The 104,800-nt window shown below is 36.6% G+C and overlaps 2 protein-coding genes across 3 annotated transcripts; both read right to left on the reverse strand.

Annotated features, from left to right (window-relative positions):
• Window positions 1-37,799: 37,799 nt before the first annotated feature.
• On the reverse strand, window positions 37,800-85,338 carry LOC108678024 (irregular chiasm C-roughest protein). The gene is made up of 11 exons (XM_018166356.2): window positions 84,914-85,338; window positions 51,663-51,917; window positions 51,132-51,215; window positions 49,437-49,692; window positions 48,132-48,372; window positions 47,279-47,506; window positions 45,294-45,421; window positions 44,184-44,442; window positions 41,634-41,792; window positions 40,819-41,288; window positions 37,800-38,352 (listed from the first exon to the last, which is right to left on the reverse strand). The coding sequence occupies exons 2-11, from the start codon at window positions 51,836-51,838 to the stop codon at window positions 37,888-37,890; spliced, it is 2,466 nt and encodes an 821-aa protein (XP_018021845.1). The 5' UTR covers window positions 51,839-51,917; window positions 84,914-85,338; the 3' UTR covers window positions 37,800-37,887.
• A 12,058-nt stretch (window positions 85,339-97,396) lies between these two features.
• LOC108678028 (histone-lysine N-methyltransferase ASHR1) lies at window positions 97,397-104,116 on the reverse strand. 2 transcript variants are annotated; one of them, XM_018166359.1, is made up of 6 exons: window positions 103,900-104,116; window positions 102,533-102,673; window positions 101,777-101,950; window positions 100,097-100,254; window positions 99,457-99,597; window positions 97,397-99,322 (listed from the first exon to the last, which is right to left on the reverse strand). In XM_018166359.1, the coding sequence occupies exons 2-6, from the start codon at window positions 102,668-102,670 to the stop codon at window positions 98,185-98,187; spliced, it is 1,749 nt and encodes a 582-aa protein (XP_018021848.1). In that variant the 5' UTR covers window positions 102,671-102,673; window positions 103,900-104,116; the 3' UTR covers window positions 97,397-98,184. The 2 variants fall into 2 exon arrangements, with proteins under 2 accessions (XP_018021848.1, XP_018021849.1); XM_018166360.1 differs by lacking the exon at window positions 103,900-104,116 and adding an exon at window positions 103,807-103,849.
• Window positions 104,117-104,800: the final 684 nt, after the last annotated feature.

Genomic DNA, 104,800 nt, shown 5'->3' on the forward strand with positions numbered 1-104,800 from the left:
TCAAAACAATAAATAACATCTTCATGTTCATTTTTTTTCGTAAATTTCTGTCCCCAAAAATATTCTCTCATTTCCAGTGAAACTGACCGCATGATTTGACTTTTTCGTGATGAACAAATCGCACTCGCTCTATTCTCGGACAGTCTTCCTCTGTTGCGCAACTCTTCCTTTGCACTCAAGGGCGAGTCATTTGCTAATTTCAATGTATTTGATTTTCCGCGCCAGTAGCTCGGCCCATTGAGCAAAAAACAGGACTTGGGATCTCAAGGCGACGCGGCCGCTCAACAGCCGACGCTCGTCCACGCCTTGATGACAGCCCGCGGCCGCGGCCTGACTTGGCCACCAGATGACGTCCTGAGGTAGCGATGCCTGACGCTTCAATTATTTCATTAAACACATTAAAGTTAATTAAAAAATAATGGTGTAATATTTTTGCTTCTGATGTAATGGTAAGAAAATGTAGTTATTCTGGCAACGTCACAGTATAGGATAAAGTCGATGGATCACAACTTTGGACACACACAAATGTGATTATTCGACGGCAGAGTGTGGCATCCTTGAAGACTGAGTAAGGGATGGCAGGTGCAATGCCAGTCCAGGAAGCTGAAGATGATCTCTCATTAGGCAGCAGGGAACCGGCATCAGCCAACATCTCTCTCACATCTCTATATATGTAGACGTGTTGACCAGCCATGGGAAATACCTGATACATTCTTACGTGTGCTGGGGAAGGTCTCTGAGACACGATGCCCAAGGACGAATATCTGGCCGCACAGATTTAGGTGACGTCAACGGAAATACTTATGAGTATTTACCAGAACTATGCATGTAAAAATATTTTATACAACCTGCATAGTTGAAATTTCAATTATTACGGATTAATATTTATGATTACTAACCAGTACCCCTGTCCAAGTAGGAAAAATAATTTACGTTTCGTTACACAATTATTTTCCAGTTTTTAAATTTCCCAAATTCATGAAAATATGAGTTTAAAAGTTAACTAAACTCGCAAACTTATATGAAGAAACAGTTTATGCATCTACTAGGATTTAGGATCATATTTATTTACAATCACTTTGAGTATAATTGAGAGTTTTTCTGGATGGTGTACTTCGCTGATAATTTCTAGCTACGTGCGAGGTTTTTATATAAAAATTATCACAATCACTTTTCGTCCTCTACGTGACTATCAGGCGAGACTACACCTTTTTTTAAAATACTTGCATTTTCACTTTTTCACTTCGACTGTAAGTAAAATAAATTTCTCAAATAAATATTTAATTGGAAGTATTCATCAACTAAGAAATTATCAGAAAGTTATATTAATTTTGATCAGTCTATATTGTTTTGATGAACTTAATTTTTGTTTAGTTTGGGTCACCATGTTCTCACACTCCATTCAAGATTTCTGGCTGCCGTAATAATATAATAAATAATAAAAATTGGTAATGCCGTTACCTTAATTTGATTACTAATTATCGGTAAATAAATTGCCCGCCAATTCAAAATTTTTATATCTAACGTATTAAAAGCATCTTTTAAATTTATTTGTTAATTCAACATAACATATAAGTTAATCACTTGAAGTTAATAATACTGAACTGCAAGAAACAGTGCAAATATATCAAGTAAACGCTGAAAGCCTTTTCACTTCAACTTCCTCATTTATTTTAATGCCTCTCGAGTAAAACTGAAAGAGGAATTTCAATTTGCAGACACATAGCTCACTATATTCGTGCCTCAGTTTACAATTACATGAGAAATACCGCGTGATAACTGCTGCAATGTGAACTGTTTTGACAGATATCCTCCTTGATTTGATCCTCTTTAGCTTGTGATACAAGAGCGCTTGAATGATTGATGAGCATCTGCCTTGCTACGAGCTCTGGGATGATATAGAGTTAACTAATTTTACGTCTAGCTTTGCTTGTTGTGTTTTCAATAAATGTTATTTGTAATTGGGTTGATTGGGAATGAATGATTTTTGAATCGAGATCAGTATTGTAGTGTATATGAAATAATGCAAGGGGTGCCATTAATTGCTAGTCAGACATCATCTCGTTTGCATGTCTACAGAGGGTTTAATATAATGTTTGCAGTTATAATGGGGAGTTTAATAATGTATTATGATTTAATTATCGTTCTAATAACTTAAAAGGACTAATCTTGACATTTCTTGAGTGAAATATTTTGGCTCCACATGGTATTCAACATATTTTAAATACTGAATGCAGATATCAATGACTATTTTGTTCAGGAACAGGAAACTTTACACGAGAGCATCGTTTATAGAGCTTCATTCGGAGCAAGGTAATGTAATGTATTTCTTAGCAGATAAATTTTCATAAAGACTCATTAGTAAATTATTACAAACCAGAAAACGCAAATTATCAAAATATTACGATTGAAAGTGGTTTTATGAAGTAATTTGTATAAATAACTGAATAACCAAATTGTGTTCAAATGAAGCCATGTGATCCTTATCATGCGGGTATATTCTCAGTTGAATCTCCATCCGCTTCCAAGTTCACTTTCAGAGTTCGGTTTCAACGTTGATATAACGAATTATTCCGGGTTAACATAGTTTTGTCGCGGGTGTTTTAAAATACGTGGCCGTCCCAGTGCTCGCCATCTCGGGCTTACCACTCAAGGGAGCACTTGGGTCGCGTTGGGGTCAATAAAAGACTCCATTGAATTGCATGACTGCATCACCAATTCAAATCCAACGCATGCGTGTTCGCCATCGCAAACATTCGTCATACGCAGCGCCAGCGTGGATACTCGGACAGCCGACGAGCTTGGAATCAACAGCGCTCATTGCAGAGCGATTAGTGTAGCTTAATTAAGCCTGCTGAATGTGAATTGTAATGAGAAGCCCATTCAATAATTATAGGCTGAAAGAAAAAATCTATGATATTATAGGCAGTAACAAATGGAACTCAGCCATGTGTCAAGGATATTTGATAGATTTCCGTATAGAACAGAATTTCTTTAAATATTTATCGTATGAAAGAAGACGTATTATGAGCTCTTTGTAAAAATAAGTCAAAATAATTTCTAATTATGTCATACGCTCAACACGATATCGTAACCAAACTCTGAATGATTTCAATCATTCCCTTGTTTTAAAAATCACTGATTGGTATTGGCGAGATGATTTTTTAAGATACAATTTTAAAATCATTAGTAGTGCTGTCGTAAGTGGACGAAAACCTTTTTGTCTAAAGCTTGTTAACACCGTGACTATGAATCTATGGCCGTTGAAAGGAAAGCCTGTTCAGAGGCTTTCGTCAGTAATGAAGACAAACTGGCCGTGTAGGCCGCGTGTAGATGGAGCATTGAAAAGGAAGAATGAAGAGGGGATATACGCGTGTCGCCGGTGAGGTGCGTGTTGCATCCATTGTTACTTGCGCATGAAATTCAGCGCATTGATGAATGATTTATCGAACAGTTAACAATTGCATGAGAGCTACAACGAGTGGGCAGTTTTTCTGTGTGTCGTTTTGGAACTTTATAATTTCAACATGAACTACTGTGTTAGATTTTTTCGTATGCTTCTCTTGTGAACTCAGGGTCGCCACGATCTCCTTGGATAATCATAAAACACGACCGAGGCGAAAGTGAATTATTTTTAATTGAAAAATTGTTATATGAAAAATATTGGTGCTTCGCATGCGAGGTATTATTTTGTCAAGCAGATTTTTGAGTTCAGCTGACCTTAAAATTTTGACTGAGGAAACTTAATCACTAATATAAGAAACACAATGAAGTTCAAATGAAAAAATTATCAAAAAATTTTTCGCTGGTTCCATAATAGAATGAGTTCTCCAATTTGTTCAAGGGATATTATATCCGTGAAGAATAGAGTTAACAATTAATAATCTGCACTCAAACCACGGCTCCCCACAAAATTTTCTACCCATGGTTGTAATAAAGGATTTTTGTTTGCCGTTGGCTGTGCGTGGTGGCTGCAGGCTGTTGGATTTCCTGGGGCACATCTCGCCAATTGGACTCCTGAAATTGGCCGGGCGTAATAGAGGCCAGAGGCAAGAACTCTGAACGGCGGCCCTCCTTGCCCTCCATTGCTTTCTTTGTGTCGTGAAGCTTTTCATTTGGGCCGCCAGACACCCACGATTGTGGACCGTGACGCAGCGTGTACGATGACGCTTGCACCAAATGTGATGTAATGATGATTAATTTTTCATCATTGGTCGATTATAATCGGCTTTGGGATGGGTGTTCATAGTATACACATATTCATAGCAATAAGTTGATCGTGAAATCGAGATTTCAAGTCCTTAAACACTCGAATCTTCACTTCATAAATAATTTAACGAAACCGTGCTATTCAATTAGTGACTTTTACCGATAAATAATTTTATTGTCCGTCATTCGTTTTCCCGGCAGTGAATATATAAGATAAAGTTTGGAACGCACAGCTGTTCAGATATTTATTGATCTATAAAATGCTTTTCACATTTTGTTTCAATATAGATACTTAATTAGGAAATTAATGATCGATTGATTTCTCATTACAGCTTTGCTATACGAGAATAAATTTTTATGGAAGATGCTGAACGTGGGATGAATTAAACAAGCGTACACTTGCGATTTGGAACTTCTTCATTAAAATTAAGGGATAACTTTTTGTGAGCAATTAGTATGTTTTTAGCTATCTTCGTCGGAATTCGTCTCCAATCTTTAGAAAAATGTACAGCTTCATGGACAGGTTTCTACTTTACCATTCACCTGGCAATTGACGACTTGAATACTGCAGGATATTCAAAATATTTCACTAAATCTTCCACTGCCATCAGGAACTTTTCCAGGACTCATGTAATCTAAAGAAGCGACAATTCCAGCTTATCTTGCCAGCGCCTTATGCAGCAATGAAGGAATGTTCAACGCAACTAATATAAATATTCGACGTCTAGTTCCGACCGCTGCGATCTGATAATAGAAAGGGATTGAAAAACAACTGAAACTACTCAACTACTTAACGTGGGAAGCTAAAGCTGAATATGAGGTTTCATCTACTCTATAAAAAATTGCTAGACGTCTTATTTGAACTACTGCAAATTAAATAGCACGACGTATCATTGATAGATAATGAGTACATAATGTGTGATGGAGAGGAATTTACGCTGCAGCATTGAATTTCAATGAAATTCTAACCAAAGACACGAGGATATTATATTTAATGAGAAAGGAAATTATGTCACTTAGTTTTGTGCCGTTTCTTTTGTAATCATGTTAGGAAAAGTAGAATAATACGGTATCTAAAATACGATTGCTTGAAATGCTGGTTCATATCTTACGTTTATACATAATTCGAAAGCAAAGAGAACGATAAATTTATCAGGATATATTCGCTTAAAACGTCAACGCATCGCAGAATTGCACCGCTACTTCAAAATACAAAAAATTCTTTTTATACAGATGTTTATTGAAATTTTCCATTTTGCGTGTATAATTTGAGTTTTGAACTGATGATGGAGCTCGTCTCTGAAACGTTTTCAATAAAGTTATGATGAAGTCAACTTAGAGCTATCTTTGGTTTATTACATTCAAAATGCTTTTGGTCATTTAAATTTATGTGAAGTCAAATAACTCCAATGCATGAGTTAGCATCTTCAACCTAATTTTTATTCTACCAAAAAAGTTTGAATCGTGTCAATTCAAGTACCAGAATGGCGTTGCGAACAAACGTTCGTTCAATATTAAACTTTAATTTTTATTTGATTAATCTCTTGTAGGGAGCAGAATATCTTTCTCGCCTGTAATAATTTCCATTCAAGTACAGATTAAATAGCTCACCGAAAGCATACACTTAGAAATCTGCTATATCATTTGTCTTAGAATTAGAACGCATTCGTGATCATTTTTATGGACATTCTACTTCTGTTCCAGAACATCTTATGAGAAGTGCAACAGAGATATTTCTTGTTCTCAGCCTTGAGCCTGTAGGTGCTCCCTAATGAACACCTCTTGCATGGCGCCATGTAAGCGATACTGCAAGGCTATGTGACGCAGCATCGGTCATATAATCAACATAATATCAAGCAATCCTATATAATATAAAGCAAAAGTTAGGGGAAGCTATGTTTAGCAGAAGCGACTTCGGATGTTAAATACGGCGGCCCTTCTCCTCATTAATAATAATATTATTGTTAAGAGTTTTTTCGCTGTTTGTTTTCTGTACAAGTTGATGATGATATTGAACGACTTTCGTGTGTTCTCTTATGCATATAAACAACGGATTTTCAAAGAAAATTTTTCTCTCAAACTCTACTTCCATATAAGTTAAGGGTGTCATAAACCTCCTCGTTTGTTTCGACTTTGCGTCTATCTCTTAGTTTTTATTAATAAGTAACGTTGGAATATAAATCAACTGTGTATTTTTATTCTCGATGTTCTAAAAACAGCTTATATCTTACCCACCTAACGCATAATTGGCTTTCAAAAATTTTCGTTTTCAGATTTCAGAAGAAGTGGTTCATCCAAATGGTTGTTATTCTCCAGAACAAAGTTATGCGTTGCAAGTCCATGAAACGCGTAACTGTCCATGTGTATTCTAAAACTCCCTGCATGCACTCTTTGCAGCTGAATTTGTACATCTGATTAATAATTCTTAAATTTAATCAAGCTCATTATTCCAGAATTTGTATCATGTCCTAACAGAGGCTTTGCAACACTCCCCTTTTAATTGCCCCGTTTTTAATGAAATTTTTGATTAAAATTGTTTGCAAATTATTGTGTGGTTGCCCCGAGTCACTGCAATGAAATACAATCGACCGACATGACCTTGATGCGTTTTTCGCTTGACGGTCTGCGAAGACCAATAAAGTTTTAATAATGAACAATATTATTGATGAAATTTGATTTGTTTGCTTGAATATCTTCATTGCGAATAACTATTTAATCAGTGATATCCCATCATTAATCTAAAACCAACTCCAATAATTGGAGACGTGTCTGACACTAATGACTTATCATCAATCTTCGTTTAATGCAATAATTAATATCTATAATTAAAATTAATTATTTGGATTTTCATTATAGATTCATTCGTTTCATTTCATTGCCACTTCGAAACCGATGATCAAGATCAAGATCAAACTTATAAATGTAACTCTGATGTAATTTTCTAAGAATGAAATAATAAATTGCAATCTAATAATCGTCTGGTGTAAATTATTAAGGTTGCTGAACGTGTGCATAGTTTCTTTAACTGAACGCCATTAGTTTTACTATGAAAAGTATAGCGCACATTGCTATAAAATTATATTGTAAGCTTGGAGAATATTTGGATATTAAAAAACGCATCGAATTCCCGTTTATTTATGAATACCGTAATCGATTTTTCAGTGAATTGCGGAGGCGTTCCCGCCTTATTTCATGATACCAATCAGTGCGCAAAGCAATCCTGAATACATGTGCACAAATCTGTGCCTTAAACCTATTAAATAAATTCACCAGGAGTTAAACCGCTGCGACAACATCTTCACATGCATAAATTTAATCAAACTAATTACTTTTAATTTAATTCTCAAATCAAAATCAATGTAACTTTTCACCTTGAGTTTGTAGGTATGTGAGCGCGACGCCGACATGCTGGCGCGCGGCACAGATGGCGAGCGCATGAGAGCAGCATCGGCGCTACTCGTTCAGCTGAGATCGAGTAACAGCGAAGGCAGCTTTTTATCCTGGTTTTATATTCAATCGATACAATTTCGAAGCTTTGACCGTCCTATACCCTAATAAAGAAACTACTTACATGCATTTAAAAGTGGTCCGAGGCGCTCTGAATGAGCCGTACATCTCTTGATCTTAAAGAAGAACAAGCCTTCGGTTATTTGATATTGGGAATTATAAAATACTCCCATTGGAGTGTATTGTTGGAAAAATAAAGTGAATGTGTTCATATTGAATTGAAGAACTTAGAAGCATCGTGGATTCGGGACGATGTCCGTTTTTAACTTAACTTTTTTCTCAATTGAACTGAATCCCTGGTCGGATGGTGCTTAAAATTATTCAAACATCAGATAATCGCATAAATAAACATGATATTAGGAAGCAAAATACTTAAATGATATTATTTATAATATTGATCACTTCACTTAGCTTACACCATGAAATTGAACAGTGGTCCGATCAGCAAATCTAAAATTTAAAGCACTTACGGCGAATCAATTGAATTTTTGCACAAACATTCGGAGAAAAAAATAGCGATCTCGATTGGATAAGCCATTCCGTAATAAAAAAATGATAAATAAATTTAAGTAAGATATGGTATGAAAATGATGCAGCTTTAATGTCCATAAAAAATAAAGTCCAAAGTCTCAAATAAAAACTCGAATAAATGATCTGGCGTCAAATGAAGGCTTGAAGCAAGTGGGCATAATACAAGCCCTTAAGCAGTCGAGGAAGTGAGTGCAAAAACCAGTATGCTAAATTGCCAGCAAGTCTTACAAGACAAGACTTAGAACAACACAAACAACAGAACATTAATGCAAGCAAAAATGTTACAAAAAAACTATAATGGTCAGAATGGTTCTATCACTGTCACACTAAACTATTCACAAATTTGGCACAAATAATCTATTGAACTAGAGTTGTAAAATCGAAATAATTGTCATGTTCTCCTAAGAACTCTCTTTCTATTTATTGAAGGTGTATTGAAGAACTGAACTGCTCACACATACAGCTGCCTTCGAAAGTAAAAATATAATTGAAAAAATAATGATAAATGGACTGCAAATGATTATAATTAACGATCGTGAGTACCTAGATGAATGCTAAGTCAAGATAGTAACAAAGAAAAAGGAGAAATTTTTTAAACATACAGTACGTAAGAATAATCATACTGAACTATATAAAAATTTAAACCTTTTTCATATTTGAAAAATACATAGGCGTGCCAAATCATTATATCCGAACTTAATTTTAGAAGCAATTAAACGTTGAAGAACCAAACTGAAAAAAAGAAAATAACTGTTTTAACCAGTAAAATCTGGTTGCAAAAAGTTATTTATTGAACCACACACATATTTATTGAAGCTGAAACTTCAAAATGAAAATAATCAGGTTCCACAACCAATTAAATCTGAACGAACCCAACAATTAAAAAATTGGATCTAAGACATAGATGCAGAAAATATGGACTTAAATACCGACTAAATCTTAAGCAAATAGCGAACCAGAGACTGAAGCAAGCAAACCAGACTGACAGCATCAAAATCTCTCACAAGAATGAGAAGGAAACACAAACCAGTTGATGCTCCCTGAGGCTGCTCTACACACACGCATTGCAGGTGACGGCTTTTGCCAGCTCTAAAATGAGTTTCGCTACCAACTCGCCTTCCTCAATATTAATGTATATAGTGTCTTTTAAATAAGTCCTTCATTATACTGCTTGACCTCATCTCGGTTGAAGAATATCAATCGAATGCCAAAATCCCATTCCATTTTCTGGTATAGAATTCAAGCTCAAAAATGTTTCTGATATCTCCCTTCATTTTAGGAGATTCATCAATTTTTTAAACGTCACTCAATACGCGCTTGTCTTTCTCACACATACCGTACCTTGCATTTAAAATAAAAATATAAACATGCGTCCTCTACTGCACTAACTGTTTCTTTACAATTTTTACTTCTTCTACAATCCCTAAATTATTCCATAAAATACCGATAAAAAATCCAACCGCTGCGTTCAGTTATTTTTATTTAATTCCTAATTTAAAAAATTCAACAAAGTTTTATTGAACAGTTATTCACTTCAGAGTGATTAAAAACTATCGTCAACGATTTCCAGGGGGAGAATTTTATAAATTGAACTCTCATAATATCCAAGACCGTGCTCTGAAATATAAAAAAATTAATTTTTTTAGATAGAAATTAGTTTACTCTGTTCATATAGATTATTTTCATGTGTGACCAAGAAGTAATTATGGTCCTAAAGAATATCAAAAATATTTTTACCCAACCGTAAAGTTACTAAAACCTTTTAATTATAAAGACTTCAAATATTCATACATGATTCAAACCGAAAAGTTTGCCGATGGCGATTAAGTATAGTAATGTATTTTATCTCTTTCTTATCTTCTTCTGAGAGCGAGTATATTATCTCAATGCAATTTCTCCTTTCACATCCGCTATTCTTTTTTCGCATGATGAATTGTTCTAAAGCAATTTATAAGCGCTATTTATCAACGCTATCTCATGTTGCGCTGAATCGGTTTCTCAATATGCGACGCACAGCGCAATCGAGTGCTTCTTTAAGCATTTACATTTTGTTATAGTAAAGCTTTAAAAATAACAGTATAAAAATTTCAAAAAAAATATTTTTCTAAAAGTATCTTTTTCGTAGATAATTTGAAAACAGAACAGAACACGCAATGCGCCCCACAGACTTAGAGTGAATTTAAAGTTCATTTTTTCAATTTAGGCGAAAAATTGAGTTCAAGACTAGAATGTAGTATTATTGAAAAATTTAGTTTTCTTAAAAATATTCACAAAATATTGCATTCTTTTTCGAAAATCTGAAATTTTAAATCACATCATCACTGATCTCATTATTTTTCTCTAGAAAAGAGAATTTTACACCATCATCTGGAATGTGAAAGCTGAATGAGAATATAAAGGGAGATCCCTAATGTAAATTTTTCATGCATCAATTGGTGATTATCGTTAATAATTGCTTTGATTGCTTGAAAATGAGGAGGTCGCAAAATTTTTTCGAGCCAATATGCGCGATTAATGATTATTCACATGACAAATCGACTCTAATTGGAGATATTATAATCAGTAAGTTTAAATGTAGGCCTCCACAGACTTTGCTTTCATGCGCATCATCCACACATGAAATTACTGCTGGATAATTGTTGCTTGTTTTTGGAATCAATACTTATCATAGGCGGGTGTGAATTTCATGATGGAATCAGTATTTGCTTCAATTAATGAAACATTTTTTTACATATGTGACCTTATCTATTCTCTATTCTGTGGTGCGAGCTATTCTGTGGAAAGGGTAACGAGTACAAAGCAATTTTTTCTTCAGATTTAATTTTTTTTATCTCTTAATTGGCATTAATGGCGAACAGAATATTAAAGAGGTCAAGTATATTCAACGTAGAAATCACTCGACCTAAATTAAAAATTATGCAAAAAGTTCATGAGGCTGGCTGTGGCAATTCTCTGAATATCATTTTTTGTTTGTGTGTGAGCTCCTCGTGCTTATATTCTATTGAAAAATGTTATGTTTAATACAAGAAAAAAATGCTTGCAGTCAGGAGTGCGTGAGCAGTCAGTCCGCGCCGCGGTACACGAAAAAAATTATAGCTGGATCTTGAAATTTCCGGCTAATTCATTATAAAGTTGTAAGTTTGTCGCGGCTTGCATGTGAATGGTAACGACATTCATTCAGTGTTTTCATTATATGCAACTGCAGAATTTGAATTTATACCTCATCACGTCTGAGTGCATGTGGCAGCTCCCATGCAGAACGAATCATCAATTAACGGATGTTCCATTATAACTGTTGAAAATTTGTATAATTTTTCAAATGAATTTAATTCTCAAATTTCCGTTTAACAATGCATTTTAAATGAAAAACTAGTAAACTGCGGTATCGAATGAAAATGCAACCAATAGCCTTCGGCGGCGCATAGTGCACAGTTTGAATTCTGAATGAGTTTGTTGTCTTTGAAACCAAAGGAAAGCCTATCATTCTTACTTGATTACAAGGCGAGTCTCTCTTGCAAGCCATGTGGGCCGAGCAGATCGACAATCTAAGCGTATGGAAATCTGGGACTCTGAGAAAAGTGCACCTTTCGTGCCACTGAAAGCCGAAAAAATGCCTCCAAAATAACGACCAGAAAAGGCTAGCATGTGCGATGTCCTTCTTCATCTACGGAGGAATCTATTTTAGGAATCTACGGAGGAACAAAAAGATTCCTCATTACTAGGGAATGCGATTGAAGTAGTAAATTTATTTGGAATAATCTAAAATATAGGTTTCGTGGCTATAGAATCCATTGTATTTGAAGAGATTTTTCAATTTCGCTCAAGGTAATTCAAGAGAAGTTTTTAGGTTCGCCCCAGCGGAACAGGCACAACAATTTAGCTAAGGGCTAAACAGGGACGCCTGATGCGTGCAACCAATACAATCGCAGTGAGGTTCCTTCCGTGTTCATGGCACGGAATTCAGTCTAAACTGTTGCACGACATGTGATTCCGAGCGTCGCCTTCTGCACGGATCTCTAGGAATACAAAAGCGGTCTGGTCCTCCAATGGCTCCAGCTAAAAGGAGTGCGCACAAAGAATCGCTCCGGCTACCAAAGCAGCCACAACTTCTTTCTCCATCTGAATACCGTGTCGAGAATTCATTGAATTATAAGATACCATGTAAACCATGGATGAATTTAGCCAAGCTCTGGAGGTGTAATTAGATCGCCACTGAACTTGCAAGTCAGAAAGGAAGCTTTGCCTGCGAGCTCTTTATAGTCTGAACTTATTGAATAAGTACCAGCTCTTAATTCACATGTTTAGGCTTAAAATAGTGAGGAAGTATTTTCATAGTCATTTTTCATGCTATACTTGGCCAAGTCAACTGTTGCTTTATCCATCACAGATCAAGCTGATATAGTTGTGTAATTGACCATGCATCGGACTACCGTTTTATTGCTAGCATGGAACCATTCATGATATACAGCGTGTTTTCAGAGACAGGGTATCTTTGCTGCTGGACTCGCCGCCGACATGTCATCATGAGCCGTACAAGGAACCCAATGCCTTCACTTAGTACAGGACAAGCTTCTCAATCCTGCGCCTAAACAGTGTCATTGCGGTGCCACTACATCGCTGCTATCTCACTGATGTCCTGCGTAAGCTCAAGTGTACCGAGTGGAATGAGGTATGATTATGCATTGTTTGTTTTCAACTATGTGATTAAGGTGGAAATGGGTTTAAATAAACGGTACCTACATGCCATTTGAACATTCCTTTTTGAGATAAGCATATCCTTATTGACATTTTTAGGCATGGATAAGTACCAATAGCTTGAATAAATTCAGTTTTAAAATGGTGTTCGGCTTAATAAATTTTGCATCGCTGAAGTTTCATTGTAATATTCAGTTGAAGTCATTGTAGTAAGTCAAGCCGTGTAGATATATAATTACCCTAATCGCCAGGTATTCACAGGAGGTATTGACTGAACCGAGCTTACCTTAGCAATCAAAAGATTAATAAGGAGAACGAGGTATTTCATCATTCAGATGTAGCAGCTTGCTTCTACATACATATAAGAATAACATCGATGGATCTTGCCCGGCCTCTCACTGGCCTGAAGTCAACGCGTATCCGGCCACGTGATATTCCTGATAGTGTGAGAAGGCAATCATCGTAATGACGCGCGTAGATCAGGGAAAAGAAGCAGCAGTGGCAAGACCGACGCAGTTTTCTAACTGAATTTCCGCTCTCTAAAAGGCGGGTCCCTACGGCCCACCCGCTAACTCGATGACCACCCGCCGCCAATATTGCGGGTTCTGTATTAATCGTTATTTGAAGATGATTTATAATTGGGGCTAGGTTAGGTGGCTCCGTACATTCCCAGATGCTTGCTTGCGCCAGAAAAGAAATCTAGTTACGAGAGGAATCGTAAGAAATTTTTGGCTCGAAAAATAATTTTTCTTCGCTAAGTCGATGCCAACATCGGCAGGTGTTGGCTTTAGGCCAATTAAAATTTTATCGATAATTATTGACAAATTTGGAACAATTATTCCAAAAGTTTTAATTGTTTTTAAAGCTTCTATACAGAATCGAATAATGCTATTTTCATTTGAATTTTTCAATTGATTTGCCTGGTGTGAATAAATGTTATCAAATTCATTTCTGATTCTTCAATTAAGTGTAGAATTGCGTTGACAGTGAATCACGAACAATTAATAAGTTTGTTTCAAGCTCGCAATACGTTTAAACGCTTTTGAACGATAAATGCATTCATTTGCTCGAAACGTACATATCATTCATGAGTGTTTTCGCACACTAGATACTGTATTATTTTAAGTAATTAACTAAAAGTTGTGCGCAGCTTTAACGGCACAATCATTGACTGCCAAGTTAAATTAAGGATCATTTTAAATGCCAGGCCCTAACAGCGCACTACGTCACAATTAAAGGCTACGTCCTCATTATTATTATTATTATTATTACTATTATTATTGTTATTATTGATATTATTATTATTATTATTATTAGTAGTAGTAGTAGTAGTTGTATTATTATTATTTTCACTATTATTATTCTCATTTTTATAAATATTATTACCTGCTTCAACCGATCTTCGGTAGCAGATTACCATGCCGCTGCCGATCAATAATCATCTTTTACTGTTCAGTAAATGACAGTCCCATAAAATGATGTTTTTATGTTGTTGTTGCAAGAAAATTTAAGCTAATGATGTATAGTTTTTACTTAGTAACCAAAATTTTCTCTACTTCAATAATTTGCAATTCACGGAACGAAACAATATCTTCTGACTCCGAGTAACTGGATGATATCGAATCCAATTGAAGATGGAAAGTTTTCCTTTAGTGTTATATTTTTAATTTTACATAATATTTAATGCTCTGCGAGCGATAACCGGATAAGATACATTTTCTAATTGCGATTCGGACCTGCGATATCTAAAATTTTTAAATTTTTTGTAGCATTAATAAGAAAGTATGGCATGTTGGTCATACTTTCTTTTACTAGCCTCAGAAATTTGAATGTCTGCGTATTTCAATGTCCAACCGCCTGGGAGTTATATAAAAAAATTCTAAAATCAGCGTAAAACTTGTACAAAAGCACTAAGTTTTTAACCTATTAGTTATAATTGATCCGCAAATTAGACAAGATGCCTGCCTAGGAAGGTATGAAAAGAAAAAAATTAGTTTTGTGATCTTTAAAAACGAGATGCTGGAGTACGAATAAAACTTCAATGTGGTATGCCCTTAAAAAGCACCTGCATTACTGAACTCTTGTTTACTGAAAGGAAGTTGCAATTTAGAGAAGTCCCTAAGTATGGGATTCAAGTAATGATGGTTCAAGATATAATGTCACTTATAAGTGGAACAGAAGATAGCCATTTCCAATTCAAGCATGAACAAGCTGTTGTGCCTCAACATTGCCTGTAATTGCCACATGGTCCAACCATTCGATTTCGTAGGAAAAAAGAGCATTATCACTACATAAAATAACATGTGCATTATCAGCGTCCTTTCGTCGGCCATCTCTATACCACCGGTGATGCACCGAAAATATTTACGCAGAGCATCTCATAGTCGCCCAATAAGAGGCCGTAGATGATGCATCTGTCTTGTGTATGAAGGAAACGTTGACTCCTCTGCATGATTTTTCTGTAGCGACACGCAAGCGCTCAATCACAATTATATTTAAGGAAGATGCCAAGTATTCTCCCGCCACATAGAGACGTCCTCTAATCGCAGGAACAGCAGCAAGACTCTTAAGGATTCATCAAAGGATCATCACTGACTATTCAATGTTTTGACTTGTAAATCGTTAGGCTCATAAATAGTTCGCACTTCGTGTTGTGATGCATGTATTTCTATTGTTTCTATGAGAATTGCAATAAACAATAATCTTTGGACAAGCAGGTATGTAATCTTTTGTATTTTAAGAACAAGAGTTTTTCGCCTTTAGTCAAATTGAGCGGAGCCGTTGCTCTAAATTCATATTCAAGTTTAGCAGTTATAAGATTAATTTTCTCATTTCTCTAATCCTCAACAACGATGGAAAGTTCTTTCCGGAATTGATAGGCCAAATTTGAAAGAGACTAGAATCTATACAGTCGAAAGATTGGACGTTGTTGCCCGTGAGCGATACACCTGATCGAGATGAGAGATATTGAACGGATGTCGTGGAGCGTATGGTGGATTGCTTCACATATTCTCTCGATCAATTTAGAAGAAACTCGAAGACAAAGAACACAAAAAGCGTATGAGCGACTCTACCAGAAGCAGCTCGATGAGTTGAGCGTGTCACAAAAACCCGTTTGCACTTCCCTGTGTTGGGCTGCAGATCTAGCGACGGCAGACGCAAACCGCAATGCGACTGCCGGATCGGAATGCAAGGGTTACCCAGCATCTGACCTGAGCTTGAACTCTGGCCGCATCGCTGAGTCGTCCTTTCACACGATTATTCGCATGCCATGTCTAAATTGGCCTTCCTCGTCAATACCAATCGCACCAAATACCAAGGTTCTAGAAAATAATTGCTCGTCATTGACAGGTGCGACCATTTTCTCTACTCGCAAGTGTTCGGTTGACTGACCGAAATGAGAGCTTCTGGCAGTTCGTCACTGGTTCAGATCGTCTTCTCATGCGTGGCTGAGATTATGCTACTGTTCTCAAAGACCGTATGGAATAAGTAATGAGATACTCTGAGCTTCGCGAAACATCGACTCGCTCACACCTATAAGTGTTAACTGTGGCAGCTCATGAAGCGAACTGCTCTGCTACTAGAAAAAATATGAGCTTTCCCATGATCAGCTTACAGTACATAGGCAGCAGTTGATCGATTGCTACGCTTTTGTGCAAGTTAGACCGCATTAACTCGGTTAATAGTAGTTCTGGCGCACGGAAATGACTTTTATACTCGCTTTTTATTGACGCATTCAATGTTCTAGGTATATGCTCTGGTTTGAAGATAACAATAATAGCATCTTTAACATAGCTGAGCTAATATTTTTCCAATAATTTTCTATTTAAGGTGGCGCTTTTGTTGATTAGGCGTTTTTTTACGCTATATATCTAGATTAGGAATTGGTTTAACAGATTTTTATATGAAATTCCCACGTGAAACATCACCCATATATACGGAACACTAATTTAGTTAGGGAAAGTTCTTGTTAAAATAAGATTTTACATTTCTAGTCTAATAATAAACTAGACAGGTGTAGTTTGATTTTAAATCAAATATAATGTGAAATTAATTCTTTCAAATTTCCTGATGAGCATCTATCTAATAGTCTTCGATGGATAAAAATTTCATATTCGCGGATAAAAGTTCAACCTCGTGCCGTTAACTTGATACAGTGAATTTATTTAGAAGAGCTGGGAGGTTATAACTTCTACTGGAAAATCCATTAGAGGCATAGCAAGGAACCCATAAATTGATAAATAAATACTGGATCAGTATATATAGCTCAGACATGACATCCCCCTCCCACCCCAGAAAAATGAAAGTAATGAATATTGTTTACGTGGCTTCTGGCTGACGTTTAAATTGAGTTAAGAGAACTCGTGACAATTTAATAAAGCTTTGTGGTAATATTAATTCTTAGTTCTTTCAGCGTTATTCATGAATTCTTTGAGTTTGAAGCATGCATTTTCTTCCCAATAAAATATGTCAGGAGCAGATTTTTCAAATTAATACGCGATTTTACAAAAGATGTTGTTTCATAAGTGTAATGTAATGCATTGTGCAGAAATCATTTAACGTTATGCGGAGCTAGAAACAATTTGTTCGTTGTTCTTTGTCATGAGAAAATTGCCGAAGTTAATTAAACTCAAAATACAATTTACAAATCAAGAATCATTTAGTAGCTCGTCCTACAGAGCTGGAAATAAAAGAATATTATATAATAAGAATGATTTGTGATTTATTCATGAGATTTGATTACCAAATGTAGTTTGTTTAACGTTTAACAGAGTTTAGTCTTGTTCCTTCATATTAACTTTGCAATTTCATAGCATAACGCAGCAAAACCGTTATAAAAGAGCATGCAAATTAGTATCGAGAAAGTTCTTGTATTGTGATTTTCTTTGCAACATGGGAGAGAACTGACGCATGCTGTTGTAAACCGCTTATTCAATATGCCGATTTCCTTGATTAATTGATGAAATTTAAAAAGGTTTTTTTCCGAAATAAAGACAGCAAATTGTGTTCGAAGAAAGAAATTATTCTAGCCTCAGTCTGAATATATTTTTTCAACTTACAAGGAAAATATATACATAGAAAGTTCGTGAAATGAGGCGTTGAACAATAGTTTTTTTCACCCAGGCGTTGATTTACCTAACAATATCATCTCTCACCAGCACCTCAACAATGTTCTGAGCTCCCAACAATAGCTTATTTATATTCACTACTTTAGAGTGCAGAACTTCCAGTACTGATATTCAAATGAATCTAGCTAGCAGCAGTTGCAAGTTAACCCTAGATAACCTTGAGTGTTAACGCTGATCTCTGACTCTATATATTTGCTCAAATGAAATCAATTTCTGTTCACCGTTGGAAACTTGAAGGGGTTAGAGATGCCCGATGTAAGGCCAAAGATCGGTCTGCTTGGACGAGACTAAACATTATCCATTAGGGTTTATCTCACGGAGTTAGCTTTGGCTGGAGTTGCAATCATAGCGAGTGTTTACAAGCATTTTTTATTCGCCAACTCGAATTCGCTGCTGGGAAGGCAAACTCGCACTCGTGCATTGTTGGTTCTGTAGATTGATGTTCCGCTCCGGAGACGTGGCGGGCGCGAACCTTCCTCACGTTCAGGATGGATGACCGCTGCAAAATAACGATGCTTTCTTCTGAGCATATTGCGGTGTTCTTGTGGTGACTAGAAAATGTCGTGTAGTTTGCAAAACTTTCTAACGATGCACGTGACGTCATTTTTGTTAAATTGAGCTTTAATTTTGAATGTTTTCTCTATCAATTTATCATAGACGGAATCATATTTTAGATCATTCAAATTTTGTTTATAATATATTGATCGCCTCGAATTGCTAATTTAAAAAATAATGATTATAATTATTCTACGTGACGCTTGCCGTTAATTAGAATGGTAATACTTGTATCAATGGAGATATTAGAAAATATTCGCCTTAGCAGTGTAAACAATTCGCCCCAGCCCAGAGACATTTCTCACTGGCTCAAAATTTTTAGATTTATCTAAATTATTGTAGCCATATATATATAGATAAAGTCAAAAATGGTTCAATCGCTGGATGGGTGAAAAAAATGCATTCTCAATACACGATAATATGACCATTTCTCACTAAATCTAACATCGAAGTACAACTTCATATGTCATAACTCGTAAGGTTTTTAAATATATAACCAATATTATATAATTCCCTTCACCTAATCCAGAGCTGGGTAGATATCGTTTGCGCTGCACAAGCCTGCGCGCGCCGTGCAGACGCGTGATCTGCATATTAAGGTTCTTATATACGCAGCAATACGCTGACTTATTGCCACAGGATGAACAATAACCGGTAAGTAGCGGCAATATTCGCTTTTTTTCCCTTGGTCACTAGAAACATCTGTTACAACGACGACGCCTGATACTCAGAAATGATCGAGGTATCGTAATTCCACCAGCCAATCCGTGTTCCTTTGTGCCAACAATCATGCCAATCACGAACGGGAAATTAGAAGAGATGAAAATGCTCAAATTTGGCCAAGAATAATGATTATATATGTTTTAAAGGCTTCCGGTACGATTTCCCTTCATGACTTTCGTTTCGTTAGTTATATTTTTACATTCTAACAAACATTCGTGTGAGTATATCAATACCTATATAAATTGACGAACGCATTCAAGTACACACTGAAAAAAATGTGTAGCTCGCAAGCAGAACTTCGATCAAGGCTCTTGAAAATGGACAAAATCGCTTTAGAAAGTCATGGTTGGATTACAGTAGGTTGAGTTACATTTCTATAGATTCGCCGCTTATGGTACTCGGCCAATTTTGAATTGGCATAAATTGTATCTGACATATGACCTATTGTGTTAGCAAACCGTCTCTGTAGCGTGCAGACAGCAGTTTAGAGAAGAATAAGCAGGAAGAACATCAGTAATTGCAGTTGTAAAATCTGATTGTTTTAATAATCCTGCAAGTAGCCGTAAAAATCAGGATTAAATCAACAATAGAAAGAATGTGGGTAAACCCTAACAGAAGTACACATAAAACACTAACAACTGCTAACAAAATGCATTTATACAAATAAATATCAATGTGGTGGCAATAAAAAAAATTATTTTCGATCTGCTCATTCCAGTGCAAGTAGCGTTAAAAAAGATATTAAGGAAATTATTCAATGTTAAACCTTTGCAAAATCCTTGTGCGTGAATTATTGTTATGTAATAAAGGCTAAATAGATTTTTCCTATTGTAATTGAATGAAATAACATTTATACTGTATCCAACGATGCAGCACTGATATGAACCTGATTGCCTAATTATTTTAGAGTCGTTTACTCTCTGCGCATGCGATTTGCCGCTGTATATAACCTCATATTAACGACCAATTACAAACATCGTTAAACTTGTAGCTTCGGCATTCATCGTACACAGATTGAAATTTATCATTGGGCTATCGACGCCTAACCAGCGGCCATTTGCCGATCGCCCATAATCCGACCATGATTTTTCGATGCGAAACGCTACTTAAATTTGGAGTCCGGGTCTCATTGTGTTCTGTTGCATGCGAGGGATAATGTTTTGACTTCACTCATAATGTTGAGCTCTTGGCTTTACGGTCATTAAAAATAATGCTTGTCTACACAACAGAATTTTAGCTTGTTAATTAGGATTATGCATGATTCATGTTTTATTATAAAAAATTACACAACTAAATCATGGCAGTACGAGGCCAATTAACCTCTCATATAGACTGATATGAAACATGCAAGTTAAAAACTCGTTTTTACACAGATTATTAATAATTATTCAGTTGTTTATAGAGCAAGAAGCAACAATAAATTACAAGTCGAAAAGTAATAATTGTTATCATTTTAAAAAATAAAATTAACAAACTCTTAGTTCGCAAGACTCCTCTGTATTAATAATTAACACTACCAATAGATTACTTATTATTGAACTAAAAATCAATTAACATTCATATTTAAATCGCACGCAACCAATCAGCACTGATCTAACGAACATGATAATATGAAGTTCTTGTGAGCAAAAATACTTGTGTCCCGGGTACCCTGCATGCTTTAAAGGCTAGAAATTTTATACCATTTTTATTGTGACTTTAGGCCTTAATATATGTGTAAAAATGATTTATTATTCGAACTTATATACCCGCATTTCCGTTTAGAGTTTACCTGAGTAAATGTGCGGGATGCTGCGTTAAGATATGAATTTATAAATATACTTGTGAATAGATTTGCATTAATTAAGATTTCATATTTATGGGGACATTTATATTTAGTTTTGTTTTGTTTATTTATGCTTCATTTCTTTCTTCTATAAAAGCCTCAAATCAAAAGTTAGCCTCAAAACTCAGGACTTGAATTGAACCCGCGAAGCACAGCACGATGGAATACACTTGATGAAGGTTTACGGTTGAGTGTTCATTCGTCACTATAGCTTAGATCGAACACGTTCATTATTTAATTTTTTTATTGTAAAGACAGGTTTGTGTAATAAAACGTTTTGATCATCATTTAATAGTTCCTGTACGATCGTGTAGGCAAGTGGGGGAGTTTCGGTGAGCCCCAACAGTATGTATAAAACATTGCTTATTGGACAGCACCTAATACAAATATTTCATCGCTATAAGTTTGGACTCTCTGTATCGCGTAAAATCTACATTATAATGTGCCTTCCTGGCGGACCCTGGAAGCGAGATGATGGCACGGCTGTGCGGATAATGCAAATCGTTACAAGTACGTCCTACAGTATGCTCGTTGTTTTTATGCCCGTATCCCCACCCAACATTTTGTGGTTGCGACAATTAATTTTGTTGGTTTATAGCGTTAATCAATAAAATAACACCCAAGCTAATTAATCAAAAGCTAGAGTATCACAGTACCATTTGTAAAGTATTTCTTCTGCAAATGAATTTTAAACTCACAGACAAATTTAGGTGCAATGTGTTAACAGAAGTATGATGTTTGACGTTAACAAATTGATCTAAATTTCAGCGAAATTTTTATTTTGAAAACATTTTCTCAAGACTGTTGGGATAATTACTAAAAACAAACTTTTATCGTAACTATCTTCTTTTATTAAATGACTAATAAGACGTAATAGGAGCAATCTGCTCTGCATGAGCAGATTGCTCATGCGGAGACAAACCAACGTAAGTAACGTGAAACCTTACAATATATTTTCAATCTATTTGATAATCCCAAATCATGCTGGGGGAACGTAGTTTTATTGAAAAACTTTCCCTCTTAAAAAAGCACACACAGACAACTTGATCCAACTTGGGAGCAATTAATGATGCAAAAAGGCGGCAACGTCTGACGTTCCACGTCCAGCTGCACCACAACATCGAGGGTCGATCTATACCTGTTGCTGCTATAAGTGACTTCCGTAGTACAACAAAGTATAGGTCTTCACAGTAGTACTAGAAAAACCGATAGAGTAGTACTAGGAAAACATATAGAGTAGGAGTAATGCTGGGAAAACATATAGTAGAACTGGGAAAACATAACATATAGAGTAGTACAGGGAAAGCATAGAGTAGTAATGAGAAAACATAGGCTAGAACTGAAAAAAAAACATAGAAAATGAATTGCGTGTGGGAATATATTCTTGCTAGATCGCGAGAATATATTTTTTTTTTGTTAGCATTCTGTAATTAAATTGCCGAATGTGCAAATAGTATCGATTTTAGGTTGTTTAAAAGTACGCTATTCTCTTGTAAAGGTACGTCGGCTTAACGCCTCGAGCAAATGTATTTGCTCTTTTAATGGTTAATATGTAAGCTTCCTAACATACATTAATCTCTTGCAAATCTATTTTCCTTCAGAAAACTGATTTTAATCAACCATTTTAATTTCCCCAGAAACTGTGCGTGTTACGCGTAACAATGCTATGTTTTAAAGAAATCAAGTCTATTTAAAAAAAACTTTTCAGTTAAATTTCCGTTCACGACCAAAAAAATTAGACATCATGTGGTTGTGATCTTATATACTGCTGCATACTTCCTCCTTTAATAAATTATGAAGCAAATTGTGAATTGTGTTTCGTGCGTGGCATGGTTGGTTACAGTGCAACATAATACTATTGATAAACTAATATGGAGTTGATGAATAACTAGTGCATTCACTGGTGTCATTGTGCATTTTTCTGTCATGTACAGACACATCAACCTTCTCTATTCTACCCGTATATAATGACCGGATATAATGAGAGGTCCCATCAGTTATCGATAGGGTGTGACGAATTAAATTACCATGAAAGCTCTACAAATAATTCCTACTCTACCGCATAATTAAAAAGATCTATAATTTCATTCGTCACCAAAGCCCTCATCTAATTTCACATAGCAATTTGTCAAAGATCTTAACCTAGGCACATAAATAACACGGTTGTCTCTAGCTTTTCATGTCTTCTCACAGGTAAATAAATGCCATAAGTAAATCAAATGTATATGTAACCTTTTATTTATTTCTTTTTGGATTTCTGCTCTCTCTCTCGATCTCTCGTGGATATATCGCAAGCCATCAGAAAATCCTCTAGTGCACGCCAAAGGACTCGAGAGCCCCAGCATCAGGAGTGAGATGCCCCAGGCTCTCCACCTGTTAGTCGGCGATGTCAAAACCCCTTCATTAGTTGCACTGCTGCCTCTCCTGCATGGACGCAACTCGAAACAACGTCTCTTTGTTTCTGCAGAACCCTGCAACTTTCTGTTATGAACTGTAGGGCAATATATTTAATAGTCGATTGATCGTATTTTATTTAGAAAGCCATGAATTAGTTTTTTACTGTCCGATCGCTTGTTTAATTTATTTGGGTATTATTGGTACTATTTCGCTACATATCAACTGCTTGTAATAGCAAATTCCCATTCTTATCATCTCCCAATGAATCATAGATGAGAAAAAACATTTATATTCAGAAAATAATTTAAATAAAATCATTCAATAGAAATTGCATGTTGAAAATGGAAACTATTTTTTGTTTATGAATGAAGATAAAGCCTTAAAGTTTAATGTGGATTTTAAAAACTTATTATTTGGACAGACAACTTATACTGAATTAAAAACTTGAATCGCCCGAATCTCAAATCAATTAAGACAATTCACAAGACAAGCAATTAAAACAAAGCAAAAAATTCCCCAATACAATGGTACAAATAACGAACCAAACAAAATCCCCAAATACATAAAAAAAAATCGTTAAGAAATCCATCTTCATAGTCAGTTCAAAAATCCCAAAATATGAGAAGCAGTACTTTAATGGCATGACCAAAATACACGAAGCAGACTTTTAAACCCAAATTGTTCAATAAAACACATGACAACAGGAAATAATCATTAGCGGACAAATGGTTTATTTGAAATATAAAGGGGCTATGAAGCAAAGGAATTATACAAACTTGGCTTCTGTGAGAAACTTTGCTTTAATTTTAAAATTTGCAATTCAGAAGCACCGACAGTGAAGCTGAAATTGTAATATCACTATATATATTGGATGCAAGGACGTTGCACTGTTCGGCGTGAATGGGTTCAGTCTGTAGAGAATGATGTGCTAGTAGATTTCCAGCTCGATAACTCCTTCCTTTCTGCTCCGCCAGTCTAAAATTAAAAGTTGCAAAACGTCATACTGTGCACTGATGTGTAAAGTGCACACATGTATTTTTCGACCTAGGGACGATCTCATATGGGCAAGAAGTATATCTCAACACACGAATAAAGAACTGATTTTTCAATTTCTATAGACAATAAATGCAAAGAAACATTTGGGAGGTATTTTATTCAAACAATTATGAATTTTTTTGATTTTAATCTTTTGAATTCTGCTCGCATGGGCTAGTTCGTTGCACGTATATTTCAGAATTTTCGAACTGGTTTCGGGCTCAACAGCGAAATATTCTGAATGAAGATATATTTTTCTTATAGGCTCCTAATTTGTAAAGGCCGGGGGCAATGCCTGCAGTCAGCCCACAATTATGCACTTGAGCATTTTATCGAAAACATAACCTTTTAAATTGAGAAGAATCAGTTGCAGGCTGACAAAATTATTGACCCTCATTGAGGGAATATTCCCCTACACAGGATATCGGTGGCAGCAATGTGTGCTTAACTGACACAATTTCCGCCGTAATTTGCTTGATGCACGCAACTGCCTGCGGGCTTTTCTTTGTACCCCTGAAGTATATATAGTGCAAATTTTGATTGGGTTTTATGACGACTACAAATGGATGATTGCAAACATTTGATTAGATACTTTTTAAATGATACGGTTTTGAAAGATTTTGATTGTTTGTGTGTTTATATTGGAAATGAAAAGGGATGCCTTGTGAGCGTAGCAAGATCTTGCCATGGACCAGACATTTTTATTCAGTCGTGGAATCATGATATTGAGGTTGCATTTGAATAAAAACAGATTTAAAATTTAATTCTAGTCTAAGTTAAAATCAGGATTAACAGCTTCTTAATATATCAAAACGATATCCGTTTAGCTTAAAGAAACTTTAACTAAAATCATAGGTTGATCAAATTTGGTTTTTATCATTTCTGTAGTTTCCGAGACGATGCATGAGAGTTTCCGTGACGATCATGACCTCTCGGTCATGATCGCCTCGGCCTTTACTTAACCATTAAGTGATAATTATTTATAAGGCAACACCTATCCGATCGAGCAACAACAAAAAAAGCCTTCTGTTTATAAACAGGTGATAATTTATCCGTAAACCGATAATCACGATCAATTATTACAGCGATTACTAACCAAATAGCCCACAATTGTTGACTGTCCATGATTTTTTTTTTTTGAGATTACAGCTGCAACGTAGATGATGGAATACGTAAACAGGTTACTGGGTGGACTCTAGTGCAAGCTTGCAAAGAATTTCCAACCTAAGTTTCAAAGGCATCGTGGTGCAAGCTTTTAAGAGTCGAGAGCCAATACGACAAGACTCTTGAGAGCCTCTTGACTCTTGAGAGCTTATACGTACAGTTACTGCATACATATTTTATTCGAAAATTTATACATAACTCAGGCGTGATATCAATAGGATTGTGAATTTTGAACAGCGACCTACATCAAAAATGTTTGTTCCTTGTTCCATTTTGTACATCAAACATATTTAAAATTATTTCAGTGATTACGGCTTAACAATATCCCATTATTTTTCTTTGGGTTCAGCATCTCATACCTTCAATATTGTGCATTAAATATATTAGAGAAGCTGCCTGACGAATGATTGTAAAATTTCAGTTATTATTAACACGTTGTCACAGGTTTTACTTCTTCAAAAATATCTCTGAACGATATCATATGCGGCTATCATAAATAGATTCCTTGTTGTTCCTTCGTGTGTTTTGTATTATTAGTATTTTCCTAATTTAATTTTTTCATGCATGCCAGTTATACGGAAGCACAATTAACCTTACACAGGCGCGCGGTCACTAACCACCGATGTCATGTCTATAAATTATTCAACAATATTGCCAAATTTAGTTTGGCATTCCAAAAGTATATTCAGGACCTTGCCATTACGAAAAATGCAACACCTGAGCGAGAGTTGGCATTACCATATGTTTAATCTTAAAGAAATAGACTCGTATTCATCTCCAATTGCTAAATTATGTACAGATAAACAGCATAACTTATTCTGCCAATATTGGTCACATCAAAGGTGAGCGCGCAAGTGATCAGGAAGCTCTCGTTCTGCCATAACAGCAACCAACATCGCTTATTATTTGTTACTAACGTCCACTGCTCAGAAATTATTCAGAATGCAATATCCGCCAGAGTACTGCGCTGACATATCGGTGTTAGGGAACACATGCAATACGTATGATAATGTTACGCGCGAAACGCAAACTTACTGAAGTGATAAGGTTGCCTGATATCACATCGCTGACATCACATTTGGCATTACAACACGCAAGAGTTTCGTGATGAGTAATAAATTATTATCTGTAGCTGCGGATGGTCGGGGAGACTGCACTTACTGACCCCGCACTCACTGCAATCATATACACGTAGACAGCAGCAAATATATCAGAACAGTATCCCAGCAGTATCCCAGCAGTATGCCAGCACTGCCAACAGTGTACCAGCACTGCCAGCAGTGTACCAGCACTGCCAGCAGTGTACCAGCACTGCCAGCAGTGTACCAGCACTGCCAGCAGTGTACCAGCACTACCAGCAGTGTACCAGCACTGCCAGCAGTAGACCAGCACTGCCAGCAGTGTACCAGCACTGCCAGCAGTGTACCAGGGTGGTCTGGCGGTGCGCAGGAGGCAGCAGGGCTTGCCTAGAGGCAGGCGATCAAGTCAGGAGTGCGACAGCTGGCAGGCGGCAGCCGAACGTCCTAGGTTGCTGCTGCTGCTGCTTCTCCTTTGTTGTCGCTCTTGTTGCCGTCGTTGTTGCCATTGTTTGGCCGAAGATTTTCTTGTTGTTACTGCAGCACTTGTTGCTGTTGTGGCTGCCGCACTTACGTAGCCAATCGCCGTCACTTGACAGATGCGGCCGATGGCCGTACCTTTGTTCCCAGACGCAACGGAGCAATCGCGCGTCAATACACGCGGTCTTTATTGCGGCCTTCAGAGCGACGACTGTCGTCGTTAGGACGATCACTTATAATTACCTATCGACTCACACGATTTAGAGAATCTTTTAAATAATATTATATTCAATATATATATTTTAACTAACAAAATATTGTTTGTTTGCAATAATATCATTGGATAGAAAACATTGAAGGACATTTCGTGAAAAGACGTAATTTCCGGGACAGTGAATAATTGTCTTTTTCATTATTTTACGGTATAAATTAGGTATTTATATTTACTATTTTTGTGGTTATAATATATAGGTATAATATTTTATCTTCAAGTACTTAACAATAAACTTGAAGTGGTTTATGGATTCAATAACTATAACTGGGAATTAGATACTGTAAACAATTATGTCGCGTTGCTCAAACATTCGCCGGTGGTATTTAAATCCACTTCAAAAAATCTTTATCACGAAAAAATTCAGATAAATCTCGCCCGTCACGGCGGTTGCGTAGGACACCAAAAACTCAAGGAAGTGAGAGGTTCTTGGATGCTGATGACGGGGCGGTGTGTGTTTGACCGACGCTCGATCTTGAGCAGTAAAAACATTTAAACATTTCAGGACACCGATGTAAAATCCGAAAAAGTGAATAGAAAGAAATAAAGAAAATACGAGCTGTATATATATTTTTGAGAGGATAGCAATGAACAGAATCTTGGATATTATTGATAACATTGAAACCCTAAGGCGATTGCGTTTGAAATCTTGGTCATGAGATTATTATTATTAATAAAATTATTAAATTATGCATGTCTTTGAATTAACAAGGAAATTATAAGAAACCCCTTAATTTTAAAATTGATCAAGACCGTTTACACTTTCTTAGTCTCGTCAGGTTTATAAAGCGGCTGACTGATGCAGCTCCCTTTTCATAAATATGCATCACTTCCACGAAAAGTGATAACTGCTCCCAAAAAAAAGCGATAACAGCGTCCACTTTGGGATTGAAGCGACGCGAAACAGTGCTAACATCCACGATTGCCGAAGCCACCCACAGGAGCCTAAAATCTGTCAGCATCGATCACGCTAATGACTGCCTCTAAGTTTTCGTTATAGGAGTCCTGTCGACCACAGCTCGGACGATTCTTGGTGCCGTGATTTGCATGGTGATTGTTTCTCATCCACGGCAAACCTGCAGGATTACAATGAGGTCTTTGAGTTCCACGCGATCTTATTGCAGTTTGCGTGTCTAATTTTGTGGAACGATGAGAAAAGTTTTCGTCTTGTTTGATGGATGGAAAAGAAATTTTTCAGAAGTAATTGGTTGACTGGGACAATTTAGCTTGAAATTTATTTTAGTATTACTTCTTTTTAATACTTCATCAGATTGTGGGTTTGGCATAAAACCAACGCATTGATCGACCAATTTATCATATACACTACCATGATATTTTAAATTCATTATTCCCAGTACCATTTTGATTTACTTTCGATTGTTTACAAATTTTGTCGAATATTATCTTCACCTTAAGAAATAGTATATTTTTATTTAAGGCACAAAAAATAAAATCAATAAAAATTTATCTTCCATTTTGTGTAGATATTTTATCCTTTAGAACCAGACCATGAACTAAGTCTAAGTTGATTAAGGTGTGTCCTACCATTGCGTGTGTAATTGTATTTTTTATCCAGGGAGCGAAGAGATCAAATTTATTGAGCCGTCTGGGTGGTGCGCTGGATGAAGTTGAAAAAACTGTTCGTCCATCAAGTCTAATCTACCTACGAAGAACACATTTAATGACTATCATATAAGAGGCAATAACCATTGATTTCTGAAACCATGTAAATAATTCTTATAGGACCAGCAGAGCCTGTTTGATAAAACTTGATTCACTTGCTCCTGAACACGCTTACAGCGTTCATTTGTGCCAGAAAAATTCTCAGTAGAAGAATAATTCTAGATTCATGACTTATGGGAACCTCCTTGATCTTTCTTTGGTCCAGTTTTTGCTACGAGTAACTACAGAATGCATTAATGCCGGACGAATAGAAGGAGCGGGCAAAAAAGTTCAATCTTTGAAATGCGGAAGAAGGTGTTTCATCATTCCTCTGCGTCCGTGGATGACGCATGGGCATTGACATCACATTAATTTTAATCACATTTAACATTCTAAATTTACTATACCTCAAGTGGCACAAAAATTAAAATGGTGTCACTCATGCATTTGTTAACGGAGCTCCATGTAAAAAAATTCTGTATATCAAGTTGAAAGCTTGGTCAGTGAGGACAGGGCAAGAGTCGACATTTCTTTCTCGCATTTGATGAAGACTCCAACAAACCGTCGCCGTGACACGGAATATGACAAACTGCTCGTAGTTTGTCCAGCTCAGCATCGATCCTGATTCTCCCTTGAAATTGAATGTTACTGCCAATCTCTGCTGCAGCCAACACATAGCAGCTTCTGTTTCCTTGTGCATAATTGCAGTAGATAGTTTAAAACTTTGTGTTATTATGAAGAGCAGGTTTGCACTCGTCCAGCCCTACACTTCATCTCTGGAAGCACTAAGCGCCGTCGTAAAGGAGGAGAAGAGCATCGTTGGAGTCGCGGATAAACGTTCAGTGGAGCGGCATTTTTCAGAAGCAGCTGGACGATGTTCGTCATCTTGGTACATTTTAATGATGATTGGTAGCCGTAACCGCTGTCAAAATGACCCGCAGGCTATGACCTCGGCATGAAACATAGAGCCATCTCCTGCGTATGTGATTCCTCAAATTATTCTCTGAATCAGAGCTTCGAGATGACCGTAATTGAACGAGAAAATAACAATGGATGACGTGGTCATAATCGGGTAGTGCGTGGTAATTTTTTATGAGTTGTGAGGTGGTCGTCACTCGTCATGACCGAAAGCGGGATCAGCATCTGAGCAACAAACTGGCAAAGCTATTCACGAAGTTATGACTGCAATTAATAGTTACATTTAATTAGAATGCCTCCTTTGGGAATGTCTTTAATTTTTTCCAAGCCTTCTCTCTCATATTTAAATAAGCCAAGCCATGGTTAGAGATAATTTGCATAAGTTATTCATACAGAGAAGCACTTCAACATTTTCGCGCCTACGTAACATAAGATATGTGGTGTCTAGCGACAATAATATTAATTTCACGTATAATTTCCAAATTATATTTCTCCGAAATTATGCGGTTCATTCAATAACGAGTGATTTCTGAGCATACGTACGTTACGCAGTAAATTTTGCACTGAACGTTAAATTTTTTGTATTTTTGAAGCTTTCAATGCTAGTGAGGCAAATAAAGCCCCAAACCAGAATTAAATCAATCAATTTTGTGTGTTGAGCCAGAGCGCCATTAATACACATCAGTTGTCTGGGTGCATATCAACGATGCTTATTGTGTCGGGATATTCCCTGGATTTGAAATTTTATTCTTAAATGTTGAGTCTTGAGGCATTTCAAGACAGCTATGGAAGGTGAAAATTTAGTTATGAAGTTTAAGTTTAATTTATAAGTTTCCATAGCTACGTTTAAAAGAAAAATGGCAGGTATATTTTAAATTTTTAACTGAAAGCTAATTGGGAAATAGAGGCTGAAATGATAAAATGATAAATGATTGAAGATTAACTGGATTATTATATAGCAGAAATTGCCGGGTCAACCTCCTAGAAATGTAAAAAATTTTACTATTATTTTATATTAGTAATATATGTATATTAACTAATTGAAGTTTTAGTGCGTGTTTGATAGACGTTAATAGCATGCTATATATATGGGGGCTGTTCGGACGCGTATCCACGATACTCATCGAGATATTATGTGGGGAAAAATAATACTGATGGAATTTTATGACATGAAAATTTTACGGGAAATTAAAGAGTTATAAATTTAGGTGGGTGTGAATTTATCTCTGCGATGTCAAGAATGTTTGTTTGAACCAGTCTCTCATTAATTTCATTAGTTTAATTAGTACATTAGTTCAAGAAATATAATCTTTATTTCGGATGACGAGGTACGGGATTCCTGATTTCAGGATTAACAACAACGTGATTATAAAATTGCACTTTTTTGAACAACGCCGAGCAAACCTGTTTTAAACTGAGATATTTTTTTTAAGTAGTATATAATATATATTTGCCATGTTTGGAGCTAAGCTTCACCGTATGATTATAGTTGATGAGCGTCAGGGTATGACGTTTCAATCTGCTTATAAGCTGCATTTAGCATTAGTCCTGGTTTTATAAAATCACATTGTTTTTCATGTAGAATGAAAGATATAATGAAAGGTTGTCTTCGAATCACTGGAGGCCTTAAATGGTCAAAAAAAATCTACTTCGACAGTAAAATTTACGTATTCGGCTTAGCCTCGGGATATATACAATACAATCGAATCAAAAGGAGGGAACCAAATTGTGTATAAATGAGCATGACTAGCAAATAGGTGAAGAACATCAAACTGAAAATTTTAAAGCTTCTGGAAAAATCTCTATGGCAGCGGCGACGTAGTAAAAACAATAAGAAGGATGTAAGAAGCTGTTTTTAGTACAAATTTTAAGCGAAGGTAAAAAATTTTTATCGTCTGAATGAGCAATCGCCATCCGTAATTTTCACTGCAGCCAATTATTAATGGCATGGAATTTGTTCACCGGAAAACAAAACATCACAGGAAATACTGGAGGCAGAAATTTCTAACCGTTTCGGGAGGACATTGCTTCGTTACGGAATCGTATAAACTGTAATTTTTTAATTTTCACGATTGAGTGGTAAGATTTTAATGTTTTTCTTCGGCAATGTCTCTACATGGCATGCTTGAGTGGACGCTGTAATGGCATGTACGATTGAGGGCATCGAACTCATACTAAGAGCACGCATAATTACGTTTCGAATTAAGTATGATTATTAGGATAAATTGGTTCCCCATTCATGCGGCAAGCAGAGACGAAGATGCCCGGAATTCAGCCCTAGGAAATTTACGCAATGAGAAGAATGCCGATTTGAGATATTTTTCTTTTATTTGAGCCGCCCTCTAGGGAACTTTTCTCAGTCCCTTCACTTGAAAACCTCAAAGCCACGCAGATAAGAATTTTGAACTTGCAGATCAGTCTCGAATGAAGTCTGGCATCCAAGGCAATAATGGCAAGGCATTCGCCACATTGAGATCTTCTCCCTTAGATCCGACCACATTCCTGTCAAGAACTCGAACGCGCTATCGAAGATTTATTGATGCTTCCCATTCGCAGGATATAAGAAGTTAAGTGGTTGACGAGGTAGTATATTAGCGGCACAGATTAAATAGTAAGCCAAGTGATGGATGCAATTTCTAAATCCTAATTAAATAATTCACTGTTGATTTCCATTCCCAGCTAGCAAATGGAAACGTGAAATTAAAATTGTATTGTTGCAATTGACTTGAATAGTTATATCCGGAGCGGTTTCTCTTTAATATTTTCGAAAACAATCTTGAGTTTTGGTTTAATTACAAAGTGGCAATAAGTACTACAAAAACATATTAGGAGTTGTATTTATAAAGTATGAACATGATGTGACACGCATAATCCCGTCGTCTCATCACTCTGTTGACAATATTCTTGCATGCGTGACAGACTAAGCTCGTTTCAAAGACCACCAGATTGCTAGTCGCTTCATAAATCTAAGTTATAAAAAATTAATAAATTTAATTGCAATAAAATTCGAAAGCAAATATGCAGGCCCATAAGCCATTGCCAATAAAATTGCTGAATAATGCTAAAATATAGCGTATGGTTAATTTTTAGCTTCATGGTTTATTGGGCGGACAAAATTAAAAGATGAACGAATTTTCAAGTCATTTAGATTTTTTTTATGTAATATTGAGTACAACATTGCATTATAATTCACATATTCTCACATTCATGGCGCCGAAAGGTCAAATATTTGTTAATTTTATTGATAGGGCATAACTTGGATTTTTTATAAATGATTCGAGGGGATATTTTGCAACCGTTCTCTTCTCTTTGCGTCAATTGCAGATAATCAACAACTGCTTGAGCTACGAGCCTTCAAGGTCTCCGAATGATACGACGTTATCTTAGACGAAAAGTGGTACACGGAAGCTGCTAAGTTAGCTCAAAGTTATGCGATCAGAAACTTTCAAGACAGGATAAGTTAAGAGCATCGAGAAAACTTAGCGTGTCTCGGTTGCAGAGTCGCTACATGTGCTTCTGTTCCAGGGTGGAGAAACTTGAACGGAACCGGCCGGTGTCAGCGAGGATTTTAAGTTACAGCCGAAACACGTCGATGAACAACTTTTAAGGAAACTTTTTGCGGACTTCTAGTAAAATTCTAGTGTAAGCTTTACTAGAATATTTCACTGACATCTTATGCAATGATTCGTTTAAAGTGTATTCTTCGATCGTTTAAAATGTAATGTATATCTCATGCAATGATAGCGAATTATTCATTTAATATGTATATTTTTATGCAATTGGAAACCTAGTCGTCATTTATGTTGACTTATTAAAATGCGGACTGTAAAACGTCTAACCAATTGGATGTAAAAATGAACTTTAAAATGAAAAATGTGTTTCGGGATTATAACCATCGTTAGCTAATTTTGGAACATATGTCATGAAAAGAAGCAATAGAGTGTACGCAAATTTTAAGATATTAAAATGCTTTTAACTTGTTCCGAAATGGATTGTGAAAAATCAAATTATGAAAAAAATGGAATTGTTGTTTTCGTCAGCATAACGCCATGAGTAGAATGACGTTATACTTGAAATATTTTAAACGAGATTTCAATACCATTTTCCGCTGGTAAATTAGGAACATTTTTAAGACGCTCAAACCTGAAAAAATACATTTTCCTAAATTTGCATTTTAATGCAGTACTATAGTTATATCCCATCAAATATCTCTCCTACGTTGAAATAAAACTTTTAGCAATATTTTCATCTGCCTTTTTTACTCCTACTAATAATTGATTGTCAATAACAACATTCATAACTCACAGGAATGAATGCTTAAATAACGGAAACAAAAATGAAAAAAATTTTGGGAATAGAATATTTTTACTTACAACAGAATACAGAACGTTGAGTGAAGCTCATGTGGGAGCCATGCGAATATTTTGTTGTTTGATCCAGCCAAGCGCTTATATAAATTACAAATCTTATTGTTACTTCTCTAGATATCAATGTGTACGAATAAAATGACAATTAAATCAGTTAAAAAAGGACATGTTTTGTTATAGCGAAAAATTATATTCATTGCCGGGCATAAGCTGGACGAAGTATAATTTAGTGGACGAATCTAAGGCCCAATAATAACTTTAGTGTTCCTCAGTTGATTAAGAGCTGTAGTGTCTCAATATTTCAATGAAAAAATACATTTATTGGACTTTTGATTGTGCTGATGAAGAAACGGCAGGACCAGGCAAATCTGTCATTCCAATTCAATCAAAGATAAATAAGATCGGGGACCTGGACTGCAAAACTGTGATCTTATCTGCAAAACAAATTTTACTAAGCCATTTATTAATCGCTTGAAAAATCGCTCAATCTAAATAGTAAATACATCATATGTTATTCAAAAAAATTTTGTCAGATGTGCGTATACTCAATGAATATTAATCGACTGAGAGAGGAAATTTTCAGCAATAATCCCGTGCAGACAAAGATATAAATGTCTGTAATAGGATTATAAAAAAAACATATTTAATTCAATTCGGAGTTGAAGGAGTTCAGAATTTATGAACGGTAATTTATTGCTGGCAACTCTTTTCTTTTGAATTCTAATTCGTATGACAGCTGCTCACACCTAGAAATAATGGTTAAAAGAAACTTCCATTTTTTTATCTTTGATATTGCACTCTCACAGATTTGATTATTTAAAATAATTACCCTGCAAATTTCACTAATTCTACGACACTGTGATCATATCATATTCTAATTTAATATTTTTAGGATCAACACACAATAATCCTTTGCATTAATTAAAGCTGTTAGCCTGTATGTCTTTGGATATTAACATGAAAGGAAAATTTTACACAAGTTTCATGAGATTAAAAAAAATGTGGGTTATAAAATAACTGTTTTGAGGGAATGGTGGAGATGAAATGTGGTCTTTTTTAATTAGGAAATTTTATATCGACGATGATTTTTTGTTTCTTTTATGTGTGTGGTGGCGTTCCGTTGCGAACTCTCATGAGAAGAGTGTTTAAAATTACAAGAATTTGGCACGATAAAATCTATCTGGTAACTACATGAGAATCACTTGATTCCTTCGACAAAATTATAAAAAAATTAAGGTTCTTTGATTGATTTCCATCCAGGAAAAGTAAGAATGGAATGCATTGAGTGAACGTTGATAATATTGAGAAGTCTGCAAATCAAGACATTGCTTCATGAGTTCAGGTTAGAGCGAAAATCGGTACAAAGATTAGCTTCGATGCAACTTTGATAAAGCTCTAACGATTAAAGTTTTTCACAAGTTTCACAAATGTCCGTGTGTTGTTTTCAGTATTGAAATCAGTGGTTGACAATATATTATTTTGTTTTAATATTCTAAATGTTAGTTAAATTCTAAACAATAAAATTTCATCTTAGTACTGTTGACCAATAAATATTGACATGAATTGAGAGAATTACAAACTCAAAGTATTGCTTGCTCAATCACCACAAATCATTTCTAGAATATATCACAATCTAGCACTGAACACATCAAACCATATTTATGTTCTACCTACTAGGCAGTATTACATCGAAAATGCTACATGTGACAATAGAAAATGTGAAAAGCGACCAGCCTTCATTCTTAACCTTTAGTAGAATTTAACATGCAAGCCCAGGTGAGAACTGGTTGGATGCGGAATCCCACATCGAATAGAAATTTAAATCATTGTGTGATCCAAATTGGTGGCTCATACAAAGTATTTTTCCGTGACATTCCAATCCGTGCAGATAACAGAGCCATAACGGAACAATAGAGTGTGCTTGAGCATGACATTTCAAAAACATAACATCACTACTTTGAAGTCAGCACTGATGCTTGTGATCGATTCCTACTCGTACTACTTCTACAGTGTATACTCAAAAATCACGCACGTTAGAAAAACAAAGAGATCATCATTAGTTGAAATTCTACAACACAAAATACTATCACTGCATTTCAAAATAACTAAAGAATATATATGCAGAATACTATAAGTTTTTTGACACAACAGGAATCAAATTGTATTTTTGATACAGAATTAAATGACTTCACCTTTCAACTTAGCGGTCATGAATGACGAGTCAAAGTAAAAGCATGCCGCAACTCTGCATAAAATTTTATCTCGTAATTTAGTGCTACGAATTTTCAAAGGTAAAGCCCAGGCAATTTTGCGGACAGTGTCAGCCTTCATTATAGACGTAAAAAAACTCTATTTCCGAGAGGACGAGCCCGGCGGCAACGAGCAGTCGAGAGTTAATGAATTCTCGACAGCGCTTCGTGGCGCCGGCGAGTCAAAACAGAGATGGTTTTCACGATGAATAATGTAGAGGTGTCATGTGCAGGTATACTAATTATTCCAACATCAATATCTATTGATGGAAATAATTTCAAATGAAGAGAATAATGATACAATCATGTTTAAAAAACATCATTTTATAACGAATTTTGAGTCAAATGATTGAAATATCTAGGACACTCTTAGGTATCTACGTATAAACGTTTTCACTGGAAACCTAGTAAATTGTATTGGCATTTACTTTCGAACACTTGGTTATTTTTTCAATTTACGCCTTCAAATGATCTAGATTTTCAGAATTGTTGAAAGCACAGCCCACGAGGAATGTCAGTCCGATCGAATGTCAAGCGGGAATGAGACGGCGGTTAAATCAAGTGCCTAATACAAACCTTTCATAAATTAAATGTCAAATTGATGTTGATCTATCGAGCCGCTTTGTCGGTTATGGATAATTCATGGTCGATGCCTTAAAAATGCAATTACGTCACCATTGGTGGACTAAGTTACCTATAATGACAGTTGAGTTAATGTACATGGTTCTAACATGATTCTAAAGAGCTGAACAACGTTGTACTTAAGTACAGTATTACTAACGGTACGTGTAGTACGCACAGCTACAAGTTACTTTTAAAATGCATTGTATGCGGTGTTATCATTCCTGAAAAAGACTTCATAGTGTATGATTAAATTCTTTTTCTACTGGGTAAGAACTATAGTTGAGTTATTTAGTATAGATAGACAGAGGCAACTCTTAACGAAGAAAAATATATACTCTGCGAATCTTAGTCTATAAATGAGAAAAAAAATTTACACGATATATGATTTATTTACAAATGAGATTTGGTGTCAACGATGAAATATTTTACAATGTAGTAATCACAAAACTTTAACTATTATAAGAAGATGATCACACCAGGGTGCCAGGTGTTGAAGATTGTTGACTGGGCACAATAAATTTATTCGAATTAGACGAAGTTGAAGACGGTAATCTTGCTCTGTGGTAAACATCACCGTTATTTGCGGTCGTCTTACCGGCCCCGTTGCTGAGATTAAGTCCTGCAACTCCGCCGTTGGGCAAGCTAAGATTTCCGTTGGCTTTTGGAGCGTGGTTTCTCATTTGCTGAGACAACTCTGACCGTGAAGAATAAGTTTGGTGCTGCTGAGCATTCAAGGAAGCTGACGCTCCGGTATTTTGGAGTGCGTAAGTTGGAGGAGTGTAAGGAGGGGGAGCTAAAGAGTACGATAAAGAACTTGGAGGTTCGTTGCCAACTTGTGAGTGCAAATATTTCTGGTGAAGTCCCGCCGCGTTGTAGTTGTTTGCGGTTGGTATGCTGGGAGTCGCAATGGCTCCGTGAGAGCCGTAACCTTCGTCCTGTTAAACAAACGTGAAAAGAAAACATCAATTCTCAAAAAATATTTGGGTGGGTGACCCATATACATCACCTATATTTTTTCGATTATATTGCATAACAACATATAGATTTATACTGAAATAAACTTTGATATATGATGATAATATGTGCGTAGAAACCAAAAAATTGTAAAAGGTTTAAAATCGATTGGAAGATATTATTATTTTTTTTTTTAAATTCGCTCAGTTAAAAGCTGAAATAAGAAATCTTTACGAGCTTCACGAAAAAATTTTTTATTTGAAATACACACGCCGATGTATGGAGTTTTGTAATCTAGTTCACTTCATTAATTTAATCCAACTTAAGTTCATTAATTTCAAAAGAATACATTAAAAAGGCTCGTTAGTAATCGCAATTGAAAACTACGTGCGAAAAGTTCAATATAAATATTTTAAGATTTAATATATGGCACACGTTCCTGAAAGCAACTGTATTCCGCGATTCTTAATTTGATCACATAAAAGCTTTGCAGCGATACGGAATTTTTCAAATTATTCACTGTTTTATTTCTTTATGTGGGGCGTATAGAAATAAATTTAAGAGCTTGTTGCAAAGACAAATCTCCCTAGTAAATTAAATAAACTTTAGAATTTTACCGTTGACAACAGAATTTCAAACGTATGCTACCGTTTGAAATATCTAAAATTCAACAGAGGTTTAATAAACCTCGACGATTTGTAACAATTAAAGGTGTTTTTCAACATAAACATAACAGAGGATACTTTTTTCCTCCCGAATTTGTTTGGTTCAGTAATTAAAGCTATTCAATATTCAGCGCTCTATTTCTGGAAATTGCATTAATTGAACAAATTAATCGAAAATTATAACGAACTTGAAAGATAATAAAACGAGGCGAACAGACATATTGGGAGACAATTATCTCAAACCAGTATCCAGAAGTCGTCACTAAGCATTTTCAAAGCAAATTAGTCCCGCATTTTGAGAAAAATAGAAGTAACGAAGGCGAAAGCGGGACTGAATATATCAACATGTCATTACGTTAACTTTTTTTACGAGTCGAGCTTATAAACGCGGAGCGTCAACTTGCGTAACTTCAAATTGAGTAATTCAGCCTGGAGTAATTTAGTCCATTAAAGAAGCTCGTCAGCATTCAAGATCCTATCTATAAAAGAATCCCTATTTTATTGAGCGCTGCGTGAATGATGTCAATCTTGGCTTCAGATTGCATAACGAGGTGCATTATGTTTTGAATCACAAGTTTATTCGAAAAATAAGTAATAAGAAAAAGTTATTATGGGCTTCAGTTGCTTCCATATTAAATTAAATACAATTATAAATAGAGAATTTGGGTAAACCAGTCAATAAGCTTTTGATCTCACTTTAAAATTCGGTTTGAAAATTAAGAGTGTGAAAAATTATTTAATGGTTATAAATGATTTAGTTTGTTTAAGGATTTCAGTAAATGAATACTGGCGTGAGTTGCAGAGACATTTATCTGCGCAAATTTAAACTGCATGAAAAATTTATGGAGGGCTTTAATATAGGGAAATTATGCATTGACATATTGCGAAATTTGCATGTTTGAAATTCTTATAACGTAATTTATATTCTATATTAATAAGTAAAATCGAGTTAGTGTAGAAAAAGAGTGAGTTTAGTAATGAAAAAATAATAATAGTTACGACATCAAATAAAAAGTAAATATTCTTGAAAATATATACTAAGCAAAATTATGATCCCAAACTTTGTGTTAATGACTTTAATTTGGTAGGTAATTGGTCACTAAAAAAGCATTGAGCCTGACTACCTAAAATAATTTTTCAATATTTTCATTGCATCCATTTCATAAAAAGAGAGCAGGTTATTGAACTGCAGGTTGGTGCGAGTATAAAGCATATTGGAACGGAATATAAAAATTTATGGAAGAAATTCAATCAAGTAATGGCTGGCAGTCGAGATGCAGTCGCTTCATGACTAAATGAAACATGGCTTCAAAATCCTCAGATTTGTCTGAGCTAACCTTCAGTCTACGGATGCAAAACACCGACTTGGATTCGTCTGATCAACTTCTGTATTAGAAGCAGACAAAAAGACGCGAGCGAATGTCAATTAGTTCAAAAGCTCCGACAAAAGAATGATTAATGCAGTGAAGAACGGATACGGGACTGAGATTGAAGTTATGTTAGCTTACGAAAATTGCTGTATTAAACGACCATTACTGAATGAACTGTTGAAGAGAAATCGTATCCCAGGCAACCACCTAAATAATATATTTCAAAACCACTTGCAAAAAACTTTCGTGTCGACAATTAAATTACGACATTCCTATACGAATAAGAACGTGGCATATTTTGTGTTAGTAAACTTCTCCATAAATAAATACGTGCGATGGGCATAAATAAGAAGAATATTTAAGAAATAAATAAATGTGAAGTTGAAGTTTAATCAGGAAATGGAAAACTTACGGGGCCAATGAACGATGTGGTGCTAAGACGACTATGCGGCACTGTGATTGGTTGCTGAGGCTCAGCAGCTTTAAACGTTGTTTGATGACAGTCACGAAGCTGCAGATGGGGGAAGATCCTAGGCGATGGCTCCCTGTCACTCTCGAAAGCAGCATCAGAATCCCTGTCCCCAACAGACAGGGACGAAGCAGTCCTCATATCCCCGTCTTTGATGTCAGAATCTTTATCTGACGACCGGGTGTCTAAGGGCATCAGTTTATGGGGCGAGGGTGACAAGGGTAAGGTGTGCGTTTCAATCACTATTGGGTGTTCGTTTGGCTTCACAAGATCGTTTGCTCGGCTCATAGCGGCCTTCTTTCTCTTGGAACTGCCTCCTCTTCTTCGGCAACATATGATGAATGCGATCAATAAGACTACCAAAATGATCCCGCACGCACCGAAGCCAAACATGATTACCGTGGACAGAGAGGCTGGAAAAATGACGTAAATTCATAGAATAAAACTTGACACTAAAATTTTTTTCAATTATGTAGCGTTCAATTTTATAATATATAATTTCAATGAGATTTAGCTCCAGTCAATTCAAACGTACAATATTCATGTACAATATTGCATGAAATTTTTCTACACAAACCAGATAAATATCATGTAAAGTTAATTAACATGTACAATGTACATTCATTGGTTAACATATATATTGATAACAGTAAAAAATTCGTCCCATCCGTAAACAGAAATACATGATCCATAAAGCCGAGGTATCTTGGCAACATACTGGTCTCAGTAGAGGAAAATTCAGTCAAAAAATTACTTACGTTGCTCTATGAGAGGAATTTGCGCCACGTCCATGCCGTATTCGTTAACGACGGTGCAGTTGTAGGCCGTAAAATCTTCTTTTCGGGTCACGTTGATTATTAGGCGCGATATGACCCCGTCCGCCATTTGCTTCTCCTCTACAGTAAACCTGTCAGCATCTGAAGAATGAACAAAATAATATTCAATTATATATATAGAATTTTTACAAATGAAATCGGATGCAGCCGGGAAAATATTATTCCAAGATTTGAAACTTATGCCATGGATAAGAAATACAAAATGTTATGGTATAACTTAGTCGTTTGTTTCAACGTTGAAATTAATAGTAAAAAATTGATGGTATGTGCATAACTGGTTAATCAATTCTACAAAAAAATTGCGATTTACTTTCAATAAATGGCAGAAAATCTATTTAGATGTATCATGTTAATTTTATAGCAGAAGCTAGAGCTGTAAAATAATATTGACTGCATAAAATAAAGAGACAAGATAACCTCTAGCGCAGCCACTAGAAAGAAGTCGGAATGGAGTCAGATATATGAAAAGTTACGGAGAGTTCTTCATTCGTAACTTTTGACCCGATTTATTAATATAACAACTAAAAGTGAAGTAGTTTGGGCAGTTGGCTCAAGCCTGGAATTGTTTGGAGGTCTTTTCGCAGCAACATCCCAAGAACCATAACACGCCTAACTTCCCGGACTAATTTATATTAAAGTTACGTGTCTTTACCCTTGAGAAATGGGATGATTTTCCGTGAAAATTTTTGCGGGAAGAGAATATGATGTGCTACGTGCCAATATTTTTTTATTTCTCGAAATCGAGGCTACTTCATCTTAAGTCAAGTTACAGTTACCGAAAAAAACGGTGTCCTAAATGCAAATAAAACTCAATTTATAGCACCGAAGAATATGCATTGTTACTATGTGTGAACGTGTGGTTTTATTAAAAACCTAAAAAATCCTCCAAGTTATTAATAAGTAAACTTACGGCTATTAACAGTGGAAATTTTGATGTTTTTTGAGGTAATGAACGTTAAGCCTGGAAATCGCGAAAAAATATTTTTCCGGGGGGTGTGAAAAAGGTCAATAAATCATTTATGCACGAATGGCAAAATTATTAACGCAGTAAATTTTTCATTCATGTTTCTTTTATAAGAAAAGATACTTATTTTATAATAGGGGTTCATTCGGAGGGCGAAAGAAAAATATTTGTTCCACTATTTGCTTTGGGAAATTTATGTCTGCTATAACAGAAATATACTTTAATTGCAGTCATGGTCAAGAACATGTCTTAACTCTAACAATTTATTTAACATAAAAAAATTAAATCACATGTGGAAAGATTATTATTCATTTCCAACCTCGAAATTTAACGACGTTACCGAAAATAAACCTGGAAACCTCCACTGTAAATTGCTTCGATTGTAAAGGCAAATTGCAGATTGCATGGGAAAATGAATTAATTTCTGAGCAGTGCTCGGAGCCACAAAAAGTGCGGCGAGCCAAGCAGAAAAGTTTTCTCGGTTTAATCCCTCCGGCACCGGAGAATGCACGATCGGTCGGTCCTCAATCTTCGCGTATTTCATAGAATATTCCAGTGAGATCATTACTCGGGCCAAGAAAGAATAACTAAAAAGCTCGCAAAAATTTCACTGATTCAGGACGACTCGAGATCAGTAATGAGTATGGGGTGATGCGCGGTCATATAAGAGCTCTACAGTAAAATGCTGAATGTTTCTTTTGGTTAACTTATCGTTACGACTTTTTTCTGGTATTTATTGGATGATCAGACGTTTGTGGGCTACTTAGTAGTGTCATGTACTAACTTACTCACATGAGGATTAAGTCTGTAAATTATTTTGCAAATTTACAACTATGGGTGCCAAAGAATTAATAATGGATATCTGAAGCAGCATCCACTCCAAAAATATTAATTTCATAATTAATTCCCTTTTAAATTTAAACGTAAAAGCTTTAATAAATAAGCACACTTCTTGATATAAACCAGTCAAATTTCGTAACCAATATGCGTCAGTCAACTTCGATACATGATTAAGAAATTAATCACATATATATATTTCACTTATTACGCTCCAAAGCAATCCACCAATTTAACAGAAATCAGAATATGCCTTTCCAGCAAACTCTGAAAAAAATTTTGCCCCACAGTACATCGCGCACCTTTTAATTAACACTATCATGCATTTGTACATATTTCAATTATCTGATAAAATTACTCAAAATATATCCCCAAAACAATTGAAATGTAAACTGAAAACGCTTATGCTATTTTGCGTTAAAATATTTGTGTTTATCATTTATTTTCAGAACTGAATATAGAATTTCAATCGTGTTGTTCTAAGCTCCTAGAGCTCGTCCTCTAAGCAATGCATAACAAATTACGAGTGAATGGACAAGAATGGACGCACTCAAGCACGCAGTCTCACCAGCAGAGGGATCTGCGTTTATTAGTATCGGGTTACTCCTTTGCCACACAACCCTAGACAGAAGGACGAGCTCCCTGCATAGAAATGAAGCACAGGTACAAACCTGAGGAGACAGCGATGCCTTCCTTAAACCAGGTGAGGGCAACAGGATGTGGCACGGCCCTCACTTTGCACGTGAGTACGGCCCGTTCGCCCTCTTTGGCCCAAACAGGAGAGGTGGAGGTGATGCTCGGTGGCCCTCTTAACCTGAGGTGCACCGTTGCCGATAACGGTGCAAAACCCGGGCTGGTAACAGTGCACATGTAGGCTCCTGTTGTGCTCTCCTCGGCCTTTATGGCAAGTTCTTCGCCCAGCCCTGTCATCTGAGTGCGACAAAATGCAGGTAAAAGTGAGCTTATTGCCCACACCGAGAGATGAGACCAATGCACCAGCTTTATTGCAGTGGCTGAGACCATTTCCCAATAGTAATGACGAGGCTCTTCGATTTCTCTGCAATGCAAACTCAGCAGAGAACGTAACACAGGATCTCTATGAGAGCATAGAACTGAGAAATATTTACATCTCTTGCTATTGCCAGCGGCAGTTCTCTCGCAGTACTAATGGCTTGTCAGATTGCTTCAAAATTAGCTCATAGGTGAAAGAAAATAACGAAAAAATATTTCATTTCACAAAATGTAGGTCCATGCATGGCTATTGTTTATATCTTTAGGCAGAGGAGAATAATTTAGGTGGAATAAAAATGGCACTCTTCATTATATAATTGATAATTTTCATGCAGAAAGTGTACTTTTTTAGGTGCAACGAGAATTACCTTCACATTATTGCGGTGCTGAAGTATGCCACGTCGTATTTTTGGATCCATATGGTACATTGAAAAAAATGATTGAATCATATGTTCTGAATAGAGATGCACCTTACCTGCAACACGTGCTTAGAGCGGTCGTAGCACTGATACTCGTTTTTAAGACCCAAACTGGGTCAGGGTGACACACCTTGGGCCATACTTTCAAAACTGGCTAAGTGAACGTAAATACTTACGCTCTATTTTCTTGTCAATGATTGGTGGATTTTGCTTGAAATACCGTCAATGATTGGCTGATGAACTTGCGATCACTTAACTTTTTTTGAAATATAGGCCCAGGGTAGCAAACGAATCGTTATTTAGATAATAATCTTCTTAATTTTCTAAGTGTACTCAGTATTGAGCCCTCACCGTGGCAGTGCTGAGATGGGTCCACACGATGGTAGGCTGAGGGTTGCCCTCTACTCGGCATCTGAGGGACGCGTTCTGGTTGGGCTCAGCGCTCTCGCTGCTCGGCGCCGAGATAAAGCTTGGAGCGTCTGGGGTGATTAATGGGCAAGACTTCATTACACTTCAGTCTGCAACTGCTCATAACATATTACTCAGACTCGCTCAACCCCATGTTGCTAAAATATGAGCGTGAGGCTATATTATGATGTGAAGGGATCACAACAACACAATAATACGGGGTTAACGGATCACAATAATTCAATAATACGGTGTGAACTGATCACAATTACACAATAATACGATGTGAACGGATCACAACAACACAATAATACGGGGTTAACGGATCACAATAACACAATAATAATGATGTAAATGGAACACAACAATAATACGGTGTGAACGGATCACTATAACACTATCATACGGTGTGAACGAATCACTATAAAACTAAAATACGGTGTGAACGGATCACAATAACACTATAATGCGGTGTGACCTTCTACCACTCACACTATAACACGAGGCTACCGGCCCGCAATATCAGTCATTCACCATTATTCTAAACGGTCAACACAATCTTACAAAAAGAGCCACCGTCACCGAAGATGTTCATCATAACTTTTAACGAAAAATTGCAAAGTAATTTGCTCCGACGTGGACACAAAAGGAAAATTTAATAATGTTGTCGCTCTCGTGTCGCGGATTCATGGTTTTTCATTATACCGCTCGAAAGGGATATAAATTATCTAAGAATTTTCCATGTATCTCATAGTCTAAAATTTTCGTATAATTGATCTCGACAGAAACATAACCTTCTTCCTTCACTTGAGAAAACAAAACTACATCGATGGTGTGTGAGAAAAAATAATTTATCGGGGATTTATTTGAATTCTCGCAATTCAATTTTGATTCTTAAATCATATAAATAATTTCTTGCTTCTGTTAAGTTATTTAGTACAATTTTAATCATAGCCAGCAGAGGTTAAAACTATCATTTAGAAGTAATTTCATCTCAATAATTAGCCTGGAATAAAAACACAAGTTCTTAATAATGTCGAGGGAGACTCAAAGCAAATTTCTTTTCAAAAAAATCGCAATAAACAATTTAATCATTTATGGTTTTCATTAACTACATGGAAATCTTAAACCTCTACTGTAGACGCTTTCTCATATTACTCTTTACGCATCAGTTTTTTCAGATTAATTGCTGTACTATATACTGTAAATGCACGCTAAGCGCTGGCGTTGAGAAGGTATTTCCTCTACGTAGCTTTACGCAAATAATTACCTTAATTACCGAATTAATATCAATTGAATATCGATACGGTCGTGGAGGAAAGTTATTCGTTTAGTCGCAAGTTTGCAATGTCGTTATTTTAACGTCATTATTCATTATTTATTATTATTTTAACATCAACAATCATCACTCAAAACAGACATCGAGATTGCTTGTGTAAAAATATAGAATAGCCAAAATACTTTCGGACATTTATTGATATATTTTCATTAAAAAATGTCGTTTTTTGAGGAAGGAGTTGCCTCTGTTCGAATTGCTGGACGAAAGCATTATTGTTAGCATATTAAATTTATTAAGGTTTAAATAAATATAATCAAATAATATGTATTGTCATACTGGACGTCGAGGAATGAAGTTTGCCTGGTTGTATTGTGAGATCTAAATATATATTTTTTTGTATTTCAAACCTCATAAAATTGATTAAATAATATTTATTCCCACATTGGAATTCGAGAAATGAGGTTTGCCTTATAGTATTACGAGATCAAAAATTTTGTTTTCGTATTTCAAACCTAAAAAATTGATCAAAAAATGTTTATTCTCACATTGGACGTCGAGGCATGAGGTTTGCCTGGTAATATAACGATATCAAAATATATTTTTGGTATTTCAAACCTCAAAAATTTGGTCAAATAATGTTTACTCTCACATTGGACGTCGAGGAAGGACGTCTGTCTGGTGGTGCCGACAACGTTGCTCGCTTCACACGACACGTCGGTGCCGTGGTCAGCGCGGGACACGAGGCCGAGGCTGACAGAGCGCTGAGTCTCATCCACGTCGAGCATCTGACGACCTCTGAACCACTTGTAGGTGACGTCATGCGGGTTCGCTTCTGAGTCGCATGAGGCTCGGACTTCGGTCCCTTCTTGTATAACGGCTGCAAGATGAAAATGATAATGTTCAATAATAATAAATTCAAAAATAATGATTGGAGTTGCAGAGTATTAGAGAAATCTATGGTAATCTAGAGATTATGGCGAGACCATTTCGAAAGAGGTAGAGCATACATGGGCTAAATAATGATTGAAGATTTACCCTGACATCGAGATTGGGATTTTACCACTACAAACAACTAGAAGCAAAATTGAAATGTTTTGCATACAGTGTTTCCATGAAAGTTTTTAATTAATTGACATTGATTCATTATTCCTTTTTCCTTCTTTCAACTTTCAAATTAAATTCTTAGATACTATAGAGTAGAAAAAACTATCACTAAAGCGGGTAGAGCCTGAGATGCACTCGCGGCGGGTATTGGACCATGTCGCAGTAGTATTAAGCAGACTAATGATATAACAACTAACATTTGTATGTAATTATTTTTTCCTTCTTTAAATCCTCAAATTAAATTCTTAGGTTCTATAGACTATAAAAAATTACTCACGCGGGTAGAGCCTGAGATGCACCCGTGGAGGATATTGGACCATGTCGTAGTAGTATTAAGCAGACTAGTGACATAACAATTAAAATTCTTAGGTATTATAGTGTAGTAAAACATCACTCACGCGGGTAGAGCCTGAGATGCACCCGGGGAGGGTATTGGACCATGAGCGAGACGGAGGCGGTGAGGGCGGCGGGCAGGGCGGGGTGATGCGTGACGCAACTGATGGACTTCAAGTGATGGTCACGCGTCGGGATGAACGTCAAGTTGGACTCTACGGACAAGCGCTTACCATCCTCCATCAGCTCCTGGCTCGTGAGGATGCCTTCGTGGATCACGGAGCCGCTGTCATCGAGCCATTGTACCTGCACGGAAAAATATACAGAACCCGATTTATTGATAGACTGAGCATTTAACTAACGTTGTTCAATATACAAGTATGAAGAGGTCAAATCAACTATAGATTAATTTAATACTATGAATAATTAAAAAAAACAATTTATGAATAAAGTAGCAAATTAAATAATAAAGTAGCAATGGCATACAATTTTATTTAGATTTTTTAATATTCCCAGCAGGCAAATACCAACTCTGGTCAAGGCGTTTGATAAAAGAAATAATTCCGCAGTAATGGACAGAATCATGTCCGAGGTTCATTAAACAAGAGCAATGCAACGGTAAAAATGGCCCTGGTAAAAATAGGTCTTAATATCCTTAATGGCCGCGCATCAAGCGAGGGGAATGATTCTCGATCTTTTAATGATGGGAACGAGAAAAATGATTCCTGATCATAGCTCTTCTGCTTCGGTGACGAACGGAGAAAATTTGTGCACACCGTTCAGTCGACGAGGACTAATGCGCTCTAATTCTTCACAAATGCTGCTCAGTGACTGAGATTTAAAGAAATGAAGTATCGTAAAAATTAAATTCATTCCCTCTTTAGCGATGATTACAAGTCGTGCAGAAACGGTGATCAAGTTGAGCTCCTGGTACAATTTTTAATTTGTAGGGGCAGATTTTTATAGTCTAGAGCAATGACACGAATTCTGAAAAACTGTCCTTTAATGAGCGTAGATTTTGAACGAAAAAATTCTGATGCCTTTTCTGTATAAAAGAGGCAGTGGAAGTTGGACGTAGCGGAGAGTGTTTTAAAGAGATATTAAAAGGAAACAATTTTACACATAAAAAACTTCCCTCATCGTGTGAAAAACTAAAACATAGCTCCAAGTAAATGGCAGAACGAACATCTAATAAAATTAAATATACGTAAACTACATTAGAATTTATTAAAGCTAACGCTGCGATAAAAATTTCATTCACGAAAATATTTAAGCAAAAGAATGAGTTACCTCAGAAATTGCTGTATGAACGCAATTATATTGCGCTGCATAATAACACTAAATAAACTTAAACAATAATTTGTACAAACCTCAGGCGCTGGTCGTCCTCCAGTACTCGTACACTTGAGGGTGATGCGGGCCCCGGCGGTGGTGTGGACCACAGGTCCCGGGGCCAGGACGGGCGGTCCAGGCGGGACAAACACCGTCAGCTTAGCGACGCGGGAACGCAGCGGCTTGTCGTTCACCGAGGACACCTGACACTGGTAGTGCGCGTCATCCTCCAGCGTCACCGGGGAGATGCTCAGGCTGAAGTCTCCTTCTTCATCAGAGCCTACCATCAAGTACCTAAGAGAGAGAGAAATGGGAAATCTGAGTTATTCGTCTTCGTTCCAGACAAACAAACATGAGGGAAATGATGTAGTATTAAATAATGTTGAAGACAGGCGTAACATGAAGTCACCCTATTCGTCGGAACATTTCTTCATCATATACAATAATTGTACACCATCAAGAAACAAAAGGGGTGAAAAGGAAATCTGAATTATGCCTTTACGTCCCAGAAACATTGAGGAATACGATAAAACAGAAATGTAGTTTTAAAGAAACGTGGAACAAGTATTATTTTTACTTGCTTTTATCCACCAACGAGTGAATCATGAAATATGCGGCGAATTCTTACGATCACTTCATTTGTAATTACACAGCTCGAGACACGCGGTAATGAAGTATAATTCATCAAACAAATTGTTTTGGTTCTCCCTCTCTCTCCCTCCTAACAAAACATGGAGTAACGAAGCCAATGTTAACCACACAAGCACAAAAAGAACATAAAAGGCAAGTTCAATTTCATGCACCATCGATTGACGACTCAAAGAAATAAAATTTTCTTTGCAATGTTAACGTTAGTGGCAGTCTGGGTCTCCATCGTTCTTGTGCGTGACGGGCAAAGCATTCAGATGCAATTCTCACTTGGGTTTAATTATTCATCTATGGTTGAGTGGCCATAATTGAGCATGTATCTGCTGGCAAATAAAATAAATAATTAAATTGCCGTTCAACTTAGAACTCTGTTTTTATGTTGCTGTACGAAGGAAATATTTTAAATTTACAATCAAATTAAATGTGTATGATGCGATTCTTGTCAGAAATTCAACAACGTAAATTTGCACGAAAACAACAGAAATTACGTCTCATGAGAAACGGGTACTCAGTCTCTGATCAAATATTTACGTTCGGATCTTGTATCAAAATTTCGACTGGATAAAAATTTCATTGAACAAAACCCGGAAGACCGTCATAGAAGCATTAGTTTACTTACCAGTAATATTTGAAAAGGGTTATTCAGCGTAATGCATTCGAGCCACATCGATTATTCGGTGAAATATATTATTTCTGAACGCTTTACTATGGCTCTTGTTTGGGACTCAATTCAGGAAGTGTACTAGGATGCCCCTAGGAGCACAAACTTACAAAAACATGAGTGGCTTTTAAAGAGACACTATAAAGATGGTATAATCTAAAAATGAATGTGGATGTTATTGCAACAATTTTCCGGGAGTTGAAAAATTAAGTTTTATGTTCTTCCTTCATAAATCCACTATTTAAATATAAATAAATCCACATAAATCCACTTACTTCATAAATACACCTTGCTGGGATATATTCATGGGCGGGGCTACTAATTCAGTGAACAAGTCACTTCACAATAAAGCAAACTCTAGTTCGGTAACGTTAAATCGGAATGAAGGTAAAGGAACAAAGTAAATATCCAGTCTCATACTGACCGATCGAAGCCACTGAGCCGGCGGATGACACCCAAGCCGAAGCCATCTTTGGTCCACTGAACGAAGCCAACTTGGTTGATCACTCTGCAAACATTGCAGTGACTGCATTAAAGTGGGATCAAGTGTATCATGAACATTATGCAAAGCAGACACGGTAGGTACGAGTGCATTGAGAATTTCACGGTAGTTTAGGCGAGACGAGGTCTGGAATATCGAATAATAATTACATTTCTTCTATAAATTAAGTGCTTAACAGATAGCCGAGCGTGCTTTGAACTGGATTTTAGCGGGTGCAATTTTCTATGCAGGTTTCTCTGAACCAAAACACTGCATATAGTATCAGACAAAAAGTAAAATCATTTCCTAAACAGTGAAAAAGTTTTATAATTATAACTTTAAAATTATTCTCATTTACGGTATTGGACAAAACCAAAATCAAACTTTTGCCCGACACTTTCGAGGAAATTCCTGAACTCCATGTTAGCGACAGCAAAAAAAAATATATATTTTATTCGGGGATTTCCCTCGTACCTGCACGGAAAGACCGCCATGGATCCCAGAACGGCTGTTTGATCCGACGGTTCGGTGGCAAATCGCTGATTTTCGCCGCCGACTTCATCCTCAGCCGAACCCAAAACAAAGAGACACAGGAATACGAGGATCCAAAGATCAGGTATTTTTGCCCAACAAGTCTTCAGAGGCAGCATCCTTTCAGGTGGCAACAAACCAATCACAAGTCCTGTGTTGCCGACGTCAACGTCTGCGGACGAGTCTTGTCTCGGATTCCTGTTAATGAGAAATGAGTCTTGCTTTAATAGAAAAGCCGGACGGAAAAAACTTGTAGACATGGGTAAACCGAATTCAATTGACGAAAGTGGATTCTTGTTAACACTGAAACAATCAATTGAGATGAGAAGTATCTATAAAAAATGACGACTTAATTGAACTGACTACTAATCGATTTGAAGACTGAACCTTCACTTCCAAATGATATATGAGCTAATGTGCACCATCAGTATTTGACATGAAAATAAATTGTTGCGAAATAATCTTGATTTAGCTCCTACACAATTGTTAATAGATTGCAATTTAGCAGAATAACTGCTCAATAGTACATAAATATTCATCAAAACTACATTAATTTCTTAAATTTTCTTTATATATAGCTAAAAGTTTCATTTTTATTGAAATAGAGATTTTATCATAGTTTGATCATAGTTTGAAGTCAAATTTTGGTATGAACATTTTACCTCGAGTTTTAGTAGAATTCATTAGCACTACATCAAAGAAAATATCCCATTCCCTTATATTTGATTAAATTCATTAATCTTCAATTTTGGACAACATACTAACACAGTAATTCAATTTTGGACCCCCTAAATCACAGCATTTCATCTACATCCATGCATCATTTTACTTTTGGACTGCCGATTAATGTAGGCATTTAAATTATCACACGGCAGGGTACCTGGACACAAAATTCTCCCAAATTTCACCAGGCTGAAAATTATAAAACATTTTTTGAGATCAAAAAGACTGCACTGATACCAATAAATTTGCTATTTGAACCACAGAAAATGAAAACCTACACTGGAATCTGGCCATATGAATGACAGCTCGAGATGGTAAAATGATCATAACCAGAAGCTCGCTATGGCTGAACAACTTTTGCAGGAGCAGATGATAAAAAAAAATGCAAGGAGATTTCAGTCGGCGTCACGGCGTGAAGCCTCAGCGTTCACTGAGTAAATGAAGAAGTGGTATTGTTGAAATATTTACCCATTCCGGTATTCACGGCACGAGCAAAAAGCCAACGTTGCACCAATACTCTCTTTTGCCCAGCCAAATTGGGTGAAGACGACATACCCTAACGCAAAAAATGCATCGTCACTCGGACAATACTAATTCATTTCCCTGAGTGTTGGTAGATCAAGTCGTTCTATATTATCGGAGCTCGACCTGCCGTGCGTGAGCAGCGGCAGTGAAGGCCACGAGCGCGATTTAATCTGATACCAACGCGTCCAAATCCAGCTTCTTGTTTTCAGCCGTTCTGTCAGATAAAGCCGACAAAAACTAATGTCAAGTGATGCACACTAACAACTTAAATAGAATTATATAGTTTATATAACTTCTATAGCTATGGCATAATCAAATTGCTTAAGTATAAATTAATTTAATTGTGTCTCATATCTCAAATTTGCAGAATGAAACTCTTGCAGTACAAGAGTTCCGCATTGCATGTAAATATACAGCAGCCTTTTCATACAGGTTTTTTAGTCTTGCAGGTTTTCTTTGCGTGCATGCGATCTTTGGAGATGAATTTAATGTTTGAAAAGAAGAATTAACACCTGAGTTTTGATAAATAAGTAGATTGAAAGCAAGCGTTTAAGTCAATTAAGTTCAAAAAATCTATTTTCGAAAATTGGAAAAAGTTTAGAATATTATGCTTACGAATAGACAGGCAAGAAAATCAAAAAATATCAGCTGCTCTGGCTGGAGGTTTTAAAACATACAATCATCAGATGAAAATAAATTCAAGTCATATCACACCAATTCACAACTGAAGGAATTACAAAGACTGTTAGCCTGTGTCAAAATTTAAATAGTGTCGTCACTTGGGACCCTCCCGGAAAAGTTATAAAGCTTCAGGACAATTATCTTTCTGGTAGTCAAGGGGAACGTTTTGGAACATCATAAGGAACAAAGCTTTTGCCATGCTTGTTCATTAGAGTAGAAGCCATCGAGCAAGCGAGGCTTAAAGTGTAGGAGTGTGCCGTATAAAAGAGGAACACTTACTGAATGTTTGCGTTCTACGTCGGTGCTTCACTTGGGCTAGGATGGGGCTTGGGTAAGGCAATTTCAGAGGGAAGTGCCTCTGCTGCTCCAGGAATACAAAGGAGCTTGTACTCTAATGATTTATACTACAGTGCACTTCAGTCGACAGGAAATTATCAGAGGGACAACGAATTTGGTCACGGAATCGTGAAGCGGAAGTCAGAGGCAGTAAGTAAACAGAAGTCTCATGCTATGAGGAAATCATGTTCGTGCTTGATGTATTAGTCGATTGCGTGAACTACATGAATAACCTCTACGAACGTTTAAGATTCGAGCAACACGTACTTCGACATTAGCATACGCATGCATGCGACAAATTACTGTATTTTTGAAATGATGTGAATTAATTTAAAATAACTTAATCTGTTCCATTTATTTATTCTAGAACTGAAAAATTCTCAAACGTAGATGAAATTTCCATCTGAAATCGTATACAATATGTTAAACTCTATCATGCACAATATATAGTCAGTTTCAATTGTCTCTAAATATCTACCCATTTTATTAGCTTTTAGCTTCACAAGCACGTACCAACTGTAACTTTAGCCATGCTGATCAGCGAGGCGACGTATAAGAAACACGATTACAATTGTAATTTTCTTAATACATAGTGGTGCAGTTTAGAATTCATTAATCAAATGTTCCCCATTACTTCTTCGATACCTTGATAAGATCTGTTACCTTATGTCTTGAGAAATCCATAAAAAATTGTCTTATTCATGTTCGTATGACAGTAGAATAGTAAATTTATTCGAACCACGTTGTTGAGTCAAATGAGTACTTTCTAGTGATTTGAATGGTTCAACTTCATTTTTATTCCTGCTACTTTCATAAGCATATCCTTACTTAAAAAACCTGAATCCCCTACTAGTAATTAATTCAAATTTTTCAATCATATTAAACAAACTGACGAAAGAGCGATGCCCATCGCCTCAGTAATTAAAAACTGAGCTACGTTGCTATTGTTGAATTTGTCTCATTGTTGCCTAAAAACTTATTTTATCAAGAATTTTACTCATATAAATTATTGGCTGATTCTATTGACTATTAAAAATATCATATCATCACAAGTTCCTTCTGTCATGCTTCATAAGTTTCTTTTAAACCAGGACTGCGAAACTGTTGAATTAAATCAACGGGTGTAGCACTGCCTAGCATCAGCTAGTTCATTAATATTTCTAAACGAGAGCTCATTCACAACCCGACATGTTGATGAAGTGTGGAGAATCGGCAAGAATAACTTCCGAAGACTATATGAATAAATGATGTCAACGGGAATATCAATAGAGTGTTCCCAACACGAACACTTATCAACATTGCGTAGTAACCGAACAGGCTAATAACGCTTGCTTCATTTCATGTTACAACCTCCATTTTACTAGTAAAATTAATAACGAAATGTGAACTTGAACATCGACGTAAGAGTTAAATTCATTTTTATGTGATGTTAAGAAGATAATATTTAAAAGCTGTTCACTGAATTACTAGGTTTGCCTGCATAAGTTTCACTGAGAAATGACCAACAGATCACAGACTTGAGAGTTCATTATAAATAGTGAATGGAGCTGAATCGGACAAAATCTTTCAGTGGAAATATCTACAACTTTTTCGACGAGGTGGATGGATAGATATTATTAGATATTATAGATAGATATTATTTCTTCGCTGATTTTCATGAAGTCAAATGGAAGCAAGGATATTATATTAATAGCTTTTTGCTTAGCTGCTTCTATAAAATTTCACTATAAATTCTGGTTTTAAAAAAAATCCCACAGTTTGAAATGGTTTATAGGATAAACATGAAATGCGATTTCAGATATTTGAAAGACAACGATTCGAATGAAATGTTTGCAAACTATTCTCTTGATGATACAAAATTGAAGCACTCATATCGCATATTCTAGCGAATGACTTCAATAACATGTGTTAGCGCGATCAGAAGTAAGACACATATGTATATAGGCGGCATTCTAGCACTGCGAAAAAATAGTAGGCGGAAGAGCTCAACAATTTTTTGTCATCCATTTCTACATTTCTTTTGCACTTCTAGGTAATTTTCTGAGCTTCCACTGAGACATGAATAAGTTGAGGCGCCAGAATTGACGTTGCGAGCAAGTTAGTGTGGAGCCGTGGCTGACTATTGCCTTATTCATCACAGCGCTCGATACGCCAGCCAGTCGAGCGAGCCGGCGAGCTGACGATGAGAAGAGGAAGGCAAGAATTTCTTTGCTCATTTTGTTGGTGAGCAAAAGTGGCGAGCATAAAACCGAGGCCATCACGCGTATCTCATAAGAAGTGCACAAACGAAAACAACGATTCTTCTCTGCTGGAAATAGGCCAACCTATAATGGTTGTTTACTGCACTTCCAGCTTGAAAATATGTAAAAATAATATCCAGATCACAATATGTAGAAATATTATGATAATATAATATCCAGAAATATTATGATAATGAATCATTTACACTTAAAACCCCAAGCAAATACAAATCTTGCACACGCAGATATATAATTTAGCTGTGATGCCCATTGCCTAATTTAACACATCTTCTTCATTATTAGATACATTCAACAGCTATAGAAGTATTGAATGTAATTCATTTGAGATCCATAATTTGAAATATCTTCGAACTCGTTTGGCATTTTCAGTTTAGGACACTTTTAGTGAATAATTTTATTTAAACTTGAAAATTACAACTCACAGTGTGATCGAACCAGCATTAACGATAGAAACTAGATCTATAAAACCCTGGTATTTAGAATGCGCGTGCGAATGATATCCGAATTTTTTACGTAAGACAACTATCTTTATTTCACTTAATAAATAAATTTAAATTCTGTAATAAATTAGATAAAAAAACAATGGATTTGCGCGACCTTGGTTGTAGATTGACAATATCTTGAACAGCCTGCGCATTTAATTGAGAATCGACCTACAAACTGGTGCAACCAATCTATACCTGCAGCGACAAAAGTTGGGCACCCTTAAATTAGCTGCAATCACATGAATAAAAATCCAATCCAATTGAAGCTGCAGTTGGGCTCAAGAAAGAGTAGTGAACTATAAGGCAATTACAAGACTCTATTGGACAAATACGAAGAAGTATTTACCGGCGTCGTCAGGTTCACGCCTGAGTCAATATCAAAAAGTGTTGGATTGCTATGTACACTCTGATTAAAGTCGCGAGTGAGTCGTCGATAGACATTAAAGACTTTTACTGCACATTTGAATTAATGTAATATCTATCCCTAAACTATCCAAGAATTACTACTCGAGAAATGTAATGGTTATTTCCACATTAGTTTTGATGTACAAGATGAAAATGTAAATATTTGTATAAAAATATCTATAATATATAATGTTTTATATAATATAAAATATTTTACATAACTACTGTTATACAAAATCTAAGACTTATATTAAAACTGTAAATGACTTAGTTCTCATACATTTACGATTTTCTCTTCCAATCTCGTCATTATGGTGGGTAAATAATAATACTTCTGTGTTGTTGAGCGCTTTATATAAAACAATTTTTATGAATGTTTCTGCCGTTTCATTGTCGTTGTAATAATAAAAGCTGCTGTTGGCTTCAGGGAAAACAGATGCTGGAATTAGTCGATAAACAACTGTAGATTACTCAATTATTAGACATGAATAAATATTATTCCAAATGCTTCCCATTACTGGTCTCGATAATAACTAACAGATACGTATTACGTTCCTTTGTCAGTGCCTAAAGTTTCACTACCTATAAAATAATTACAACTTATTGTTTCATTACTCAAGCTGTTCATGTGTGAAATGAATTAAATACCTGTTAATTAAAACATAATTAATCGTTTTAAATTCGACTGACTAAGCACGCTTGTTAATGACCTAGAGCATATACACATATTTTCAAACACTAATCAAACCAACAATTAAATTCGTAATTGGAAATTTAATGCAATTTTAAATTTATTATTATTGAGAGGATATATACTCATTTCAAACTCAGTACTCATTTATATTACAAATTCAAATTACATCCGGCCTCGACATTCTAATCAATGATTTACCTAGCGTATATATTTACTCATTTTAATTCGCTATACTGTCATTTTCACCGTGAAGTTTAATAACTTTCAGTCCCGACTTGGTGGACTATGATTATGAAAAAGTTTGAGTTCTCTGTCGATCTGCATGTGAGAGCAAATGACCAACGATCCCTCGAGCTACATGACCAGCCGTTGTTAACTATGAAAAAGCTTTAAAAATTCAGGAGCTTTGAAAAGTTTATGGGATCGATAGGAACTGTCAGGCGCAGCAATATTTGGAGCATGGCTTGCTACGTTCCAATTTACCAAGTTGCAACGATTTATATACTTGCATGGTGCGCGAGGAGTTTAAACATATCATTCTATGTTGTAATTGAACACGCGTAGACCGGAACATGGTTTTGACACTAGAATGAATGAAGGTCTCTTTCTCGCACTGCATTCATTGACAAAATGAATGGCATGAGCACCATGAAGCATTAATTTATTGTGTCGAAATGGCTGTTGGTAATGCATAGTTACAAAGTTGCGAATGCATACTACTGAATTTTGAATTTATTGAGATATACGAATGCCGTATTTATTTTGTTTTAAGGCATATTAATAGTAATCAAGGGATTAATTGAAGTAGCTTCTATACATTGAAACCGATTATAATAGCGTTGAACACATTTGTAGCGCATTTCATAATTCCTTTAAATTTACATCAAAGGTAATTTATTTTGTGATAAAGGTATAGAATTTTTCATTAAAACTTTATTAACAGACTGGTATCAATTAAGTAGAGGATAACACAGAACAAACATCATTTGTTTGTTCTGTGCAAAACATCACCCAAGAAAAACACTGATCATAGATAGACGAAATTCATTAAATGAATTCCATTTACTAGGCACTTTTTTCACATATATATGTGAAACTATTTTCCCGCGCCTAGGAAATTTCCCTTGATCATTAGTGTTTCAAAAATATATTGCATATCGCTATATGTATTTGAAAATTATTTTCATTTTTATAGCACACACGAAAATGCACCAATCTTAAAAATTCGCAAATCATGTGCATAGATTTAAATCTGGAGTGAAAGTTGCCGATAATCTACCATTCATTATAACGTAGCATATATCTTGGTCGACTTATCGGTGGCTTTTCGACGAAATTTTGCATGCCGTCAATGCAGCAATGTCACTTAAATCGAATTATCATCCATTGGCCAACGTTAGGCCAGCCGTGATTCAGCAATGATTTCGAACAGGGAAGTTGTGGGCTGGTAACGCACGCAGCTGCTTAAAACCTTTTAAACTTTATCCATCGATTCAATGACAAAAACCGGGGGACTCTGCCTGAACTGAGGCAGAAAACTGCTCCGCGCTTCATTAGAGAAACAAGCAAGTTTACTTCAGTGCCAGATAAAACGTAGAGAAAACCGTATTGGTAGAATTATTGACAGTATATGTTTTCTGAAGTCAGCCTTGCTTTCCTGCCAACTTAAAGAGTTTTTCTCGATGTATTTATTTCCTTATCAGCTACATGTTTTTCCTCGCATTTGACTTGCAAAATTATTGCAGTAAATATTTTCCACACTGGTTTTTGCTTTTATTTGGCTCTTGAAGATACTTGGATATTAGAAAATTAATTTAAATGACAATTTTCTTAATAGTTGACAGAGGGAAAATTCAATTAACTTCTATATGCATATGTTATTTCTATTTTAAGTGCCAATAAAATGCACTGCATAGAGATTAAGTCTGGAGTTTCTTCAGAAGAGCCCTGGCAGCAATCAATCACGAGTTTTCTTGTTAGAATGAAGAGCAACATATGATTAATTACAAACGAGGGGAGCTGAATGCCTTCAATCACTAGTTCCTGCAAAGTTTTCAACTGTAAATCTGCATTTTCTATCAACACAAAGCATAACAAGCAAGCAAGATCAACATACCCATCACAGCCAGTCTTAAGCTATAGTAAAATTCGAGTTTGTTTTAACGCAATTGAGAGAAATAAAGTTGATATGATGAGCGCCCGATGAATAATCACCAATAGAGGCGAAAATCTCATTCAATTTGCAGTTGAACAGCCTACGAACCTCACGTAATATTTGGTCCTATGATAAACTGTTGCTCTAGATTGTTATGACCTTGAAATTTGTATTCTCTTCTTTATTCTGAAAATTGAATTCGTTGTAGTCTTACGTAAAGTAAATGCCAAAATATTCACCGCATTTTCATTTGAAACATGAATTTTTGTGGATTTATTGGCCTTTGAAGAAATAGTTTGCGATTCAGACAAACAAATTATTACAATTATTAGCATGACACCATCAATAAGGAATAAATGGCACTATATGGACTACATTCGCCAACATGAGCAGATCTTCGATCATAAGTTAAAATGGAAAGGGTGTAATTTTCAGCAGATAATTTGATTTATATTTTCAATTCAGTGAGCCTGACCATTAAGGAAAAATATTACAGTAATACTTTCAAATAACAAAGGCTCGGGAATTTATAGCTAGATTCAGTGTAGCTGCGAATGACTTATTGCAAACGATCTTGCTTAATGGGCTACGTATTACATGGGTGCTCGAGCATGGGTGTTTGGGTGGCGTCATGGGTGAATATGACCTAGCATGATCATGTGTTTGGGTGGCGTCATGGGTGAATATGACCTGATCATGTGTTTGGGTGGCGTCATGGGTGAATATGACCTTGCATGATCATGTGTTTGGGTGGCGTCATGGGTGAATATGACCTAGCATGATCATGTGTTTGGGTGGCGTCATGGGTGAATATGACCTTGCATGATCATGTGTTTGGGTGGCGTCATGGGTGAAAAAGACCTAGCATATAGGTGCTTGGGTGACGTCAAGGGAGGAAAGGCCGAGTATGGGTGTGTTCGGGTGGTGTAAAACTCGTTTTGGTAAGAATTTATTATATATGCGTAGACAAATCATAGAAAATTATTTTAAATAATAAAACTATATCAATCTAATATGTACGGATTTCTCCCGAATCGTAGTACATAATATACAGAATTAAAAATTTATGAACTTGGAACTTGGAAAATACAGCATATTCTCAAATAATCAAAAATCATTTCAAATTAAATGCACTTAACTTTTTGCAGTATTAACTTGGAAAAAACGCGAAAATTTATATATTCTGATGCGTAAGTCAATAACCTGAAGGTATTAAATTATTTAAAATCGTGTCGGATAATTTATTCGGTTATACATTTCCCACCTCTAATGCCGTCGTCATATCAATTATTACGTATATTTAGCGGGTAATAATAAAAGCAATGGCTTCAATGTCATGTCTGCATAAAATAGAAATCACTTCACTCAATTTGCGCTCGAGGAGCGGCGAAAAAAATTCGTTATATAAATTTACATCCACGTGTAAAATATCGACTCATAAGCCATCAAGTTACAGCTGAATAAGAGACGACTGATCGCTGGCCTCCGAAATCCCACCTATTAATTATTTAATGAGTTGACAGTAAGAATCAATGATCGATTATGGAATCATTCCGAAATTATCAGACATTTATTTCACAAGGAATATTCCATGAAATAACTAATTTAAAAGTATTTGCTGGCCTACAGATAAATTTGAAGGTCGCTCATGCTAGCATAAATGACATCCCATGGTGATTAAGATGGTTAGTTTGCAAGTTGAGTAAGAAAATTATATCATAAATAATATTGCTCTTCAATACAAAAATATACACAATATAATATTTGTGATAATCATGGTTTCAAGATACTGTGATATTATGAGAGAAATTCATCATCGTCCATGTTTTAATTAAAATATGAAGACATTAATAATAACTTTCAACTGAAAATAACAGCATACTCAAGATTACGCACGCCCGCCAAATGCATAGGTATTCCTAACACCTAAAAATATTGTACTATAAGCAATAATGTTGATACCGCACTATGAAACAATGAACGCTACATAGCAGCACTTCAATAGCCCCTGTAATATACGTACCCATCTACGGTTTTGTTCTAAGCGTTTATTTTGTTGGAACAATCACGAGCAATAACGAGGGATAAAATGTCTACATGCACACCAAATGCCTCGGTAATATTATCTTGCAAGTCCATTTGTAGCCAAGAGGCAAGTCATGCCGTCAAAATTATGGCAATGCACTCCAGCGCTTCTTCGAATATTAAAAAGCCACGGCGCTCTTACCAGATAATGGCGGAAGAACAGCGGAACTTGAGGCATCGTAGTTTCCCTCTAACTTCAATTTTCTTGGCTCAAAAAATAGAAGAGGAAATTTCAGTTGAAATCAGCGAGCTTAAAAGGGACGAAATCTCAAGCGCACTTATGTTTAGCGGATGAGAAGTGGCTTCACTCAAATGGGTTAGAATCATTTGTATACACACATTGGAGTTGCCAGGACCGGAGTGTGTCCAAGGCACAATTTCGATCATTAGAGTGGAAACAAAAGTATTCGAGCCAATACAACGTGAATTTCAGAAGTTACTTTAAACCTTTATTTCTATAATTTTGCAGGAGCTACTCCACAACGAGTATTGCAAGGACTCTTGCAAAGAACTTCGTGCTGCAACTCCAAATTCAATGAAAACCCTAAGAGGTTCGGATCGCGCGGGGTCGTCCACTGAATGGTTATTGGAAAAATTCTCGGCGAATCTGGCCATTTAGCAAAGCTGGCTGTAGTACAAACTACTCGGCCAAATACTGCCAAGCTAGCGGTGTTTCTTCCTCTAGTCATCGACTTGAAAGAGATTTGCATTAGGAGCATTAGCGGATTTGTGGTCGCAAACGAGTCACAAACAGGAGGCCTTATGTAGACCTCTCGTGATTATCAATTAGGTAGCCGGTCTCTTCTGAATTTTATACCTTGAATTTTAGTTTATAATACTTGTCAAAGTTTGTTTGCCATTTTACAGCAGAAGTTTTCGGAAACAATATGAGTAGCAAGCAATTCTCCAAGATCTTCGAGCATCTTTTTGATGCTGTTTGCTGAATTGAGAAAATTCGTACATTCTTGTGACGAATTCCGCAGACAAAAATGCCGCTTAACCACTCTGAGGCATCCGCATATCTCACAATGTTTCACACTTCCACCCTCGTCTCCGCGGTATCCATATTGGATGGGTTTCTTTTTTGGCACAATTTTGAAGTTATTCTGAGTGAGTTCTGTGTTTTGCTTGCCTTCAAGATATTGCCTAGGATGCGTATTTCCCTAGAGTGCCTAGACTTACGAAGGTAAAATGCGTGTGTGCTCACTCTTATGCGGCCGTTTAGCCGGATCCGACACAGGACTTTTACTCTTGTTTGTCACATTTTAACAACTTTGAATTATCATATAAAATTCTACATTAAAAATAAATGAGGATACCAAACAAACTGATAAATTATGCCTGTTAATTGACACCTGTATGCATGGCACTACAGTGCTGAAAACAATGGACTGTTATGGCTGTTGTTTAATTTAAATCGTTCGCACAGCAGGAATTCTGTGATATATAGTTTTGAGTTTCTCAAATCAAGAAGATCATCTCAGTTCAACGGATGACTTATGAAAATTATAGATTTATTATAGACCAGCTAATCAGATAAACTTGGTAGAGACATTCACACCTTCTCCGAAAAATGTTAATTTTTTAATTCATTGCATACTTTTCTGAAAATACGAGTATCTACCGTAAACTATGCTACATATTAATAAATTATTATTAAATAATATCAAATTGTTCTTAAATGTCATATATTATTGCTGAATAGGGTAATTGTAAACTTTTTATCTCACCTAAATATGTTTTAATGCCATGGCAAGCAGGTGAGCTACACCTCATTAATGGAATGGAGATTCTTATCGAATTCTACTACAGTTTTGGTATCTCGAGCGCTGCATGCATTCGGCCATCTCATTTCGTTCCAGATGAGCAATGTTCGATTTGCTTGGAAAGCGACAACAAAAAGCAAGCTGTACTGCGCGTCAAAAGAGAAATCGTTTTTTGAAGCAATCCAATCAGTTTCATATGCCTTGCTCTCACGTCGAAGCTGGAGTATCTCTTACAGTTAAGAGCTCATTCGAGGGAAAACCTTAAAAAATCTTAAACCCTAGACTTTGTAACAAATTGACAGAAGACATCTTGCTACTTCGCTTCTCCTTCACGAAGACAAGGCAGTTCAGAAACGAAAAAATCCAATTTTAAGTTGTTGGCTTCCGCTTAAATTAAACAGCGCAGGATTTGATAGAATTTATTCTTTCAGGGCAGACCCAACGAATTCTGACAGCATCCGGATCTTTAAGACCAAGTTAAATTAATTTTTCTAGCATGACTCAGTCCTTGTGAACAACATGCGTTTGGCATCAAACTTTACATCATCAGATTGTTATGATCACCAACAATGATATTTCCTTTTCGGCGCCAATAACAAACAATTTCTTTTGCTACCCAACTTCGGCAGCAGAAGTTCGGTGCACTCGATTAAAGTTCAGGTCTTGGTCACACAGAGAGAAGAACAATAATATCATTAATTGCACTATTATTATTGACTGTACAACAGCAATGACATCATTGTTGCAGCCCTTACATGCTCCGAGTACTGGAAACATTCACCAGTACACTGCAGCCCCTGCAGGCTCCGAGTAGTGGAAACATTCACCGGTACACTGCAGCCCCTGCAGGCTCCAAGTACTGGAAACATTCACCAGTACACTGCAGCCCCTGCAGGCTCCGAGTACTGGAAACATTCACCAGTACACTGCAGCCCCTGCAGGCTCCGAGTACTGGAAACATTCACCAGTACACTGCAGCCCCTGCAGGCTCCGAGTACTGGAAACATTCACCAATACACTGCAGCCCCTGCAGGCTCCAAGTCCTGGAAACATTCACCAGTACACTGCAGCCCCTGCAGGCTCCGAGTAATGGAAACATTCACCGGTACACTTCAGGTCTTGCAGGCTCCGAATGATGAAAGTATTTAATGTTTCACAAGTCGGCGATTGGCATCGCCGAATCTCAATTTGAAGAACTCCAACAGGAATTTAATTTTGGCATTGCCACTCGAATTCCATTAGAGAATTTCCATGAGAACCTCATTTCTACTCTATTATACAGGTATGTTTTACAAATTTGTAGAAGATATACGTTAGGCATCGTTTTAGTAACCGAACGTTAACATTAAGCAGTATATCTGACGATACGTTGACTCTACATTAAAATTCAAATCTACCATGCAGATAGCTTTAAACTAAATATAAAGTGCGGTTATATGCAAAATACGAAAATTTTTACAACTATGTGAGCAGTCAAGCAAAGGAAACAATACCATATGTCCTCGAAAGTGCCTCCTCATCAATTTTGCAAGAAAAGGTTTACATGCAAATTTCGACGAAATCTTTTATCGTTGATTGGGCAATTTGGCAATAAACTAATCTGTCCAGGCAATCCTTGTCATTTGCAATTGTATTGCACGTTCCTTTAGATTAATTTCCTGGATTGATTGAATTGAGTGGATGATGCCTGCTCATTTGCTTTCTAAATGTCATGCTTGCACTCTTTGTTGAAGAGAGTTATACAGGAGAGAACAACTCAAATAATTTTAATATGCATCCCCCCATCATTAATCGATTTTGATTTAAGGAGGGTAAAAAATTTTGTTTTATTTAGAAGATTCAATTCAATGATAATTTTTTGTTACTACATGTAATGTAATCCTTTTTTCCATCGAACATTATTTTAGTAAATCACTTACTCATTTCCCAGCTAGATTGTAAATAATAACAATCTGCATTATTTTCACAATCATCTCAGTCGTGCATTGTAAAAATACGTTCGATCTTATTGCATGAATAAATAATAATTTTAACTATGTTACTGCTAATTGCGCTAATTCCCGTGAGAGAGGAATGTTTTCGTGTTAAGCTTAGTCTAAATTTTCATGCAAAAACTCAATAGTCCCAAGCATTATTTGGATTTAAACTTTTTGTTTTTAGTTTTCCTGTCAGACGAAATTAATTTATGTCAAACATTCTCAACACGTTTTCGGATGAGAATATTTAAATAGTATCTCATATGTAATATTTTTTACCGTTACGAAAACATGCATTATCGCCTATTCTAACAATAAAAAAAATCCATTCCTGCACGGCTGATCTCTCTTGCAGTCGGTTGCCCTTTTCCATGATCCATATTCAAGTCCGTTATCCGCTAATCTCTTCAATATTATTATTCTGCTGTCCCGGCCTCAACAAATTGACGCTACTGCACGATTACATCGGAAAAGCGATGATAGAGACAGATGGTGAGCTTCTCGCGACAACAGACTCACTATTTTCCTGTCACAAAACGTCTGGTATCTCTAATAATATAAGTTATATAAATACAACACCATACAGCTACACAGGAAATAAGAGGTGCAACTTTATTCAAAAACAAAGGCTGAAAACCAGGAGATTGATGCCAAAAAATTCTGCTTTTTGTCTCTAATTAATTATGCATATTTAAGAAAAATTAATCACAGAATAAGACGACTTCTTTCATGATTATCATCGTATCACATGGCGGCGCTTATGGAAAAATTAGCAATATTAGTTTATATTTGTCAATATTTGCGCCCAAATAAACCTAATAATAATGCATATATTCTGAAAGCAAGACAATGCTGAGCTTGCAGCAGCATACGAGAGATGATGCTGCACGAGTGCTGTACTCAAGACAATGCTGAGCTTGCAGCAGCACGAGAGATGATGCTGCAAATGCTGAGCTTGCAGCAGCACGAGTGATGCTGCATGGATGCTGTACTCAAGACAATGCTGAGCTTGCAGCAGCACGAGTGATGCTGCATGGATGCACTACTCAAGACAATGCTGAGCTTGCAGCAGCACTCTTGATGATGCTGCACGGGTGCAGCGCGTGAGGTCACGGCAGCATCCAGCACAGAGGCTGTCCAGCGGGAAGGCATCGACCGGACATGCAGGTGCTCCCAGGAGCACTACCCTTTCTCCCCTGCCTCTCCTGAACCCTTTCACTAACATTTACCCTCTCAATACTCCTGCGTTCCCGGCCTGCCCTCACTAAATTTTCTACCCCCAATTTCCACCCATTCTTCGAAATTTCAAATTTTTTTTTATGAACCTTCCTTCATCGCTTCTCTATCAATTTTCACGCCGCACCGAATATCCAGCATTAACTCGAATCTATTCAAACTCATATTCGTAGGCTTTTGCAATCCACCATTGATCAATACTGACTCAAATAATACACTTACTATCTGAAAAGAGACTTTCCCCACTCCCATTCACACCGAATCCGCTTTTTAATTCTCATTCACACAGGTTCAATGTTTTTTCCCCAGCGGGATACGTACGTCCCCCTTAAACAACCCCATTCTAATTCCCCTATGGAGTCCCAAATTTTCTCACGCTCGAGTTTGCGTATCCCCGCAAATATTCCTCGTTTGAAGTTTGAATGCAGAGGCTGTGCCATGCAATATTAAATACATGCAATGCATACACCGAACCTCCAGCTTTCAATGGTTGGAACAGATTTATTTTTTCTATGTAAATAAAGTTTTTTATTAAATTGATGCCCGCAACGTCGTGACTTTTGTTGGTGCAATAAAAACTCAATTGCAATATGAAAACCCCCTCCGTACGTGATTTGCGTGAGGAAATCTCAGAATAAGTTCTGGTAAATAGTCTACATGTTTGTTATAAAATTCTGATTGGGAAATTTCACTGTTGGCTTTTACCTTTGACCTGGAATTGACGACCAATATTTTATTTAAACGATGATGATATTTAAGGGTCTGATTTAAAGTAGAATTTTTGGCTCTGCTGGAAGTCATAACGTTCGAGATATGTCAGTGCCTCTTGCACGGCATTTTTTTCCACTGTCGTGTATTACGAGGCATAAATAAATACTTTACTATTAAGATTAAACTAATCTCCCATCCCAATTACTGTGGCTGTTATAACTAAAAACTGAATCCAGGGCCAACACCATGAACATTTGTTGTCTACGAGAACACCATATAAAAAATAATAACATATCGCCCATTCGCCAGGATTTTCTAAATTTATCGCGGAATGAAATGCCCAATGCAAACCCAGCGCGACTCTCTCTTTGAGCTGGAACTCGGACCAGATTTCGGAATAAGCTCCTAATGGTTTCGAGCATCACTATTAGCCGCCTTGTTCCCTTGTGGTCTGTAATTCGAAGCCTAGAAACTAACCGCTGCCAGAGGGCATAGCTTGTTCTGTCCATGGCTGATGTGGCAGAGGGCATAGCTTGTTCTGTCCATGGCTGATGTGGCAGAGGGCATAGCTTGTTCTGTCCATGGCTGCTGTTGAGCTGTGGAGCAGAGCGACACAAAGCAATGCTTGTCGTGCCCGAGGCTTGTGTTGAATATTGCATAACAAGCTCATGATTCAACAACAACTGACTGTTAGATGATATACATTAAGTTTCAAGACATTAGTTTCATATTACTTTAAGATTTGCCCAACTGTCCAAATGTTCCGTTGAACGCCTTTTCATGTCATATTAATGAAGAAAATAAATGCTTGTATGAGTTTGATTTTTTAGACGAAAATTGCCAGATGCTAAATGATCGGAGGAAATTTAATTAATCAATTGATTAAATAACAAATTATCTGTACTCATTTGTTGGAGATGCAGTTTATTCGAAACTGATCTATCAATTTCGTGATATTTCATTAATTAAATATATTATCCATACGATTCCTAAATTTTTAGAATTCCTTGATTATCACGAAGTTTTTTTTTCATCTTCTCTCCCCGGAAAACCGCCCCACAAATCCGCGTATAATGAGCAACACAGTGAATAAACGGAGGGAGGAAGCGTATCCAGTCTACCAGCTCATCTCTGGCATTCATGTTTTAATTACAGAGATCCCACGTACGTTCTCGATGAATAGATTCCTCGGCTCTAAGTTAAATAAACTGGAGCCCGCCTGGTTTCATCCAAGATTCACGCACTGTAATTACTGAACAGCGACTTTAATTCTATTCTGCCGGAGTTTCCTGGAAACAAGTTTACTTTTCTCCGGAAAGACAGGAAGGTTGCTGGAGAAATGATTCCATTTGTTAGGCGAAACACAAGTTTGTGGCCTTGCTGTTCTTTGCTTGCAGTTCCCTCGAAAAATATCGATAAAAAAGCGAGCTTCGTGTGATGAATTCTTTTTTGTAAACTTCCGTGTTCATTTTCTTAAACGATATCTCTGTTCACTATAAACATGATAAAAGTAATATTGCACTAACCAGCGGTAGCAAGACAATAAAATTCTCAGTAATGACGGAACTTAAGAAGCGGAGTGAGGCTGTTCAAGAGACAAGCTATCAGGAGCATATTCATCAAGACAATGAGCATATTCATCATGAATATGTCATGTTTCACTTATAGAGAGACTTCGAAAATTCTATAAGGTTGGTCATCTCAGGACGGCTGCATTTCCGAATTTCTTTTGGTTTAACTCTTTGTAAACCCAGCAGTTCAGGCAATAACGGGTTAACTGAGCTTGTTGTACAATACATTTCATCATGCAACGAAAAAATCTTTTCATAACATAAAATTAAAAACATAAAATAAGAATGAATTTGAATTACTCTGGTTTTATGTTTATTCCGATCATATTAATGACATTGTTATTAGGACATTGTGTCGTTATGATCTAAATAAAATTACCAAATCAAACTTGCAACAGAAACCCTCAAAATTGTTTGGTTCGCCATATCGACGAGCTTCGTTGTCCACCCGAAATAAAATATTATAAATTAGTTCCTAATAAACCGCGCCCATGAAATGAATGAACTATTTATTCCACAGTTTCGATCGTTGCTATGAGACGTTTCCTGACCCGAAAAAAATTCTGAAAATTTTTACCTAAACATAAAGTTGAAGTTAAAAAAATTATTTATATTTAAAATTTTACACTAAACATAAAGTTAAACATTTTTATTGAAAATTTTAAACTACCAAGACTTATTTATTTCAAAGTTTGGTTTTGTTTTGGAACAAATACGATTTCTAACACGAAATATGCTGAAATATCTTCCCGCGTCCATCGGCAAGCGCTGGTCTTTGTGCGGCCGTCGACGCTCCGTGACCTCTGATCGCGCAGCGTTCTCTCCCATGCGCCACGTGACACACTTTGAGATATTTTGTCCTCTCCTTTTTCAGAGCGTCATTTTTACCTCAGCTCTGTCCATGCAGTGTTATTTCTTCAGCTCTGTCCATGCAGTATTATGTCCTCAGCTCTGTCCATGAAGTATTATGTCCTCAGCTCTGTCCATGAAGTATTATGTTCTCAGCTCTGTCCATGAAGTATTATGTCCTCAGCTTTGTCCAGGCAGTATTATTTCCTCAGCTCTGCCAATACGGTAATTTGTCCTCGGCTTTTTTTATTAGATAATTTTGTCCTCAACATTTCTTCCCGGTATCAAGTCCTCTGTTTTTATCATGCATTATTTTATTCTCAGCTTTCCAGTGAGGTTTTTGTCCTTACCCTATTCTAAGCCAATTTAATTTTAATCTAATAATAAATACAAACTAGAAGAAGAGTCACCCCCGGATTGAAGTGACAAACTATTTGGTTTAATAGGTAGTTACTGTTTTGTAAAGTGGATTGATAAGTTTTATCGCATGCAATGAATGATGGTGAGTGATGTAGTTCATGATGTACCTAGTTCATGTGGCTAAATGAATTTATATTTTTTAAACTTGGAAAATTGTCATCGTATTTGCATCAAAAAAATACTTGTTTGCATGATGTTATAAAGGGCATGCTTGGTGTCTGGAAGCGGAATTACTTCTGTAATATTCGACGCAACACGTATTTTAGACAATTTTAGTCAATCGCAATGAGCATAAATTGCCTATTATAGAATATTTTTTTAAATTGAAAATTCCTTGTTTTGCAATTCTTGTTTATATAGTAATCACCTTCCATAATGTATCCCGCAGTTGCGTGATGTTCTTATATAATTGTTCCTTGCTCCTTCCTTATCTTATCATCTAATGTACGACAATCGCCACAACATTTTCGGATGAATGAATAGTTGAATTCGTAGAGAAACATAACGAAATAACTCTTTCAAAGTTTTGTTTTAAGTTTTCTTTTGTGCTCTTTCGTCATCCATTCTGCAATCTCCCAAACGTTTCTGCACGGATGCTTACTATTTTTGAGTTGTTCATGTTCTTTCGTCAGCCATCTTGCATGCAACTCAGATCAGGTTGCATGGATGCTCATGTCATCCGAGAGCGCGTGTATGCAAGCTTGTGGTGCAAGCCTCGGGCCCGTGGGAACGTCTGCTACCTCTCACCCTCTCACCCACTCACCCTCTCACCTTTTCACCCCCTCACCCACCACCCTCTCCTCGCCTGCTGTGTGCAGCAGATCTGCTGGGTCATCCTGGCCTGACGAGTGTCTATGGCATGCATCCTCTGCGCTCTTATCTTCATTTTCTTAATTTTTTTTACTCGTGTCGTGTTTCTTGTCTTCCTCATATTTCTTGTTTTTTACTCATCCTTCGTTCTTTTTCATTAACTTTCTTTACATAATTTATTTTTTATCGTCATTTCCCTATTTTTATCATTTTTATTACTAATCCGTGTCTAATTTACGCTCATTTCTCAACCTCATTTCTGCTCTTCTTATTTGCAAGTCTCTGAGCGGGAAGCCTTAAAAGCTGGACTTTGCATAATTACCATAAAGAATCAAGATCTCCTCACGGTCTTTAGTGGCCATTTTTATTCATGTGTGCTTAATTAGTGAAAACCTTCTCATTCCATCTTGCTAATTAGGCCTTGCTAAGGTACAAAGTTTCGTAGCATGGCGGCTGAGATTTGGGAAAGCCTAAGCAAATTCATCAGCGTGAAGGGTTGTAGGCTTTAGTAGTTATGCGAAATACCTACTAATGACAAAAAATCGAACGCATTAGCGGTGCAACGATCGTCGATATTATAGTGCGACAAATTTATAGATTAACTGATTGATTAATTGATTAATGCATTATGTATCAATAAACCAGCGAGCATTGACCATCGTCGGAGCGAAAAGTTTGGATAAAGTTTTATGTTGCCGATGTTTTTTTAGAAGAAATTATCGATCGACTGAGAGCAAAATATTCAGTAAACAGCAAGGAAAATTCATTCAAAGGTTCATTTTTTGGGTTAAGAGGATCGGAAGTTAGCCGCACCTTGAGACACTGACAGAAAATCATGCTTTTTCCTGCAGACATACTGTATTCTGAGAAATCTATTAAAGTAATACTACTTTAGCTCTATTCTTATCATCCAAAATAGTTTGCAGAAAATTATAACTGAGCATGGTGAATTTTGTGTACTCAGAATAAAAGAACGAGTGAAGTTCGACAATAATGCAACGATTACGGAAGAAAATGTTTTTTATCCTATTTAATGAACCTGCATTAATATTCATTAGTAGTATGGAAATAAATTTTAAGGAATAATATAAAATTCAAACGAGGCTATAATGCGGCTATTGACCGTTGCAATAGTAGATTGTGACATTAAAATTGTTCGATTTTTCTTAACAACGGTAACTTTGCGCTCCTTTTCTGCTCTGAGGAAAGAATCGCCTGATTTTGAGCGTAAAATGAATTTTCCATTCGATGACGCGCACGGCAGCGCAACGTTGAAGCAAATTTATTCATTCGTGCCGGCCGACTGTTACCGGTGTGCCCAGGCTCACAATTTTGTGTTGCGGATGGAATTACAATCGTGAGTAGAGTGAGTGTGCGAGGCTGCCGTGTGAGTCTCGCGTCCCTAGAGAAACCCTAGTGCAACTCTAGTGTTACAATAGCTACTAATGTAACCTTGTTCCCTAGTTGAGTCCAGTCTAGAGGAACGCTGTGTAACTCTTGTATTGAAGTAATGTATGCTGCCTTGTTCCTAGATTATTCCTCCCCAAAGTAACACTGTGTACAACTCTAGTGTAATTAGCGTACCTCTCTTCCACAACTCATCCTGGGGAGTAACCACGAGTACAGCCCACGCAAACTGGGTTTTTAAATACAATAATGACCTGAAATTACACTTTAAGCGACCATAACCTGCGTAGAACTGCCATGTGTTAGGCACCGGCAACGAGTGACTTGCCAGAGCCATTTTAAAGCAACCAACCATCAACATTTATTTAAGAGAAGGCCGACGAAGCGCTCCTGGTTTGATGATCTTATCGTAATAAATTATCCCGTAACTTAATTCTATACGATTGTGGTCGTTCCATATTTAAATATAATCAAAAACTGATGGAAGATTGAAAATGTTCTGAAATATAATTGAAGAAGAAACGATCTTTGAAAATGTGATGCCAGCCAACGGTAAGATTCCAAGCAGAAATTTGTGTTTTGTTTGTTTCACTCAATCAGTCAATGTTGATTAGTCTTACAAAATACCAGGAGTTGTCAATCACATATCACGGTCCGTTTACTTCGGTCTTGCGATCATCATTAGAGCTTCTGAGAATAAAGCAGATGGTCAGCCAGTCGACCTTGCATATTTAATGAACTCGGCATTTACCACGGCACGAACCACAGGGAAATCTTCTAAAGCGTGCGCTGAAAAGCTCAACGTACGCATACTCAATGGCTCATACATTTCTCGAGGCTTCCGAGGAGTGAAAGGTCGAGCACGCCGGTTATTGGGGTCATCAGTAGAAGTCGGTTGCGTGTCCACTACTACACACTAGACATGCTAAATATCCACAGCCTTAAAAATGGGCTTAATTACTCTCCGTGATAGAGGCAGGCTGATACCTGATCGATTGGGCGCGCAGATAAGAAACGATAAAGTATTTAGCTCGTCCTCAAAAACCATTGGTTTTTCAGAAACATTTTCCATGTGATCTAGGTTTTTCTTCAAATATTTTCCCTATAATAGCTGCAGACTGTGTAAATTTGGCGCCAAGAAGAATTAGACGGTTTTGTAAGAGGAACTATTTAACTCGTACCCAAAAACATGCTTCAGCCACCAGCTGTGCAAAGATTTATATGCAAATCATCCAGGGACAAATGTTTAGCTTCTTGACAAGAGCCATGCACTCCGGAGAACCTTGTTGTAGGGGTGCCGAGGAAGACGTGTTGGTTGGGAGCAAAGAGGTCACTGCATGCGAGCAGTGAATGCTAGAAACTTAACATTGAATGAGGATCTTCGTCGGCCATGTAAGCTGACCCGACATCCATGTACGGCTGCTTGAGCGCCCTTGACAAACTTGTCTCAGCTGGCCGCCTCAAGTGAGTTCATCGCAACCAACGGGAAATCTCACAGAAAAATTTGCTGCGTATCATTTTTAACCTACCATCGGCCGTTCAACTCATGCCACTGATGATAGAATTTAATTGTGTTGCCTTCCGGTCACAATGACCAACACAGCCTCTCTCTGAGAAACAGAAATGCGCGCCATCAGTTTCAAATTATCGGTCATTCAGTGGCCATCGCGGATGTGCCTTTAGTTTAGAAAGGCCGCGGCTCGCCATGACCAGCACGGAGAGAATTTCCTGGCGGCTCGGCTATAGCATTAAGAAAGAATTCCATTGGATGTTTGCGAGGCCGCTTCTAGAAAGCAAAACTGGCTTTTCGTCACGTACCTCGAGGTGACAAGGACCGTACTTGAACAAAATGCTCAGTCGACTCTCCGAACATACACTTTTCATCGATTGTACTTTGAGCAACGAAAAATGGCGTGCACGATTTGTTGAAGAATCACAATATTTGAAGAGAGGGATTACGATTTGTGGTTTAGGAAGGTTTCAAAATTTCATAAATATGTTTGTTCAAAGAAGCTATAAAAAATTGAATTATAAATGGCGGTGTCTATTGAATTAATTTTTTTAATTTAGTTACTATCTTGTGTGTTTTTTATTGGGAATTAGATTGAATAGAAATATTTATTTGTGAATTTTTTCAGTGAATTAGTCGGAAAAAGCTCTGTTGCGAAGCAGTTACGAAGAAATTACCTTCCCACAGATTTGAGCCATAATATCCGGAGATAATTTTCTAAGTGCAGCGCGATCATTGCGAGGCCAGAGTTGCGAAACAACTGAAGGATGGTGAGAATTAAGTCGAGAGAAAGACACAATCACTCTCGATAAGCAAGATATTTAACAAAACTTGTTAACGAAAATAATTTTTCCGAAGGCATCGCGGAAAACAGCTTTAGTATAACGAACCGTCTAGGCGAAAAACATAACAGCCGCTCGCACATAACGAACTTAATTAGAATATTTTTATCACTTATCCAACAATAGATGCTACTTTGTTCAAGAGTTTCTGTAGGATCCTCCAATAAAAAGAAGCCTCTACCAACAGATGTATTTTTCAAACAGCTACCCAAAAAAAAAGAACTTGTTCAGAACTGTTCTCGGATACGAAGACTATTAGATTATAGAAGATAAAACTACAACTAAAACATTCTCAAAGTGTTTCGACATTTCGGTCTTTACTTATTTACAGTCAATTTGGAGCATTTGCAGTAAATTCCGTATATGTTTATGACTGTTATAACTTTGAATCCTGCTAATCATGCTGTTAAATCCATGTACAAATTATTTGTTCATTAAAATAATTGACACGCGTTGCGCGGCGTGGCAATGTTTATATTAAAATGAATATTCATTTACGTCACACGAGAAAGGCAAACACAAACAAACAATAACTGAGCAAGAGGCCAGAGTTACAGCTGTGAGCTAATTTGTTTAGCTGTATCATATTTATTAACACGGCTGTGTCGAACTAATTAATGTAACTGGCCTGTGCGTGCAGAATAACGGGCCTGCGCGTGGAATATAACGGGACTGCGGGTGGAGTATAACGGATTGAGCGTGGAATATAACGGGACTGCGGGTGGAGTATAACGGATTGAGCGCGGAATATAACTGGCCTGTGCGTGGAGAATAACGGGCCTGCGCGTGGAGTATAACGGATTGAGCGTGGATTATAACGGGACTGAGCGTGGAGTATAACGGGACTGAGCATGGAGTATAACGGGACTGCGCGTGGATTATAACGGGACTGAGCGTGGAGTATAACGGGACTGCGCGTAGAGTATAACGGGCCTACGCGTGGAGTATAACGGATTGAGCGTGGAATACAACGGGACTGAGCGTGAAGTATAACGGATTGAGCGTGGATTATAAAGGGACTGAGCGTGGAGTATAACGGGACTGAGCGTGGAGTGTAACGGGACTGCGCGTAAAGTATAATGCGTGGAATATAATGGGACTGTATGCGATGAATATAACAAGAAAGCGCGGTTAAAATAAAACTTGATTGCTCATACGGAAAGTTTAAAATAAATGTGATGAAGAGTGTCTACTGATAATGCATAGAAAATATTGTAAAGTCTTAAATATATAACATAATGTATTATTATTTTTTGCCGCCTTATAATATTCATGAACCATGAAAGCCTTTAAATGAATTAAAGCTTTCCTATCGACAATGAATTTTGACACATTCTGATCAAGTAATTTTTTCAGTAGAGGTCGTTCGGGTATAAGGAAAATGTTTTCAAATTTATTTTGATGACTTTGTTTTAATTTTTATAATTTATTGTTTTTGATCAATCACTAAACTTTGGGTATTAAAAAATTTCATGAAGTTACATGATTTATAATACTATGGGAGTTTTTTCATATATAAATGTTGATTTGCAGTAATTTTTATTCCCGGTCATCATTGGTAACATTCGTTTCGTCATCTTGTCCTCCATGAATTTATGAATAATCAATATTTATGATGAGTTATTTTTGTAGATGTCCATCTAATCTTTAAAATTTTCGCAGAGATATAAATGACATTATCATTAAAACAAATTCACATGAATAATTCCTTCAAGTGCTGAAGTTGTGGCACACTTAGCAGAGGGTCGCATCCTTGACTATGCACATTGCAGCGCAAGAGATACAAGCTGTGATAAACACAGGCTTTGTTGTGCTGGCCACGCATGCGCAGAGCTGCACGAACCCTCCAAATATATTCACATGACTTCGATTGCACAAGAAGAGTGCGCTTAACTCCCTCGATCTTCGCTCGTTTGCGATCCCAGAGATCGACTGTAAAATAAAAGTTCCTGTGATAGTCGCCATAATCAGAAAAAATTGTGTGCTGTATTAAAGAACGAGCTGGAATTTTTTGGGGGGGCTTTCCATTGAATTTTATGTACGCATACATTTCGATCTGTCAATCACAAAAATTTTACTTTTAATATTAACGCAAACTCAATATTCACGCAGCCTTATCTATGAACTATCAAATAAGGTTCATAAATAGTTAATTTACGCTCTATTTTTGGTGATCTAAAGGTCGCCTGTAATGGGAATATCTTTCATTTTATACGATTAGAGCTGAAATATATCAATTCCGGGCACATTAAAATGTAAGGGTTACTGAATATACAATTATCTTGTCACAAAAATTCACAATAATGTTGGCTTTCTATATCGGAACAACTTTCAAAATAAATGACGTCAAACATTGAAGCCATTTATTAAGTTCAATTGGTTCATTTATTATATTCATGATCAAACATTGAATGAGAGCCTATGAAAGGTAACAGTTCAAAGTTTTCACGATCTTGAACTTATCGATTTATCTATTCTCCAAACCCGCAAGTAAATTTTAATTTCTATTATAGTCGTGTCTTGAGCTGCAGAATTGCATCAGGGATTACTAACAATGCTATAATTTAACTATTAAATTGGAAGGTACCTGGTCATACTTCAACCTGAGCCCAAACAACAAATGCTCGTCTGAATATCAAACTTTATGCGCAGTGCCTGGCGTGTTAGTAACATTTCACGCGTGAAATTCTGAGTAGTGAGCTCTTGCAACACATCATGCAGCTACCTGCAACCTGGTATGAAGATGTGGTATTCAACTTAAGGTTGGTTAAGGTCTTGTTGAATCATGCCAGTTGCCTTCTTTCCATCATGGGTGAAATTCTATTCACTCTTTAGAATATAAAGAGCTTTTTGAATCACGTCATCTGACTGCTATTGGCCACAGGTAAATTCTTTTCAATTTTTTAGCACCAAAAAATTGGTTTAATAAAATCAGCTTCCTACAACCCATCCTTGGTGAAGTGACATTCAACTTAAGATAAGAACTCGGCAGGTCGAGGCAGTCTTACGTGATATGGAGGCACTAAAGGAGGGAATTAGCAGTATTCGTGTTGCTAAGGTCAGCCATGCTGATAACAAAACATATTCTCGAGGAAATGTTTCAAACTTTTTAAAGTATTGTTAGATTCTCGTGAAAAAATCTTAATTAGGTTTACATTTTTAAGGAATAAGTAGGATGGTTGGAATAATTATTTGTGCAAATCATACGTTCTGACTCATTTATTATTTTATTACATAAAATTTCCTACAAATGCAAAGAAATAAACTTAAAAAGGAAAATTTTAACTTATAATTTTGTTGATTTATAAGCCTAATCATAAAGCATCTTCATTATTTTCAATACTCAAGACTTCAGAGTATAGAATTTTCATGTGTCCAGACAAACATTCCAATTTCTTATCCTTCCAGACACCGAAATAATTTATTACTAAAATGCATAACAAATGAAGACCGCATATTAGTTAAACTTTAACGCCGAATGTACCCTCAACACTAAGAATGTTTGCCGACTTTCGGCTGGACACTCGCTGGCTCACCGCCGACCATCATGAAGTGAAACACATAATTTTACAATAAATATTCTACAAGTGTTTCGTGCCACACAATCTTCGATCAGACCTCAAAAGTGCAGTAGCATTGCAATAACTTGAATCATATCATGAAATAATATCTTTATATATCTCGCCTCAGCTGAATGTATATTTATAACATTATTATAATTTTATCATACAACAAACGGCCACCGGTGATACGCTTATGGTTGCAAACACATACAAATTTCTGATTAGCAGGATGGTAAAGATTTTATAATGATAGTTCTCGAAAAATAGTCGATAATTCGATAGTTGACACATCATAATACCATATCGAAATATTTATAAAATAATTTGATTTTACATGCACAGCGGAAATCTTGAATATTATTTTATTTTCAGGAAATTGGAAATTCATGAGTTGCAAACAACGTCTAATGTATACTTCGTCATGGATTTATCCTGCAGGCCAAGCTGTTTTCCATTTGAGCATTTGAGATTATTATGGCAAAATTTCGAAAGGGCCAAGATATTACAAAGTGAATAAATTACACGAAATGAACGAACGTTTTTTTATATAGCTTCTCCAATGTAATGAGAACGGACGTAAAATAGCTCCTAGTTAGCCATTAGGAAAAAAACTATGCTGCCAAATGGCTTCTATTAAAATTTTCTACTGGACAACATTTAAGAGAAAAGATATAAATCATGCCGGGAATTTTAAGGCAAAACAAATCTATTTTACAATTAGCACAAATCTGATCATTACAAAAAATTAATTTATATATCGCGGAATCAGAGGAGTCTTCCAACGATAATTCCACACGAGTACAGTACATATTTCAACTCTTCGTGCAGTGGTTCGTACCGGCTGTTCTCATACAGATGAAAAGTAACTTCTGAACAATTTGCACAACTTCTGTACAATTTGTAAGAAGACACAACGCGTGTCTTCTCACGTGTTTACATCCCTGTATTTTTTGGAAAATTAAACGCATTGGCCTTATATCCATGAGAAATTTTAGTAAAATTCAGCATGCATGCTTTACATTCAGGGTTCGGATAAATTGTTTCATTACTTAATTCTACTCCGCATTATTGCGCTCTGTCTCTTCGTTTGAAACACACGCTTTTTTAATGGAAGACGCTGCAGTTAACAGGCAATAGTAGCTAGCCATCCTGTATAACAACCGTGCTCATGCCAATCATTTAATGAGTTAGCTAGATTTAAGTTTTTTGAGCGTCCATTATTTAGGAGCTGCTCTATCATAAACAATTACGAGATCGTAACTCCATTAACCAATCACTGACGGCGTTTCCAGCTAAACCCACCAATCATACACAAGAAATAGGCCTCTGCGTGTACTTGGGCAGCGATATGTACCTGATAGAGCTAAGAAATTATGGCCTCAGGAGCAGTTTAACTCTGAAAAATGTGAGTTTACAAACTTTTTAGTTGGTGTGTCTCAGTTCATATTATTTATGGAATGATTGCAGTAGGCAGAATGATCGATTCCGAAGTCAATTCCAGTCAGTTGAATAAATAAGGCTATCGATGGCACATCAAGTTAGTTGCGCACAGTGCGTTGTTTGACACAGCAAGTTGGTTGACTCGGAATTTTGATTAACACAATATTTTCGTTGACAGTTGTTTGAGACAATAAGTCAGTTGGCACAGTAAGTCAGTTGACACAATAAATCAGTTGATACAATAAATCAGTTGACACAATAAGTCAGTTGACACAATAAGTTGGTTGACGCATTCAGTTGGTTGACAAAGTAAGTTGGTGGCACAGTAGAAAGGTTGATTTAGTTAGTCAGTTGACGTTTTAATTTGAAGGCTTAAAAACTGCTGTCAGGGTTGAACAAGTCAATGCATTGCAGCCACTTTTCATAAGAAATTATATCAATGTCTCGGCGAGATAAACTGGATCATGTAATTCATTAACAAATTCCATTCTAAAACGCGTTTGACGAACTACAACGCAATATAAGTTTCCATCTGAAGCTTTTAAAACATACAACAATTTTCCACAATAGTAAAATTTGGCGAATTCATATTTGAAAGCACCTCGTCCACTCTGTTGCTTAATTTCAACGTCCCGAATCACTATTGAATATTACATTGTTTAGTTCAAATCTGAAGGCACGATATTTAGGCGCTAAAGCCGTACAAAGTTGGAGACGCGCGCACGAAGCGTGATGGAAGCTCGTTGCGATTTCTGTGGCAGTTCCTGGTCACGCTACGCCTGCCTGGCTGGCCGTTCTAATTTGAACAGATTCAATTTAACGAGATCAAGACATCAGGGCACGACTGGATCGAATGGAAGATTAGAAGTAGATAGAAGTTAGACAGATAGGACAGATTAAATATACCTTAAATATAAGTATATTTAAGGTATATTTCTTTTGAGGCAAAACATTTGCAATGAGGCCATTCTGGACAATATGTTACCCTACGATTTTCTTGTAAAAAAACTGTAAAAATTACTTTACGATTGCAAGAAAAAATAAGAATTCCAGGAAAAATACAATACGTTGTAGGGTATTCACAAAATCTCCCCCTCTGAATTTCGATATATGATCACAACATATCACTTATGACCAAAATCAGAAAGTTTGGTCACAATGGATTCTTTATCTTTTGATTGGTAATTGAGAAAAATAAATGAATATGATTGAGACATTATCATTAAAGTTATATAGTCAAAGGAGTGAAGTAGCCGACAAAGAGAATAAGTCAATAAGGATTCATCCGAATCAAAACAACGAAGCTATGGAACCTGACGCGCTTACTCAGTGAATTATTACATGCTTCTTTCCTGAGTAGTACACTTACTTATACACTATCACTTACTTATACACTATCACTTTCTTATACACTATCACTTACTTATACACTATCACTTACTTATACCATTATACACTGAGTAGTAATCGTAATGTGCAGGTAAATGATTACCGTGATTTGCATTAATTAAACAGATCACCACAAAAAATTTGATGACGATAAAAAATAAACAATCAAGAATTTTTCGCAAAAGCAATCACAGGAAGAATCACGCAAACCTACGTAAAGCTGAGGCTGATCGTAAGCGGCGTACCTTCGTTCAAAACAACGGAAGCTTCAAATCCGGAATTTATTTCGAAGAGAGGAAGTTCCTCGCAGGTTTCAATGAGAATGTTCATGAAACATCGAGGGAGTCTCAGTGAATTCGCAATCGTAGCCGGGATCATGGAAATCCGAGCTCTCGTTGTATAGGCCATGTACAAGTCTGCTCAATTATTATTCTCCGATAGCTACACGCAGCGCGGTGTATAAAACTGACTTGGATTCCATTGGTAATCTGTATGATAACACAGAGTGAGATAGCGAGTATTCTGTGAGAGAATGTGCGGAAAATATTAAGAATTCCCGGTTTAGTATAGAATGATTAACGTTTGCATCAAAGTTGGATATAAGTTTATTAACTTAAACCAAAAAGCATCTATTTCAACACCCCGTAGAAGTTATTAGACCCTTTTTCATTATCAAAAGCTCTTTTAAGCTCTAGAAGCTACCCCTGAAAAACCTCTAAGCCCCCACCTTTCATTTTAAAACCTTATGTATGCAAAAAAAATCACGACAGAATGAATACGATTTTGTAAATTTCCCTCGCTCGATTTTCCCTACAGAAAAACCTTCATAAATTAGAATTTCCTCATGTGTTTTCAAGTTCTACAAATTATGCATTCTCAATTTTAACACAGACAGAAATATCACCACTGTGGAAAATCTCTCCAGAATGGGTGAACAACATTACATGCCATTAAATAAACAGAACCCTTGTAGAACAGCAAGAAAATTCCACAGATTATTTGTAGCTTGGATCTTAAAGACGACCGACTGCCTTCACTAAGCCTCGCCAATTACGACCACAGCTAAGCTCTGCAGATAAATAGGACGCTATAGCTGGTGCGTAACGATGATATACAGCAACACATCAGTATGAACTAAACTGCGGTGTTTCACATGAAAAAATTATCTAATAATTTCATGAATATATCATTTTATGAAGATATCACGACGAAATTCCGTGACAATGAAGTCGTTTAATTTTATTGACAATTATCAATAATTGTTATGACTTGTTATGACGTACATCGTCATAACAAGTTATATCTATTGTAAGATAACTTATAGTACTAAGCAGTGCGAATTCGGAATCCATACAGAACCTCTTTAAGGAGCCATATGAAAACATTTGTAAAGATAGATATACTAGCCGAAATGAGTAGTACACTAAATGGAGCCCATTTTCTACTGAACCATGAGCAACAGTAAAAACAATAAGATCAGTACTCACTGCCGTGAGTGACAGAGAGCGCATTTTCTCGTGCATAAATAAATTTTCAAATTTTTCATTGCAAGACGAAAACGTGAAGTCACGGACGGACGGACATGACGATCACACTATAGCGCCTTTTTTCCATAAATGAGAAAATGTGCTAAAAATAAAATTTCTCACGAGCACATCCAGGAAGCAGATTCGAAAGTTGCGTCCATCGCGGTAATTTATCTGAACAGCAAATAACACTTTGTGTTGTTCTCCAACGTAAGTACATACGCTGCTGGAAAGACGCTAATTGACATTACATTTTTGGATTTGTTTCGAAATTAAGCATAAATAGGCTTGTGGTTATTCGTCATGAGAAAATTTTCACATAAATTAATATGAATATTAATTTAAATTATATGAATATGAAAATTTTTGCACAAATTAGCTGAATGCGGAATGAATTTCAAGTCGTTGATTATTCATATATTTAATTAAAATTTAACTGAAATAGTTCATAAATCCACATGTTCTATAAAAACATACACTTTGCATAATAAGATAAATGTCAAAGTTATCAAAATTAATGCTTCGGTTCTCCTGTGATATTTTTAACCTGGTATAAATTTATAACAACCGTTAAGTTAGAAACGATCATTTTCTCGATCTTAGTCTCAGCAGATTATCGTTCAACTAGGAAATATATTATATTATTATTGCATGTGCATCCCATATAAATGATATGTATGACAATCAATGGGTTTCAAAAATTTTAATTTAATACTATTGGTAGTTTGGCAATATAAAATTATTAGTTGCACCATCATTGGTCACTCATTTTCGGCGATTGCTCATATCGTTCATAGCATATCTGGGAAAATCATATCGTATGCTTTGGCATGATTAATTGAATTGTTAATCGAATAGTTGAGATGAGTGGTTAGATATGTATAGCTTACCTATAATGAAGTAGTTCAGTAGTATGATAATAGTGAACAAAACAAATCACTTGCTTAATAGTAGATAATCGAATAATTCAAACGTCGAAAAGTAGTTGATCAATTTGTTGAATTTTTAAATATTATGCAATGAACAATTTGAGTGGTCATAGAGTTGTTGATTATATAGGTAAGCGATTAAGTTATAAATAGTGAGATAGGTGGGTGATAAAATGCAATTCAATAAAATAGTTGCCTATGTTCACCGAGCCCTCATATATCTCACCAATCACTCTGCCGGTGAGGCCTATAGCGCCAGTTGAACGATGACTCATTTCCGCGCAAATTTTCAATAATGGCCGCCATATTTGCCACGCCGATTATTTTTAATTTGGCATTGGCTAGACGTCCAATAATGCAGCCAGGGAGATTGAATTAGGAGCTCTTGAACCACGCACTGTCCACAAATCGAGTGACCAATAGACCAGCTTTTATGATCTTAAAAGATATCCTTCGCTCTTACACTCATATTTAACAGACAGCCTTAATATCAATGTATTTATATAACTGGAAATGAAGTTAAGAAGAGAAAGAATAAAGTGAAAATAAAACTACGAAATTAATTCACTGCGAAATAATGAAGAAAGTGAATTGCAGTTGGTGACAGAACTTACAAATCAATGAAAAACTACTTTCTAATCAATGAAAAAAAATGTATATCATGCTACCATACATTAGCGCAAGCTCAAAAACTCCATAGATGTATAACAAGATAAGAAAAATTCAAATACACTCACAGAGCTAAGTTTACAAGAATTCGTTTATCAGGCCTCATAAACATTTAAGCAAAAATTTAACCAGGACATTAAGAAAGAGATGAATCATTCATTCACTTCAATCCACTTATAACAGCTCATCGAATTATAAAATTGTAATGAACTACAGTACAAATACCTCACCTGTCCAAAGTTGGTGAATGTTGCAAAACACTTGTATAAATTCACTCGATACACGAGATCCACTAAGGCAAAGTAGAAGCATACCTACAACACCCTAAGTCAGTAGGTTAATTTCATCGCTGTCTTTCTAGCGAATAAATCAATTGAAGAGCCACAACAACACACGCGAGACACACAAAACACATTAGTTTCCGCTGTCACATTTCAATCTAATCCACTAGAAATTATTCGCAATTTTCAACACGAAGACAAACCAACGTTAAAAAAATGCTGTTGATCGTAATTTTTCGCGTATCACAGACTTGATCTCAACACGACAACTTTGTGTTCATCTTCACGTAAGGTGCGTGAGCGCTTCGTCTTATCAGGCATGGAAGGTCAAACTGCGATGAGAAGAACACACGTGCACACCTCACCTCACCACTGCCAGGGCACGACTGAGGTGAAGAAGGCGCACGGTGTTCCAGCAGTTGTCTGACCAGCCTTCCAGGTTCAGGGGCACGTCTCTGCCCCGCGGCTACGCTCACACACCACACGGCCTCCGACCTGCTCATCTTCGGTCACTTCTCCATACCTGTCATTCCTGTTAGCTTCTCCATACCTGTCATTCCTGTTAGCTTCTCCATACCTGTCATTCCTGTTAGCTTCTCCATGCCTGTCATTCCTGTTAGCTTCTCCATGCCTGTCATTCCTGCTACCTTCTTCATGCCTGTCATTCCTGCTACCTTCTCCATACCTGTCATTCCTGCTACCTTCTCCATACCTGTCATTCCTGCCACCTTCTTCATGCCTGTCATTCCTGTCAGCTTCTCCATACCTGTCATTCCTGTCAGCTTCTCCATGCCTGTCATTCCTGTCAGCTTCTCCGTGCCTGTCATTCCTGTCAGCTTCTCCATGCCTGTCATTCCTGCCACCTGCTCCGTACCTGTAAATCATGCCACCTTCTTCATGCCTGTCATTCATGCCACCTTCTCCATTTCTGTCAATCCTGTAAGCTTCTCCATACATGAAATTCCAGCGGCTCTCCCCATAGTGTATCTGTCTTTCCTGTCAGCTTAGGCGTACTTGTGATTCCTGCCACCTGCTCCATACCTGTAATTCCAGCCACCCCCTCGATCCAAATATATTTTTGCTACAATCTTTTCTAAAGCCAGTTGCCCACGTCCTCAGTTCCATATCCAGTTATTCATACAAACTTGTATCTACTCTGAACTACTCGTGCACAGTTCACCACATCCGCTACCTCATCGGGGATCAGCTATCCCGACCAGCCTTGGGGAAGGTCATCATGCCAGTGTGGTGACGTACGTGGGTGAGATGAGGGGCGTGATGAGCAAATGTTGAATAAAACGGTGAGAATGTTGTGGGAGTAATAGATGAATGAGTATTGAGGAGCTTATTGGAGTAATTATTGTATTGAGAGCCTGATTGAAGGGATGAATGAGAAAGTATTGAGGAAGTGATTGAAGGAATGTACAAGCAAGCATTAAGGAACTGAATAAAGGAAGAACGGACGAGAAATACATGAAATGAAACAATTATTCCTGGGGAACTAATTAGAGTAATTATGTAGCGTCGAGTTGTTGATTGAAGGGAGGATTGATTAATAAATGAGGTGCTGACTTTAAGGAGGAATAATTACGTAGATATTGAGTAGATAAGTACCGAAATGAAATAATTAGTATTGATCCGGAAGTATAGAATAGAAAGTATTAGGTATCGATTGGCTAATCAAATTCATAAATAATTGATTATTCGGAAGTTTATTACAATGATTTTAATAATTTGTACTGCAGAGTTGATGTGGAGATCAATCTTCAAACAATTTTAGTGATAATTTAGTCTAAGTGAACGTAGTGTTGAAAAGGTGGTTAAAGTGATAACTGGTAAACATGAGGAAGTGAGAAATAAATGAACTAATAAAAATGTTATTGAAGAGATAAACGAATTGATTTATGTAACGGGAAACACTTATTCGGAATCATGGCAATCATGTCAAAGAGATGTATGAATAGCTTGCTGAGGATGTAATGTATGAATAGCCATGTAATGATTAAGTACCCTCCGCATCACCATCAACGATACCACCATGGACGCTTCAGCTGTTCAGCTCAGGATGCGTAAGTACTCGTGAATATGCTACTGCTAAAGTACAGAATATGCGCATAGTGGTTTGTTGGAGCTAAGTCAATAATTTAAATTTTCACAATAAAAGTTTTTATATCATAAAAAAGAGATATTCCATAAGAATAAATTATTCTTAATTCAAAGTTAAACAAGAATTTAAGTCATCCATATCTGCATGGCTGTCCATTGTTTATGCTCTAGATTGCTTGATTATGTATGGAATAGATGATACAAATAATGGCTTAAGAGAAGAGTGCTAAGTGGCCCGTTGCTGCGAGTGCCATGGATTCACAGATAGTAGAGTAATAATTACTTAGGTTGCTAAGAGTGCCATGGATTTTCTGAGAGCAAAGTGTTAAGTGGACAGTTACAGTGCCATGGATTTTCTGAGAGCAAAGTGTTAAGTGGACAGTTACAGTGTCATGGATTCTCTGAGAGCAAAGTGTTAAGTGGACAGTTACAGTGCCATGGATTTTCTGAGAGCAAAGTGTTAAGTGTACAGTTACAGTGCCATGGAATCTCTGAGAGTAAAGTGCTAAGTGGGCTCTTGGAGTGAAACAGTTCCTCTGAGAGTGAAGTGTTAAGTGGGCAGTTAGAGTGCTGCAGCTCAAGTCCTCCACTTCCGTATCGCTCGTAAGGATCGCCCGGCACTCGCCCACTGCTCAGCGAGCGGTACACGCTCACTGCTCGCTCACTCGCTCACTGCTCGCTCACTCGCTCACCCTGGAATGCGCGAACTTTGAACTTGGCTGCACCGAGCGGCCTTCGTTCCCACGCTGCTCCTCACATCCGTGAACATCCATTCTTCCCTCCTTGCTGAGCCACGCTTAGCTCTCCACTCTCTTCTTCCTTCCTTGCTGAGCCACACTTAGCTCTTCACTCTCTTCTTCCTTCCTTGATTGCCACAATTAATAATATATAATAATATTAATAAATATTATTGCCATAATATTTATAGTGTCTACATATATATATAGCTTCCGTGCTGCAGCTTTTCGTTACTCTATGTTTGATCTTATACATCAGTTTTATTTCCATGCTTTTCCACTATTGTATAGGAGTTTTTTATGCCTGTGAGGTTATCAAATGCAAATTTTACGTCTGTTTTACGGCTTTTCCAATTCGTCCCATAACGGTTATAATGGAAATAAATAGGCACAGACATGCAGTTAACCTAGATAAATAGTCCGATTAGACGAGTATTCCACCTTGACGCACAGCAAGCGTAGAGAATTAGTCTGCCTGGAACCTAATATTAAGCCAGCCTAGTGTAGTAGTCTGCCTAGACGTACAGCCACCCTAAAGAAGTAGCCTAGCCTAAACAAGAAGTCTGCTTAAACATACAGCCAGCCTAGACAAGTAGTCTCCCCAGATGTACAGCCAGCCTAGACAAGTAGTCTGCCCAAACGTACACCCAGCCTAGACAAGTAGTCTGCCCAAACGTACGGCCAGCCTAGACAAGTAATCTGCCCAAACGTACAGCCAGCCTAGACAAGTAGTCTGCCAAGACGTTCAGCCAGCCTAGACAAGTAAACAGCCAGCCTAGACAAGTAGTTTGCCCAGACGTACAGCCAGCCTAGACAAGTAGTCTGCCAAGACGTTCAGCCAGCCTAGACAAGTAGTCTGCCTAGACGTACAGCCAGCCTAAAGAAGGAGTCTATCTTTGATTCGTCGTATGCCCATACACGTGTTATTCCTACTCACGTATTACAATACTTATAAAAGATGAGCATTCACTGACGTCTGTGGTCGCCGATTCAACATCCATTATTAGTTGATATCCTCCAGTTGAATTGCTCATGCCAATGTTTATGTTCACTTTCATTGCATATGTTATGCGCCTCCAGTGCGTGGATTAGGTTGGACCACCATTCAAAATTTTTCTCCGTTTTCCTCTATTGAAGTTAGTGCATCACATGTCGATATTTTTGCTTCGGATCAGTTGATTGGTTCAAGTGTTGCCTTGCAAACTTTATCGTTTTAGATATAGCTACCAACGTTGAGGTTCCTGCGCTACGTATCACTTGAGTTTAGGAAAAATATAACTCAGTACTCACTGCAGTGAGTGACAGAGAGCGCATTTTCTCGTCGACGAAAACGTGAAGTCACGGACGGACAGACAGACGGACATGGCGAGCACAATAGCGCCTTTTTTCCATAAATGAGGAAATTCGCTAAAAAGGTTAGGAAAATTGGAAACCTAGCAAAGTTAGGAAACCGATGATCGATGTTTGCCAACCACGAGCTTTAATCACATGAGGATCACAATGATCATCGTGTGAATAAATGCATATGTGATGGTTGATAATAGCAATGAATATTTCCTTGAATTTAATTATGACCGCAAAATGAGAAATTGAAGTAGTGACTTGCTATAGTTAACCGATTATCGTAAAGTTATCAAATGCGTTATAATGGAAATAAACTTAATTGAATAATATGAAGTATACTTTTTTGGAAACGGTAATAAATTTCTTTGCTGAAAATTCATTATCTTTTCTTAAGCTTATATCAAGTATTAGTAAGTCATAGAAGCAAGCGAATATAATGTTATGAAAACCTTTATCGTGTTGACAAATGAAATATGAACCATAATTTTTGAGGCGTTTGAAAAAAATCGTTAAAAAATAACCGGTACAAAATTTGGTGGGAATTTCAAGTCATTTCGGTGCTTGCGCTCTGTTATTGTGTTATTCTCAATGTCTTTGCTGGGCTGAAGGTCCCTTCAAGATTAAATTAGATCTCACTTGTTTAAACTTTTGTTCGATACAATTTTTCTTGAACGTTGAAAGAAAGAATTAATTTGACTCTACTTAGCAGAGCAAGCAATCAGGACAAATTAAGTCCTTGTAAGCTCCGCGAAAAACTCAAGCAAATTTCTAAACTCTTTTTTTTTTGACACGAATTGAATGTTTTGCCGACTTTACAGAGGCAATAAAATAAACTCCAAAAGACTTTTGTTGTAATCGTTTGAAGCGTATTTAACTTTTATTGGAGCATCGGTCCAATGGATGCGTTTGGATTGTGGGTTCAAATATGTACGATTCATCTCATTAACTTGATTTGTTATATTAATTTAGGATAAATTTTATTCAACAAACGAGATATGACTGCAATTTTTGTTCTGCGAATCGGTGTCCTGATAAATCAGTGCCTTTTTAAATTAAAATGTCCCGATAAATTCTATCCATCATTATCCGCATTAAAATATTCCACGAGATTTGTTTTAAAATCAATCTAAAGAAACATTTTGAAGTCCAAAAGTTTCACTTTGTCACTCGAAAAATAATTATTGTAAAATGTTATGCCATTTTCATAATTCAAGCCTATTCATGAGCTATGTTAATTTAGTTTTTGTTATAAAAACCTTGAACTCTCAATAGAGTATATAAATTTGCGTATTCTCATTTATTTCATGGAAATAAAGCTGCCTTTGAAGCAGTCATTGCCATAATTTTCACTAGTTCTACGTATACTCAGAATTGCTGTACCCGCAAGCGACTGAAAATTAAAAACAAATGCCGAGGAAAATGTGCCGGTCGTCAGGCAGGTTGGCTTAGCCTTGAGGCGGATCCCTCCAGGGAGCTTCTCCTGTACGTAATTTACAAAAGCAAATATAGCGGCACTCAATATACGACAGTGACAGCAAATACTTGCTATTTTAGCATTATTATTTTAGATTCACTCAGAAGTCAGAAGCGAGTTCATATATCACAATTTTTAAAGATTTTGATCGCGCATCTAACGGTAGAGATGATAGATCATTCAGCGTATTTAAAATCTTGTAAAGTACATTTCGGCATCTGGCTGAGAAAATTTGAGAGTAAATGTTGACGGGCAAAACTGCAGATATGAGTTGGGGTTGGAACATCCAGGTAAAATAACTTTATACCATGTTTCACCATCAAGCATTGATGTCACTCGGTGTTGTTTTTGTTTGTAGCTAAAGTATCAGATGTATGTCAAAAAAATCGAATGAAAATCTACCTCAGCAGCCCACAAGCACAGAGTCCAGGCGTACGGCATTACGTCGGTAATTGGTAATATGTAGAAAGGAAGTTGAACACAAGACTCATCTAAACATAGCAAGATATAGCACCAGCAACTGCTTTGGAAATTGTATTTAAAATTGTATTGTCGTAGTACATCTATGTAATGTCGTTGTACACAAAATTGATTTAATTTCTCAGTAGCAATGTATTAGAATTTTGGATGTTCCTCATTTTATTTACAATCGTCATTAATTGATGTGACCTCTATTAGTGTAGAGCGTTATAATCATCACGGTCAGGTGATCTTCCGGTGGACTTGCGTCTCTAGAAAGCTGTGGGATATTTTTTGCGATTGTTTAATGTTAAAGTGAGTTGTGTCATGTTGGATTGAATATTTCCGTGTTTTAATATTGTTTATTATTATGTTCATTAAGTTAGAAAGCTAAGTGTTTAGAAATATATATTTTGCACACTAAGGAAGGCCTCATTGGCTCAATAACTTGATTCTTTGAACTGAATTGCTGGATTCTTCAATCCGGAACTTGATACCCAATGGCCCAAATCTCCATCAAGCCTGAAATTAAAGGAAACGATGGAATGAAGAGGAAGTGTTGAAACGCATGGACTAATTAGGCTTTTTTTTTTGTTTGTTGGATTTTCTATTAGGTTTGTTAAACTTTTAGTATTTTTATTATAATATTCTTTTGTTAATTAAATTTATATTAAATACTTTAGTCATTGAAAACCCATTGTTCCAGAAATATATTGTTGTGTTTTTTGGACGACCATAAGTTATTGTGGACGTAATCAGCTGAGATTTTATTCGATCAGAAGTCCCCAACATCACACAACCAACGTAGTCACATTCTGAATTACTGAACGTACACGAATTTTCAACCATCTGCATTTCTTCAAAAACTAATTTTAACTTTTGTATGACTTGTGTTAGACGGTAAGACGTAAATTTATTAAAAACCCAATCGCGATGTGAAGTTATTTTTTTTCTGTTGAATGTTGGAGCAAATGATTTTGAATAAAAAGTACGCGAAATCTGAGATCCGTGTTACGAATTAATTGTGTTTTTCTATTGAATGAACAAAGATCAGGAAGCCTCTCTTGAATGTTTCAACTTTACTTTGCTGCTCGTGCACTGACGAGGCAGATTCCTAGGGCATATAAAAGCGTAATTAAACATGTTCAAATTGAAACCAAAAAAGTGCGAGGTAAATATCATAAATCACAAATGAACGATCTTTCGAGACTTCCACATGCAATTTTATTGTTGACTATAGGATATAAATTAAATTTGAGTATTTCAGGTCCACGGTCGATAAACAATGAAAATTGGAAAATCTCTCGCCGTGGCAATCTCGGGAAGGTAGCTAAGCCTTCTCTGGCTCATAAACGCAGCATTGGATATATGAGGCTAATCTCCAGCTCGAAAATGCCCCAACGCAGCGTGAGATGAGGGCAAAAACGTCATAATATCGCTAATTTCTCACTAGAACGATACGACATAACGCTAATTAGGCTGGGGCTCGTACAGACTTCTAGCAAACATGAATAAATTATTCATTACTGATTTTGATTTGTGCAAGCGGAAGACAGCCAGAGAAGAGGTTGAATTCGACAATTTACAGAAACTTGTTCCATAACCGGTATTTTATCTTACTGATTACTAACCCTCCTGATTCAAGAATTTCCTATTCATACTCCCGATAATTGATATCTTCAATTTGCTACACTCGATACCCGCATTTTGAAGGTCATCGTATTTTAATAGCTTCCACGTAGTAATGTTACGTTCAGTGGACTTATTTCAAGGTTCAGTTGACTGTCAATTGAATGAATATAAGCTTTTATCCCCATGCAGTTAGTTTGTAATCAGTGTTTATCTGTAGTAAATTTTCATTTATTTTTCATAATATTAAATTTGTTCTTTGGAACGGAATAAAGCCTTTCACAATTGGTTGCTTCGAAGATTTTGAGCTTATATTGGCAAGCATTGAAACTACTTTGTAATTTGTAATCGTTGTTTTTTTTTTTTTTGTTTTGTGTAGTAATGTGGTTGTGTGTTCACTAGTGCATAAATAATGAGGATTTAGAATAAAGATTATTTCCAGTTTTTGAGTGGCTTTTATGCCACCTATAGACGACTTTATTGCCAATAAATTACCTAAACATTTTTATTAAAGTTTCTGAATGAAATAACCCTGATTCCAGAACCAAATAACTGGAACAAAACTGAGCAACGACTTGAGGAAAAATAATGACATCAATAGATTTCAAGGAGACTTTCTATTGTGGCACTACGGGTGATAATTTCACAGCAAGTCTAACATCAGAAGAATTATCTTTTTAGCGCATTTTCTCATTTATGGAAAAAATTCGCTATTATGCTCGCCATGTCCATCTGTCTGTCTGTTTGTCCGTGACTTCACGTTTTCGTCGACGAGAAAATGCGCTCTCTGTCACTCACTGCAGTGAGTACTGAGTTATATTTTTTATAGTTACACAATGAAGCACGTCTCAGAGTAAACACGAGAAGGACAACTTCTGACCATAATCAGATTACTGATCTGGTTACTTGCATTGAAGACAAATTTAATTCATCTTTCAATTGGTAGCAAACCTGAAATTATGCCGAAAATTTCTTCTGCTGAAACTTTTCGTCGCATTACCAAAAAGAAAGACTATAATTTATTTAATTTTGATATTATTATTTTCTAAGAAATAAACATCCAGTTTGGCTTGTATAAAGTAATGCAAACATGTTATTAGGGAAACATGAAACAGCGCGCCCCCCCCCCTTTTTTTTAACTAAATTTTTGATGAAGTTGATAAAGTTGGTGGTTCTTTGTTTTGTTTTAAGGTACAACTAACGAAGGATGTATGATGTGAATTAGATGCCTATAGAGTTATTCAGTTTTCAATGAAACACTATTTTGTAAAAGTGTCTAAATGGGTCCATTGCCCCATCCCTGGAAAAATGTAATAAAAAATATGACATTAATTCATTTATTAACAACTCAAAAAATCATATCCTTAACTTGATAAAAAAAACTCTTGGCCTAAAAAAAACATCACTGGAATACTCTTGGCTTGAAAAATACATCACACTTAAATACATCACTGACTTGAAGAAAACTATTTCATTGACATAAAAATATATATCCTTGACTTAAAAAATATATCCTTGCGATAAAAAATTCGTCCTTGACATGTAGGAATGTATCCTTCACTAGAAAAAATGTATTTAGTTGATCAGAAAAAAACTTCGTTCCAGTTTCGTCCTTAATCCTGATATTATGTGCAGAGAATTCTTACCTAATCGTGACTTCAGCTAACACCATAAAAACTCTTCAACTTTTGGCTCATTGGTGTTGACTGAAATCAACTTGTGGCAAGGCAAGAGTCAATAACTCGATAAGGGGTCATAAATACGCATAACTAGAAACTAAACCTGCTGCTTTGAGGCGGCAAATAAAAAAATCATGCAATATGAAGTGTAATTTGTGATTCATAAAGCTAGTCATAGTTTTGTAAAGGTCATTGAGACAAAACTAATGATGTATAACACAAGACTTCACCATGGGCGCTTTGTCCCGTGACACGAATGGGCTCGTTGCCCCACTAGGTATCATTTCAATTTATATCGTGTCAACATTTTATTTTAAAAGCTAATAGTCTAAACTTGATCTCAAAATTATCCCTATGAATAATAATTTCAAAATATAATTCACGGTAATTTCAAAAGCTTCATCTACAGTAATCGAAAACAATTTTTTTAGCAGCAAAAAAACTTTTATTTGGGCTAAAACATTAATTCACAAATAACTTAATAACGCAAACACTTAGCAAAACGTAAATCCGTACACTTCATCCCAGTGAAACTGTCGACCGGCGGGAGAGAACACGGACCAATAATTGCCATATACTTTGCGAGAAACCCGCAATGGGCCCGTGACCCGCAGTGGGCTCGCTACCACATATGTTACCCTATTCATTTATTGGTACATTCCAGAACTCTCATTACAGTAAAAATCGCACAGATTTGCTGGGTGTCATATATTGTAGTAATTCATAGTTACCATTCAGAGTTAAAATTACCCGCTGATTGACCAGCGCATTCCGCATAGCTCGCGAGGCTCGGCTTGCCAAATCTTCGGTACGACATCGACATTCTCATTTACCGGCAGCAGCAACATTCTGGTAGCAGTTGGGCAGAGGATCATCGATCAATATTGCATTAATTTCTGAGCAAAAGTCTCACGAAACCCAGTGAGCTGTCGCCTGATGATACTGTCATTCCACCGGTGTTATTGGCTCATTGCTGAGTCAGTTAATGCGCTCAAGTCGGACATATCGGCAGAAGAATTTCATTTCAGGCCTTGGTAGTGTATTTATTCTCAAAACTACCACATTATACGTCGTATGAACTAGCTTGGTAGACTTTGCAATGGTTTGTTTGCCTCGCTGATGGACATGAGGAAATTAAAGTTCACTCTGTAACTCGTACTTGTTTCTGTCTGTAAAAAATAACGAGACTAAATACCACTGCAATGAAGTCTACATTGGTTGACAGATCACCTTTCCAATACATTAGGAATCTCTAGCAGTGAACTAAACTGTAAATTATTCTATTTTGAATGCACTTCGAAACGATTCTTCATCACCACATGAAGGTTAACGCACTCTACAGTGCCATTTGGAAATTTCAGTTGATCCAATCTAGGGCTGTCCAGGGCCCTATTCTATCAGGCTCGGTGATGGCTGGCAATTTATGGACAAGTCCTCTGTATGATGGACTGCCTTGATCGTCAGCTTCTTTTATGGCTCTACTCAGAGATACGTTCGTGCTAGCGTTTTGTCGACACACCGGCCACTTACTTGATTGATCGGTAACGGCCTGAGGCCCAATAGCAGCGACGAACGCTTCGCCAGGTAGACACTCGTGTCAATCATTGGGGGAAAAATTATTCATTGCCTTTAGTCAACAAGAGGCTACAAGGATTACTTGAAAATACGGAAATACCTTATTGTGTTGGAATTTTTGAGGCCTGAAGATATGAAGTTTTATTTGCGGTGTTGAAAGTAAAATAGAACAATCGTTGTCAAATTTTTAATGAAAGATCTTACAGCAATATGTGCCAGTATTCAGTATATACAATTATATGTAGTTTTATAGGTATTTAAAACACGAAACACGGCGGAGAACTGATTGTTACCATCATTTTTCAATATTGCTGTTTTTTAATATTAAAATTGCACTTGTGATGGCTTGCGTTTCCGTTCTTTTACAATTCAAAATCTAACCAATCGGCAAATCAACAAATCAAACAGTACTTCACTGCAACGTAGGAAAGCCTGCAGCGGTTGCAATAGCTTCTATGTTTTCAAGTTTGGTCGCCTGTAGCAGTATGCGCGGAAGCTGTTATCTTTACGGCTCTTTTTATTTTCATCAATTCTTCGACAGTCTTAACTTAAACATGCATATTCTCGACATCGTTAAGATAAAGTTTAACTACCGGTTAGGCCGTATACATAAATTAAGTCAGGGTGTTTGGTTAGAATTAAATGAGAAGTATTTAGGATATTAAACTTCTCTGTTTCGATCACAATTTCTTACTTTCTACGACAAATTTTAGTTATATGTGGCATTTCTTGAATTAAGGGTATCACTTTCACCACGCTTTTCTTTAAATGAATGGCATCATGAATTCGCCACGCATGGTATCACTTAAATCATTTTGTACAGGGTGACACAAAAAAAACAGAGCTCATAAAAAGTTGAATAATTTCCACAATACTCAAGTAATCCTGTTATTTGTTTCAGATTCATTAAGAAGACGGATTGATCTAAGAGTCTACCACGTGTGAGCTTCGAGATGCCTTGGACTACAGAGCAAAAGACATTTGCAATCTGGAACATATCTTTGAGCGGCTGTAGAACAAAGAGTTTTTGTGGTATAGAATTGAGATTTTGCAGATGTTGGCTACATAGGTTGTACATAATTCCATAGAATTTTTGTTTCAAACTGAATAAAATTTCAGGAGTTATAAGACTTTTAGTGAGCTCTGTTTTTTTTGTGTCACCCTGTACACAACAACTTTGATCGATTATTGGTTCGTTTTTTTAGTACGTTGAAGTTAGTGAAAAAATTGCGCACAGATTCCAGGAACGAACTTGAATAGAAAACTTTAGTTTCTAAAAAAAACAGAAACTTATTTTTAGAAAAACCTGCTCGCACTTCAAACTCGCTCATATAGGCTCTTCTCATTATTTTTGCACTCTAATTATCAATTATCAAAACTATTTTCATATATCATAGTTTAAAACTAAAGGGAAAATCAATGCACAACATCGACTTTCACGTTTACTGTAGCAGCCATTTTCCATGTTCACTGGAATTTGTAGCAATAAAATTAGCCTATACTAGACGCAGTTAATTTCTCATGTGCCACAGCATTCAGTGTTTAACCCTAAATGCCTGTTGTACCCGAGGAACCAAGCTATTTGGTTAGTTAAATTTATTTGATTACTTAAATTATCGATTAACCTGTTTCATTGCTATTGATTTGTCTTGGTTCATACATTGTTATTTCATGTATATATCATGAATCATTCCTTGTATATTTTTCCTATATATTTTCGTGCAATTTTATTTCTAGAAACCGTACGTCATGGGATATTAGTTTCTTATCCTGCCATTATGGCACGTCTTGAAATAGCTTAGCAAACGTTCCCAAAGGACTAACCTACAATAAAATCCTTTACATTTACTCTAAAAAAATTTGTACCCTAATCGTATTTTTATTGAATTTTTGTTAAAATTGCTGGTTATTATTGTAATAATTGGAGTTGCAACACGGCACGATAAATACATCACATTTTACTAAGAAAAGTTGAAAAGTCACGATTTTCGCAATTGAATTCATGAATTCTAGATTCCAAATACTTCCTCATAGTTATTTTCACTTTCAATAATGTCGATGGGAGTTAATATAATCGAGGAGTATATCTATTCCAAAGATTTTCCGATCTCAAGTTAACTGAATTATTTTTTAGCAGCGACTGTCAGCAAATATAACAGAGTATCAGAGACCAATTTTCGAATTTACGTTCATAATTTCACAAAACAATTGTTAGCACTACTTCCTAGAATTATTCTTTGACGTCAGCAAGGTCATCTCAGCGTATTTTTTCTGCGCAACAATCCTAAGAAGGCCTTCGGGCGACGTTTCTTCTTCGTCTTGCAGAACTTTAATGCATTTTATGAGCAGTTTCTTTGCGAAGTCGACGCACTGATCAATCAACTTTTCATCAGGATACTCTTTGTCCGCAAGTTTTTTACTACGGATTAAAACAAGATCGTGATACTCGAAGAAAACCACGCCGGTGTAAGGACCGAGTCTCCCGTCTGCAGGATCCAATTTGGAGCAAATTTCCAGGAATTCGCGACACATCGTCTCTTTTTTCACCAGAATCTCCTCTTTAGAGGCCATCGGTCCTCGGCCGTATAGCTGCAGCAGCGTGTGACGAAGTTTGAATAAGTGGAAGTGGTTCGGATGAACCTCCGTAACTGCAATTTTTCTCAGCAAATATTCAAGTTGGGAAATTTCTGGATTAACCATCGCGGTTTCTACGAGGCCACCGAAAGCATTTGTGCGTTCATCGGCATCCTTGTATGAGATGAATGCTTTACATGAATCACATGTCCACTGCGAGTTACTTTCGAGAGGTTTATCAGGAAGGCAATATCCATCTTTGCATTCTTTACACTTGAGCGCTGAGAAGAATGTGCCGTACTCTGTAGCATCGGAACATCGTTTGCAGCAACATAGGAAATATTTGTTTTCCAGTAAGTCTTTACGTCTAGCACTTGTGCCCCATGACAGTTTGGTGTAGGTTGTTGTAACGTGTTCACCTTCTTTGATGTCAACGGCTGCTTTAAGCACCAACTGATGAGAAGAAGAGAATTTGTGTTTTGTGTTTGGAGAGCATGAATGTTCGAGAAAAGCTGCTATTGGATATAACCCCATTAATTCTGCGCTAGCCGAAGGTATTTCAAATCCATTCACGTTAATCGTTCCCATAACGTGTGCAACGAAAGCTTGCAGATTGTCGTCTTTGCCTTGCGATTTGTAATCAAATCTAATCTTCTTTAACGTCGAAAGAATTTCTCCTTCAGTTTGCATGAACATCTTGTTGAGACGTCGCTCAGCTTCGTGAGTCTGGAACTCCATGAGTTTTTGTAGTTTCTCAGGGTTTTCCTTCAAACTCGAGCACCTGAAATATAATCGATTAAAAATATGATTCACCACTGATAACTCAGAGTAAATAAAAAATGGTTTTCACAACCAAACATTGAAGTGACTAGACTTCATTCAAAAATTAGTTAGTTAAGGAAAATTGTGCATTACCTTATGGATAATATAGCCTTATAGTCATTCAGGGTGAGTGAGTCGCATCTCCCTCTTGAGCTGATGATACGACACTCGTCCACATGCTGTGGCAGCTCTTCACACTGCGGACCACACACCGGCCATCCGCACCTACTGCACCTGGATAAGTCAAATGAATTGTGATTAATTTTACGGACAGCAATAAAGCATGCTAATGATCAGGGTAAGTGGAAGTTAGGCCATGACAGAAGATTTTTATTTATTTAATATGGTGGTGCATATGCCTGTCTGCAATGCTTTGGTCTTACTAGTTTGATTTCGATTTTCGCTACGTTCTGACACAGGAGAAAACAATGCCTTACTAACTTCTCATTGTAATTTACATTCACCACGGCTTGTAGTCAACGGATTAATTTTATTTTCTCAGATTTTGTAAGCGAAAAGGCCTCGCATTCGTTCATTTATTCGTTTTAAAGTTATACCTACGTATTTTCGTACGTAATTATATGTAAGGAAATTATCACTAGTTTATGATAATTGACAAGAAAATTAAGTCGTATGAAAGATGCTAATTTACAACATTTCTTTTTATTATGCAGTCGTCAAGAAGAATTTTTTACAATTAAGTTAACCGAATTTTTCGAGCAACTCATCCTACCTATTCTTATCACTCATGGGTTTGTAGCAGCCTAGGCAAACGAAGGTCAGAGGTTCCAGAGGGCTGACGACCAGCGGATCTTCTTTGAGTAGCACGTCGCCAGCCTTGAGGTCCTTTGTGGCCACCAAGTACCGCCCGAGCTGTTCATTTTCCTGCACCTGGGTGCGTATTTATTCCAATCATTCATTACTGTAAATTAAAATTTTCAGTTAAAAATTTTTTATACTAGGAGAAGTTTACGTCTAAGAAATTGCTACTCGATCTGTGCGTGCATTCGTACAAATATAGTGGTTCAAGTGCAAGAAACGGATCCACATAAATTGTTGGGATGAAAATATTCAAATGGCAGAGGGTAGTTCCTCCACTACTTGAGCCTCACGACAAAATAAGTTAATAGACCAACCCGTACCATAATTAAATGTACAAGTCCTACAATTTAGAATGAAATCTTCGGCTATTCATAATTCCCTCTCCCAACTTCAAGTCGTCGTTGATCATTTCAACATAGGGAAATAACTGTAGTAAATAACTGTGAAAAATCTATCGTCCAAAATTCTGATGGGTTTCTGATGAATACCTCGATAGGGTTTGTTGAACAACCTTATGCCAGGTCAATCGGTTCGTTATGTGTTTTACAGTCTAAATAAAATTTTTGCAAAAATATTTTGTTTAATATGTTGCATTTTCCACGTAGTCCATGGGTAATGATCACGTAAGTGACATGAATTTACCGACTTTTACCAAAAGGCACGTCATTGCTCACTGACAATGTCAAATATCGCCCAATGCATCAAGTCAATGAGGGGGAAAAAGTAAAAAAAATAGTTATTAGCAGTCATTTTCTTATTCCGACAATTCTGTATGACGTTACTGTGTGAAAATTTTGGAAATTTTTTAAAAAATGTGTTTAAAATATTAGAAAGATGTAACAGCGTTGAATTATATATGTATGTACCAACATGTCCGAAAGCAATGTACTAATACTTATATGCTTATAATATGATTAATAATAAAAAATTGTATTACAATTTAATCTCTGACATATGGGATCCGAAGACGACAAATGGAATGCGGTTTCATTAACTTGGCACTTCAAGGAAAAAAATTTTAACAGGTACAAATTCTGCAAACATTAGCAGGAAAACTCCTCTACTTAGAGTTCTTACAAAGTGCACAAGTTTCAAATTTTGATCGATTGCCATGAAGCTGCACATTACTGATCAATTATACGATTATTTAACCCGTTCTTACAATATTGCCAACGAACGAAATGAATTGTAGCTGTATTAAGCCGAGGAGGTATGCATTGTACATTATAGAAATGGCCTCTGAATAAATAGGATGTACGAAAATTTCGACTTTTTTTTCCTACATATCAGTACTGATTTCTTTTGAATACTAATACTGTTCTCTTTCAATTATTTCAGTCATATATCAGGAAACATTTTTATTAGTACCGTAATTCTTCATATATATAAACTTTATAGCTTTATTTTACGTAAAAAAATTCAATATATTCGAATACATTAACGTCAAAAAAGCTTTGATCCTGAATTTCTATACCGCGTCTCGAGTTATATCAGTATTCTTCACAGAGGAAATGTTTTCTTGTTGTCTTGAAGATATGGTGAACTTGCTTGGTATTTTCTTTGCTTCTAAATTCTGAGTCTCGACACTTACTTTGAAAGGAAAACACTCGTGCTTGTGCTGGTATCTGTTCTGCTGCTGGCATTGCTTGGAGCAATAGAACGCCTTGCGGCAGCTCGAGCACTTCAGCGCAGTCGGTTTACTGCAGTGAGCGCATGGAAATTCTTCTTTCGATGAGGGGCGATGTAGATCTTGAGTTCCATCATCCTATGCAATTAACAAAGATATAGTATATCTTGTATAGAAATAAGATATGGAAAATTCAATAATAAGCAAACAATAATCTGTTGTAATTAATCATCCTCTGACAGCTAAAATTATCCTTCTGAGAAGTTTTAATTTATGATTAGCGATAACTATTACATTTTCTGAAAATTGCCCTTCATTACACCAGTTCTGATATTAGTAATGGATTATTTTACCTGTTATTATAACTATCGAGTAAGCAAACAAAACCCCGCAACACAATAAAAAAATTTCGTTGGCCGCAAATTAGGTTAATTAATTTGTTAACAATTAATCATTAAATTAACATAGTGAAAAACTTAGGAAATATCGGTCAATTTCATTCTCTTAATCAGCGTCTCTGAGGCCGATAAACACTATCTACCATTTCAACTATTAAATATGTATCTAATTTTTAACATTTGACTTGCAAACCCTCACTCAATTCTGAACTCTCTACTTTGAACATAAATTAAATTTGATGAATCTTTCAACTATTCGTGTTTCAAAATAAAAATAATTAATTTTACCGTTTTTTAATTCCACATTGTCCATTGTACTGACTTTATTTGGCTTACACAGCCCTCGGTGCTGCGGCCAGTGTTCCCTCTGACACTCTTTACTGCAGTAGCGCGCGCCTAGACAGCGCGAACATCGCAGGCCGGCGTCTCTCCCGCACTTAGAACACGGCTCTGACACCATCGTCTGTTGTAAAAACATATGCTTTTAAAAATTACTTTTTAAAGACAACGCTTCTAAAGAATCCAGTGTCTCCGATGTTGCACATGTACAATGAATTTCTAATTTTGTTTTGAAATTTTAATTCATTCAGTCAATTGATTCATGCATTGTCTCCGACTTTACGCAAGTGTGCAAAATTTCAGATCGATTGGACAGGTAGAAGTGCGTTAAATTTCAATTATAAGATTTGTTGCAGACAGACAAGAAGTGAAGTTAAAGAGAAGTGATTAGTTTTAAAGAGAGATTAGTTGTAATTAAAGTAAATGCGATGAAAAGGCGTTAAAATTACACTCAAGAGACAATAATTGCTTTTTAACGTAATTTAAAAGCATTGATTCAAAGACTAATATTGTAACTAGTGGTTGGTGGGTCACGTGTGGATTATCTTTTTTGGATATTAAAATAATCGTCCTAGCGAAAGTCGTTATTATTACTAGAAATTCGACATACAGAGCGTGAACATTATATAGGGTAACATGGGGCAGCGAGCCCACTGCGGGTCACGGGCCCATAGCGGGTTTCTCGCTAAGTATGGCAGATATTGGTCCGTGTTCTCTACCGCCGGTCGACAGTTTAGAGTGTAGCAACCTGAGGACGTTTGTACGCAACAGAGAACATTTTAAAGTTGTCGTACGTGGCGGCAACCATCAGAGCAAGTCATTTTGCGCTCACTAGCAACGTATCTTTTTTGGGAGTAGGCTTGTGACAATATTGCTCCGGTTACTCGTGTCAGGCGGTAGAGGGTTAAGGGGCCAGCATATCGACGGCTGATATTCCTATGCTAGCTGCATGATTAATTAATAATCAATAGAGATTGCAGGGACAGGATTTTTTGGGGGAGGCTTCAGCACCAGAACGCATGCTAGCGTACACTTGCTAGAGTATTTGTGGGATATCAAATACATTTCAAATCATGAAAGAATATTTTGTCGTTTGTAAAGTTTTCAATCGATGACTGAGTCATTGCATTCAACGAAAGTATTAGGTATTTGGCCCCTCTTTTTTTACATAAAAGGAAACATTTCGAAGAATTGCTAGAAAAATATTTATTTATCGAAATGAAATTCTATGCATGGATAGAATGATTGCCTGTTTACCGTTTCAAACAATCGCTCAAATCTAATTCTGCAGTGGCTTTGCCTCTCCTTCGTCCTAAACGCTTTTCATAACTGACAATAAAATTGTCTCACCTAAGAGACTCGTCTGACTCGGCAGCACTAACTGCGTCCAACAACTCAGTTTAATTGACTCAGCAGCACTGATCTCGTCTGATACGCTCAGTTAGACTGACTTTGCAGCACTGATCTCGTCTCATACGCTCAGTTTAATTGACTCGACAGCACTGATCTCGTCTGATACGCTCAGTTTGACTGAATTTGCAGCACTGATATCGTCTCATACGCTCAGTTTGACTGAATCGGCAGTACTGATCACGTCTCACACGCACTGTACGACGTTTGTATAGCTCCGCTCGCTCGTTCGAGAATAGTCTGGCAAGCATTCGCGAAGGAGTCTACGGCTAAAATTAGAGACAACTATGAGTTTAAATCTTGGATATTAGCCCGTATATTCTCGTGTTTATATTATGGTATGGTGAAACATGTAAAGTGCAAGCATGCAAAAAACATTCCATTAACTACTCGTATGAGTAATTAATAGAATGTTAATTATTTAAATAATACGAGTGACCAAATGTTAGATTTTATCATTAAAAGACAGAAGGCGAGAAGCAATTAAGTTTATTTATATAATGATTGATCGATTTGAATCTAAAAAATAAGTTCAGTTTCAATGAGAAATATTTTGGATGCTAATTTCGTCATCTATTGCACCGAGAAATTTTGAGAGAACCAAAATTTTAACGCATGATACTGAATTAAAACATTTTTATTTGTGCAATTCGTGGTAAACGAATCGAAGTTACTGTAAGGAAATAAAGATGTTCAGAACATGGCAGATAATCATTAAATGTGCTAATTTGACGTCGAACTTTTTCTGTTCACTGGGAAAATATTTAAAAATCCCCAGCACCAGCTTTTTGCTTTCCCCGTGGCACCAGGTTGTTGCTTTGCTTAAAATAAACACGACGTG

Source organism: Hyalella azteca, unplaced genomic scaffold, assembly GCF_000764305.2.
Source record: "Hyalella azteca isolate HAZT.00-mixed unplaced genomic scaffold, Hazt_2.0.2 contig8314, whole genome shotgun sequence".
Classification (NCBI taxonomy): Eukaryota; Metazoa; Arthropoda; class Malacostraca; order Amphipoda; family Hyalellidae; genus Hyalella; species Hyalella azteca.

Coding starts and splice junctions, on each gene's coding strand:
- LOC108678024 (XM_018166356.2), bottom strand. CDS start 51,838: ATGCTGCCTCTGAAGACTTGTTGGGCAAAAATACCTGATCTTTGGATC. Junction 48,373..49,436: donor GAGGACGACCAGCGCCTGAG/GTTTGTACAAAT, acceptor TTTTCCGTGCAG/GTACAATGGCTCGATGACAG. Junction 44,443..45,293: donor CCCATCTCAGCACTGCCACG/GTGAGGGCTCAA, acceptor TGTCGCACTCAG/ATGACAGGGCTGGGCGAAGA.
- LOC108678028 (XM_018166359.1), bottom strand. CDS start 102,670: ATGGTGTCAGAGCCGTGTTCTAAGTGCGGGAGAGACGCCGGCCTGCGA. Junction 101,951..102,532: donor GGCTGTGTAAGCCAAATAAA/GTCAGTACAATG, acceptor TTAATTGCATAG/GATGATGGAACTCAAGATCT. Junction 100,255..101,776: donor ACGAGTGTTTTCCTTTCAAA/GTAAGTGTCGAG, acceptor ATACGCACCCAG/GTGCAGGAAAATGAACAGCT.